At 42.1% G+C, this 144,179-nt stretch overlaps 2 long non-coding RNA genes and 2 pseudogenes across 2 annotated transcripts; 2 read left to right on the top strand and 2 right to left on the bottom strand.

Moving 5' to 3' along the window:
• The first annotated feature begins 28,124 nt into the window (after positions 1-28,124).
• Positions 28,125-29,297, top strand: LOC149120554 (eukaryotic translation initiation factor 4E pseudogene; annotated as a pseudogene).
• A 2,064-nt stretch (positions 29,298-31,361) lies between these two features.
• Positions 31,362-32,747, bottom strand: LOC149120553 (vomeronasal type-1 receptor 90-like; annotated as a pseudogene).
• Positions 32,748-33,069: 322 nt separating this feature from the next.
• On the bottom strand, positions 33,070-123,602 carry LOC138846908 (uncharacterized). The gene is made up of 3 exons (XR_011384412.2): positions 122,739-123,602; positions 34,287-34,389; positions 33,070-33,494 (listed from the first exon to the last, which is right to left on the bottom strand). It is a non-coding gene; the product is annotated as an uncharacterized LOC138846908 (long non-coding RNA).
• Positions 123,603-129,411: 5,809 nt separating this feature from the next.
• LOC149120552 (uncharacterized) lies at positions 129,412-131,707 on the top strand. Its single transcript, XR_016225618.1, has 3 exons — positions 129,412-129,493; positions 129,592-129,669; positions 131,228-131,707. It is a non-coding gene; the product is annotated as an uncharacterized LOC149120552 (long non-coding RNA).
• The last annotated feature ends 12,472 nt before the right edge of the window (positions 131,708-144,179 follow it).

Genomic DNA, 144,179 nt, shown 5'->3' with positions numbered 1-144,179 from the left:
GTCTCTGAATGCCTCTGGGCCATCTCCAGAGGGCCTTGTCCCACTAAGCTCCCCAAACTCCACCCCTTTTATAACTTATCTTTTTCCCTCTCTGTAGGAAATGTCAACTCTCCCATGACAAAGCACAAGCCTGTGTACCAAGAATACAGGCATTCCAGGGGGCTGTAGGTCTAAGGGCTCCTGTCTAGCCTCCCTATTAGGACAACTCAATCACACATGACAGTGTTTGTAAGCAAGTGACCCTGAGACCATGCATCTGAGGACTTTATGGCTGCAGACTGCACCAGGCCAGCAAGAGAGAAGGGGTTTTTCTCCTGTTAAGGAATAAGCCCCTCTATCCTAGAAGAGACTTCTGTTATTCCTCAGACCCCAGCCATGGAGGAGAGGCCACAGTGGGCCTGAGAGAATGGCTGAGGTCTTCTGTCTGGATTGTCTTTAACTATTTTTAGGGAAAATGCAGATTGTTGGGGTCCTAGTTCACAAGTAACATTGGTGCTATTAGTAGAATGAGTTCCAACTGTAGACCTAATAATAATGCATCACAGTGCTTTTCACCCAGTAAGATAGCAGCAGGAACAGGAGTGCTGAGTCAGAGACAGTGTTCCAGGAATGGCTTATATCTAAGGTAGAAGACCAGTGAGGAATGTTTTGTGACAGCTGAGGAAGAAATGTCCTGTCTGCTCTTATCCATAGGTAAATAGTGTTCCTTGTCCTTCTCCCAAATACAAAGTTCGGACAATTTTTAAGACTTATTCAGCCAGATTCGAATGCCTCAGGGGCTGATTCTGAGCCCAGAGTGCTGTTTAGGACATCTGTCTTTCTATGAGTCTGCTGTGTATCCTGCTTGCCATGTTGTATCATTCTCTCCATTTTATTTCTATCAGTATTAGCAGACACTACTCTTGTTTATGTGATCCCTTTGACTCCAAATCATATCCTTATGATCAATTCTGAATTGAAACTGATCACTTTGACTAGGGAGATGGCATTGGTACATGCCACCTTAATGGGATTGAATTGGAATCCCCTGGCATGTTTCTAACACTACTGTTTGGGGCAAGTCAGCTTGAGGATGTCCAAAATTGTACATCTTCTCCCTCTCTTATTCCCACTCTTATATTTAACAGGGATCACATTTCAGTTAACTTTAAACACCTAAGAATAATTGTGTGTTAATTAAAGAGTTCAACCAATAGTAATATGTAGAACAAAAAAAATACTAAAAGGAATAAAATATTAGGTAGTTTATCAACAGTAAGTACACGGGCTGATCAAGTCATTGTTTCTCATAGTGTCCATTTCACTCTAACAGGTTTCCTTTTTGGTGCTTGGTTAGTTGTCACCAATCAGGGAGAACATATGATATTTGTCTCTTTTGGACTGGCTTATTTCACTCAGCATGGTGTTTTCCAGATTCCTCCATTTTGTTGCAAATGACCAGATTTCATTGTTTTTTATTGCTATATAGTATTCTATAGAGTACATACACCATAATTTCTTTATCCAGTCTACTGTTGATGGGCATTTGGGTTGATTCCAGGTCTTAGCTATTGTGAATTGAGCTGCCATAAACATTAAGGTGCAGACAGCTTTTTTATTTGCCAATTTAATTTCCTTTGGATAAATTCCAAGGAGTGGGATGGCTGGGTTGTATGGTAGGGTTATATTCAGGTTTCTGAGGGATCTCCAGACTGACTTCCATAGTGGCTTGACCAGTTTGCATTCCCACCAACAGTGGGTTAGTGTCCCTTTCCCCCTCATCCTCGCCAGCATCTGTTGTTGGTAGATTTCTGAATGTGAGTCATTCTAACTGGGGTGAGGTGAAACCTCATTGTGGTTTTGATTTGCATTTCCCTGATTGCTAATGATCCTGAACATGTTTTCATGTGCCTGTTGGCCATTTGGATTTCCTCTTTTGAAAAATGTCTATTGATGTACTTGGCCCATCTCTTAAGTTGGTTGTTTGTTTTGTAGTTATGGAGTTTCTTGATCTCTTTGTAGATTCTGGTTATTAATCCTTTATCAGTTGCATAGTTTGCAAATCTTTTTCCCAGTGTATTTTAGGCATGGAAAGACAAGACACTCTGGCCAAAAAAAAAAAGACCTAAATGAAAGATCTCTGTGAGTTAGATCCCAGTAGAAAGAATGGGCCATCAAAGTAGGAGGTACCTTTCTCTGAAGGGAGGAGAGAACTTCCACTTTGACTATGACCTTGTCTAAATAAGATCAGAGTCGGTGAACTCAAAAGGCTTCCATAGCCTTGGCAACTCATGACAAGAGCCTAGGGTGATTACTGACACCATAAACAAGAGTGTCAATTGTTAAGTCAACAACGGAAGTCACTGTGCACTTACTCCTCATGTAGGATCTCTGTCCTTAATGTGTTGTACAATGTGAATTAATGCTATAACTAGTACTCAAACAGTACTTTACACTTTGTGTTTCTGTGTGGGTACAAACTGTTGAAATCTTTACCTAATATATACTAAATTGATCTTCTGTATATAGAGATAAATGAAAATGAATCTTGATGTGAATGGAATGGGAGAGTGAGCAGGAGAGGGGAGGGTTGCAGGTGGGAGGGAATTTATTGGGGGCGAAACCATTGTAATCCAAAAGCTGTACTTTGGAAATTTATATTTATTAAATAAAAGTTAAACAAATAAAAAAGAGTGATTCACTTACTTGAATGTAGAGTTACAGAGAGATGGACAGAGATAGGGAGAGATCTTACATCACTCCCATATGGCTACAATAGACCATATTGTTGGTGTAGCCTTAAGATTACCTCCTCTCCTCCAAGGAGACCAATGTTTTGGCACTAGCTCCAGTGTGTAAAATATTCATCCACATTGCCACAAGAACCACACAAAGCATCTATTCAATCTTCAGTGTGTGCAGAGATCCTGTAGCAATGACCCATATCATGGAATCAGGGAGCCCTGAACATCAGAGCTGCCCACAGTGACTACCCAAAGACAGAGCCATGCCCTGCACCCTCACCTGCAGTCACAGTGCTTTCACAGTCCCAGAACACAAGGCTCCCATAGTCATGAGCACTCAGCCCTCTGCCAGGCTCTGGTGTCTACTCTCAGCTTGTTTCTGGGTGCACAGACATGAGCTGGTGCAGCTGTTACACATGTCCAAAATTGTATCTGCCAGCTCTTGGCTAGTTACAGGACACCAGTAATAGGTGGTTGGGGACAGTGAAACCTGACCCCTATTTTTATTTCTAGGTAGGGGCAGGTGTACTCTCCTCCATAGGGCTCAAAGCTGGACTCATGCCAGTCTCTTCCCACAGCTTTATCACCAGTGGCTTGGCCTACCACAGTTTGATCTCAACTCACTCTCCAAAGCTGCTACTAAGGCTCTCAGCTGCTGTGGTCTTGAGTTGTGTGGATCCACACCTTCCATGTAGATCCAAAGTATCCCTCTAAGCTGTGGCAACATTCCTTAATCAAGGCAATTAATGACAAACTCAGGATAAGCATCGTACTGAATGGGGAAAAGTTGTAAGCATGTGCCCTTAAGATTCAGAACCAGACTCTCATCATTGCTCTTCAAAAATGTCCTGGAAGTTTTAGCCAGGGACATTAAACAAAAAATAAAATTAAAAAAATAAAAGAATAAAAAACACAAAGAGATACAGATTGGAAAGGAGGAAGTTAAACTGTCCCTATTTGCAGATGACATGATTCTATATATATAGGGAATCCAAAGGACTCCACTGAGAGACTATTGGAACTCATAATAGAACTTGATAAAATGTTAGGCGGCCGGCACCGCAGCTCACTAGGATAATCCTCCGCCTTGTGGCGCCGGCACCCTGGGTTCTAGTCCCAGTCGGGGCACCAGATTCTGTCCCGGTTGCCCCTCTTGCAGGCCAGCTCTCTGCTGTGGCCAGGGAGTGCATTGAAGGATGGCCCAAGTCCTTGGGCCCTGCACCCCATGGGAGACCAGCATAAGTACCTGGCTCCTGCCATCAGATCAGCACAGTGCACCGGCCGCGGCGGCCACTGGAGGGTGAACCAAAGGCAAAAAGGAAGACCTTTCTCTCTGTCTCTCTCTCTCACTGTCCACTCTGCCTGTCAAAAAAAAATAAATAAAAATAAAATGTTAGGATACAAAATAAACACAAAATCAAAATCCTTTATATACACAGAAAATTACATGGCTGAGAAATAACTTTCAAGGGCAATCTCATTCTCAAAGCTACAAAAAGAATTCAATATCTTGGAATAAATTTAATAAAGGATTTCAAAGATCTATGCAATGAAAATTATAAAACATTAAAGACAGAAATAGAAGTTTTTTTAAAATGGAAAAATCTTCCATGTTCATGTATTGAAAGAATCAATATCATTGAAATGTCCATACTACTGAAAGCAATTTACTGATTCAATATGATCCCAATCAAAATAGCAATGACATTCTATACAGATGTAGATAAAATGATACTAAAATCCATAGGAAGCACAAGAGACCTTGAATAGCTAAAAGTGATCTTACACAACAAAAACAAACTTGGAGGTATCACAATACCAGATTTTCAGACGTTCTACATGAAAAATTATCATGAAAATTTGCACAAAAATAGTCATGTATGTCAATGGAACACAATAAAAATCAGGACTTAGTAGAGAGCTGGATCAGAAACAAAGCAACTGGGACTTGAGCCAGCATCCATATGGGATTCTGGCACCACAGGAGTTGGTTTTACCAAAGACACCACCAACACCAGCCCATCCATTCTCTTAATGGCAGCAAAAGGTTGTGCAATATAAATAGAGGGGCATAGAGCTTGTTAGCATAGAGCTGCTCACCTGGAGTCTCCTGCAGTTGTGGGAAGTCAAAACCATGCAGGTCAAAGTAGTAAACAAAGAGCACCAAGGCTCAGGCACTCCAATGTTGCTTAAATCATTTCCAAGAAATTGTACCAGACAAGCTGGAGGACTCGCTCCCTTCTAATGACCCTGGGTTTACTTTCCTACTCAATATAATAAAATCTTGATGCTGTCAAAACAGCACTTTCTTGATATTTGGGGCCAATAGATTATCATTATGGCTGAACTGTGAGCAAGACAAAAAGCTGAGAAAGCTATAGCAGATGCTACTGTCTCAGGATAAGTATCTGGAAGGAAATCCGATGGACTTGACATTACAGTGTTGGAGGCCTTCTGGTTTCAGATGTCAACACAACAACTAATTCAAGGCCTGAATTTGCGTCACAAATAAGCACTCAGTGCCTGGAATTATTGAAACAATTTTGGCATGAGGATTGTAAGGATTCTATAAGTTTCATTGTTCATCCCTTCCATTACTTCCTTTATTACCTAATTTCAAGTTCATTATTTCTTCTTCCTTCTCAAATGTGCTTTTAAACCTCTGTATAGATTTATAAAATTTCAGTTATTATACACTTTAACTCCACAATTTCTATTAATTTCATTTTAGAATACACTTTTATTATTTATTGATGTGCTGGGATTGCTGAACCACTTTTTTCTCATTTTAATTTTGTCTATGCTTTCCTTTAGCTCCTTATGGGTACAAGGATCTCCAATTAGTCTCACAGAGGATTTATCATCAGAAACCTTGTAGGCTAGGAGAAAATGGAGAGATATATTCCAAGGATTAAAAAAAACTGTAAATCTAGAATACTTCACCCTGCAAAGCTTTCATTTATTATTGAAAGTGACATGAAGACATTCATTAAAAAAAAGTTGAAAGAATTTGCTGCCACTCATCCACCATTACAAAAGAGGCTTAATGATGTGTTATACACAGAAACTCAGAAAGATAGTCATCATTATGAAACAATGTGAAGGCAGAACTCTCTCAGTAAAAGTACAGATGAGGGGGCTGGTGCTGTGGCATAGTAGGTGAAGCATCTTCTTGCAGTGCCAGCATCCCATCTAGGCACAAGTTTATGTCCCAGTTGCTTCTCATTCAGTCCAACCCTCTGTTAATGGCCTAGGAAGGCACTGGAAAACAGACCAAGTGTTTGGGCCTCTGCACCCATGTGGAAGATCCAGACGTTCTCTGCTCCTGCTCCAGGTGGACCCCGCTCAAGCCAATGTGGTCATTTGGAGATTGAATCAGTGCTTTGGAGACCTGTGTGTGTGTGTGTGTCTCCTCTCCATCTCTAACACTGGCTCTCAAGTAAACTAATAAATATTTTAGAATGTACAAAGGAAATTCAAAGCAAACAACAGGGATACTAATGGGAAAATAGCAGGACCAAATAGCTACTTATCAATAATAATCTTGAATGTGAATGGTCTGAATTATCTAGTTAAGATATACAAACTGGATGAATGGATTAAAAAATAAGATCCATCTATTGGCTGCCTAATAGAAGCATACCTGACCAACAAAGATACATGCATATTGAAAGTGAAAGGGTGGAAAAAGATATTCTATGCTAATGTTAAGCAAAAAGGAGCAGCTACCACCATGCTAATATGAGACAAAATAGACTTAAACACAAAAACTGTTAAGAGACAAAGAGGGGATCATGTAAAGATTAAGGGGTCAATTCAACAAGAAGTTGTGGCTATAATAATATAGATGCACCCAATGCTGGAGTAATGCACCATTTAAAAATAAATGTTAATGTATCTAAAGGTAGACATAGATGCCAGTACAACAGTGATGGGGAACTTCACCTCCCCACTATACTCAATGTATAGAACAACCAGAAAGAAAATAAAAATGAAATCACAGAGCTAATCTACAATATGATCCAGATGAACCAAACTGACATCTACATAAACGTACATCCCACAGTTGCAGAATACACATTCTTTTTCCCAGTGCATTTAACTTTCTCTAGGGTAGACCGTATACTAAGCCATAAAACAAATCTCAGCAAATTAAAAAAAATGAAATTATATCATACACCTTTTCTTTTTTTTATTTTTTTATTTTTTTATTTATTTATTTTTTTGACAGGCAGAGTGGACAGTGAGAGAGAGAGACAGAGAGAAAGGTCTTCCTTTGCCGTTGGTTCACCCTCCAATGGCCGCCGCGGCCGGCGCGCTGCGGCCGGCGCACCGCGCTGATCCGATGGCAGGAGCCAGGAGCCAGGTGCTTTTCCTGGTCTCCCATGGGGTGCAGGGCCCAAGCACCTGGGCCATCCTCCACTGCACTCCCTGGCCACAGCAGAGGGCTGGCCTGGAAGAGGGGCAACCGGGACAGAATCCGGCGCCCCGACCGGGACTAGAACCCGGTGTGCCAGCGCCACTAGGCGGAGGATTAGCCTATTGAGCCGCGGCGCCGGCCCATCATACACCTTTTCTGACCACAGTGCAATGAAGCTTCAAATTAACTACTCAAAATCTCTACAAAATATGCAGACACATAGAGACTGAACAACACACTCCTGACTGAACATGTACAATAGAGGAAATCAAAAGGGAAATAAAAGAATCTGAAAATGAATGAAGATCACAGACCAAACATACTGAAACTTATGAAATACAGAAAAAGCAATGTTATAAAGGAAGTTTATGGCAATTTGCGAGTATATCAAGAAATTAGAAAGGTATCAAATAATGGGATATCAGTGCATCTCAAGAACCTAGGATACCAATAACAAACCAGAAGAAAAATTAGTAGGAGAAAAAATAATTATACTGGAGGAGATACAATCAATATTAAAATAAAAAATACAAAACATTAGTGAAATGAAAAGCTGTTTATTGAAAAAAATAAACAAATATGATACATCTTTTGCCCAAACATCCAAAAAAGAGGGAGAATATCCAAACTCATAAGAACAGAGATGAAAAAGTAGATGTAAAATGTACACCACAAAAACAAATAGGATCACCAGGAACGAATGCAAACAGCAATATGCCAACAAATTGGTAAATCTAAAAGAAATGGATAGATTCTTGGACACATACACTCTATCATGTTGAGTCATGAAGACATAGAAAACCTATATATACCAATAACTAAGATGCAGGCTGAATCAGTCATAAAAATCCTCCCAACAATAAAAGCCCAGGAATGGGTGGCTTTACAGCTGAATTTTACCAGGCATTTAAAGAAGAAATAATTCCAATTTTTCTCATGCTATTCAAAAAAATTGAAATGAAGTGAATCCTCCCAAGCACCTATTTGAGTCCATCATCACTTTATTCCTTAAAAAAAGATACAATAGGGAAGGAAAACTATAGACCAATATATCTGATGAACATAGATGAAAAATCCTCAACATAATGCTAATCAAATCCAACAACACATCAGAAAGACCATTCACACGGACCAAGTGGTATTTATCCCTGGTATGCAGGGATGGTTCAACATATGTCAATCAATAAATGTGATACATCACACTAACAAATTAACGAATGAAAGCCATATGATTATCTCAAAAGATGCAGAGAAAGCATTTAAAAAATAAAACATCCTTTCATGATGAAAAGCTATAGTATATTTGGCATAGAAGGAATATTCTTCAACATAATCAAGGAAATTTGTGACAAAATCACAGAAAGCATCATGTTGAATGGGGAAAAACTGGAAGAATTTTTACTAAGATCTAGAAATAGACAAGGATGCCCACTTTCAACATTGTTATCCAATATAGTTCTGCAGGTTTAGTCAGAGACATTCAGAAAGAAAAAGAAATCAAAGGGATACATTAAATGAGAAATCCAATTATACCTATTTGCAGATGGCAAAAACATTACCCTAAGAGAATATTGCAACTCATAAAATAATTTGGTAAAGTGTCAGGATATAAAACTAACACAAAAATTAACACAAAAATCAATTGTTTTGTATATACAGACAATTGCATTGTTGAGAAAGAACTTCTAAGATCAATCCCATTCATAATAGCTACGAAAATTAAATACATTGGAATGCATTTAACCAAGCTGTGAAAGATCCTTACAAAACATTGGGGCAAATGCTCTTGCATGGTGGGTGGAACCACCAACTGCAATGTCAGCTTCCTTTATGGGCACTAGTTTGATTCCTGGCTGCTCCAGTTCCTGGATCCTTGCTTCAGATTGGCTCAGCTCTGGCCATTGCGGCCAGTTGGGGAGTGAACCAGTGGATGGAGGGTCTCTCTCTCTCTCTCTCTCTCTCTCTGCCTCTCCTTCTCTTGCTGTGTGACTCTGACTTTAAAATAAATACAAAATATTAAATAAACAGAAGAAAGACACAAAAAATGAAAAAAATTCCATGTTTGTGTATTAGAATAATTAATATCATCAAAATGCCCATATTACAGAAAGAAATTTACAGATTTAGTGCAATCCCAGTGAAAATACAAGCATTCTTCTCAGATCTAGAAAAAAAAAGATGCTAAATTTCATACAGAAACAAAAGAGAATCTGAATATCTAAAAGAATCTTAAGCAACAAAAACAAAGTGGAGACATCATAATATCAGATTTCAAGATAATATTCTGCCTTGTAAGGCAGTTATAATAAAAAAATACCTGATGCTGGCACAAAACTAGACTTATAGATCAATGGAACAGAACAGAAACCCCAGAAGTAAACTTGCACTTCTACAACCAACTAATATTTGGCAAAGAAGCTAAAATCAATCCATAGGCAGGGACAATGTCTTCAACAAATGGTGCTAGGAAAACTGGCTCTCTGTTTGCAGAATTATGAAATAAGACTACCCCTATATTACACCTTATACAAAAATCAAAACAATATGAATCAAGGATCAAATCTTGACCTGATACTATCAAATTACTAGAGTAAAACTTTTGGGCAACTCTGTAAGTCATTGGAATAGGCAAAGACTTCTTAGAAAATACCCATGCTGAAGCACAGGCAATCTATGACAAAAATTGACAAATGATATTACATAAAGCTCAGAAGCTCCAAGACTGCAAAGGACACACTAAGCAAAGTGATGAGGTAACTGACAGAATGAAAGAAAAACTGCAAACTCTGCAACTGCTAAATGATTAATATCGGAACTCTGGAAGGAACTTAAAAAAAAATAACAACAACTACAAAAAAGAAACAATTCAATTAAGAAATGGGTGAATCACTTGACCAGGTATTTTTCAAGAGAGGAAAGTCAAATGGCCAAAAGGCACATGAAAAAATGCTCAGGATCCTTAACCATCAGGGAAATGCAAATAGAAACCACAATGAGGTTTCACGTTACCCCAGCTAGAGTGTCTCCCATACAGAAATCAAACAACAAATGCTGGTGAGGATGTGGGAGAAAAGGCACCCTAATCCACAGTTGATAGGAATGTAAATCAATATAGATTTTGTGGAAAACAGTTCAGAGATAACTCAGAAGGCTGAAAATAGATGTACCATATGCCCAGTAATCTCACTCCTTGGGATTTGCCCAAGTGAAATAAAATCAACATATGAAATAGTTACCTGTGTCCCCATGTTTACTGTGGCTCTATTCATAATAGCTACCAGATGAAATTAACCCAGATGTCAAACATGATGACTGGATAAAGAAATTGTATATATGCACTCTGGGATACTACTCAGTAGTGATAAAAAATTAAATACTTTCATTTGCAACAAAATGTAAACAACTGTAAATCATTATACTTAGTGAAATAAAGCCAGTTTTTTACTTTTGCTTTTCTTTTCTATTCCTTTAATGTATTTTATCATCTTTTTTCTTTCATACTAATCATTGAACTCTTTACCTAATAGTTAACCATATGTGTATAAAGTTAATTGAAAACAGATCTTTGTAGAAAAATGAGTGAGCATAATAATGGAAAAAGGAAGGGGCGTGGGAGAGTGGTTGCAGGGCAAGCATGGTGGGAAAAATTATCACAATTCTAAAGTTGTAACTGTAAAATTTATGAAGCTTGTAACTCTAAAGCAGTATAGTTCTGCATGAATTGCAATGGACTTACTTCTAAGTATACAATTTATTCATTTTTTATTTTTTTGACAGGCAGAGTGGACAGTGAGAGAGACAGAGATAAAGGTCTTCCTTTGCCATTGGTTCACCCTCCAATGGCTGCCGCTGCCGACGCACCACGCTGATCCGAAGGCAGGAGCCAGGTACTTCTGCTGGTCTCCCATGGGGTGCAGGGCCCAAGGACTTGGGCCATCCTCCACTGCACTTCCTGGCCACAGCAGAGAGCTGGCCTGGAAGAGGGGCAACCGGGACAGAAGCCAGTGCCCTGACCTGGACTAGAACCCTGTGTGCCGGCGCCATAGGTGGAGGATTAGCTTATTGAGCTGTGGCGCCCACCGAAGTATACAGTTTAAAAACTTGCCATGGGAATCCAATTCCTCTTAAGCTGTGTGGTAAAAATAGCAGCTTAAGGGACCAGCACTGTGTCCCTGGCCTGAAGCGCTGGCATCCCATATGGGTGCCAGTTCTAGTCCCGGCTGCTCCTCTTCCTATCCAGCTCTCGGCTATGGCCTGGGAAATCAGTAGAAGATGGCCCAAGTCCTTGGTCCCCTGCACCCACGTGGGAGACCTGGAAGAAGCTCCTGGCTCCTGGCTTTGGATTGGTGCAGCTCCGGCCATTGCGGCCAGTTGGGGGAGTGAACCAAGGGATGGAAGACCTCTCTCTCTCTCACTCTCTGACGCTCCTCTGTGTAATTCTGACTTTCAAATAAATAAATAAACCTTAAAAAATAGCAACTTAAGTGTTATAGAGAACATACGGAGAGGATTAAGTGGTAAAGTGATCATATAACTAGGAATAAATGTTTGGCAATAGTGATAGAGGGAATTAAAAAGCAGTGAATGTTTAAACATGGAAAGCAGTCCATACAGCAGACTCATAGAATGACAATCACCTATGGAGCACTATTATCTCAGAATCAGCCCTCAAGGCAATCTGATCTGGCTGAAAAGCCCAGTAGAGCATTTGAGGCATGGAAAGCCAAGAGACTGTGGCAAAAGATGTTCTACATGAAGGACTTCTGTGGGTGAGATCCCAAATGGAAAGCAGTGGCCATCAAAGAAGGATATATATATATATATATATATATATATATATATATATATATTCTACAGGGAGAAGAGAACTTCCACTTTGCTTATGGCTTTGTTGAGTTTGTTTAGGCAAAAGTCTTCCATAGCCTAGGTAGCTGATGTCAAGAGCCTAGGTTTATCACTGACATCATACATAAGAGTGTTGTTTGTTAAATAACTGAGAGTCCCTGTGCACAAACTTCCCATACAGGAATTAAGTCCCTAAAGAGCAGTATCATGAGACATAATAGTAAAACTTTTTCTCAAAGTTTTATTTCCTGTTAGTGTATTAAGTGGAGTATATCCTTATATCTCATAAGATAATTACATTTCTAAAGGGGAAGAAATAAGAAAAAGAAGGAAAAAAGAAGAAAGAGGGGAAAAGAAGCAAAAAGAGAGATTACCTTAGAAATGCAGTAAATTTGAACAGCCCTTGACTGGACTGCTGAAGAACAGTTTTGTTTATTTGTTTTTGTTTTTGTTTTTCATTTTTTCTATTTTTCCTCATACAAATCATTAAACTTTTTACCTAGAAGAGAGTTAAAATTCTGTAGATGGGGCTGGCGCTGTGGTGCAGCAGGTTAAAGCCCTGGCCTGAAATGCTGGCATCCCATATGGGTGCCGGTTATAGTTCCAGCTGCCCCTCTTCTAATCCAGCTCTCTGTTGTGGCCTGGGAAATCAGTAGAAGATGGCCCAAGTCCTTGGGCCCCTGTACCAGTGTAGGAGACCAGGAAGAAGCTGCTGGCTGCTGGCTTTGGATTGGCAGAGCTCCGGCCATTGGGACGATCTGGGGAGTGAACCAGTGGATGAAAGACCTCTCTTTGTGTGACTACCTCTCTCTGTAACTCTGTCTTTAAAATAAATAAAAATAAATCTTTTTAAAAATTTGTATATAAAGTTGTATGAAAATAAACCTTAAAAAATAAAACAGGAACAGGAGAGGGAAGAGGAAGCGGGGTGGGAGAGTAGGTGGGAGGGTAGATACAGTGGGAAGAATTACTGTGTCCTTAGTGTTGTATTTCTGAAATGCATGCAAATAATCAAAAACACTAAACTTTTATGCATCTGTCTTCATTCTGTGAAAGTACCAAAACAGAAAAATGGAATCTTGTTACTTTTTGAGGAAAAGTCTTTGATCAAATAGACCTTGATTTATAATATATATATCTCCATTTTCTCCTTGGGATTTCTGTGGAAAGTATATTCCCTAAAACAAATGCACTTCCCGGCCGGCGCCGCGGCTCACTAGGCTAATCCTCCGCCTAGCGGCGCCAGCACACCGGGTTCTAGTCCCGGTCGGGGCGCCGGATTCTGTCCCGGTTGCCCCTCTTCCAGGCCAGCCCTCTGCTGTGGCCCGGGAGTGCAGTGGAGGATGGCCCAGGTGCTTGGGCCCTGCACCCCATGGGAGACCAGGAAAAGCACCTGGCTCCTGGCTCCTGCCATCGGATCGGTGCGGTGCGCCGGCCGCAGCGCGCCGGCCGCGGCGGCCATTGGAGGGTGAACCAACGGCAAAGGAAGACCTTTCTCTCTGTCTCTCTCTCTCACTGTCCACTCTGCCTGTCAAAAAAAAAAAAAAAAAAAAACAAATGCACTTCCCAAACATTTTCTTAAATTAAATATAACTTCAGTGTATAAGAAAGTAAAAAAAAAATAAAAATAAAAAGACCACTGCCTGCAGTGTCAGCATCCCATATGGGCACTAATTAGAGTCCTGGATACTACACTTCTGATTGAGCTCTCTGCTATGGCCTGGAAAAGCAGAAGAAGACAGCACCACTCCTTGGGCCCCTGCACCCACATGGGAGACCTGGAAGAAGCTCCTAGCTCCTGGCTTCAGATCTGCACAGCTCCGACCTTTGCTGTCATCTGGGGAGTGAATAAGCGGATGGAAGACCTCTCTCTCTCTGCCTTTGATTCTCTGTAACTGTGTCTTTCAGATAAATAAATAACTCTTTAAAACAAAAGTTAAAAAAATGTCCAGCATGCTTAGCCATCAGGGAAATACAAATAAAAACCACAATGAGGTCATACTTCATCCCTGTTAGAAAGCCTTCCATACAGAAATCAACAAACGACAAATTATGGCAAGGATGTGGGAGAAAAGGTGCACTAATCCACAGTTGGTAGGAATGTAAACTAATACAGCCATTGTGAAAGACAGTTCAGAGATAACTCAGAAAGCTAAAAACAGATGTACCATAGCACCTAGCAATCTCACTCCTGGCAATACCCAAGTAAAATGAAATCAGCACACGAAATAGTTACCTGTACCCTCATGTTTACTGCAGCCTATTCACAATAGCTAATATGTGGAATCAACCAGATGTCCACCAACTGATAACTGGATAAAGAAATTATTGTATATACACACTCTGGAATACTATTCAGCAGTAATAAAAAAATTAAATTCTCTCTTTTGCAACAAGGTGGATGTAACTGGAAACCATTATACTTAGTGAAATAAATAAGTCTCAAAAAGACTAATACCATATCTTTTCACTGATCTGTGGTAACTAATAGAAAACCAAAAATGTAATGTAGAGAATTGAAGTTGACATTTTGAGATTTGATGATTCTTTACAGCCCCTATGAGTTTAAAGTAAACTAAACATAGATCATTATAGATATTAAGAAAGGGAATAAGAGATTAAAGAGGATTGGGTGGGAAGTATCACTATGTTCTTAAATATGTACATAAGAAATATATGAAATTTGTTTAACTTGAAAAAATTATAAAAAGAAAAAAAAAGAATTAGGGCAGTTGAGACTTGAGCAAGCACTCTGATATGAGATGTATCACAATTGGCAACAACAAAAATCTGCATTGAATTGACATATATCAAAAAACAGAGTTCCAAATATGGTAACTATATTAGAAGCCCTTAAACATATAAGGAAAACAAATAAACAAAAACAGTAACTCAAAGTAGAAAAGAAAAAAAGAAAAGAAACATAAAAGGAAATATCCACTAGGATAAAGTGTAAAAGGAAAATATATCTAAAAGCATAATATTTAGACTTAAATTAATCTGGTATTTACTGATTGTAAATATCTCAATATTCCTTGATTGTATCAACTTCATTGGATGAGTTCTCAATCGTATTACTAATACTTGAGGATTTTTATTCAGAACGTTTTTTCACTTTGTAGAATTTAATTCAGGAACCCCACATAAATAATTTCAATATGCATATTCACAATGGTCATATTTAAGGCATCTGTTACAAAATAAGAAACTCCCACTGCCTGTAGCACAGATGAAAAATTTTGATGAATCCGGGCCTATCATCTACATTTCATACTCTACGATGAACTTCACAGAAAATACGCAGAGTATGCACAATTTTGACCACTTTTAATTCTTTAACTGGGATCACTTGTCTGATTAACTGTGTGTCTTACTGAGATGCCCACACTATCCTCCTCTCTAGGCTACACTGAATTCTCCGTATACTCAGTCCTATGTAATAATGATAGCCAAAATTTGAAGAAATATTTGTTATTTAAATTGAGGGAAATAAGGTCTTATCAATGTGAGACGCAGAGGAAAAGATCATGGCTCTACTTTTCAGGCAAGGAGGAAATGTAGCTACGTGGTCCTGTGAAGGCCAGTTTGTGTAAAATGACCATTGTTCAAGTTCTGAATTCACAATTTAATCCTTTGCTACTCAATGTTTGCTCCATTACGGGGACTGGCTATTACATATTTTCTCTACATTTTTCCATGATATCCTGAGCCACATGCAGAGTCTACTTTCTAATGCTGTGTGTCTTTTCATTCAGTGTGTTTTATTCTCATCATCCTAAGAATCCTCTACTACAAGATAGACTTACATTGATCATCAACTCCTGGAACACTGTTTTTGACTTTTTGCTAAAATTTTCAAATTAAAGTTTATTCTCACTGCTTGAGGGAATGTCATTCTTCATGTAACTTGTCCTCATTCATTTTTGGAATATTTGCCTAAACATCAGATTTATGCCACTTTTGTTAAATGCTATCTCCTCTTCATCTGAAAACTGAAAAATAGATTAATCTTCCAATACTACCAAGATTGAATATGTTCTATTCTGTAGCAGCTATAAAGTTCTCTGGAAAACCCATCTATTCATTTGAAACTTTCACAGCCTATGTGTCACCAACTCCAGTATGTACATTCAATGCTTTCATTTTGAATAGTCATGAAAAATAACTGATACATAAGGCAAATGTGGGCCACCTCAAATCTCAAGAAGTTTTAGCATTCTACAATTTTAATAATGAAAACAACTGTAGCTAAATTTTATATTAAGGTTTTATTACTAAAAAGAAAACAGATTTTATGCAATGTATAGTTGCCATTCTAAGAAGATAACCATTGTTCCCTCCCTCCCTTGCTCCTCCCTCAATCCCTGTGCTTTCTTTGTTTAAATTTTGCATCAACAGACCTTTAGTCCACTCTATAATCACCACTAACCATAATATTCAACATGCAGGAAGTAGTCAGAAATTCCTCAGGTATATGTATAATCAAGGGCTAAAGACAACAATCATATCACAATATATCTGTTTCACATTCATATATTTTTGTATTCTGTATTAATTTCCACATATCAGAGAAACCATTATATTTGACTTTAGGGGAATGGCACATGTCACTAAGGATAATAATTTCCAGTTGCATCCATTTTGTTGTAAAAGATTGGATTTCATTCATTTATGGCTGAATTGTATTCCATACTGTATATAAACCATAATTTTTTACCCAGTCATCAGTCCATGTACATCTGGTTGATACCATAACTTAGCTATTGCAAATTGAGCTTCAATAAGCATGGGGATTCAGATAACATTTTCATACGCTTATTTCTGATTTTAATAAATTGTTTTATTTAATTGAGAGTTTGAGAAAGAGACCAAATATTTGCACCTGGAATTCAGTTACAATAAGATATTAGAGAAATCTGATTTTTTAAAGATTTATTTATCTATTTGAAAGACTTACAGACCAAGGGAAAGTGAGAGTGAGAGAGTAAGAGCAGCACGCACATGCAAGAGACCATCTTCCATCCACTGGTTCACTTCCCAAATGGCCATAACAGCCAGAAATAAGCTGATCCAAAGCCAGGAGTTGGGAGCTTCCTCTGGTCTCCCACGAGGCTGCAGGGACCCTGGTAGTTGTGCCATCTTCCACTGCTTTCCCAGATGCATTAAGAGGGAGCTGGATCAGAAATGGAGCCACTGGGAATTGAAACAGTGCCCACATGGGATGCTGACACTGCAGACGGTGGCTTGACCTGCTACACCATAGTGCCGGCCTTAAGAAATGTGTTTTGTGTATGAATGTGGAATTCTGTTAGGAGTCTTCATACATTAGAAGTAGGTACTAAAAATTTATATAATAAATGACATAGGATGTCATATCTGCTTTAAACTACCTCTAAGACTGACAGTTAAAATTTATGGTGCTGGCGCCGCGGCTCAGTAGGCTAATCCTCTGCCTTGCAGCACTGGCACACTGGGTTCTAGTCCTGGTCGGGTCACCGGATTCTGTGCCGGTTGCTCCTCTTCCAGGCCAGCTCTCTGCTGTGGCCAGGGAGTGCACTGGAGGATTGCCAAAGTCCTTGGGCCCCGCACCCCATGGGAGACCAGGAGAAGCACCTGGCTCCTGCCTTCGGATAGGCGCAGTGCGCCGGCTACAGCGCACCAGCCGTGGCGGCCATTGGAGGGTGAATCAATGGCAAAGAAAGACCTTTCTCTCTGTCTCTCTCTCTCACTGTCCACTCTGCCTGTCAAAAACAAACAAACAAACAAACAACAACAACAACAAAATTTATGTTAAAGTGGCCAGTGCTGCGGCTCAATAGGCTAATCTTCTGCCTGTGGCGCCAGTACACCGGGTTCTCGTCCCTGTTGGGGCACCAGATTCTGTCACAGTTGCTCCTCTTCCAGTCCAGCTCTCTGCTGTGGCCTGGGAAGGCAGTGGAGGATGGCCCAAGTGCTTGGGCCCTGCACCTGTATGGGAGACCAGGAGGAAGCACCTGGCTCCTGGCTTCGGATCAGCACGGTGTGCCAGCCATGGCGCGCAGGCCACAGCAGCCATTGAGGGGTGAACCGATGGAAAAGGAAAACCTGTCTCTCTCTCTCTCACTGTCAACTCTGCCTGTCAAAAACAAATAAATAAATAAAAAGTAGAAATAAAAAATATGGAAAAGCTATCAGAATTATTGAAACTGTTCGATGAGTGCTAGTTATGTTTTATTGCTAGTTTATATATAAAATTATGGATTTTTTCCTAATTATTTTTATTTTTTATTTTTATTTTTATTTTTTTAATTTTTTGACAGGCAGAGTGGACAGTGAGAGAGAGAGACAGAGAGAAAGGTCTTCCTTTGCCGTTGGTTCACCCTCCAATGGCCGCCGCGGCCGGCGCACCGCGCTGATCCGATGGCAGGAGCCAGGAGCCAGGTGCTTTTCCTGGTCTCCCATGGGGTGCAGGGCCCAAGCACCTGGGCCATCCTCCACTGCACTCCCTGGCCACAGCAGAGAGCTGGCCTGGAAGAGGGGCAACCAGGACAGAATCCGGCGCCCCGACCGGGACTAGAACCCGGTGTGCCGGCGCCACTAGGCGGAGGATTAGCCTAGTGAGCCGCGGCGCCGGCCCCTAATTATTTTTAAATAAAATATTTTATAAAAGTATATAATGTATGACAGAGAAGCCAATTGCATACTGAGGACATGACAATATATGTCTACATGTAGCAGTAATGAATTTTTATATTATCACTTTTAGGTGGCACAATTGCTGGGGAATGTGTGTATACCAAAGCAGCATTAGCACTGGAAAAAGAGCAGTATATAAATACTCCTTGTGACCTCAATAGACATTTTTCAAAAGAGGAAATCCAAATGGCCAACAGGCACATGAAAAAATGTTCAAGGTCACTAGCAATCAGGGAAATGCAAATCAAAACCACAATGAGGTTTCACCTCACCCCGGTGAGAATGGCTCACATACAGAAATCTACCCACAACAGATGCTGGCGAGGATGTGGGGAAAAAGGGACACTAACCCACTGTTGGTGGGAATGCAAACTGGTCAAGCCACTATGGAAGTCAGTCTGGAGATTCCTCAGAAACCTGAATATAACCCTACCGTTCGACCCAGCCATCCCACTCCTTGGAATTTATCCAAAGGAATTTAAATTGGCAAACAAAAAAGAGGTCTGCACCCTAATGTTTATTGCAGCACAATTCACAATAGCTAAGACCTGGAACCAACCTACATGCCCATCAACGGTAGACTAGATAAAGAAATTACGGGATATGTATTTTTTAGAATACTATACCGCAGTAGGAAACAATGAAATCCAGTCATTTGCAACAAAATGGAGGAATCTGGAACACATCATGCTGAGTGAAGTAAGCCAGTCCCAAAGGGACAAATACCATATGTTCTCCCTGATCGGTGACAACTGACTGAACACCAAAAAGGAAACCTGTTGAAGTGAAATGGACACTATGGGAAACGGTGACTTGATCAGGATAGCCCTGACTGTTAATGAACAACTTAATACATTATCCCTCTTAGTAGTTTTTTTTGTCTGTTCTACTTAATATGACTGGTTTAATTCTGTAATTAATACACAGTTATTCTTAAGTGTTGAAATTTAACTGAAATGTGATCCCTGTTAAACATAAGAGTGGGAATTAGAGAGGGAAGAGATGTATAATTTGGGACATGCACAAGCTGACTTGCCCCAAATGGTAGAGTTAGAAACATACCAGGGGACTCCAATTCAATCCCATCAAGGTGGCATGTACCAATGCCATCTCACTAGTCCATGTGATCAATTTCAGTTCACAATTGATCATAATGAAAGGACTAAGAGTCAAAGGGAGCACATAAACAAGTCTAGTACCTGCTAATACTAACCAATAGAATAAAGGGGAGAGTGATCCAACATGGGAAGCGAGATACTCAGCAGACTCATAGAATGGCAGATGTCCTAAATAGCACTCTGGCCTCAGAATCAGCCCTAAAGGCATTCAGATCTGGCTGAAATGCCCATGAGAGTATTTCAGGCATGGAAAGCCAAGACACTCTGGCAAAAAAAAAAAAAAAAAAAAAAAAAAAAAAGAAAGAAAAAAAAAACACCTAAATGAAAGATCTCTGTGAGTGAGATCCCAGTGGAAAGAACAGGTCTTCAAAGAAGGAGGTACCTTTCTCTGAAGGGAGGAGAGTACCTCCACTTTGACTATGACCTTGTCTAAACAAGATAAGAGTCGGAGAACTCAAGGGGCTTCCATAGCCTTGGAAACTCATGACTGGAGCATGGGGAGATTACTGAGGCCATAAACAAGAGTGTCAATTTGTAAAGTCAACAACAGGAGTCACTGTGCACTTACTCCTCATGTAGGATCTCTGTCCTTAATGTGCTCTACATTGAGACTTAATGCTATAACGAGTACTCAAACAGTATATTTCACTTTGTGTTTCTATGGGGGTGCAAACTGTTGAAATCTTTACTTAAACTGATCTTCTGTAAAAAAAATAAAAAGAAGAAATTATCAATTCCCAACTTGACTCTCACTGGGATTAAACATGACAATAGGTCTGATCTGATTTCATCATCATTTAAAAAATCATCTATTATTTTTCACCTTATGTTTCTGTGTGGGAGCAAACTGTTGAAATCCTTACTTAATGTATGCTAAACTGATCTTCTGTATACAGAGAGAATTGAAAATGAATCTTGATGTGAATGGAAGGGGAGAGGGAGTGGGAGAGGGGAGGGTTGCGGGTGGGAGGGACGTTATGGGGGGGAAGCCATTGTAATCCATAAGCTGTACTTTGGAAATTTATATTCATTAAATAAAAGTTAAAAAAATACTCCTTGTATGGACAGAGGTGTGGTCAAAAACATTTATGCAACTTTTTTTTTCTCTGAGCTCTATTTGTTAAGGGGTATTGTTACCCTGAAAATATCATTATATTTTTCCTCCACTTCACTAACAATCTGAATTACAGCAGCGTGTACTTTATGTGTTGATACCATTTCCCTCCAATTCCATTTCGCTGTTCAAATTAGCCACATGATTCCTATTCACTCATACTCCTTACAGGATTGTGTTCGCTTTACATATTTCACCATTGAAAAATCTCTCATGGCATGTCTCTGCCTTTTCAATCACCCTTTCCTCTCATATTTATTTAAAACCAGCCATGATATTAATATCTCTCCCATATATATAGAAATATAAATATAGAAACACACACAAATAAAGCAAACAACTTAGAAACAGCAGATAGTGCAGCAGTTAAGATGTCTTTTGAGACACTCACATCCCATTTCAGAGTGCCTGGATTTGTGTACCAGTTCTGCTTCTGATCTCATATTCTTGCTAATGTGCAATCTGGAAGGCAATATGCAATGGCTAACGCACCTCAACCCTCCCACTCATATGGAGAACATGAATTGAGTTCTTGGCTCCCGGCTTTAACCTGGCCAAATCCCTATCTGGGGCAGTCATTTGGTAAGTGAACCAGTGGATGGGAGATATCTGTAGCTCTCATCCTCTTAATAACATAAATATATTAAAATGAAAACAGTTTTCTAGTTTTGAAATTTGAGTATTAAAGTAATTGAATCACTTTAGCATTTTGACATATTTATTTTAAAAACCATGACAGCCTAACAAGAGTCATACATTGTAAGTGAACGCTTCATGCATTTTTAAATTAATGCATGTTGATATAAATGGATTATGTGATTATAATCACAGTATAACAAATTGTACTAGAAGTGAAACATTTTTATTTTTAAGGATAAATTGATTTGGGAGGCAGATTTACAGGGAGAGTGAGGCAGAGATCTTCCACCTACTAGTTCACTCCCTAAATGGCCACAAGGGGCAGGACTGAGACCGGCCAAAGCCAGGAGCTGGGAGCTTATTCCCAATCACCCACATGGGAAAGCGGCCCAAATAGTTCATCCATCTTTCTCTGCTTTTCCATGACATTAAGAGGGAGTAGGGTCTGAAGTGCAGCAGCCAGGACACAACACTGATGTGATGCTGCCATCCTAGGTTGAGGTTTAATGCACTACACTATAATACCAGACCCAGAAGAGAAAGTTTTGAGAAATTGAAGCTAATTGCTTTTGTGAACAAAGAATAACTCATGACTTGGACAGTTTTCAGGGCCCAGAATGTTCACAGAGCTGAGCTCCACCAGTTTGGCAGTGAATGCTTGAATACAGGATGTGGAAGCACAGTACAGAAAAGCCTCATTTGGTGAGCACCTGCCTTATTTTTACGTCTTGGTGGTTGAAATGTGGATACTAGTTTGCTGAAATCAAGCTGCTGCCCAAAATTGATCTCTAAACTGGATTCTCAGTTTATGGACTAAGTTTGATTGAAGTTCCTTATGCATTCAATGAAGGTCTGGAGACAGACTCAGGTCTATTTTCAGTGATGGTCATAGTTTCTTTAATTCTAGCTGGGTCATATGGTCATTCTATTTTCAATTTTTATTCTTTTATTTGAAAGGTAGAGAAAAGACAAAGAGAACAACGTCAGTGACAGTTACAGAGACAGAGGGACAGACAGAATTCCCATCCTCTGATTTATTGCTCAAATGCCTACAATAGCATGACTGGGTTAGAGTAAACTCAATCAGAGTGTCCCAACTGGGTGGCAGGAAAGTAACTGACTAAGCCATCATCTGTCTCCTATCAGGAGTGCACTAGAAGGAAACCAGAATTTAGAACAGAGACTGAGCTATAACCCAGGTGCACCATATGGGGCCCTGGTTGCTTAAAGCAACACATTGACTGCTGTATCAAATACCAGGGCTCCAATGTGGTAGTTCTATTATAACATTTGAGAAAATTGCTAGGTTGTTTTTAAAGTGGCTGTACTGTTTTATGTTCCCAGGAGCAACATTTGATGATTCTATATTCTGCATATCCCTGACAACACTTGCCTTTTACCGTTGTTGGATTAGAGCTATTATGCAGCAGGGGAGGCCTGTTTTTTTTTTCAAATTTTTATTTACTGTTCTCAAATAATTCATGCTATTGAGGAATTCTTGCACAATTATTGAAATTTTCTGTATTTTGTGGCAATATGGCAATTCAAATCACTGGTTTTTAAAAATCAGGTCTCTCATTTTATTTGGTAGAGCTCATTATAAAATTAGGGTTAATTGTCTTAAAATATGTGGAGTCATACATTAAATTTGTTGCTTTTAGAATGCTATCATTTTTTTCAAAAAACATATTTATTTGAAACATACACTGACAAATGGAGAGAGAGAGAGAGAGAGAAAGAGAGGAAGAGAAGGAGTGAAAGAGATCTCTCAGCTGTTAGCTTAATCCCTAATTACTCTCAACAGGTAGTGATTGGCCAGACCAAAGCCAGGAGCTAGACTCCATCCACATCTCCTATGTGGCTAATGGGAACCCACAGTTGGGCCTTCATATGTTTCCTGCCAGGCACGTTACTCTAAGCTTGATCAGAAGCATGGTAGCTCTCTCCCCAAAGCCCTTCCCTATAGGATGTTCACATTCCAAACAGCAGGCCAACCCTCTGTACAATGTCCAACTCAGAATGGTACCACATTCTTAAGTACTGTCTCATAATGTTCACTAATACTTTTCAGAAATGCAATTGATTCTCATATACTGATCTCACATACTGCAACTTTGCTGAACTTATCAATTAGAGTGGGTTCTTAATGAATTCTTAAATATTTTATACACAGTATTATCTTTTACTATCAGCATGAAAATCAAGTTTTACTTTTCTTTTTACCATCCAGATCTCCTAACCTCACTTTTATAACCTGATATTTTTAGCAAAAACCTCCAATATGATATTTAATAGAAGTACAAATAGAATATATATGTTTTGTGTCAATTCATCTGTGGAAAACATTTAGTTCCTTCATTAAGTGTGGTGTTTAGGATTCTTTTAGGTGCCATTTTTACATTTTTATTATATGTTTGGGAAGGAAAAAAGGAGGCATGGCAAGAGAGAGAGGGACAGAGTAAAAACAGATATATGCACAGAAATATCTCTTAAATGCAGGTTTACCTGACAAATGCTTGCAACAGCCAGGGTTGGATTAGGGTCAGATCCAGGCTCTAGGAACTCAAGCCAGATCTCTCATATATGTGCCTGGAACTCAGCTACTTGAGCCATCACCACCGCTTCCAAGTGTTTGAATTAATAAGGAATCAGGAAACAGAACCAGAAATTCAAACCCAACTTTTTGATATGGGACCTGGGTTTCCTAATATGTGTGGTAACTACTAGGATAAATTCCTGCTCCCCATAACTGCTGTTAATCAACTTGTGGAATTTCCATTCAATGCTTATTTTGTGTAGAATTTTAACATAAATACGTGATGGATTTAATCAGGTGCATTTTCTGTTAAGATGATAAAATATTAATTTCCCTTAATGTTCATAACATGCTATTTATGCTCATTGTTGTTTAGATGTTAAACAAGCTATGTTCAAGGTACTTCAAAAAGTTCATAGAAAATATATTTAACATTTTGGTACAAATTTTTGAAATTTGGGCCTAGGTTGTTCATAATATACATTTTTCATGACTTTTGAAGACCTTTAATAAATGGAATTTTACATTATTATATTATTTTGCATGATATTGCTAATTAATAATGCATACTCAATGGTCAATTAATATATTTCTCCTTAATTCAAGTATAATTCTATTACTATGGACTTTTTATATTTTGTAGTATTCCACAAATTCTAAATTTCATGGAAGCTGATGTAATAAATATAAAGTGAAATAAGGAACCATTAGGTAATCTATAAATACTCTCTGTTACAGTTTACTCTGTTGTAAGGAGAAAATGTTTATAAAGGTTCTATATGCTACTCAGACTTAGTTTATGAGAAAAATACAATACTTTGACTAATGTAAATCAATATATTGTTTCCATTTGACATTAGATTTTACTGAGATGACAAACTGAACCTGTATTCTCTCTTACATCAATGTTCAGATAATGAAATTGAATAAGTTGGCCAGCGCCGCGGCTCAATAGGCTAATCCTCCGCCTGCGGCACCGGCACACTGGGTTCTAGTCCCAGTCAGGGCACCGGATTCTGTCCTGGTTGCCCCTCTTCCAGACCAGCTCTCTGCTATGGCCTGGGAGTGCAGTGGAGGATGGCCCAAGTGCTTGGGCCCTGCACCCCATGGGAGACCAGGAGAGGCACCTGGCTCCTGCCTTCGGATCAGCGCGGTACGCCGGCCGGCTGCAGTGTGCCGGCCGCAGCAGCCATTGGAGGGTGAATCAACTGCAAAGGAAGACCTTTTTCTCTCTCTCTCTCACTGTCTACTCTGCCTGTCAAAAAAAAAAAAAAAAAGAAATTCAATAAGTGAAAAATATAAAATTGTAGATAAGAACTATTTGAGCATATGGAAACTTGAAGAATCAGTCTTTAATGCTAATATGTCACATACATAATATCATCTATGTATATATCCATAAGGTATACTGTTTTTAAATATGTAAAATGAACAGATGCATCAGTTTAAGCCACTGCTTGGGACACTTATGTCTTCTCTTTCTCATCTACTTCCTTGCTAATGCACACATTTATAGATGTGCATTAGAAGATGATGACTCAATTGTGTGTGTCCATGCCTCCCACATGGAGGACTCAGATGGAGTTCCTAGTTTCTGGTTTCTGCCACGCCTAACCCCTTCTTTTGTGGACATTTAGGAACTGAACCAAGAGATACATAGAAGATTCTCTGTGTTTCTCTCTGTGTCTCTGTGTGTACATGTGTCACACTTCCACTCACATTCTCTGTTCAAACTGCTTTTCAACTAAATAAATAAGTTTAAAAGCATTTCAAAATATACAAAATTAAAATTAATTCAAAATAAATATGAGTTAGCACATTGTAAGTTATCATAGGTGAGATCAAAACTATCTCAAAACTATTGAAGATATAAAGTAATGAATGCTAATTATCCTAATTAGATCATAAAAATATATGCAATGTATTGAAATGTTGCATTATATCCTTTGAACATGGACAATTATTGTTTTTTAATAAAAATAAACATAACTATCTCAAAACAAATTATTTAGTATATAATAAATAAATAATTATAATGAATATCAAATATTTTATAGCAAAAATTCACAGGTTATTAAATATACACCTGGACAGCATTTTAACCTGTAAACGAGAGTGAATCTGATTCCCAACACTAGCAGATAATTTTGCAAATTTCAAGTTTTAACATGCAGTAATATCATAAAAGCATATATCTACAAATCCTGTTTTCTATCAATTGTGAAATGACAGGAGAACTACAATAAAAGTGTTCATGGGTAGCATTAGTCCCATGCATGTTTTATTCAAGGTTATTTTATTAAACAATAGTATCAAATAAAACATCCAAATTATTTTAAGGGATCAGAAACTGCAGAATAGTAAGTGTGATGATTGCATCAAAAACGGAATTCAGGGATCCAGTGCTGTGGCATAGAAGGTAAAGCCACCACCCGCAGTGCCGACATCCCATATGGGCTCTGGTTCCTATCCCAGCTGTTCTGCTTCTGATCCAGCTCTCTGCTATGGATCAGAAGGGCAGTGGAAGATGGCCCAAGTGCTTGGGCCCCTACAACTACCCAGAGGAAGTTCCTGGCTCCTGGCTTTGGATAGGCTCAGCTCCAGACTGTGGGGCCATCTTGCAAGTGAATCAGCATGTGGAAGACTCCTTATGCCTCGGCCTTTCTGTAGCACTGTCTTTCAAATAAATAAGTAAATCTTTTTTTTTTTTTACAGGCAGAGTGGACAGTGAGAGAGAGAGACAGAGAGAAAGGTCTTCCTTTTGCCATTGGTTCATCCTCCAATGGCTGCCGCGGCCAGCGCACTGTGGGCGGTGCACCACGCTAATCCAAAGGCAGGAGCCAGGTGCATATCCTGGTCTCCCATGGGGGGCAGAGCCCAAGCACTTGGGCCATCCTCTATTCTAGTGCTAATGAATAATTTAAAGAATTAGAATTCTATAATTTATATAAAAGAAAATTATTTATAAAACATTAAAATAAATTACAATCTAGAAATCATTATTAGTGTTTAGTGTATCATTTGGTCCTCAGATGTTCAAAAATAAGAAATTGGTATTTTTTATGACTCTATCGACTGCCACAAACACTAGATGTGAAATATTCTACTCTTGTGTGCATTTGGTGTATACATACAGGTGGTAAAACATATATAACATGTACACACAACACTTCTAATATAGCAACAAAATATATGCAGGGAGTTACAAAAATCCTTAGAATGTCCAAGAGCATCAAAGGGAAAATAGGAGACTTCCCCACAATTAAACATCAATCAACTTCAGGACTGGAGGAGAAATTAAACTGAGAGAAAGTGTTGCCCTCAGGACACTATCTGACCACTTGGGCCTCAATCCTGTGTGGGTCATTTAACTTTCTCTGTGGTCAAATTTAAGAAACAAGGAACTATTTAACTTTTTGCTAGTAACAAAGCAGAGTTTCCAAGTAGCAAAGCAGAGCAAATATGAGAACCAAAATGGAAATAATGGAGCATACACAGAACTATCTGTGAAAATGAACGTTCACAGAAATTAGATATTTGAATTATATATTTAAATACATATCAAACGAAAACTTAAATAAGAATGAAAATGAGAAATACTAAGATAAAGTTGAGTAGTGATATTTGGAAAACAAACTAAATATTTGAAAAATATAAAAAAGCAAATACACAACGCACAGTTTAAACATTAAAGGCAAATGATGACAGTATTAATTAAATGGAGTATTGTGATGTAAAACTACATGATAAAGGGACAAGAAAATAGAAAATACAAACAGAGTTATATGAAAAAAATGAGAATAAATAAATAAAACCATTTATTTGGATCATTAAACATAAAAATGTCAAATCGCATTACCAAATTTGATGCAAAAATTGGGAAGAGAAAAAGAAATACACCTTAAAACAGTGACAATACCATCTACTACACTACAAAAGAAAGATATTAAAAAGTAATATTGCAGACAGAAATTGATGTCCAAGCTACACTTGAAACTTGCCTAGCTTTAATTTTTATGAGTAAAGTGATATATTTTAAAAAGAAGTCATAAGATCGATCTAAGATGACGACTGTGGAACCGGAAACCACCCCCACTCCTAATCCCCTACCTGTAGAAGAGGAGAAAACAGAATCTAATCAGGAAGTTGCTAACCCAGAACACTATATTAAACATCCTCTACAGAACAGATTGGCGCTCTGGTTTTTTAAGCATGATAAAAGCAAAACTTGGCAAGCAAACCTTTGGCTGATCTCTAAGTTTGATACTGTTGAAGACTTTTGGGCTCTGTACAACCATATCCAGTTGTCTAGTAATTTAATGCCTGGCTGGGAGTACTCACTTTTTAAGGATGGCATTGAGCCTATGTAGGAAGATGAGAAAAACAAACGGGGAGGCAAATGGCTAATTACATTAAACAAAGAGCAGAGACGAAGTGACATCGATCGCTTTTGGCTAGAGACACTGCTGTGCCTTATTGGAGAATCTTTTGATGACTACAGCGATGATGTGTGTGGAGCTGTTGTCAATGTTAGAGCTAAAGGTGATAAAGTGGCAATATGGACTACTGAATGTGAAAACAGAGATGCTGTTACACATATAGAGAGGGTATACAAGGAAAGGTTAGGACTTCCTCCAAAGATAGTGATTGGTTATCAGTCCCATGCAGACACAGCTACTAAGAGCGGCTCCATCACTAAAAATAGGTTTGTTGTTTAAGAAGACACCTTTTGAGTATTCTCATAGGAGACTGCGTCAAACAATCAAGATTTGGGAGCTGAACCAAAGCCTCTTCAAAAACAGAGTGGACTGCATTTAAATTTGATTTCCATCTAAATGTTGCTAAGATATAAGAGAAGTCTCATTCACCTTTGTCTTGTACTTCTGTGTTCATTTTTTTAAATTTTGGCTAGAGTGTCCACTATCCCAATCAAAGAATTACATACAGTATACATCTTCCCCACGATCCTTATGTGTTCCTGGCCCAAGGCTAATCCTCCGCCTAGCGGCGCCGGCACACCGGGTTCTAGTCCCGGTCGGGGCGCCGGATTCTGTCCCGGTTGCCCCTCTTCCAGGCCAGCCCTCTGCTGTGGCCAGGGAGTGCAGTGGAGGATGGCCCAGGTGCTTGGGCCCTGCACCCCATGGGAGACCAGGAAAAGCACCTGGCTCCTGGCTCCTGCCATCGGATCAGCGCGGTGCGCCGGCCGCAGCGCGCCGGCCGCGGCGGCCATTGGAGGGTGAACCAACAGCAAAGAAAGACCTTTCTCTCTGTCTCTCTCTCTCACTGTCCACTCTGCCTGTCAAAAAAAAAAAAGAATTATACAAACACATTCCTTACAGGAAAAAATACTGTTTATGTTCCATTGTATGCAGAGCATAGTTTGCTGGTTTGAAAGAGTATGATGCATACAGTTTTCTAGCAATTTTCCTTGTTTCTTTTTACATCATCATCTTTGCTGCACTTTTGCTGATGGCTGCTAGATTTTAATTTATTTGTTTCCCTATTTGATAACATTAGTGATTCTGATTTCAGTTTTTCATTTGGTTTGCTTTTGTTTTTTCCTCATGTAACACTGGTGAAGGATCCAGGAATATGACACAAAGGTGGAATAAACATTAATTTTGTGCATTCTTTGGTAATTTTTTTGTTTATTGTAACTACAAAGCTTTGCTACAAATTTATGTATTTCATTCAAATCAGTGATCTATGTTTGTGTGATTTCCTAAACATAATTGTGGATTATAAAAAATGCAACATCATAATTACATTACTAACTAGAATTAGCATGTCTGTTTTTGTATCTTTATGCTGTATTTTTTACACTTTGTATTACTTAGGTTATTTTGCTTTGGTTAAAAATGGCTCAAGTAGAAAAGTGGTCCCATTCATATTAAGACAGTGCACAAAAAACTGTAAATAAAATGTGTACAGTGAATTGTCTTTTAGACAACTAGATTTGGCCTTTTATTTCTCCATCCCTATAGAAGGAATTTATACTTCTTATTGCCAGGCAGTCTCTGTTGTCTTCTCTTGCAGTGTCTTCCCACATGAACAGCATAAGTTTGCAGTACTAGTTTATTATGTTTATTACAGTTTTTATTAAATAGGTAGTATTATATATATGGAATTAAGCTGATATGGCTATCTTTTTTTTTTTTTTATAAAGTAAGCCATAGTCCTCAGTCTTAGGTATCTAATGTACCATTAATATGTTAAAATTCCTGAGAATTGGGGTCTTGGGGCATATTTCTTTGATTGGTAGGAACAGTGGCTGTAAAACTTGGTTTCTGGATTGAGATGTTTTTATGTAATTGTCAGTGATAGCATTTTGTTATTGTTGCTGTCTAAACAGAATGGAATAAACAGGAATCAAGATGTTTATATTGGTAAATTATTATAGTATGGTTTTCTGTAAACCTGAAAACTTGATCTACTTTTTGTAGCTGTGATTTGAAAGCAGACATTTTGTCCATAATGCATAATGAAATAGCTTAAACCTTTTGAAATAAAGCATGGCTACCATAGATTAAAGAGTAAGCTGAACTAAGCAGAGTGAAAATTTTAGTTGAGAAAATTTGATTTTAAATGGTAATTACGAGTTGATCATTTAAAAACTGATAAACCTGATGGAGATCCTGTATACAATGAATGTGAAATTAATAAAAAAATAAGTCATAAAAGATTTGATTACTGGGGCCAGCGCTGTGGCATAGCAGGTAAAGCTGCCACCTGCAGTGCCAGCATCACATGTGGGTGCCGGTTCAAGTCCCGGCTGCTCCACTTCCAATCCACCTCTCTGATATGGTCTGGGAAAGCAGTAGAAGATGGTTCAAGTCCTTGCACCCTTGTACCCACATGGGAGTCCCAGAAGAAGTTCCTGGCTCCTGAAATCGGATCAGTGCAGCTCCGGCCTTTGTGGCCATCTGGGGAGTGAACCAGAGGATGGAAGATCTCTCTCTCTCTCTCTCTCTCTCTCTCTCTCTGCCTCTCCTTCTCTCTCTGTATAACTCTGACTTTCAAAGTAAATAAATAAATCTTTAAAAAAAAGATTTGGTTACTTATGGATAGTTCTACAGCATGAATGTTAAAAAAAAGAAAAATTGTCTGTGAGAAGTTGTGAAGTGAAAAACGACAGGACAAGATACTTGTAAAGCCATCTAAATCTTACATTGTGGTGGATTTTGAATCAAAAGAAATGTAATTTCTGAAAAATACATATTTCTTTTATTTGAACATGAGAAAATATAATTCTGTAAAGTTTAATAAGATAGGAACTTATCTATTGGAATAATTTGCCTCATAAATCTCAATTTTATACAATCATTTTCAAAATTATTTCTTTATTTTACTTCATTTGGAAGTCAGAAGAGAGTGAGAGGAGGGAAGGAAGGAAGAAGGAAGGAAGGAAGGAAGGAAGGAAGGAAGGAAGGAAATACATCAGCTTGTTCAAAACCTAAATGATAGCAAACATGTGATGGCCAGGCCAACACCAGAATTCTAGATCTCCATCTGGTGCTAACATGTAACAGGAACCTAATTACTTGAGTAAGCACCTGCTATACTACTCAGAGTGTTGACTGACAATAAGATGGATCAGAAACATGAACATGATTCAAACTCAGGCACTCTAATACAGGAGGTGGGCATCCAAAGCACCGCCTTAACTACCGCAACACATGCCAAGGCAAGGCAACCACTTCTGTCATTAACTAATAAAAATCAAAATCATTTCCATAGTATACTGTGCAACATAACAACTATCCTCTTATCAGAACTGATAAGCACCAACGGACTGGCAGAAGCATAGACATTGGCCACAACACTCTGGACACCTAACGTAACATAGTCATATGTCCACAGTATCATTGAGGAGAATGAGATGATTAAGTCTGCCCAGTACATGACCACAAAGAAATTCACTAGCAGAAGGATGGTCTGGGTGGCCTTTTTCTCTGGGGAGGATCTTGGGAAGGGGCTGGTGCTGTGAAGGTATTGGGACCTTTTCTGATGTTTTCTGATGCCTGGACAAGAGGATCACCATGTACACACTTGAGAGCAGCATGAGTCCTACAAGGAAGACATCCCTGTATGTTGTCATTGTGAACATCATACCCATGATGCCACGGCCTATGGGAGAAAGTGAACAGTACTTAGTGAGAACCATCATATTGGTCTGGGTCACATTGGACGATGCTACAGTGTGGAAGATCACACCAATACTAAAAGACAAACAAATCAACCATACAAATGGGAAGAAGTAAAAGATGAAATGTGTGGATTTATATTTAAACTGTGCCAACCAGGATGTGCTGGGGCTGATGGTGATGGCCTGAATGATGCTCAGGAGGCAGATGGTAGAGATGGAGAGCCCCCTCAGCACCCTACTGCTGTAGAACAAACTCTTACATTTAAAGTCATTCCAAAAATTGAGTGACCCAAACAGGTCTGGAGAGAACAAAAATAACACAGTGATGAGCAATGTAATGTGAACAAAGGCCAGGTGACTGGTGATCAGGTCAGTGGGCTTGGGTCTGTGATCCAGCAGAAGTGTGAGGATGTGGAAGAGGAGGAGGAAGGTGTTGGCTGTCATTCCAATGCCAGCTTGAAAAATAAGATATTTATTCACAGCAATATAAGCAGAAAGTGTGATCATCTTTATATCATGGAGAAAACACATATATGTCTGAAAAACAAGCAAAACAAAAACAAAAGTTCTTATATCATCAGCAGGAATTATTCTACTTAACAAAAGTTTCCATTATAACATCTTATCTTTAGAATGGTATTGCATATCTCTTAGTTTTCATCCTAGAAATCACTATATGAACTATCCTCAGTTTCAGAGGTCATACTGTCAAAGTCCAGCTTTCAATTTCATGTAGAAAACACATAAATCATGAGGTGGTATACATAAGCTTCAACAAAATCACCACATGGTTACACTTTTATTGCCAAATTAGAAAATACAGGCACATTCACCCATGCTTTGAGAGTTTTTTTTTTTTAGATCCTCAAATATTAGTCTAATTTTCTTATTTAAGATAGATCCAAGGTTAGAATTTCTCCATTACTTAGGATGGTATTGCTTTGGATGTAGACATAACAATGATACCAGATTAATTTATTCTAGGGTGCTTTAGTCCATTTCATATTACTATAACAGAATACATAAATCTTTAAATAAATTTTTTTTCACAATTCCTGATGTTGTAAAGTTCAGAAATGACAAACTTCCATCTTATGCTAGCCTTCTTGCTGCATTGTCCCATGGCAAAGAGAGAGGGGACCAGAGAGCAAAGGGGGACCAAACTGTTCTTTTATGATGGCACCAATCACATCCATGAAGCTGGAGTCCTCCTGGCCAAATCACTTCCTAAATTGGCAATTAAATTGCAACATGAATTTCAGGAGGGCGGGCTTTAACCTATGGCAAAAATTAGAATAATTTAGATGCATGTTGATGAGAAAAACAGTCAACTCCAACATTCTCTCCTTTTTCTGGGGTTGATGAGGATGTGGTGATGTTTCAAGGTTACTTACAGCACTGTAGCTCTATCAACACAAATGTGTAAGTTAATACAGAAATGTTAGGACGTTGTGCTGTTAGTTCTTATTATAGATTTATAGCTGTCAGTGAACAAATGCATAAACTTGTTATTTAAAGTAAATTAAAATCATATTGCAAAAACTAAAAGAAAAATAAGAAATGAAGATGGAGCAAGGGTAGGAACAAAGAAGAGATGGGAAGTATCATTATGTTCTTGAATGTATATATGAAATACATGAAATGTGTTCCTTTTGTATAAATACATATTAAAATTTCAAAAATTAAGAAACAACAAGTTAATTTTGTTTGTTAATCTTTCATTAAAAGCTGCATCTACCTAAAAGCATATGTTTAACCCACATACATGTTGCTGCCACCAACAAGCTCTACACCCTTGGCATACTTGGATTTACTCTCTACCTGGACATAGAAGCACCAGAATCATGGTGCTTAAAGCCATCGTCACAATGACTTCCAGATTCTAAGGATCCTTCTTCAAGATTAATAAAATATTGTGTAGCACAGATCATTAGTGTATGCATTAATTACTTTATGACTCTATACCTTAATTATTTTATAAAAGTAATTCATGTGTTGTGAATAAAACAATAAAATTAGTGGATAAAATGCCATAGATGGTAATTTTTATATGTGCTCTCTGATGCTTACCTAAAATCAAATGCAAATGTTCACCTGTAGGATGGTAACACGCAGTTGTAGTGAAGCTCTGAAGGCATTGGGGCTGATTCTGGATTGCAAAGAATTATTGTTCCTAAGAGCAGAGGTTATCAGATAAAACACAGGAGAGCCATTAAATATGAATTTAAGATGATTTTTAGCAAAAATATTATCTAATTTCATGCTATTGAAATACAATTAACACATACCAAATATTTTACTGATAATCATTTACTGTTTACCTGGAGTTAAAGTTAATTAGGTGCCCAGTATTTGAATTTGCTGAATTTAGAAATCTAACATGAAATCCACAAAGGGGTTTCTAATAACTTGATGCAAAAATAGGAGAAAGGAAATAGAAGACAATATGTGGTCAAATTTATAAATGTCAAATACAGGTTGGTTACAATGTAAAGGAAAGTGTATTCCAATTTATTTGTTAAAAATATATAAACCTGAATGCACATAATAGTATTTTGTAAGAAAAATGACCACTAGTGTATGCTTGGACTATGGAAACTCTCAGAAGACAGATAATGCAGATCAAGTTCACTGTCATCCTACCAATTTTCTCTTTATTCTCAATATTTTAAGCCCCAGAATATATACATAGCTGTGGATTACAGTGTAGAAAATAACATCATTGAATGTACCAGTGACAAAAGACTTACCATGAAGTCTGTGGGCTGAGGTCAGAAGCAAAGAGGAGTGCAAAGAAAGAAAGGATTTTATAACAATCTGCAAGCTATTTTTAGATATACTGATTTGACATTTTAGAGAAAAGTAGTTTCATAATATCCTCCCCTTTACTCTAATATTCAGGGGATTATTGTTTAAGAAAGGTATAATTTCTAAACAGAATGCTGTACTTTTCCTGTCATAGAGAAAATTACATAAACTACATTATGAAAGTGTACCTTGTGTTTATTGTTAAATTCCACAAATCAACAATAGTTCTTTTATCAATTTGACATATTTTATGAACAGCTGTGTAAAATCTATGGTCACCCACAGCACAAAGATTTTTTTTTTATTTCAGCATTTTTTTATTTAGTAAATATAAATTTCCAAAGTACAGTTTATGAATAACAATGGCTTTCCCCCCCATATTTTCCCTCCCATTCACACCCCTGCCATCTACCATGCCCTCTCCAATTCCATTCACATCAAGATTCATTTTCAATTATCTTTATATACAGAAGATCAATTTAGTATATATTAAGTAAAGATTTCATCAGTTTGAACCACACAGAAACACAAAGTGTAAAATACTGTTTCAGTACTAGTTACAGCATTACTTCACATTGGACAACACATTAAGGACAGATCCCACATGAGAAGTAAGTACACAGTGACTCCTGTTGTTGACTTAACAATTTGACACTCTTTTATGGCATCAGTAATCTCTCTAGGCTCTAGTCATGAGTTGCCAAGGCTATGGAGGCCTTTTGAGTTCGCCGACTTCGATCTTATTCCGACAGGGTCATAGTCAAAGTGGAAGTTCTCTCCTCCCTTCAGAGAAAGGTACCTCCTTCTTTGATGGCCCCGTTCTTTCCACTGGGATCTCACTCGTGGAGATCTTTCATTTCGGTCTTCTTTTTTTTTTTCCAGAGTGTCTTGGCTTTCCATGCCTAAAATACTCTCATGGGCTTCTCAGCCAGATCCACATGCCTTAAGGGCTGATTCTGAGGCCAGAGTGCTGTTCAGGACATCTGCCATTCTATAAGTCTGCTGTGTATCCCGCTTCCCATGATGGATCATTCTCTCCTTTTTTGATTCTATCTGTTAGTATTAGCAGACACTAGTCTTGTTTGTGTGATTCCTTAGACTCTTAGACCTATCAGTGTGATTCATTGTGAACTGAAATTGAGCACTTGGACTAGTGAAATGGCATTGGTACATGCCACCTTGATGGGATTGTATTGGAATCCCCTGGCACGTTTCTAACTCCACCATTTGGGGCAAGTCTGATTGAGCATGTCCCAAATTGTACATCTCCTCCCTCGCACAAAGATATTTTGAGAATTTGACAGGAGACGCACAAAGTATAACCACCTTTTATATAAAGGCTTCAAGTAGTTTTACTACAGCCTATCAATATGTCATAATCCAGAGAGGGTGATATTCATATCAGCAGTGTAAGGTATGAGTTTAGAAGAGACTGGAGAACCTACTCTTACTGTACTGCAGTTCCCTGCTTCTGGACAGTGGAGGACCCAGCTCTCAATTGTCCCTCTGCCAAACTGTAGAAAATGAATTCAGGCTACTAAGATAGACTAAACCTTTTCCAGTGTCTACATAGAGAAATCAAGAAACAGATCAAGTTTCTTGAGGCGTTTTGTGCTTATCAGCGAGGAATGAACAACTTTCATGATTATTTTGTTCATTTTGTTTCCAAAATAATTTTTACTAATTCAGTCTTTACTGTCAGTATTTCATTTCATTTTTACACTTTAATTTATAAATTTGGGGTACAGTGTGATGTTAAGATCCAAGTAATGTCACATAATGATTCAATCATGATAATCAATATTTTCATCCTATCTACTTATTTCTTCTTTCTGGTGAGGGCATTTAAAACCTATTCCATTAGCAATACTGGAAGGCAGAGTACATTAACAATCGCAGGGTCACCAGGCTCTGCCACAAATATCCAGAGCACATGCCTCTATTCTACTGAATCTCCACCAGCAATGCTGTCTGAAATTTAAAGTCACATAACTCATGCCTGGCCATGAAATTTAGGTGATTCAATAATGAAGTGTGCACTTAATGTATTCACACAGTTTGAAAAACAAAGACAAAGATTTTTAAAACTAAGCAGAAAAAGTATGAATATTAGAGGTTCCTTTCACAAAAAAGAAAACTGAATATTTTAAATTCCTAAAGTTATTTTGTCTAATTATAAAACGAATCTTAGTCAAATTAGTTCTTGCAGCAGTAGTTATAAATTTGAGTTACATAGAAACTTAAAATGCTAATGGTGAATAACTCAGGACAATCATTAATTGATGGTGAATGCACTAAGCTAGTCACTGACTTTAAGTTTATGATGATGAACAGATGTGGTATTTCCAGAGCATGGAACGGCATGAGGAAAACAAAAATATCTGTACTGACAATTGTTACTGTGAAGAAAAAATAACCTTCAGGATTATGAAGATGGCGGAGTAGTGAGGGCGCGCACCGATAGTCCGGGAAAATTTAGTTTAATAAAAGGGGAGTTATGGTAGCCTCAGAAAAAAGAACCAGGAAAATATTGCAGACAAAACTCTTCTGGATCCAGTGGGCGTGAATCGGAGGACCTACTGGGAGAACAAGGTCGCCCACCGCGCGCGAAAGCCGAACCGCAGGACCGAGCCGCGGGACTGAGCTGCGGAAGCCGAGCCGCGGGACTGAGCTGCGCAAGCTGCAGGGTCTGCACGCCAGTGCTCGAAGGGGAGTGCAACAGCGGGGAGACTTGGGAAGTCCAGGGCTCCGAGTCCACACATCGGCGCTGGAAGGGGAGCAGACCTGCGTGGAGAGCGTGGGAGCCCACAGTTCGGGACATCAGCGGCAGACTCAACACACCAGCGCTGGAACGCGAGGTGAGCCGAACCTCAATAACCCGAGACACCGGCAGGCAAGCGGAGAGAGGAGACTAGAGGGAACGACCCCCGGGGCGGGGGGGACTTCACCAAGCTAACTGGAAGAGAGAGAGAGGGAAAAAAAAAAAAGGTGACTGGTATGGACACGGGTTTCTCTCTCTCCGCTCACCTCTCAAGGGCGAGCAAGACAAAGAGCAGGCGCCATCTTGGACATACGTCATAAGCAGAGCGACCTCAGGTCTGCACCGGCCCTGAGCCTAGCAGTAAAACCTGACTCTGGGTGGGGCGAATTAACAGGAGATTAGGACTTAGTAAATTTATGGTGCTACTGAACTGAGACTGTGAAAAAAGAGACGGTGGGGGAGAGAACTCACGGAATTCACGTGAGCACTCTCCAGAGACGCTACAATTCCGTAACTTTGGCAACCCAGTGGGAGACTGAAGGAGAATTTGAGCCCACTCTAAGGGCCAAACAGATTCCCTGTGTGGTCCTTGGGAAAGAGCTTCTGATCTCTGGCTCCTGTGGGTATATCATTTGCCTGCTAACTACCTCCAACTTTGTTCAGCTGTGCAGAATAACTTCCCTGTTGAATCAAAAAAAAATGAGAGAGAGAGAGAGAGAGAGAGAGAGAGAGAGAGGATTACCACGCCTAACGTGGGAGTGTCACCTTTGGCACACCAAACAGAGCTCTCAGGCCACACCCATCTCAAGCCCTAAGGCTCCATCAAAAACAGATAGTCCACTTAATCTAGAGTCATAGTATAACAAGAAAAAGCACCACAGTGAAGAAACCAAATATCTCCAATATGACAAATAACAAACGCAAAAACCAAGGTAATAAAAACAAGGAAGTCACCATGAAGCCCTCAAATGAAAAAGACACCCCAATTCAAGATTATGAGGATGATGACATAGAAGAAATGCAAGAAGCAGATCTCAAAAAATTGATAAGAACATTAAGAAGTTCTCAAAAACAAATTCTTGAACTACAGAAATCCTTAATGGACAAGATAGAAAATCTCTCTCGTGAAAATGAAATATTAAGGAGGAATCAAAATGAAACGAAACAACTAGTACAACAGGAAACTGGGATAGTGACTGAAGTGAAGAATTCAATAGATCAAATGAAAAACACAATAGAGAGCCTTACAAACAGAATGGGAGAAGCAGAAGAGAGAATATCGGACTTAGAAGACAGAGAACAGGAAAGGATACAGTCAGACCAAAGAAAAGAAGAGGAAATTAGGAATCTAAAACATATTGTCGGGAATCTTCAGGATACTATTAAAAAACCCAACATTCGGGTTCTAGGAGTTCCTGAAGGCATGGAGAGGGAGAAAGGATTAGAAGGCCTTTTTAGTGAGATATTAGCAGAAAATTTCCCAGGTTTGGAGAAGGACAGAGAAATCCTAGTACAGGAAGCTCACAGAACCCCTAATAAACACGACCAAAAAGAGATCCTCACCACGACATGTTGTAATTAAACTCTCCACAGTGAAACATAAAGAAAAGATCCTAAAATGTGCAAGAGAGAAACGTCAGATTACTCTCAGAGGATCTCCAATCAGACTCACAGCTGACTTCTCATCAGAAACTCTACAAGCTAGGAGGGAATGGCGAGATATAGCCCAGGTACTAAGAGAGAACAACTGCCAGCCCAGAATATTATATCCTGCAAAGCTATCATTTGTGAATGAAGGTGAAATAAAGACTTTTCATAACAAACAGAAATTGAAAGAATTTGTTGCCACTCGTCCAGCCCTGCAAAAGATGCTTAAAGATGTGTTACACACAGAAACAAAGAAACACGGTCATCAATATGAAAGAAGGTAAAGGAAGGAAACCAAGGAAGGAAAGCTCACAGCAAAAGATCACAGGCAATTCAAAGCATATATTAGAACTTATCTTTGGCAAATGGCAGGGCAAAGTTACCACTTATCATTAGTCACATTGAACGTGAATGGCCTGAACTGTCCAGTTAAAAGACACCGTTTGGCTGATTGGGTTAAAAAACAAAACCCATCTATTTGCTGCTTACAAGAAACACATCTTTCCAACAAAGATCCATACAGACTGAAAGTGAAAGGCTGGAAAAAGATATACCATGCCAACAGAAATGAAAAAAGAGCAGGCGTAGCCATCTTAATATCAGACACCATAAACTTTACCACAAAAACCATTAAGAGAGACAAAGAGGGACACTACATAATGATTAAGGGATCAATTCAACAGGAAGATATAACAATTATCAATGTATATGCACCTAACTACAGGGCACCGGTTTATCTAAAAGATTTGTTAATGGACTTAAAGGGAGACTTAGACCCCAATACAATAGTACTGGGGGACTTCAATACTCCACTCTCAGAAATAGACAGATCAATAGGACAGAAGATCAACAAGGATACAGTAGATTTAAACGACACTATAGCCCAAATGGATCTAACAGATATATACAGAACTTTCAATCCTACAGCTAAAGATTATACATTCTTCTCAGCAGTACATGGAACCTTCTCTAGGATTGACCACATACTAGGCCATAAAGCAAGTCTCAGCAAATTCAAAAGAATTAGAATCATACCATGCAGCTTCTCAGACCATAAAGGAATTAAGTTGGAAATGAACAACTCAGGAATCCCTAGAGCATACGCAAACACATGGAGATTGAACAACATGCTCCTGAATGAACAATGGGTCATAGAAGAAATCAAAAGAGAAATCAAAAACTTTCTGGAAGTAAATGAGGATAACAGCACAACATACCAAAACTTATGGGATGCAGCAAAAGCAGTGTTAAGAGGAAAGTTTATATCAATAGGTGCCTACATCAAGAAATTGGAAAGGCACCAAATAGATGAGCTTTCTATTCACCTCAAGGATCTAGAAAACCTACAGCAAACCAGACCCAAATCTAGTAGGAGAAGAGAAATAATTAAAATCAGAGAAGAAATCAACAGGATTGAATCAAGAAAAACATTACAAAAAATCAGCCAAACGAGGAGCTGGTTTTTTGAAAAAATAAACAAAATTGACACCCCGTTGGCCCAACTAACTAAAAAAAGAAGAGAAAAGACCCAAATCAATAAAATCAGAGATGAAAAAGGAAATGTAACAACAGACACCACAGAAATAAAAAGAATCATCAGAAATTACTACAAGGACTTGTATGCCAGCAAACAGGGAAACCTATCAGAAATGGATAGATTCCTGGACACATGCAACCTACCTAAATTGAACCAGGAAGACATCGAAAACCTAAACAGACCCATAACTGAGACAGAAATTGAAACAGTAATAAAGGCCCTCCCAACAAAGAAAAGCCCAGGACCAGATGGATTCACTGCTGAATTCTACCAGACATTTAAAGAAGAACTAACTCCAATTCTTCTCAAACTATTCAGAACAATTGAAGAAGAGGGAATCCTCCCAAATTCTTTCTATGAAGCCAGCATCACCTTAATTCCTAAGCCGGGAAAAGATGCAGCACTGAAAGAGAATTACAGACCAATATCCCTGATGAACATAGATGCAAAAATCCTCAATAAAATTCTGGCCAATAGAATGCAACAACACATCAGAAAGATCATCCACCCAGACCAAGTGGGATTTATCCCTGGTATGCAGGGATGGTTTAATGTGCACAAGACAATCAATGTGATACACCACATTAACAGACTGCAGAAGAAAAACCATATGATTCTCTCAATAGATGCCGAGAAAGCATTTGATAAAATACAACACCCGTTCATGATGAAAACTCTAAGCAAACTGGGTTTGGAAGGAACATTCCTCAATACAATCAAAGCAATCTATGAAAAACCCACAGCCAACATCCTATTGAATGGGGAAAAGTTGGAAGCATTTCCACTGAGATCTGGGACCAGACAGGGATGTCCACTCTCACCACTGCTATTCAATATAGTTCTGGAGGTTCTAGCCAGAGCTATTAGGCAAGAAAAAGAAATTAAAGGGATACAAATTGGGAAGGAAGAACTCAAACTATCCCTCTTTGCAGATGACATGATTCTTTATTTAGGGGACCCAAAGAACTCTACCAAGAGACTATTGGAACTCATAGAAGAGTTTGGCAAAGTAGCAGGGTATAAAATCAATGCACAAAAATCAACAGCCTTTGTATACACAGACAATGCCATGGCTGAGGAAGAACTTCTAAGATCAATCCCATTCACAATAGCTACAAAAACAATCAAATACCTTGGAATAAACTTAACCAAGGACGCTAAAGATCTCTACGATGAAAATTACAAAACCTTAAAGAAAGAAATAGAAGAGGATACCAAGAAATGGAAAAATCTTCCATGCTCATGGATTGGAAGAATCAATATCATCAAAATGTCCATTCTCCCAAAAGCAATTTATAGATTCAATGCAATACCAATCAAGATACCGAAGACCTTCTTCTCAGATCTGGAAAAATTGGTGCTGAAATTTATATGGAGGCACAAGAGACCTCGAATAGCTAAAGCAATCTTGTACAACAAAAACAAAGCCGGAGGCATCACAATACCAGATTTCAGGACATACTACAGGGCAGTTGTAATCAAAACAGCATGGTACTGGTACAGAAACAGAAGGATAGACCAATGGAACAGAATTGAAATACCAGAAATCAACCCAAACATCTACAGCCAACTTATATTTGATCAAGGATCTAAAACTAATTCCTTGAGCAAGGACAGTCTATTCAATAAATGGTGCTGGGAAAATTGGATTTCCACGTGCAGAATCATGAAGCAAGACCCCTACCTTACACCTTACACAAAAATCCACTCCACATGGATTAAAGACCTAAATCTACGACCTGACACCATCAAGTTACTAGAGAACATTGGAGAAACCCTTCAAGATATTGGCACAGGCAAAGAGTTTCTGGAAAAGACCCGGGAGGCACAGGCAGTCAAAGCCAAAATCAACTATTGGGATTGCATCAAATTGAGAAGTTTCTGTACTGCAAAAGAAACAGTCAGGAGAGTGAAGAGACAACCGTCAGAATGGGAAAAAATATTTGCAAACTATGCAACAGATAAAGGGTTAATAACCAGAATCTACGAAGAGATTAAGAAACTCCACAAAAACAAAACCAACAACCCAATTAAGAGATGGGCCAAGGACCTCAATAGACATTTTTCAAAAGAGGAAATCCAAATGGCCAACAGGCACATGAAAAAATGTTCAAGGTCATTAGCAATCAGAGAAATGCAAATCAAAACCACAATGAGGTTCCACCTCACCCCGGTTAGAATGGCTCACATTCAGAAATCTACCCACAACAGATGCTGGCGAGGATGTGGGGAAAAAGGGACACTAACCCACTGTTGGTGGGAATGCAAACTGGTCAAGCCACTATGGAAATCAGTCTGGAGATTCCTCAGAAACCTGAAGATAACCCTACCATTCGACCCAGCCATCCCACTCCTTGGAATTTACCCAAAGGAATTTAAATTGGCAAACAAAAAAGCGGTCTACAGCCTAATGTTTATTGCAGCACAATTCACAATAGCTAAGACCTGGAACCAACCTAAATGCCCATCAACGGTAGACTGGATAAAGAAATTATGGGATATGTACTCTTTAGAATACTATACTGCAGTAAGAAACAACGAAATCCAGTCATTTGCAACAAAATGGAGGAATCTGGAACACATCATGCTGAGTGAAATAAGCCAGTCCCAAAGGGACAAATACCATATGTTCTCCCTGATTGGTGACAACTGACTGAACACCAAAAAGGAAACTTGTTGAAGTGAAAGGGACACTATGGGAAACGGTGACTTGATCAGCATAGCCCTGACTGCTGTTAATGAACAACTTAATACATTATCCCTCTTAGTAGTTTTTTTGTCTGTTCTACTTAATATGACTGATTTAATTCTGTAATTAATACACAGTTATTCTTAAGTGTTGAAATTTAACTGAAATGTGATCCCTGTTAAACATAAGAGTAGGAATAAGAGAGGGAAGAGATATATAATTTGGGACATGCTCAAGCTGACTTGCCCCAAATGGTAGAGTTAGAAACATACCAGGGGACTCCAATTTAATCCCATCAAGGTGGCATGTACCAATGCCATCTCACTAGTCCAAGTGATCAATTTCAGTTCGCAATTGATCATAATGAAAGGACTAAGAGTCAAAGGGAGCACATAAGCAAGTCTAGTACCTGCTAACACTAACCGATAGAATAAATAAAGGGGAGAGTGATCCAACATGGGAAGTGAGATACTCAGCAGACTCATAGAATGGCAGATGCCCTAAATAGCACTCTGGCCTCAGAATCAGCCCTAAAGGCACTCGGATCTGGCTGAAAAGCCCATGAGAGTATTTCAGGCATGGAAAGCCAAGACACTCTGGCAAAAGATCTCTGTGAGTGAGATCTCAGTGGAAAGAACAGGTCTTCAAAGAAGGAGGTACCTTTCTCTGAAGGGAGGAGAGAACCTCCACTTTGACTATGACCTTGTCTAAACAAGATAAGAGTCGGAGAACTCAAGGGGCTTCCATAGCCTATGAAACTCATGACTGGAGCATAGGGAGATTACTGATGCCATAGACAGGAGTGTCAATTGGTAAAGTCAACAACAGGAGTCACTGTGCACTTACTCCTCATGTAGGATCTCTGTCCTTAATGTGCTGTGCATTGAGATTTAATGCTATAACGAGTACTCAAATAATATATTGCACTTTGTGTTTCTATGGGGGTGCAAACTGTTGAAATCTTTACTTAATGCATACTAAACTGATCCTCTGTAAAAAAAAAAAAAAAAAAAGAGAGAAAAGAAAAGAAACTATCAATTCCCAACTTGACTCTCACTGGGATTAAACATGACAATAGGTCTGATCTGATTTCATCATCAGTAAAAAAAATCATCTATTATTTTTCACTTTATGTTTCTGTGTGGGAGCAAACTGTTGAAATCCTTACTTAATGTATACTAAGCTGATCTTCTGTATATTAAGATAATCGAAAATGAATCTTGATGTGAATGGAAAGGGAGAGGGAGTGGGAAAGGGGAGGGTTGTGGGTGGGAGGGACGGTATGGGGGGGAAGCCATAGTAATCCATTATTCGTACTTTGGAAACGTATATTCATTAAATAAAAGTTTAAAAAAAAAGAATAATAAATATAAGAATAATATTAAAAAAAATAAATAAATCGTTAGACTAAAAGAACATCATGTTTTGACTATAGAAATAATGTAAATAAACCTAAATATATCTAAAAAAAAAAAAGAGTTGGATTATGAGAGTTAACAGTAAAACTTGTTCTCAAAGATTTACTTCATTTTACTGTATTAAGTGGAGGCTATTCTTATGTCTCATATGCTATAGTTTATGTCTAAGTGCTTGCAAAAGATGTATCATTCTTGGATTCTTCTTCAAAGTTAATTAAGTTTCCCAAAAAAAAAGAATGTTTAAAAAAATAAATTAAACCTCAGAAAGGCTTACTTTTATGGAATTAAAAAGCTTTTTTATCCCTATTGTAAAAATAACCCTTCTGGTGTTCTACTACACAGCAGGGTAACAATAGTTAACAATAACATATTGTATATTTCTAAATAGCTATAAAAAAGAATTTTGAGTGTTCACACTACAAAGAAATTTTGAGTATATAAGTGATGAATGCTAATTATCCTAATTTGATCATTATCATGTATACATGTATTAAAATATTACATTGTACCCCATAAATATGTACAATTATTGTGTGTCAATAAAAACAAATAATCTAACAAAAAAAAAAAGAAAAAGAAAAAATAACCTTCAGGTGACCAGCTAAAATTTAAATGTTTATAAGTTTTAAAATCTAATACTTAATCCATAAGCTGTACTTTGGAAATTTATATTCATTAAATAAAAGTTAAAAAAATCTAATACTTAATTGCATAATGATTTAAGCAGCTTCAAAATACTTAAAATATCCTAACACAATCTTAATCTTAAAAAACTGAAAACAGAAGGGAAACATTATGAATTAGGTCAGACGATATTTTTCAAAACATAAAATTTCATATTATGCATATAGTAACAGAAAGTGAGAAAAACTAGTAACGTGATAAAAACAATTGAAATAAGTGCAATAAAATGAAAACATCAATAAAATAAAACATTAAAGTATGATGTAATTGAAGTCAACATGATAAAATGCAAATATCAGTAAAATAAAGTATGTTAAAGTACAATAAAACAATTGAAATGAAATACAGAAGATGAGATTAAAATAACATTAAAATGAAATAAAATGGGACCAGTGTTATGGCATAGCAGGTTAAGCCACCTCCAGTGCTGGCATCCCACTCACCACCACTAACAGAATTCAGAAGCATGCAGTCACCTAACTGAGTCTCTGTAGGATCCCAATGTATGTGAGTTGAGGCTCTCTCTATATGGTTATAAGAAGAAGTGGCAGTGAGCTCATCTCCCACCTGGCTCACAATTGCCGTGTCACCTGTGGAATAGGACAAGCTCTGGCTTTGAGATTTAAACAAACAGGAGACACTACAGGGAAAAAGTGGAAATCACAGGCAAGGACATCTGGGTTCCAAATCCCCACATGCATGAAAAGATTTTCCTAATCTGTGTTGACCTGAGAGTATTGCATGATAACAGCCCTTGACAACAGCACAAAAGTCTAGAGTATTCTCACTAGGCTAATCCTCTGCCTGTGGCGCTGGCACCCTGGGTTCTAGTCCCAGTTGGGGCGCCAGATTCTGTCCTGGTTGCTCCTCTTCTAGTCCAGCTCTCTGCTGTGGCCCGGGAGGGCAGTAGAGGATGGCCCAAGTGCTTGGGCCCTGCACCCACATGGGAGACCAAGAGGAAGCACCTGGTTCCTGACTTTGGATTGGCGCAGCGCACCGGCCACAATGCACTGGGTGTCATGGCCACTTGGGGGGTGAACCAACAGAAAAAGGAAGACCTTTGTCTCTGTCTCCCTCTATCTCTCTGTCTAACTCTGCCTGTCAACAAAAAAAAAGAAAGAAAGAAAGAAAGAAGAGGGGAAGGGAGGGGAAGGGAAGGGAAGGGAAGGGAAGGGAAGGGAAGGGAAGGGAAGGGAAGGGAAGGGAAGGGAAGGGAAGGGAAGGGAAGGGAAGGGAAGGGAAGGGAAGGGAAGGGAAGGGAAGGGAAGGGAAGGGAAGGGAAGGGACAGCAGATTTCCAATATTTCCTGGTTGGTTTAGAAGATTCTTACTGAATTCCTCATGTGTCTTCCATCAAACATCATGTTGTATGTGATACAAACATAAAAGTATAGTCCATGGATGGCCCAGGTTCTTGGGCCCTGCACCCGCATGGGATACCAGGAGAAGCACCTGGATCCTGGCTTCAGATCAGCGCGGTGTACCAGCCATAGCGCACCAGCCGCGGCGGCCATTGGAGGGTGAACCAATGGCAAAGGAAGACCTTTCTCTGTGTCTCTCTCTCTCACTGTCCACTCTGCCTGTCAAAAAAAAGTGTAATCCATAATTTAAGAAATTAAAAACATCTTTTCTGCTCCCTCCTAAACCATTAGACAGAATACATGGGACAGGGTACATGTTATGATAGTTTGTAAAACTGGCCATTGGAAGACTGGGCTAAGAAACATTTAACTCAGCACTTCATCTCACCCAAGTTTCATTGTGCACATAAATCATATGGCCTTCAGTCTCCTGCTCTAGGAAATCCTGATCCTATAGGTTTGAGTGGAGTTTGTGAGTTGCTTCTTTTGCAATTCCCCCTGTTAATGCTGATGTTCCTAGACCATCACTAGGAGAATTGTGCTGGAGAAGCAAGTTGAGCACAGAGATTTTATACACAACTCTTTCAATATGAACACCATGGGCCCACATTTAAGACCTCCAATCACTGTATTAAAATGTCACATCCTTTCTGGTACTAAAGACCAGATAAGGCAGTGATTCTGAGTAAGCCTGTATTTAGAAAACAGCACGCTTATGTTCAGCCATGCAATGCTTATTGATCTTTTGCCATGTGATTATAGTGTGTCAGGTAGTACCATGCTGATAAGCACACACACAGTATTTAAGATATTTTTCATAATACAGTGGGAATTGAGTACAATTGGTCTCATAAATTTCTTGATGATTTTAAATCTAGGATGTATCCACCTTCCTATTTTTTAAGTTTCACTGTATTATTTTTAGAATGTACACATAACAGCCAAATAAACTAGATGTGAAGGGCATAGGAAAAAAAGTGCAGGAGGGGTGCAGACTGGTGTTTCATTGCAGAGTTTAATATTGGAGCAGCAATTTGACCTTCAGGAATGGAAAAATAGAGTGTCAGAAGTATCTTTTTAGAAGTCAAATTTTGAAGGTAAAGACATAACAAAGCTGTCAGCATACAGACACTGGCCCCATTCTCTGATTTTGAAGTTGGGGGGAAATTGAAGCAGCAGCTCTGTAGAGAAGGGGGAAGCTACCAAGACACTTGTTGCTCCTGTCTGCTGTGAAGGGAGATTCCATGGTGGGGCCACATTGGGACAAGGCCTTGGCAGAGAGTGAACTTGAGCAGTGCTAGTGCAAAAATTGCTGTGCTCATTTCTATTCCCACTAATGGTCTACAATTTTCTATTTCTCTTCACATTCACCCACATTTTTTACTTTTCTTTTTTTTTAACTTTTATTTAATGAATATAAATTTCCAAAGTACGACTTATGGATTACAATGGCTTCCCCCCCATACCGTCCCTCCCACCCACAACCCTCCCCTTTCCCACTCCCTCTCCCCTTCCATTCACATCAAGATTCATTTTCGATTATCTTAATATACAGAAGATCAGCTTAGTATACATTAAGTAAGGATTTCAACAGTTTGCTCCCACACAGAAACATAAAGTGAAAAATAATAGATGATTTTTTTAAATGATGATAAAATCAGATCAGACCTATTGTCATGTTTAATCCCAGTGAGAGTCAAGTTGGGAATTGATAGTTTCTTTTCTTTTCTCTCTTTTTTTTTTTTTTTTTTACAGAGGATCAGTTTAGTATGCATTAAGTAAAGATTTCAACAGTTTGCACCCCCATAGAAACACAAAGTGAAATATATTGTTTGAGTACTCGTTATAGCATTAAATCTCAATGCACAGCACATAAAGGACAGAGATCCTACATGAGAGGTAAGTGCACAGTGACTCCTGTTGTTGACTTTACCAATTGACACTCCTGTCTATGGCATCAGTAATCTCCCTATGCTCTCGTCATGAGTTTCCAAGGCTATGGAAGCCCTCTGAGTTCTCCGACTCTTATCTTGTTTAGACAAGGTCATAGTCAAAGTGAAGGTTCTCTCCTCCCTTCAGAGAAAGGTACCTCCTTCTTTGAAGACCTGTTCTTTCCACTGGGATCTCACTCACAGAGATCTTTTGCCAGAGTGTCTTGGCTTTCCATGTCTGAAATACTCTCATGGGCTTTTCAGCCACATCCAAATGCCTTTAGGGCTGATTCTGAGGCCAGAGTGCTATTTAGGACATCTGCCATTCTATGAGTCTGCTGAGTATCTCACTTCCCATGTTGGATAATTCTCCCCTTTATTTATTCTATCGGTTAGTGTTAGCAGGTACTAGACTTGTTTATGTGCTCCCTTTGACTCTTATTCCTTTCATTATGATCAATTGTGAACTGAAATTGATCACTTGGACTAGTGAGATGGCATTGGTACATGCCACCTTGAAGGGATTGAATTGGAATCCCCTGGTATGTTTCTAACTCTACCATTTGGGGCAAGTCAGCTTGTGCATGTCCCAAATTATACATTTCTTCCCTCTCTTATTCCCACTCTTATGTTTAACAGGGATCACATTTCAGTTAAATTTCAACACTTAAGAATAACTGTGTATTAAGTACAGAATTAAACCAGTCATATTAAGTAGAACAGAAAAAAAACTACTAAGAGGGATAATGTATTAAGTTGTTCATTAACAGTCAGGGCTATCCTGATCAAGTCACCGTTTCCCATAGTGTCCATTTCACTTCAACAGGTTTCCTTTTTGGTGTTCAGTCAGTTGTCACCGATCAGGGAGAACATATGGTATTTGTCCCTTTGGGACTGGCTTACTTCACTCAGCATGATGTGTTCCAGATTCCTCCATTTTGTTGCAAATGACTGGATTTCATTGTTTCCTACTGAGGCATAGTATTCTAAAGAGTACATATCCCATAATTTCTTTATCTAGTCTACCGTTGATGGGCATTTAGGTTGGTTCCAGGTCTTAGCTATTGTGAATTGAGCTGCAATAAACATTAGGGTGCAGACCGCTTTTTTGTTTGCCAATTTAAATTCCTTTGGGTAAATTCCAAGGAGTGGGATGGCTGGGTTGAACGGTAGGGTTATCTTTAGGTTTCTGAGGAATCTCCAGACTGACTTCCATAGTGGCTTGACCAGTTTGCATTCCCACCAACAGTGGGTTAGTGTCCCTTTTTCCCCACATCCTCGCCAGCATCTGTTGTTGGTAGATTTCTGCATGTGAGCCATTCTCACCGGGGTGAGGTGAAACCTCATTGTGGTTTTGATTTGCATTTCCCTGATTGCTAGTGACTTTGAACATTTTTTCATGTGCCTGTTGGCCATTTGGATTTCCTCTTTTGAAAAATGTCTATTGAGGTCCTTGGCCCATCTCTTAAGTGGGTTGTTGGTTTTGATGTTGTGGAGTTTCTTGATCTCTTTGTAGATTCTGGCTATTAACCCTTTATCTGTTGCATAGTTTGCAAATATTTTTTCCCATTCTGTTGGTTGTCTCTTCACTCTCCTGACTGTTTCTTTTGCAGTACAGAAACTTCTCAATTTGATGCAATCCCAATAGTTGATTTTGGCTTTGACTGCCTGTGCCTCCTGGGTCTTTTCCAGAAATTCTTTGCCTGTGCCAATATCTTGAAGGATTTCTCCAATGTTCTCTAGTAACTTGATGGTGTCAGGTCATAGATTTAGGTCTTTAATCCATGTGGAGTGGATTTTTGTGTAAGGTGTAAGGTAGGGGTCTTGCTTCATGATTCTCCACATGGAAATCCAGTTTTCCCAGCACCATTTATTGCATAGACTGTCCTTGCTCCAGGAATTAGTTTTAGATCCTTGGTCAGATATAAGTTGGCTGTAGATGTTTGGGTTGATTTCTGGTGTTTCAATTCTGTTCCATTGGTCTATCCATCTGTTTCTGTACCAGTACCATGCTGCTTTGATTACCACTGCCCTGTAGTATGTCCTGAAATCTGGTATTGTGATGCCTCCGGCTTTGTTTTTGTTGTACAAGATTGCTTTAGCTATTCGAGGTCTCTTGTGCCTCCATATGAATTTCAGCACCATTTTTTCCAGATCTGAGAAGAAGGTCTTCGGTATCTTGATTGGTATTGCATTGAATCTATAAATTGCTTTTGGGAGAATGGACATTTTGATGATATTGATTCTTCCAATCCATGAGCATGGAAGATTTTTCCATTTCTTGGTATCCTCTTCTATTTCTTTCTTTAAGGTTTTGTAAATTTGATCGTAGAGATCTTTAACGTCCTTGGTTAAGTTTATTCCAAGGTATTTGATTGTTTTTGTAGCTATTGTGAATGGGATTGATCTTAGAAGTTCTTCCTCAGCCATGGCATTGTCTGTGTATACAAAGGCTGTTGATTTTTGTGCATTGATTTTATACCCTGCTACTTTGCCAAAATCTTCTATGAGTTCCAATAGTCTCTTAGTAGAGTTCTTTTTGTCCCCTAAATAAAGAATCATGTCATCTGCAAAGAGGGATAGTTTCAGTTCTTCCTTCCCAATTTGTATCCCTTTAATTTCTTTTTCTTGCCTAATAGCTCTGGCTAGAACCTCCAGAACTATATTGAATAGCAGTGGTGAGAGTGGACATCCCTGTCTGGTACCAGATCTCAGTGGAAATGCTTCCAACTTTTCCCCATTCAATAGGATGTTGGCTGTGGGTTTTTCATAGATTGCTTTGATTGTATTGAGGAACGTTCCTTCCAAACCCAGTTTGCTTAGAGTTTTCATCATGAACGGGTGTTGTATTTTATCAAATGCTTTCTCGGCATCTATTGAGATAATCATATGGTTTTTCTTCTGCAGTCTGTTAATGTGGTGTATCACATTGATTGTCTTGCGCACATTAAACCATCCCTGCATATCAGGGATAAATCCCACTTGGTCTGGGTGGATGATCTTTCTGATGTGTTGTTGCATTCTATTGGCCAGAATTTTATTGAGGATTTTTGCATCTATGTTCATCAGGGATATTGGTCTGTAATTCTCTTTCAATGCTGCATCTTTTTCCGGCTTAGGAATTAAGGTGATGCTGGCTTCATAGAAAGAATTTGGGAGGATTCCCTCTTCTTCGATTGTTCTGAATAGTTTGAGAAGAATTGGAGTTAGTTCTTCTTTAAATGTCTGGTAGAATTCAGCAGTGAATCCATCTGGTCCTGAGCTTTTCTTTGTTGGGAGGGCCTTTATTACGGTTTCAATTTCTGTCTCAGTTATGGGTCTGTTTAGGTTTTCGATGTCTTCCTGGTTCAATTTAGGTAGGTTGCATGTGTCCAGGAATCTATCCATTTCTGATAGGTTTCCCTGTTTGCTGGCATACAAGTCCTTGTAGTAATTTCTGATGATTCTTTTTATTTCTGTGGTGTCTGTTGTTACGTTTCCTTTTTCATCTCTGATTTTATTGATTTGGGTCTTTTCTCTTCTTTTTTTAGTTAGTTGGGCCAATGGGGTGTCAATTTTGTTTATTTTTTCAAAAAACCAGCTCCTCGTTTGGCTGATTTTTTGGAATGTTTTTCTTGATAGAATCCTGTTGATTTCTTCTCTGATTTTACTTATTTCTCTTCTCCTACTAGATTTGGGTCTGGTTTGCTGTAGGTTTTCTAGATCCTTGAGGTGAATTGAAAGCTCATCTATTTGGTGCCTTTCCAATTTCTTGATGTAGGCACCTATTGATATAAACTTTCCTCTTAACACTGTTTTTGCTGCGTCCCATAAGTTTTGGTATGTTGTGCTGTTATCCTCATTTACTTCCAGAAAGTTTTTGATTTCTCTTTTGATTTCTTCTATGACCCATTGTTCATTCAGGAGCATGTTGTTCAATCTCCATGTGTTTGTGTATGCTCTAGGGATTCCTGAGTTGCTAATTTCCAACTTCATTCCTTTATGGTCTGAGAAGCTGCATGGTATGATTCTAATTCTTTTGAATTTGCTGAGACTTGCTTTATGGCCTAGTATGTGGTCAATCCTAGAGAAGGTTCCATGTACTGCTGAGAAGAATGTAAAATCTTTAGCTGTAGGATTGAAAGTTCTGTATATATCTGTTAGATCCATTTGGGCTATAGTGTCGTTTAAATCTACTGTATCCTTGTTGATCTTCTGTCCGGCTGATCTGTCTATTTCTGAGAGTGGAGTATTGAAGTCCCCCAGTACTACTGTATTGGGGTCTGAGTCTCCCTTTAAGTCCCTTAATAAATCTTATAGATAAACTGGTGCCCTGTAGTTAGGTGCATATACATTGATAATTGTTATATCTTCTTGTTGTATTGATCCCTTAATCATTATATAGTGCCCCTCTTTGTCTCTCTTAACAGTTTTTGTGGTAAAGTTTATGGTGTCCGATATTAAGATGGCTACGCCCGCTCTTTTTCATTTCTGTTGGCATGGTATATCTTTTTCCAGCCCTTCACTTTCAGTCTGTATGGATCTTTGTTGCTTTGTTGGAAAGATGTGTTTCTTGTAAGCAGCAAATAGATGGGTTTTGTTCCTTAACCCAATCAGCCAATCTGTGTCTTTGGACAGTTCAGGCCATTCACGTTCAATGTGACTAATGATAAGTGGTAACTTTGCCCTGCCATTTGCCAAAGATAAATTCTAATATATGCTTTGAATTCCCTGTGATCTTTTGCTGTGAGCTTTCCTTCCTTGGTTTCCTTCCTTTACCTTCTTTCATATTGATGACCGTGTTTCTGTGTTTCTGTGTGTAACACATCTTTAAGCATCTTTTGCAGGGCTGGACGAGTGGCAACAAATTCTTTCAATTTCTGTTTGCTATGAAAGGTCTTTATTTCACCTTCATTCACAAATGATAGCTTTGCAGGATATAATATTCTGGGCTGGCAGTTTTTCTCTCTTAGTACCTGGGCTATATTTCGCCATTCCCTCCTAGCTTGTAGGGTTTCTGATGAGAAGTCAGCTGTGAGTCTGATTGGAGATCCTCTGAGAGTAATCTGACGTTTCTCTCTTGCACATTTTAGGATCTTTTCTTTATGTTTCACTGTGGAGAGTTTAATTACAACATGTCGTGGTGAGGATCTCTTTTTGGTCGTGTTTATTAGGGGTTCTGTGAGCTTCCTGTACTAGGATTTCTCTGTCCTTCTCCAAACCTGGAAAATTTTCTGCTAATATCTCACTAAAAAGGCCTTCTAATCCTTTCTCCCTCTCCATGCCTTCAGGAACTCCTAGAACCCGAATGTTGGGTTTTTTAATAGTATCCTGAAGATTCCTGACAATATGTTTTAGATTTCTAATTTCCTCTTCTTTTCTTTGGTCTGACTGTATCCTTTCCTGTTCTCTGTCTTCTAAGTCCGATATTCTCTCTTCTGCTTCACCCATTCTGTTTGTAAGGCTCTCTATTGTGTTTTTCTTTTGATCTATTGAATTCTTCACTTCAGTCACTATCACAGTTTCCTGTTGTACTAGTTGTTTCATTTCATTTTGATTCCTCCTTAATATTTCATTTTCACGAGAGAGATTTTCTATCTTGTCCATTAAGGATTTCTGTAGTTCAAGAATTTGTTTTTGAGAACTTCTTAATGTTCTTATCAATTTTTTGAGATCTGCTTCTTGGATTTCTTCTATGTCATCATCTTCATAATCTTGAATTGGGGTGTCTTTTTCATTTGGGGGCGTCATGGTGACTTCCTTGTTTTTATTACCTCGGTTTTTGCGTTTGTTATTTGTCATATTGGAGATATTTGGTTTCTTCACTGTGGTGCTTTTTCTTGTTATACTATGACTCTAGATTAAGTGGACTGTCTGTTTTTGATGGAGCCTTAGGGCTTGAGATGGGTGTGGCCTGAGAGCTCTGTTTGGTGTGCCATAGGTGACACTCCCAGGTTAGGCGTGGTAAATCTCTCTCTCTCTCTCTCTCTCTCTCTTTCTTTTGATTCAAAAGGGAAGCAATTCCACACAGCTGAATGAAGTTGGAGGTAGTTAGCAGGCAAATGATATACCCACAGGAGCCAGAGATCAGAAGCTCTTTCCCAAGGACCACACAGGGAATCTGTTCTGCCCTCAGAGTGGGCTCAAATTCTCCTTCAGTCTCCCACTGGGTTGCCAAAGTTACGGAATTGTAGCGTCTCTGGAGAGTGCTCACGTGAATTCCGTGAGTTCTCTCCCCCACCGTCTCTTTTTTCACAGTCTCAGTTCAGTAGCACCACAAATTTACTAGGTCCTAATCTCCTGTTAATTCGCCCCGCCCAGAGTCAGGTTTTTCTGCTAGGCTCAGGGCCGGTGCAGACCTGAGGTCGCTCTGCTTATGACGTATGTCCAAGATGGCGCCTGCTCTTTGTCTTGCTCGCCCTTGAGAGGTGAGCGGAGAGAGAGAAACCCATGTCTGTAACAGTCACCTTTTTTTTTTCTCTCTCTCTCTCTCTTCCAGTTAGCCTGGTGAACTTTTCCCCCCCGGGGGTCGTTCCCTCTAGTCTCCTCTCTCTGCTTGCCTGCCGGTGTCTCGGGCTATTGAGGTTCGGCTCACCTCGCGTTCCAGCGCTGGTGTGTTTAGTCTGCCGCTGGTGTCCCGAACTGTGGGCTCCCACGCTCTCCACGCAGGTCCGCTGTGAATCACGCATTCCAGAAGAGTTTCTTCTGCTGTTTCCTCCCCTACTCTTCCTTGAACCTGCAGTATCTCCACTTTTATTAAACTATTTCTCCCCAGACTATCAGTGTGTTCCCTTCCTATTCCGCCATCTTGCCTCCTCCTAGTCTACATGAATATATTTTAATGATCATATTAGTATAATGATCATGCATTGCTTCACATATTCAAGGTTTCTTTGTGGTGTGAACATTCAGAAGTCTTTCTTCTAGCTATTTAGAAAAGTACAGTATATTATTTTTAACTATTATTACTCTATTATGCAATAGGACACCAACAGGATTGTTTCTTCAATAAGGAAAGAAAGTACTTTTTAATCAATAAAAGTAAGCATTTCTGAGGTTTGACTTACCCATCTTTATATATTTTTGAGGGAGTTAACTTTGGAGAAGAATCCAAGAGTGGTATATATTTTGCATCATATAGACATTACTGTAGCTTATGCTTCATAGTTAATGTCCTCCACTTAGTACATTAAATGAGATGAATCTTTGTGATCAAGTTTTACTATTAACTCTCATAATTATAACCCAACTCTTTGAGGTGAGAGGTCCTGCATAGGAAGTTAGTTCACAGTGATTCCTGTTGCTAATTTAACAATTAACACTCTTATGTATGACATTGGTGGTCACCCAAGGCTCTTGCCATGAGCTGCCTAGGCTATGGGAGCCTTTTGAATCCACAGACTGCTTCAGTATTTAGACAAGGCCATAAGCAATGTGGAAGTTCTCGCCTCCCTTCAGAGGAAAGTACATCCTTTTTTGATGACCAATTCTTTCTGTTGGAGTCTCACCTACAGAAGTCCTTCATGTGGGACACTGTTTGCCACAGTGTTTTAGCTTTCCATGCCTGCAGTGCTCTCATGGTTTTTTCAGCCAGATTAGAATGCCTTGGGGCTCATTCTGAATTAAGAGTGTTATTTAAAGTGATTGTCACTATATGAGTCTACTCATTGAGTATGAACTGCTTCCCATGTTGGAGGTTTTATTCTTTTTGATTCTATTCTATTATTAATATTAGTAGTAGCAGTAGTATTGAACATTTAGCCCTTTTTACATGATCATTTTAACACTTAATCCTCTCTATATGATCACTTAATCACTTAATCCTAGCTCTAGGCTCACTGTAACATTCAATATGCTATTTTTTCCATCCAGATTAAGGGAGTTTGGGGTCTCATAGTTTTTAAACTACACCCTTAAAAGTAGGCCCATATGAATGTATGAAGAACTCTACAGTTTCACAGTTGCAAACTTTGTATATTTCACAGTTAAGTATTTAGTAACATGGTGATTCTTCCCACTGTGTCCACCCTGCCCCCCTCACTCCCACACCTTTCCCCTTCCCGCTCTTATTTCCATTCTTGTTTTTTCACTAAGTTCTATTTTCAGTTAACTTTGTACACATATGATTATCTATATTTGGTGTAAAAGTTCAACAGATAGTATGAGAAAGAAGAAAAGAGAAAGAGAAAAAAAACTGTTCCTCAACAGTCAAGAGCTGTTAAAAGTGATTTATTCTCAAGGTGACAGTTGCACTTTTACAGATTGCCTTTTAGGTGTTGTATTAGTTGTTATATGTCATGGAAATCAAATAGTATTTGTCCCATTGAGACTGGCTTATTTCACTAAGTCTGATGTTTTCCAGTTTCATCCATTTTGTTTCAAATATCCAGATTTCTTTTTTTTACTAGTGTGTACATATCCCATAATTTCTTTATCCAGTCTTCAGTTGATGGGCTTGATTCCATGTCTTAACTAATGTGAATTGAGCTGCAATAAACACGGGTGTACAGATAGCTCCTTTATATACTGATTTCACTTCATTTGTGTAGATTCCCAAGAATGGGATGAGTCCCTCATATGGTAGGTCTATATTTAGATTCCTGAGATATCTCCATACTGTCTTCCTTAGTGGCTTTACCAGTTCACATTCCTACCCACAATGGGTTAGTGTACCTTTTCCCCCACATCCTCATCAGCATTTGTTGTTAGTTGATTTCTGTATGAAAGCCATTCTAACAGGGATGCAGTAGAACCTCATTGTGGTTTTGATTTGCATTTCTCTGATAGCTAGTGACCCTGAGCATTTTTTCATGTGTTTGCTAGTCATTTGGATTTCCTCTTTTGTTTAGGTCTTTTGCCAATTTCTTATCTGGGTTGTTTGTTTTGTTGCTGTTGATTTTCTTGATCTCTTTATAGATTTTGGATATTAATCCTTTATCAGTTGTATGGTTTGCAAATATTTTCTCCCTCTCTGTCAACTGCCTCTTCACTTTGTTGATTGTTTTTTTACCGTAGGGAAACTTCTCAGTTTTATGTAATCCCATTTGACAATTTTAGCTTTGATTGCCTTTTTAAGAACTCTTTGTTTATGCTGATGTCTTGTATGGTTTCCCTAATATTCTCTAATAATTTGACGGTATCAGTCATAGACATAGGCCTATAAGTCCATTTTGAGTGGATTTTAGTGAAAGATGTAATGCAGGGGTCTTGCTTCATGCTTCTGCATATGACAATCTAAATCAAAATCTATATATGAAGTAAAATTGGTTAACATAAATATGATAACAAACATTGGTGATGTGGTGTTTGATTCATTTTTATGGGTAAATATATTTCCTGACTGAAATGAACATATTTTCCACTTAATTATCATTGATAGATTGTTTTTATTCCAACATGGCATTGGAATTTCAGCCAGTGACTTCCTCTTGCTCTTTCACATTTTCACACTGCACCAGGATCCCAGGTCAAAGCCCACCAAACTGATCAACTCTCTCTTGGGCCTCGTCCATGAAGTGAAGCTCCTCACAGCACCATCTTTGCCATTTTTATGGACCTTGTAGAGTGAACTGGAATAAACTCATGTGTAAGGCCTTGTTCTACGTAAGCAGTGTGATGGGGTGGGGTGCCCCATCTGTATCACCTGTCTCCTGAGCATCATCCAGATTGTCACCATCACCTGATCACCTTCTATATAGTGAGATAGAAACATAAATTGACAAATTTCATTATCTACATTTTAATCTTTATTTTGTATTTAATTTGTCTTTAAGTAGAAACATAATGCCTCACGTTGTGACCAATTCCAATGTAACCAAAATGATCTCCAAATCAGTGAATACTGCTCTTTTTCTCCCTTTGATTCCGTCATTGGGAGGCTACACTTAATGATGACAATGTCCAGGGCTGTCTTCCTTATAGGAGTCATGCTGCTCTCTAGTGGGCACCTGGTGATTCATTTGTCCAGGCATCAGAGATTCCAGAACCTTTGCAGCACCAGCCTCTGCCAAATGACCTCCCCAGATAAAAGGGCCGCCCAGACCATCCTGCTGCTGGTGAGTGCCTTGGTGATCACCTAGTGCCTTAACCTCATCATCCTATCTCAGCCCAGGGTGATTCACATAAACCAGAGCTTTTCTGAGTATTCAGAAGTTTGTACTTAATGCTTATGCCACAGTTAGTCCTATTTTGCTTCTCAATCCTGATAAATATGCAACAGAAGAGCCTTTAATGCTTACTAATATTGTGATAGGATACATTTTTGGAAAAAATATATTGTTCTAACAGCATTTAAATTATTGTATAGTAAGATTACATATTTATTTATATAAGGGGAAAATTTTAATATATTTCATATGTACAGTTTTAAGAGCAAAATGATACTTTCCATCAGATTAAAATGTGCGATCATTTTATTGTATCAAAATGCTTTCTAAATTTGATGCTTCAAAGATTATGTAGTTTATTACTTCAATGTGAATCATAGTTTGATGCATATCATGTATCCTCTTATTTCATTTATTTACTGTAGGCTTTAAAAGCTCCTATTGGTAATCACATCTCTGTTAGTATTTTTGAAAATGTTTCATTTATCTTGTTGCAGTAACTGTGTCTTAGGTAGGGAATCCAACTCTAGTTCAGATAATTGCTTTTGGCATGGCTAAGTTTATATCTCTGATTTATGGCTCCATACAAGTCGTTGAGTAAATTTTACCCACCTCTGTGAGGGATCTTTATTTTTATCTCACTGTTTAAATGTTTTGTCTCCCTTGATATTATTAAATGTGATTATAATTTCTTTATAAATATACAGAGTATTTTAAATCACCCGTTGTTTGATCATTGTGCTTTTGTGTTTTTCTAATGTTCTAGGGAAATATTTGGATATTTCAGTCCTTGTCATGTTAACCTTCATGTTTATGTAATCATACACATACTTGCTATTGCTTTGTGTCTCTGCTCTATATTTGACCAGATTCATTGTTCTAAGTATCCCTGCTCACCAGTCCTCTCAGTAGCCCTGTGCAGTTTTCATCTATGTTTTATATTAACTTTATTCATAATATTTTCACTTGTTCACATTCTCATTGGAACTTTTCCATTTATGTCTTAACAAGTATATAGTTTGTTTAACTTTTCTTATTATTTTAGTTTCCTGCTTTCTCAATGTATTGACAAATATTTTAAAGATGTTAAGGCACAAATTCTGGCATCTTATTCCCTGAGTGTAAAATAAAGTATATTTTGATTCTGCTGCATGAGTATGTCACAACTCAGATCCTTTAGTCACTTCATCTCTTGTTTATCCCACTGATCTGTGGCAATATTGCACAATGCAAGAGAGTTTGACGTCCTCTGGTTGTCCATATCTGGATGGTGCATTGGCTTCTTGGTTGATCACTTCTCTGAATCATTCCCTTGGTTCTCCCATATCTTGGAAGTTCTCGTTTACCCCTTGCAAGTCTATATGCCATTTTGAAGATTTTTGTTATTTTCTGGGCATTTTACCTGTCTACATTACATTTTTAGAATGGATTTTTTTCCAAAAAGCACAAATATCAACACTGCACATGTAAAACAGATGGCATGGTTATTTTGGCACATACATGAGAATCCTGTAAAATTTTTCTTCATTTGAAATGCCCCAATATTCTATATTATAAAATAACTGTAGAAAGCACTCATTTATAAGTATTTGAATCTCATTTTATATTTGCCCAAGTTTTTGAAATGATAACACAAACAATTTTCCAAAGTCAAATGTTTTAATTGTTGAATTTTAATAACAATTAATAAATAACTTATAGCCATTTTTACAAAATATTTTTAGAAATAGAAAAGCTTAGACATGCAAATGCATTTTATTAGCTCAATATTACCATTATACCAAAGCAGGACAAAACTTCAAATGTCACCTAATTGTGCAACCAGGTAAACTGCAGCTTTTGATATCATATCAGTATCCCATATCGACATGTTGGTTCAAGTTCTAGTTACTTGAATTCTGTTCCAGCTTCTTGCACATGTACCCAGAAAGTAATAAATGATGTCTCAAGGACTTGGGTTCATGCAATAAATATATTAGACATCAATGGAAATCCAGGCTCTTTACTTTGGACTGTTGTCCCACCGCAGAGCAATGCAATCATTTGGGGAATGAGTCAGATGATGGATGATTTCCCTGCTTCCCTCCCTCTCTCCTTCTAAACTTGCCTTTCAAATATATAAATAAATATTTCTTTGAAAAGCATTAAAAATCATGAAGAATATGGAGCAATATCTAACATGAACACAGACACAGGAATTTTTGAAACACTGACAAGATGATCCCATAAAGATAAAAGTATACACTATAATGATCAAACGTTTGGGGATTTTTTCAAATTTCATGTAGACAGGATATTATAAAACCAATTCAGTTAATACACAAAGTTACATAACTGAAGGAGCAAATAGTAATTTTAATAGTCAAAGAAAACAATTAGAAAAACCTAATAGCTATTAGTGATAATAGTCCAAGAAATCACTCATAGAAGGAACCTTGTGAGATCTTTTGCAATCTTCTATGAAAATCTACAGCCAACATCATATCCAATAATGAAAGAATGGAGGCTTAATATATAACTTAAGAAACACAAATCGAATTCCAATTTTTACCAATCTAGTTAGTAGTGTACTGAAATACTAACTGGAGAAATTGCTCAAGAAAATGAAATCAAATTTTTCTTACTGGAAAATAATAACTGGATGTATTTGCACATAACATATATTAAAGAATATATTAAAATTCAGTAATGTAATAATTCACCACTATCATAAAACATCAAATGAACACAAGGAATTAAATTCTACCATTGTATACCAGTAATTAACAATATGAAATTTAAATAAAGAAACAATTACATTCATAAAAGCATCAATAATATCCAGAAACAAACAGCAAAAACTTATAGACATTGGATTTTAATTATGATAGAAGAAACCAGATAATAAATAAATAAACTGAAAGCCCCAGATGTTTCAAGAGAGCAATATTTACTATTGTTAAGGACACAGGGAGATTGGGAAGATGGTGGTATAGCAGCAGGATGTTCTGAGTCATGCAGAGAAAGATTTATGAATAGAGGGGATGCAATCATGTGATGGAACCATGAAAAGTTGGCACAGAGTGGCCCGGAAGTTTGCCAGAATGTTCCAGGGACCACTCTGGAGAAAATAGAGGTGCCTGAACTGCAGAAAGAGAATGGAGGGGAGAACCAGTGAGAGGGCAACTGCCACCACACCCTGGGGGAAACAAGTGAGAGGGTGCAAGCCCATGGAGATGCAGACACAAATGAGTGGGGAAACAAAGTGAACAGCACTTGGTGCTATAAAGGGGAAGAGGGCACAATTCTGGAGGATGAGCAGACAGGTTGAACATGCCACGATCCCTCGGTGCCACCCACAAGTGGAGCTGCAGTGGGTGGAGAGCAGCCATCCTGTTTGTTTACATTCTGGAGCACAGGCCAGATCACAATGATCACAATGGTTCAGAGTGGCTCCCCCCTCATCATGCAGGGGGCACAGTGACAGGGAAGGCTGAACAACGGAGGCCCAGACAATTTCGGGCAAACAGAGGAACAAGGAGGCCAGCAAACAGTGGGCAGGGCTTAGTACATCAAAGCCCGGGTACCTGCCTCCTTAAGTACCCAGCTCCTTCAGCTACCAGAAATAAACAAAGATCTAGAGGTGGAGCTACTTGCTTACACTGGAAATGGCACAGACCCATAGCAGCCCATAGCAGAGGGAAATCCATTTAAAAATTAAACCAAACAGAAACCAAACAAAAATGCTGAAGAACAAAGAAAAAAATCCTGAATAAGAAAATGAAAAAACCTATGAACTCGACAATGGAGCAACATAAACTTTCAATAAAAATGCTGAAGAAGAAGAAATTGAAGTCATTCCAGAAAAAAATTCAGAAAATTAATAATCAGATGAATTAGAAGCAATCAGAAACAGATTCAAGATCTGAATGAAAAGCACACCCAGGAAATAGAGAGTCTAAAGAGAAGCTAGAATGAAATACTGGAAATGAAAAATTCAATTGACCAAATAAAAAGTGCCATGGAATCTCTCAGAAATCAAACAGATGAAATAGAAGAGCAAAATCAGAACTTGAAGACAAAATTCAAGAAATAATACAGTCAGACCAAACACAAGAAGAAGAAAATAGAAAATTAAAAATCACAGTTGGAGATTTATGAGGTTCTATCAAGTGTTGTAACGTCTGGATAACAGGAGTCCATGAGGGTTTGGAAAGAGAGAATGGATTAGAAGGCCTTCTTAATGAAATAATATCAGAAAGCTTCCACAATAGGCAGATTGAAAGAGAGGTCCAAACACAAGAAATACACAGAAATCCTAACAGACATGACCAGAAAAGAAATTTACCATGACACATTGTGGCAACACTCAGCTCAGTGAAACACAAAGAACAAATCTTAAAATTTGCCAGAGAGCAACGACAAATCATATTCAGACGTAATCCAATCAGACTCAACCTGGTCTTCTCATTGCAAACCTTACAGGCAAGGAAGCAATGGCATGATATATTCCAAATTTTAAAAGAAAAACACTGTCAACCCAGAATACCATACCCTGCAAAGCTATCACTTATGAAAGAAGGGGAAATAAGGATTTTCCACAACAAACAGAAATTGAAAAAAAATCTGTGTCTTCACAACCAGCCCTACAACAATGGCTCAAGGCTGTGCAGAACTCAGAAACACAGAAATAGGAACTTCACTACAAAAGAAGATGAACACAGAAAATGAACCAGCTAAAATACAAACAAAATCCAAAATACATAAACAGCTCTACTTAAAGAAACATGGCAGGAAAATGACAGTATTTAACAATAGTCGCACTGAATGTAAATGGTCTCAACTCTACAATTAAAAGACACAGACTAGCTGAATTGATTAAAAAAGCAAACCCATCCATCTGTTGGCTTCAGGAAACACACCACACCAGCAAAGATACATGCAAACTGAAATTGAAAGGATGTATAAAGATATTCCAAGCTAACAGAAGCCAAAAAAGAGCTGGTGTGGCCATCCTAATATCAGACAAAATAGACTTTAACACAAAGGCTATTAAAGAGACAAAAAAGGACAATATATAATGTTAAAGGATCAATTCAACACAAAGACGTTACTATTATAAATTTATATGCACTTAGGAGAGAGAAGATTCAAATCAGTAAAATTAAAGATGGCAATGAAAATGTAAGGACAGACACAACAGAAATAAAAAGAATCATCAGAAACAACTACAAAGAGATGTATGCCAACAAATTGGGAAATGTAGAAGAAATGGATAGATTCCTGGACAGATACAATCTACTTAAACTGAATCATGGATACATAGAAAACCTAAACAGACCCATAACCATGACTGAAATTGAATCAGTAATAAACATGCTACCAAAAAAGAAGATCCCAGGACCGGGTGGCTTCACTGCTGAATTCTACCAGATATTTAAAGAGCTAATCTCAGTCCTTCTCAAATTATTCAAAATAGCTGAAAAGGAGGGAATCCTCACAAATTCTTTCTATGAAGACAATATCACCTTAATTCCTAAAACCAGAAAAGATACAACAGAGAAAGAAAACTATAGACCTATCTCCCTGATGAACATAGATGCAAAAATACTCAACAAAATCTTGGCCAACAGAATTCAACTACACATTAGAAAGATCATTCACCTGGACCAAGTGGGATTTATCCCTGGTATGCAGGGACAGTTCAACATTTGAAAATCAATCAATGTGATACATCAAATTAACAAACTGGAGAAAAAATCAGATGATTGTCTCAATAGATACAGAGACAACATTTACTTATCTTTATATACAGAAGACCAACTCTATACTAAGCAAAAATTTCAACAGTTTGCACCCACACAGACACACAAAGTATAAAGTACTGTTTGAAGATTAGTTTTACCATTAATTCTCGTAGTACAATTCATTAAGGACAGAGGTGCAACATGGGGAGTAAGTGCACAGTGACTCCTGTTGTGGATTTAACACTTGACACTCTTTTTTTATTTACTTTTATTTTTATTTTGACAGGCAGAGTGGACAGTTAGAGAGAGAGGCAGAGAGAAAGGTCTTCCTTTTACTGTTGGTTCACCCTCCAATGGCCACTGCGGCTGGCACGCTATGGCCAGCACAGCACGCTGATCCAAAGCCAGGAGCCAAGTGCTTCTCCCGATCTCCCATGTGGGTGCAGGGCCCAAGCACTTGGGCCATCCTCCACTGCACTCCCGGACCACAGCAGAGAGCTGGACTGGAAGAGGGGCAACCGGGACAGAATCCTATACCCCAACCAGGACTAGAACACGGGGTGCTGGCACAGCAGGTAGAGGATTAGCTTATTGAGCTGCAGCACTGGCTCACTTGTCACTCTTATTTATGATGTCAGTTATAACCCAAGGCTCTAGTCCTGAACTACCAAAGTTATGGAAGTCTTTTGAGTCCACAAACCCTGTCCTTATTTAGACAGTGACATAAGCAAAGTAGAAGTTCTCTCCTCCCTTCAGACAAAAGTACGTTCTTCTTTAATGGCCCCTTCTTTCCACTGAAATCTCAGAGATCCCCTATGTAGCCCTTTTTTTGCCACAGTATCTGGGCTTTCCATGCCTGAAATGCTCCCATGAGCCTTTCAACCAGATCCATATGCTGTAAGGGCTGATTCTGAGGTCGGAGTGCTGTTTAGAATGTTTGTCATTGTATGAGCCTGCTATGTGGCCTGTTTACCAAGTTGGATCATTCTCTCTTTTTAAATTATATCTATTGTTATTGCCGTACAATTGGTCTTATTTATGTGATCCCTTTGACACTTAATCCTATACATATGATCAGTTGCACACTTAATGTGATCACTTTAACATGTAAGATGGTGTTAGTTCCACCCAACGTAATGGGATTCGGAGTTCCATGGCAAGATTTTAGCTTTACGCTTAGGGGTTAAGTGGTAATGTGTGCCAAACTGTGCATCTCCTCCCTCTCTTATTTCCACTCTTATTTTTTACTGGGATCTATTTACAATTGGATTCAAACACCTATGAATAATTCTGCGTTAATTAAAGAGTTCAACCAATGGCATAAAGCAGAAAAAAGAAAATAGTAAAAAAATAAAATAATAAACTGTTGCCATTGCAAAGGAGAGGAGTCAACTGGAATTGTGGTTCAGAGCTCAGGACTCCTACAAAGCAGACAAAAATCTGGAACTCAGGACCAGCATCAAAAGGTCCTTCTCAGTGCAGGGGATTCCCAAGTGTGACTGTCCTCTTCCATTCCATGCCCACTTTTCCCAACCCACAGCACCAGGGAGCCCAGAACTGAAGCAGCATTCACCCAATGCCTGGATCCTCCGTATTCGGTAACCTCTCTATTGGGAAAGTCAGTTCATGAGAGGCTAAATGCAATCAATGCGGTTGGACCAGGTCTACCACAGACAGGATGGCTGCAGGGAGCTTGAGAGGGGGATTGGGCTGTCTTTTAGAGAGATTAAAGACCAACAGATCCAGACCACACAAAGGGACTGTGGGAAGGATGTAAAGTAAGAAAGACCAGGTCCATGGGGCCAGCACTATGGCACAGTGGGTTAACGCCCTGGCCTGAAGCACTGGCATCCCATATGGGCACTGGTTCAAGATGTGGCTGCTCCACTTCCCATTCAGCTCTCTGATATGGCCTGGGAAAGCAGTAGAAGATGGCCCAAGTCCTTGGGACCCTGCACCCACGTCAGAGACCTGGAAGAAGCTCCTGGCTCCTGGCTCCTGGCTCCTGACTTTGGATCGGCACAACTCTGGCCATTGCAGCCAATTGGGGAGTGAATCATCAAGTGGGAGACCTCTCTCACTCTCTCTCTCTCTCTCTCTCTCTCTCTCTCTGCCTCTCCTCTTTCTGTGTAACTCTGACTTTCCGGTCCATGCCAGATGTCCCTCACTGTCCACATTTCCCATCTTCTAGCTAAAGATGGCATAACCAGGGTCCCTTCCTGTTATCAATAGGCACAATGACCTTCACTGTTAAATCCCAGTGTTGGCTCATTTATGGGTTAAACCCAAATCCTCCTATCTGCAATCACTTTCTAGGCATCTGTATGATGATGGGAGAGGATTTCTATTTACTAATCTAATTCTGATGAAGGCAGGACAGCTAATATCTCTTCGTGATTCATATTCATTCTCTGCCCTCCCTAGGAGTGTGTGCCCCTCAGTAATATGTCCTTGGTCCACACCACCCCTTGCTCTCTAGTTAATCCTCTGAAGAAGACATAGAAAGACATCTCCAGGTGGATGTCCTCCCCTCCATAGGAGCACTAAGGTACACCTGAGCCCTACTCAAAGCAGCCCCATACGTGATACTGGGAAGTACCAGTGGACAGTACTAATTGCTGTACAGGGACTATTTCTGTTAAGTTTGGTTTCTGAACCTTCTTGGATCTCATGCCAGGATTTCTGCTGCATGACAAAGTTTTCTTACCTAGAAGACAAAGGTTGTTGTAAAATTTGGGCCTTGCAAGTGATTACCCCATGGAAGTCAAATACATTGTAGGGGTCAGTGCTGTTCCTGAAGTGCTGGCATCCCACATGGATGCTGGTTCAAGTACCAGCTGGTCCACTTCCAACCCAGCCCTCTGCTATGGTCTAGAAAAGTAGTAGAAAATGACTCAAGTCCCTGGGCCCCTGTACCCATGTGGGAGAACTGGAAGAATCTCCTGGATCTTGGCTTTACAATGCCTTAGCTTCTGTCATTGCAGCCATTTGGGGAGTGAACCAGCAGATGGAAGATCTCTGTGTATCTCCCTCTTTGTAATTCTGTTTTTCAAATAACTAAATAACTCAAAAAAATTGTCCAGTTGAACTCTAAATGGTCAGAATAGAGTTGTTAAGTTGAAGTTGGAATGAACTGAGGTGATCAACCTGACAGTTATCCTCTTCAGTCTTATGGGGCTCTGGGGATGAAAAGAACACAGTTGTAAACTCATTACAGTAGTTTGGATCCAATGTGTTCTCAAAAGGGTTTTGAACTCATATATTTCCCATTGCCCTGAAATATATAATTTCTCTTTTCCCTTATCAACAGTGAAGCTTCTAAAAATTTCAAAATATATATATTAAGGACAATGCCATTTGCAAGAACCTCCTCATCGATGTAAAGTAGAGGCTGGGAGATGGGGACAAGGTTTTAGAAAGAATAAGAAGGGATGAGGTTGAAAGAGTCACTGAGCCAGATACATATATATATATATTTTCATGTATAAGTCTTTTTTTAACTTTTATTTAATGAATATAAATTTCCAAAGTACAGCTTATGGATTACAATGGCTTCCCCCCCATAACATCCCTCCCACCCGCAACCCTCCCCTTTCCCACTCCCTCTCCCCTTCCATTCACATCAAGATTCATTTTCGTTTCTCTTTATATACAGATCAGTTTAGCATACATTAAGTAAAGATTTCAACAGTTTGCTCCCACACAGAAACATAAAGTGAAAAATACTGTTTGAGTACTAGTTATAGCATTAAATCTCAATGTACAGCACATTAAGGACAGAGATCCTACATGAGGAGTATGTGCACAGTGACTCCTGTTGTTGACTTAGCAAATTGACACTCTTGTTTATGGCATCAGTAATCACCCTAGGCTCTTCTCATGAGCTGCCAAGGCTATGGAAGCCCCCTGAGTTCACTGACTCTGATAATTTTTAGACAAGGCCATGGTCAAAGTGGAAGTTCTCTCCTCCCTTCAGAGAAAGGTACCTCCTTCTTTGATGACCCGTTCTTTCCACTGGGATCTCACTCGCGGAGATCTTTCATTTAGGTTTTTTTTTTTTTCCAGAGTGTCTTGGCTTTCCATGCCTGAAATACTCTCATGGGCTTTTCAGCCGGATCCACATGCCTTAAGGGCTGATTCTGAGGCCAGAGTGCTGTTTAGGACATCTGCCATTCTATGGGTCTGCTGTGTATCTCACTTCCCATGTTGGATCATTCTCTCCCTTTTTTATTCTATCAGCTAGTATTTGCAGACACTAGTCTTGTTTATGTGATCCCTTTGGTTCTTAGTCCTATCATTATGATCAGTTGTGAACAGAAATTTATCACTGGGACTAGTGAGATGGCATTGGTACATGCCACCTTGATGGGATTGAATTGGAATCCCCTGGTATGTTTCTAACTCTACTGTTTGAGGTAAGTCAGCTTGAGCATGTCCCAAATTGCACATCTCTTCCCTCTCTTATTCCCACTCTTATATTTAACAGTGATCAATTTTCAGTTAAGTTTCAGCACTTAAGAAGAATTGTGTATTGATTACAGTATTCAACCAAAAGTATTAAGTAGAACAAACAAAAAAAAATACTAAGATGGATAACATATCAAGTTGCTCATCAACAGTCATATATTTTTTTAATTCTCAGTAAAATTATATTTGATAAATTCCTGTAGGGTACTGCATGGGACCTAAATGTATGAGACAATACCATCAAATTACTAGAGAACATTGAGAAAACTCTGCAAGACATTGACATAGGCAAAGAGTTCTTGGAAAATGCTCCAGAAGTATAAGTAATCAAAGCCAAGATTGACAAATAGCATTACATCAAGCTGAGAAGCTTTTGCACTGCAAAAGAAACACTCAGGGAAGTGAAGTCAGCCAAGAAAATATTTGCAAAGTATTTAACTGATGAAGGGTTAACATCCAGAATAACATCCAGAATCTATAAAGAGCATGATGAATTCAACAACAATAAAACAGAATTGCAATTAAGAAATTGGCAAAGACTTGAACGGGCATTCTTCAACACAGGAAATTCAAATGGCCAACAGATGCTCAAGATTACTAGCCATCAATCAAACCACAATGAGGTTTCACCTCACCCTGTTAGAATTGCTCTATAGAGAAATTAACAAACACCAAATGCTAGTGAGGATGTGGGGAAAATAATAGCCTAATCCACTCTTGGTGGAAATAGAATCTAATAGAGCCACTCTGGTAAACAGAATGGAGATACCTCAGAAATGTGAATACAGACCTAACATTTGATCCAGCCATCCCGCTTCTGGGAATCTACTCAAACCATAAGAAATCAGCATGATTAGCATGAAAGAGTTATTTGTATTCCCACGTTCATTGCAACTCAATGTAAAATAGCTAAAATATGGAATCTACCCAGATGTCTGTCAACTGAACACTGCATACAGAAATTATGGTTTACATACACTTTGGAGTAATACTCAGCAGTAAAAAAAATGAAATCCTTTTTTTGCAACAAAATGGATAAAACTGGAAACAATTATACTTAGTGAAATAAGCCAGTCCCCAAAAGACATATATCATGTTTTCCTAATTAACGGTAGCAAATTATTTCCCTAATTAAGGGTAACTAATAGAGTACCTACAATGTAATGTATTAGAGTTAAATTGGCATTTTTTTTAGGTTTGAAGATTGTTTACAGCCCTTGTCTCTTCTGTTGATGAACAGTGTGTTTCTTTTTTGTTCATACTATTTGTTGAACTTTTCTACTTACTGTAGTGTTAACTTTGTACTCATTATGTAAACTGAAAGTAGATATTTGGGAAAAGAGTGGGAATAAGAGATGGTAGAGGAAGAAAGATTGGAGCATGGGTGGGAGGGAGGGAAGATACAATATGTTCCCAAATCTGTATAAATGAAATACATGAAACTTATATAACTTAAATAAATTAAAAAAGAATGGTTCACCAACAGAAATTCCTTTCCACATGGATTGCAAATAAAGAAAACTTCTCACTGCATTTAAGTGAAGTCTTAACCCCTGAACCTCACTCTGCAAGAATATAATGTACCCAAACTTCTGTTTCTGTCTCTAGATGCTACAACCTACAAAGTAGACACTGTTACAGGGGCAAGATGAGCACATTGGCATGAGAGCCACTGACAACTGGAAAAAGGCGATAGTGGTTTTGAATGAAATATCAAGTAATAGTATATCATGGTTATAATATTTATGTAATGGTTCTGAGCATATGTATGAGGAAGCACATTTGGCTTGTGCTCCTGTTCATTGAATCATGTCAACTCTGGAAAAGCAGCTGCATGTAGTAAGTGATTAATAAATACTTGTTGAATGAATACACTTCAAACAGAACCTTCACAGATACTTGAGTATTTCTTAGGCACATATAACACTTCCTGGGGACTGTATTCTAATATTTATGAACCACAATAGGACATCCAGAAGCCATTAAAGCTAGGCACAAGGGTAGCATCTGCCATAGTCTGAGTGATATAGTGACATAGTCTTACCTTTCAACTTTTGCCATAGCAAATTGTGGCTTAGGGAGCTGCAGTGATGGCTCCAAAAGATAGATCATGGATGGCAATGTCACTATTGTTCCTTTGCAGGTTGTGTTCACTCACCTATTTAACAGCTGGTCCAGGAATTTGTAGCTGGTGCCCAAGATCCAGTAGGAATTTAAAAATTGCATAGGAAAGATGTCTACCCTGGAAATCAGGTATAGGACCACCAACTACGTCTTGACTTGTGCAGGTTTGTGTCATGAAAGGTGGCAAAATCCAGTGCTCATTCAGTCTCATACTGTGTGAAATGAAGAGGAACCACATTGTCAGCACCAGGAGCCAACTCAATGGCTAGGTCTGAAGCTAAGTTGAGAATATCTCAGCCCCAGAGTTTCACACATGAGGAAAACTATTAGTGCTTCCAGTGAAAAATATTCCAGGAAAGAGTACTATTTGGGGGTCATGAATGGTGAAATAATTGATAATTTAAAAAAATATTGTGGATGCTCATCCAGCCTTTCAATTACAACACCTGCTGGGACATCCACATCCCATATCAAAGTGCCTGACTTTAAATCTAAGGTCCACTTCTGATGCTAGCTAAATACAAATGCATACTGTGAAAATAAATAGCTGTTGCATCAAGCACCTGGGTTTTCCATCACCAGTGTGGGAGAAATAGAATTTGAGTTCCTCATTCCTGGACTTGACATTTCCCTAAAATGGGTATTATGGGTATTGCGAGGAGTGACACAATGAACGAGTGAACCAGCTCACTCGCTTGCTTTCTCTGTCTCTCTCTTGCTCTCCCTTGCTCATTATTGCTTTTATTCTCTTTCTACCCCTTTCAAAATTAAAATGAATAAAATTTGAATATTAATTGGAATACCATTATGCTTAGACAGCTCCATTTTTCCAAATACTTACATGAGCAAACCTATACTAACTCAAACTAACTTAAACAGTCAGAAACTTAACTAATCTGTAACTGGTAACCTCCCACATTAATCAAATATTAGATTTGTTTTACTGCCATAGAAGTTTAAAAAAATACTCATTGTGGTTCCCAAAATTGTGTTCCCAAAAACTGCTGTAGGAACTTTTTAAAAAATTACCCATTGTATTCCCTAGCTATTGCCCTGAACCTTAAAATATTTGAGGTCTGGTACTTCTCTTTTATTGAAAAAAAAAAAACATTTAAAACATTAGCATAAGGGCCGGTGCTGTGGCACAGTAGGTTAATCCTCCACCTGCAGCGCTGGCATCTCATATGGGTGCCGGTTCAGGTCCTGGCTCCACTTCCAGCCCAGCTCTCTGCTATGGCCTGGGAAATCAGTAGAAGATGGTCCAAGTCCTTGGCCCCTGCACCCACATGGGAGACCAGAAAGAAGCTCCTGGTTCCTGGCTTCAGATCAGCGCAGCTCTGGCCATTGCGGCCATTTGTAGAGAGAGCCAGCGGAAGGAAGACCTCTCTCACTGTCTCTCTCTCTCACTGTCTGTAACTCTATCAAATAAAATAAATAAAATATTTTTAAAAATTAGCATATATTGAGCTTCTCTAGTGCCAGAAGTGGCTATTGAGGGAGACCTGCCCCATAGATGGTGACTCACTGGAGCAATGCATAAGCAGACGTGGGCAGTGCATGGAACCGCTTGTTCTCTGTGCTTTCTTGTTGTATGTTTGGTTGTTAACAGGAGTAGGTTGGAAATTCAAAATCTGAAACATGTTATGATGTGTTACATTATATTTATATTGTTTACTTATTTATTATTTATTATAATTGCAGAGTTATAAAGACACACACACAACACAAGTACACAAAGAGAAAGAGAGTGGGAGGGAGGGAGAGAGAGAGAGAGAGAGAGAGAGAGATTTTCCATCCACTGGTTCCCTCCACAAATGGCCACAACAGTTGAGGCTGGGACAGGTCCAAGTCAGGAATGGAGAACTGCATCCATGTCTCCAACCTGGGTGGTAGAGGCCCAAGCCCTTTGACCATCTTCTGCTGCTTTCCCAGATGCGTTATCAGGTATCAGGATCAGAAGTGGATCCACTGAAGTGGGTGGTGGCTTAATCCACAATGCCACAATGTTTACCACTCCTTTACCACTACTTTGTGATTTGGACTAGGTTTTGCAGTCTGATTTACTCTACCTTTAGGCAGGGTCCAAGAAAAATAGTACTTGGTATAGTAGGGAGCTTCATGTAAGTTTCACCTGAATTATGGAGTCAGGGATTCCTGTCTCACAGTAGCTAAGCTTTCTAGAAATCTCAGTGAAACTTAGCAAGGAGTATTTAGAATGTGAGTGTACATTGTGAGGGTATTTTTCAGATAAGCATTTATTCAATTGCAAGGCACATTGAAGTGGGAATTCAACACCACAGGAAAAGTACATTTTGGTGCATTTGGAGAAGGTATTTTTTCATTTTTTATTTATTTCTCAACGTAATACAGACTTTCTTACTCATTAGTCATCTGTTTATGCTCTTAGCCGTGTCATCTACTGGTTCCCACCTTAGAAATCTAATTCTCTGGTGGTTTCTTTTTTTAAAAAAAGATTTATTTATTTATTTCAAAGTCAGAGTTACACAGAGAGAGAAAGGAGAAGCATAGAGAGAGAGGTCTTCCATCTGCTGGTCACTCCCCAATTGGCTGCAACACCTGGAGCTGTGCCAATCCAAAGCCAGGAGCCAGGAGCCAGGAACCTCTTCTGGGTCTCACACACAGGTGCAGGGGAACAAGGACTTGGGCCATCTTCTACTACTTTCCCAGGCCACAGCAGAGAGCTGGATCAAAAGAGGAGCAGCCGGGACTAGACCAGCACCCATATGAGATGCTGGCATCGCAGGCAGCAGCTTTACCCACTAATCCACAGCTCTGGCTCCTCTGGTGTTTTCTAGTGCTTACATTGACTTATGTCCCTCTTGGCCTCCCTTGGAGCAAAAGTAAATCTACTCTACACTCTATGGCATGATGGTGACTGTTCTCACTAGACTTGGGAATGTCACTATAGCCCTCTGAACAATACTATGATCCTCTGAAAAGTGGGATGGTACAAGAATAAACTCCCCATGATTAAGCAGAAAATAAATGGCATAAGATATGACAGGTAGGTCCCAGGTAACTTACTCTGTGTACAATGCAGCTAGATGCAGTTTTTTTTTTCTTTTGTCATTTTTCTTTGTGTCTTCCCCAAAGAAGCTCTCTCTTTTGCCCCAATAACTCACATCCTCCTAGATTTGGAAAAGGTCACAGAATGCAAACTGGTTTCTTCATTTATAAAACCGATTTCACATTCCTCCAGGTTGTTCCTTGTCTTGATATAAAAAAAGCATCTGTGGGTGCTGGGAGGGAGCTTTAGCTACTTCAGATACCAGAGAAAATTCTTATATTATGTTCTGCATATTAAGATAGTTGGGAAAAGTCATCAGAAACTATTTCTGAGCCTCAATCCCTGTGGTAACACAATCTCTCACAACTGATCTCCTATGCAGGTTGCGTCCACAGTGTTGGATGAGAAGCACTCCTGGCCTCCTCTAGCTATAGATGCAGCCACCCATATTATGGCCATAGTGACAAATATTAGGGCCAACACAAACTTGGGTAGATTCTGAGTTTAGATAATGGCCCTTCTGAACAACAAAACTGTGAGGGATATGTGGACATTGATGGGGACTGACCGACAGAAACTAGATCTACTACTTCCTATTCCCTGTATGAACAATAAAGACTGTTTGCTCCTGCTTCAAAGGAGAAGAGTCAACTAGAGTTGTGGGTGTGGGCCAGGTCCCCTACATAGCATAAAAATTCTGAGAGTCAGGGACAACATCAAGAAATCAATCCCAGGGCAGGGGATTCCCAAGCCTGCCCATCCTCCTCCAATCCATGCACATTTTTCCCAACCCACAGTGCCAGGGTGTCCAGAACTGGAGTAATCTATTCCCAACATACCTGGAGCTTGTATTTGGGTAGCCTCTCTATTGGGAATATAACATCAGGAGAGACTACAATCCAACTCAACCTTGCTGTTCCAGGTCTTCCAGTGGCAAGATGGCCACAGAGAGTTTGCAAGAGGGATCTGGCTTTCTTCTACAGAGGAATGCCAAGGTATCCAGTCCAGATGAAAGGACTGTGGAGGGAACTAAGAAATAAAAACCAGGCCCCGAATCTGCTGCTCACTTAGCACCAAATCTTTCTGGGGCACCCGGCTACCCTGGTACCTGGCAGATATCACTCACTGTCCACACTTTCTAATATTCCAACATAAGGTGACCTACCCTGGGTCCCTAATTGTGGTGGTCACCTTTTAAGTTAGGCTCATTCCTTAGGTTAAACTTCACCAGGGAGCTGGCATGGTGGCTCACTTGGTTAATCCTCCGACTTGCAACACTGGCATCCCATATGGGCGCCGGTTTCTAGTCCCGGTTGCTTCTCTTCCAGTCCAGCTCTCTGCTGTGGCCCAGGAAGGCAATGGAGAATGGCCCAGGTGCTTGGGTTCCTGCACCCACGTGGGACATCAGGAGGAAGCACCTGGCTCCTTGCTTCGGATCGGTGCAGCACACCAGCTGTAGCGGCCATTTGGGGGGTGAACCAACGGAAGGAAGACCTTTCTCTCTGTCTCTCTCTATGTCTAACTCTACTTGTCAAATGAAAAAAAAAAAAGCTCACCATTTCTTGGTGGTCATGGTGGGGAGACTGGCTAGCAAGTCACTTTACCAATTTTGGCTTTTCTTTTGCCAAGTGTAAAATGGAAGGATGCTGAGTCCGTTGTAACTATTATGTATGAGACAGTTTTTACAGTGATTCAGATCTCTTCTTCCCACTGATGCCTTCTGTCCTACAGGAGCCCCCTCCTATTTGGTGAGGGAGCAGTAAGGGGCTTATTTGATTGTGGTCAAGCTCATGTCCTCTATGTCCTGGGGAGAGGATCCAGAGTAACAACAGAACTGAGGTATTGCTATTCATGTGCACAGATTACTATATAGTATTACTCTATGCCAGTCATGAGGGAAACAAGAAAGGGAATTAGATGCTAGACCATTCCTGCAAGAGCAGGAAAAGTAATCCCCAATCCTTGAGAAATTTACAATTGCTGTTTATAGGTTCTGCTTCAGAGTTTTAAAGCAAAGAATTTGAGTTGGGGTAAAAATACATTTTTCTATTTGATCCCAATTCCATACATTCTTTGATTTACAATCCTATTTTGAATTTATCATGACTCTCATATTTGTTATTCCTCATTTCACCCTGTCACTGGTCTCTGTGCATCCAATGTTGAGAAATTTCCAGAATTATAAAGGACAACATGGCTTATCTTCCTCTATTTTTTCCCCAAATGTATCTAGAAACTTGATGTCCCAGACTCTAATTCTCTCTCAGGTTTCTGTTTCCCTCCTACAGATTTTCTCCACTAGATAAGTTTGGCCCCGCTATTCAGGCACTGTGCCTCATTTTTGTTTTGAGAAGGAAACTATTGGATGATAATTGGGAAAATAATTTATAAATAATCAACAGATAATGGACATCTTTCTTTTAAACAAAATATTTATCATCTGAGTAAATTATGCAAATAGAAATTACTTATAACATGGAAATTCATAGAAAGCAGGAATATTACTGTATTATTTTTATGTAACAAGCAAAAATAGATCAGTTAATGTAGAAAACAGACTATGAAATCACACGGGAACAATCAATGTGGAATAATGTCCTTTCTTCACTTGGAAGATATTCTTTCAACAGTAGTGAAGGTCAGCCCCATAAGAAGAGAGTAAGAGTATGTTACACCCTGAGAATACATATCCTGAAACTCCCTTGTTATACACCTAATCATATTACCAAACATCTGTGCCATCTTTTATTTGAGCTTTCAAAACTCTTCTGCAAGTTAACATAATCATCATCACTTGTTGTATATAGGAATTTCAAACATATCAATTAGATTTTAAAAGTGAAAATTATATTTGAGGCCTTCTCAAGATGGCGGAATAGGAAGGGAGCACACTGATAGTCCGGGGAGAGACAGTTTGATAAAAGTGGAGATACTGCAGGTTCAAGGAAAAGTAGGTTAGGAAACAGCAGAAGAAACTCTTCCAGAACCCATGATTCACAGTGGACCTGCGTGGAGAGCGTGGGAGCCCACAGTTCGGGACACCAGTGGCAGACTCAACACACCAGCGCTGGAACGTGAGGTGAGCCGAACCTCAATAGCCCGAGACACTGGCAGGCAAGCAGAGAGAGGAGACTAGAGGGAACAACCCCCGGGGGGGAAAAGTTCACCAGGCTAACTGGAAGAGAGAGAGAGAGAGAGAGAGAGAGAGAGAAGGTGACTGGTACAGACACGGGTTTCTCTCTCTCCGCTCACCTCTCAAGGGCGAGCAAGACAAAGAGCAGCCGCCATCTTGGAAATACATCATAAGCAGAGCGAACTCAGGTCTGCACCGGCCCTGAGCCTAGCAGAAAAACCTGACTCTGGGCGGGGCGAATTAACAGGAGATTAGGACCTAGTAAATTTGTGGTGCTACTGAACTGAGACTGTGAAAAAAGAGACGGTGGGGGAGAGAACTCACGGAATTCACGTGAGTGCTCTCCAGAAACGCTACAATTCCGTAACTTTGGCAACCGAGTGGGAGACTGAAGGAGAATTTGAGCCCACTCTGAGGGCCGAACAGATTCCCTGTGTGGTCCTTGGGAAAGAGCTTCTGATCTCTGGCTCCTGTGGGTATATCATTTGCCTGCTAACTACCTCCAACTTCATTCAGCTGTGCGGAATTACTTCCCTTTTGAATCAAAAAAAGAAAGAAAGAGAGAGAGAGCTACCACCCCTAACCTGGGTGTGTCACCTTTGGCACACCAAACAGAGCTCTCAGGCCACACCCATCTCAAGCCTCTAAGGCTCCATCAAAAACAGACAGCCCACTTAATCTAGAGTCATAGTATAACAAGAAAAAGCACCACAGTGAAGAAACCAAATATCTCCAATATGACAAATAACAAATGCAAAAACCGAGGTAATAAAAACAAGGAAGTCACCATGACGCCCCCAAATGAAAAAGACACCCCAATTCAAGATTATGAAGATGATGACATAGAAGAAATGCAAGAAGCAGATCTCAAAAAATTGATAAGAACATTAAGAAGTTCTCAAAAACAAATTCTTGAACTACAGAAATCCTTAATGGACAAGATAGAAAATCTCTCTCGTGAAAATGAAATATTAAGGAAGAATCAAAATGAAATGAAACAACTAGTACAACAGGAAACTGTGATAGTGACTGAAGTGAAGAATTCAATAGATCAAAAGAAAAACACAATAGAGAGCCTTACAAACAGAATGGGTGAAGCAGAAGAGAGAATATCGGACTTAGAAGACAGAGAACAGGAAAGGATACAGTCAGACCAAAGAAAAGAAGAGGAAATTAGAAATCTAAAACATATTGTCAGGAATCTTCAGGATACTATTAAAAAACCCAACATTCGGGTTCTAGGAGTTCCTGAAGGCATGGAGAGGGAGAAAGGATTAGAAGGCCTTTTTAGTGAGATATTAGCAGAAAATTTTCCAGGTTTGGAGAAGGACAGAGAAATCCTAGTACAGGAAGCTCACAGAACCCCTAATAAACACGACCAAAAAGAGATCCTCACCACGACATGTTGTAATTAAACTCTCCACAGTGAAACATAAAGAAAAGATCCTAAAATGTGCAAGAGAGAAACGTCAGATTACTCTCAGAGGATCTCCAATCAGACTCACAGCTGACTTCTCATCAGAAACCCTACAAGCTAGGAGGGAATGGCGAGATATAGCCCAGGTACTAAGAGAGAAAAACTGCCAGCCCAGAATATTATATCCTGCAAAGCTATCATTTGTGAATGAAGGTGAAATAAAGACCTTTCATAGCAAACAGAAATTGAAAGAATTTGTTGCCACTCGTCCAGCCCTGCAAAAGATGCTTAAAGATGTGTTACACACAGAAACACAGAAACACGGTCATCAATATGAAAGAAGGTAAAGGAAGGAAACCAAGGAAGGAAAGCTCACAGCAAAAGATCACAGGGAATTCAAAGCATATATTAGAATTTATCTTTGGCAAATGGCAGGGCAAAGTTACCACTTATCATTAGTCACATTGAACGTGAATGGCCTGAACTGTCCAAAGACACAGATTGGCTGATTGGGTTAAGGAACAAAACCCATCTATTTGCTGCTTACAAGAAACACATCTTTCCAACAAAGCAACAAAGATCCATACAGACTGAAAGTGAAGGGCTGGAAAAAGATATACCATGCCAACAGAAATGAAAAAGAGCGGGCGTAGCCATCTTAATATCGGACACCATAAACTTTACCACAAAAACTGTTAAGAGAGACAAAGAGGGGCACTATATAATGATTAAGGGATCAATACAACAAGAAGATATAACAATTATCAATGTATATGCACCTAACTACAGGGCACCAGTTTATCTATAAGATTTATTAAGGGACTTAAAGGGAGACTTAGACCCCAATACAGTAGTACTGGGGGACTTCAATACTCCACTCTCAGAAATAGACAGATCAGCCGGACAGAAGATCAACAAGGATACAGTAGATTTAAACGACACTATAGCCCAAATGGATCTAACAGATATATACAGAACTTTCAATCCTACAGCTAAAGATTTTACATTCTTCTCAGCAGTACATGGAACCTTCTCTAGGATTGACCACATACTAGGCCATAAAGCAAGTCTCAGCAAATTCAAAAGAATTAGAATCATACCATGCAGCTTCTCAGACCATAAAGGAATGAAGTTGGAAATTAGCAACTCAGGAATCCCTAGAGCATACACAAACACATGGAGATTGAACAACATGCTCCTGAATGAACAATGGGTCATAGAAGAAATCAAAAGAGAAATCAAAAACTTTCTGGAAGTAAATGAGGATAACAGCACAACATACCAAAACTTATGGGACGCAGCAAAAACAGTGTTAAGAGGAAAGTTTATATCAATAGGTGCCTACATCAAGAAATTGGAAAGGCACCAAATAGATGAGCTTTCAATTCACCTCAAGGATCTAGAAAACCTACAGCAAACCAGACCCAAATCTAGTAGGAGAAGAGAAATAAGTAAAATCAGAGAAGAAATCAACAGGATTCTATCAAGAAAAACATTCCAAAAAATCAGCCAAACGAGGAGCTGGTTTTTTGAAAAAATAAACAAAATTGACACCCCATTGGCCCAACTAACTAAAAAAAGAAGAGAAAAGACCCAAATCAATAAAATCAGAGATGAAAAAGGAAACGTAACAACAGACACCACAGAAATAAAAAGAATCATCAGAAATTACTACAAGGACTTGTATGCCAGCAAACAGGGAAACCTATCAGAAATGGATAGATTCCTGGACACATGCAACCTACCTAAATTGAACCAGGAAGACATCGAAAACCTAAACAGACCCATAACTGAAACAGAAATTGAAACAGTAATAAAGGCCCTCCCAACAAAGAAAAGCCCAGGACCAGATGGATTCACTGCTGAATTCTACCAGACATTTAAAGAAGAACTGACTCCAATTCTTCTCAAACTATTCAGAACAATCAAAAAAGAGGGAGTCCTCCCAAATTCTTTCTATGAAGCCAGCATCACCTTAATTCCTAAGCCGGAAAAAGATGCAGCTTTGAAAGAGAATTACAGACCAATATCCCTGATGAACATAGATGCAAAAATCCTCAATAAAATTCTGGCCAATAGAATGCAACAACACATCAGAAAGATCACCCACCCAGACCAAGTGAGATTTATCACTGGTATGCAGGGATGGTTGAATGTGCGCAAAACAATCAATGTGATACACCACATTAACAGACTGCAGAAGAAAAACCATATGATTCTCTCAATAGATGCCGAGAAAGCATTTGATAAAATACAACACCCGTTCATGATGAAAACTCTAAGCAAACTGGGTTTGGAAGGAACATTCTTCAATACAATCAAAGCAATCTATGAAAAACCCACAGCCAACATCCTATTGAATGGGGAAAAGTTGGAAGCATTTCCACTGAGATCTGGTACCAGACAGGGATGTCCACTCTCACCACTGCTATTCAATATAGTTCTGGAGGTTCTAGCCAGAGCTATTAGGCAAGAAAAAGAAATTAAAGGGATACAAATTGGGAAGGAAGAACTCAAACTATCCCTCTTTGCAGATGACATGATTCTTTATTTAGGGGACCCAAAGAACTCTACTAAGAGACTATTGGAACTCATAGAAGATTTTGGCAAAGTAGCAGGGTATAAAATCAATGCACAAAAATCAACAGCCGGCGGAGCCAAGATGGCAGAATAGTGAGGGCGCGCACCGATAGTCCGGGAAAATTTAGTTTAATAAAAGGGGAGTTACGGTAGCCGCAGAAAATAGAACCAAAAAATTGCAGGGGAAACCCTTCTGGATGGAGCAGGCGTGAATCGGAGGACCTGCTGGGAGAACAAGGTCGCCCACCTCGCGGAAGCCAAGTCGCAGGACCCAGCCGCAGAAGCCCCAGGGTCTACGCGACAGTGCTCCAAGGGGAGTGCATGCCACACAGACAACAGCGGGGAGACTTGGGACGCTCAGGGCTCCGAGTCCACACATCAGCGCTGGAAGGGGAGGTGAGCTCAATAACCCAAGACATTGGTGGGGAAACGGGGGTCAGAATCTAGAGGGGGGCCGGAAAGTGCAGCAAACTCACTACCGGAAAGAAGGAAAAAAAAGCTTCGGGGTTTCTCTTCGCCCTAACCTTGCAAAGGTTACAAGGCGGCAAGGCTTGAAGAATTCCCAAGAGACAAAGAGCAGGCCTCCTCTTTGGATTTACATATCAATGGGGGAGAGTTAAGGAACTGAGTCACTACAATTCAGTAGCCTAGGCAACCCAGTGGGAGTCCAGAGGAGCCAAAGACTGGAAGCTAAATACCATCAATGCTGCACAGCCCTGCCCTGCGGTGTTACTTACCCCCTGAATAAATAAAATAAATAAATAAATAAAAAGAGAGAGATTTACCACGCAGAACCTAAGGGTGTCACCTTTGCACACCCTTAACCAGGAAGAACCAGGCAGAGCTCTCAGGCCGCACCCATCTCAAGCCTCCAAGGCTCCTCCAACAGCAGGCAGTCCACTTAACAGGGACACAGTATAAAAAAAAGAAAAAAAAACGCACAGTGACGCAAGAAGAATTAACTATGCCGAGTAACAAACACAGAAATAGAGGGAGCAAGATCAACGATGACACTATGATGCCTCCAAATAAGCAAAACACCCCAAGCCAAGAGTATGAAGATGATGAGATAGAAGAAATGCAAGATACGGATTTCAAAAAATTTATGATAAGAACATTTAGAAGTTCTCAAAAGCAAATCCTTGAACTACAGAAATCCTTAATGGACAAGATTGAAAATCTCTCTCGTGAAAATGAAATTTTAAGGAAGAGTCAAAATGAAACTCAGAAACTAGTAGAACAGGAAAGTGTGATAGTCAAGAGAAATCAAAATGAAATGAAGAGCTCAATAGATCAAATGACAAACACATTAGAAAGCCTTAAAAACAGAATGGGTGAAGCAGAAGAGAGAATATCAGACTTAGAAGATAGAGCACAGGAAAACATACAGTCAAACCAAAGAAAAGAAGAGGAAATTAGAAACCTAAAAAATATTGTTGGGAATCTACAGGATACTATTAAAAAAACCAACATTCGAGTTCTAGGAGTTCCTGAAGGCATGGAGAGAGAGAAAGGATTGGAAGGCCTTTTTAGTGAGATACTAGCAGAGAACTTTCCAGGTTTGGAGAAGGACAGAGATATCCTAGTACAGGAAGCTCATAGAACCCCCAATAAACATGACCAAAAGAGATCCTCACCACGACACGTGGTAATTAAACTTACCACAGTGAAACATAAAGAAAAGATCCTAAAAGGTGCAAGAGAGAAACGTCAGATTACTCTCAGAGGATCTCCAATCAGACTCACAGCTGACTTCTCATCAGAAACCCTACAAGCTAGGAGGGAATGGTGAGACATAGCACAGGTGCTAAGAGAGAAAAATTGCCAGCCCAGAATATTATATCCTGCCAAGCTCTCATTTGTGAATGAAGGTGAAATAAAGACCTTTCATACCAAACAGAAATTGAAAGACTTTGTGGCCACTCGTCCGGCCCTGCAAAAGATACTTAAAGATGTGCTACACTCAGAAACACAGAAACATGGCCATCAATATGAAAGAAGGGAAAGGAAGAACACCTACCAGTAAAAGAGCATGGGAAGCTCAAAGCATATACTAGAAAATATTTCCGGGAAAATGGCAGGGCAAAGTCACTACGTATCAATAGTCACATTGAACATTAATGGTCTGAATTCTTCAGTTAAAAGACACCATTTGGCTGACTGGCTTACAGAACACAACCCAACTATTTGTTGCCTACAAGAAACACATCTCTCCAACAAAGAGGCATGCAGACTGAAAGTGAAAGGTTGGAAAAAGATATTCCATGCCAACAGAAACCAAAAAAAGCAGGTGTAGCCATATTAATATCAGACAAAATAAACTTTAATATAAAAACTGTTAAGAGAGACAAAGAGGGACACTATATAATGATTAAGGGTTCAATTCAACAGGAAGATGTAACTATTATAAATGTATATCACCTAATTACAGGGCACCAGTCTATTTAAAAGATACGTTAAGGGACTTAAAGGGAGATTTAGATTCCAATACAATAGTACTGGGGGACTTCAATACTCCACTCTCAGAAATAGACAGATCATCCGGACAGAAGATCAACAAGGAAACAGCAGATTTAATTGACACTATTGCCCAAATGGATCTAACAGATATCTACAGAACTTTCAACCCTACATCTACAGACTTCACATTCTTCTCAGCAGCGCATGGAACCTTCTCTAGGATTGATCACATACTAGGCCATAAAGCAAGTCTCAGCAAATTTAAAAGAATTAGAATCATACCATGCAGCTTCTCAGACCACAGCGGGATGAAGCTGGAAATTAGCAACTCAGGAAACCCCAGAAAGTATGCAAACACATGGAGACTGAACAACATGCTCCTGAATGAACACTGGGTCATTCAAGAAATCAAAAGAGAAATCAAAAACTTTCTGGAAGTAAATGAAGACAACAACACAACATATCAAAACTTATGGGATACAGCAAAAGCAGTATTGAGAGGCAAATTTATAGCAATAGGTGCCTATATCAAGAAATTGGAAAGGTACCAAATAAATGAGCTTTCAGCGCACCTCAAGGACCTAGAAAAACTGCAGCAAACCAAACCCAAATCTAGTAGGAGAAGAGAAATAAGTAAAATCAGAGAAGAAATTAACAGGATTGAATCCAAAAAAACATTACAAAAAATCAGCCAAGCGAGAAGCTGGTTTTTTGAAAAAATAAACAAAATTGACACCCCATTGGCCCAACTAACTGAAAAAAGAAGAGAAAAGACCCAAATCAATAAAATCAGAGATGAAAAAGGAAACGTAACAACAGACACCACAGAAATAAAAAGAATCATCAGAAATTACTACAAGGACCTGTATGCCAGCAAACAGGAAAACCTATCAGAAATGGATAGATTCCTGGACACATGCAATCTACCTAAATTGAACCAGGAAGACATCAAAAACCTAAACAGACCCATAACTGAAACAGAAATTGAAACAGTAATAAAGGCCCTCCCAACAAAGAAAAGCCCAGGACCAGATGGATTCACTGCTGAATTCTACCAGACATTTAAAGAAGAACTGACTCCAATTCTTCTCAAACTATTCAGAACAATCGAAGAAGAGGGAATCCTCCCAAATTCTTTCTATGAAGCCAGCATCACCTTAATCCCTAAGCCAGAGAAAGATGCAGCACTGAAAGAAAATTACAGACCAATATCCCTGATGAACATAGATGCAAAAATCCTCAATAAAATTCTGGCCAATAGAATACAACAACACATCAGGAAAATCATCCACCCAGACCAAGTGGGATTCATCCCTGGTATGCAGGGATGGTTCAACATTCGCAAATCAATCAATGTGATTCACCACATTAACAGACTGCAGAAGAAAAACCATATGGTTATCTCAATCGATGCAGAGAAAGCATTTGATAAAATTCAACACCCTTTCATGATGAAAACTCTAAGCAAATTGGGTATAGAAGGAACATTCCTCAATATAATCAAAGCAATTTATAAAAAACCCACAGCCAGCATCCTATTCAATGGGGAAAAGTTGGAAGCATTTCCACTGAAATCTGGCACCAGGCAGGGATGCCCACTCTCACCACTGCTATTTAACATAGTTCTGTAAGTTTTAGCCAGAGCCATCAGACAAGAAAAAGAAATCAAAGGAATACAAATCAAGAAGGAAGAAGTCAAACTATCCCTCTTTGCAGACGATATGATTCTGTACTTTGAGGATCCAAAGAACTCTACTAAGAGACTATTGGAACTCATAGAGGAGTTTGGCAAAGTGGCAGGATATAAAATCAATGCACAAAAATCAACAGCCTTTGTATACACAAGTAATGCCATGACTGAGAAAGAACTGCTAAGATCAATCCCATTCACAATAGCTACAAAAACAATCAAATACCTTGGAATAAACTTAACCAAGGACGTTAAAGATCTCTACGATGAAAATTACAAAACCTTAAAGAAAGAAATAGAAGAGGATACCAAAAAATGGAAAAATCTTCCATGCTCATGGATTGGAAGAATCAACATCATCAAAATGTCCATTCTCCCAAAAGCAATTTATAGATTCAATGCAATCCCAATCAAGATACCAAAGACATTCTTCGCAGATCTAGAAAAAATGATGCTGAAATTCATATGGAGGCACAAGAGACCTCGAATAGCTAAAGCAATCTTGTACAACAAAAACAAAGCTGGAGGCATCACAATACCAGACTTCAGGACATACTACAGGGCAGTTGTAATCAAAACAGCATGGTACTGGTACAGAAACAGATGGCTACACCAATGGAACAGAATTGAAACACCAGAAATCAATCCAAACATCTACAGCCAACTTATATTTGATCAAGGATCTAAAACTAATTCCTGGAGCAAGGACAGTCTATTCAATAAATGGTGCTGGGAAAACTGGATTTCCACGTGCAGAATCATGAAGCAAGACCCCTACCTTACACCTTACACAAAAATCCACTCAACGTGGATTAAAGACCTAAATCTACGTCCTGACACCATTAAGTTATTAGAGAACATTGGAGAAATCCTTCAAGATATTGGCACAGGCAAAGAATTTCTGGAAAAGACCTGGGAGGCACAGACAGTCAAAGCCAAAATCAACTACTGGGATTGCATCAAATTGATAAGTTTCTGTACAGTAAAAGAAACAGTCAGGAGAGTGAAGAGACAACCAACAGAATGGGAAAAAATATTTGCAAACTATGCAACAGATAAAGGGTTAATAGCCAGAATCTACAAAGAGATCAAGAAACTCCACAAAAACAAAACCAACAACCCAATTAAGAGATGGGCCAAGGACTTCAATAGACATTTTTCAAAAGAGGAAATCCAAATGGCCAACAGGCACATGAAAAAATGTTCAAGGTCACTAGCAATCAGGGAAATGCAAATCAAAACCACAATGAGGTTTCACCTCACCCCGGTTAGAATGGCTCACATACAGAAATCTACCAACAACAGATGCTGGCGAGGATGTGGGGAAAAAGGGACACTAACCCACTGTTGGTGGGAATGCAAACTGGTCAAGCCACTATGGAAGTCAGTCTGGAGATTCCTCAGAAACCTGAATATAACCCTACCGTTCGACCCAGCCATCCCACTCCTTGGAATTTACCCAAAGGAGATTAAATTGATAAACAAAAAAGCGGTCTGCACCCTAATGTTTATTGCAGCACAATTCACAATAGCCAAGACCTGGAACCAACCTAAATGCCCATCAATGGTAGACTGGATAAAGAAATTATGGGATATGTATTCTTTAGAATACTATACCGCAGTAAGAAACAACGAAATCCAGTCATTTGCAACAAAATGGAGGAATCTGGAACACATCATGCTGAGTGAAGTAAGCCAGTCCCAAAGGGACAAGTACCATATGTTCTCCCTGATCGGTGACAACTGACTGAACACCAAAAAGGAAACCTCCTGAAGTGAAATGGACGCTATGAGAAATGGTGACTTGATCAGCATAGCCCTGACTGCTAATGGAAAACTTAATACATTATCCCTCATAGTATTTTTTTTTGTCTGTTCTACTTAATATGACTGGTTTAATTCTGTAATTATCACACAGTTATTCTTAAGTGTTGAAAATTAACTGAAATGTGATCCCTGTTAAACATAAGAGTGGGAATAAGAGAGGGAAGAGATGTATAATTTGGGGCATGCTCAGGCTGATTTGCCCCAAATGGTAGAGTTGGAAACATACCAGGGGATTCCAATTCAATCCCATCAAGGTGGCATGTACCAATGCCATCTCACTAGTCCAAGTGATCAATTTCAGTTCACAATTGATCATAATGAAAGGACTAAGAGTCAAAGGGAGCACATAAACAAGTCTAGTATCTGCTAACACTAACCGATAGAATAAATAAAGGGGAGAGTGATCCAACATGGGAAGTGAGATACTCAGCAGACTCATAGAATGGCAGATGTCCTTAATAGCACTCTGGCCTCAGAATCAGCCCTAAAGGCACTTGGATCTGGCTGAAAAGCCCATGAGAGTATTTCAGGCATGGAAAGTCAAGGCACTCTGGCAAAAAGATCTCTGTGAGTGAGATCCCAGTGGAAAGAACAGGTCTTCAAAGAGGGAGGTGCCTTTCTCTGAAGGGAGGAGAGAACCTCCACTTTGACTATGACCTTGTCTAAACAAGATAAGAGTCGGAGAACTCAAGGGGCTTCCATAGCCTTGGAAACTCATGACTGGTGCATAGGGAGATTATTGATGCCATAAACAGGAGTGTCTATTTGTAAAGTCAAAAACAGGAGTCACTGTGCACTTACTCCTCATGTAGGATCTCTGTCCTTAATGTGCTGTACACTGAGGCTTAATGCTATAACGAGTACTCAAACAGTATATTTCACTTTGTGTTTCTATGGGGGTGCAAACGATTGAAATCTTTACTTAATGTACACTAAACTGATCTTCTGTAAAAAAAAAAAAAAAGAAATTATCAATTCCCAACTTGACTCTCACTGGGATTAAACATGACAATAGGTCTGATCTGATTTCATCATCATTTAAAAAAAATCATCTATTATTTTTCACTTTATGTTTCTGTGTGGGAACAAACTGTTGAAATCCTTACTTAAGGTATACTAAGCTGATCTTCTGTATATTAAGATAATCGAAAATGAATTTTGATGTGAATGGAAGGGGAGAGGGAGTGGGAAAGGGGAGGGTTGTGGGTGGGAGGGACGGTATGAGGGGGAAAGCCATTGTAACCCATGAGTTGTACTTTGGAAATTTATATTCATTAAATAAAAGATAAAAAAAAGAGAAAGTGCATTGGGATCTTGAGATAATAGTTTTTATAGGAGAGAAAGTTTATTATTATTTGGAACTTCCAGAGTGGTTTCCTTTTTGCATATTTATGGTATTAATATAATCTTAATAGAAAACTTAATGTGCAAGTTGCTGAGCACATTGCCCAATGAAATAAAATAAATTATACAACTACTGAAAAAAATCAACACCCTTTGTATACACAGACAATGCCATGGCTGAGGAAGAACTTCTAAGATCAATCCCATTCACAATAGCTACAAAAACAATCAAATACCTTGGAATAAACTTAACCAAGGACGTTAAAGATCTCTACGATCAAATTTACAAAACCTTAAAGAAAGAAATAGAAGAGGATACCAAGAAATGGAAAAGTCTTCCATGCTCATGGATTGGAAGAATCAATATCATCAAAATGTCCATTCTCCCAAAAGCAATTTATAGATTCAATGCAATACCAATCAAGATACCGAAGACCTTCTTCTCAGGTCTGGAAACAATGGTGCTGAAATTTATATGGAGACACAAGAGACCTCGAATAGCTAAAGCAATCTTGTACAACAAAAACAAAGCTGGAGGCATCACAATACCAGATTTCAGGACATACTACAGGGCAGTGGTAAAACAGCATGGTACTGGTACAGAAACAGATGGATAGACCAATGGAACAGAATTGAAACACCAGAAATCAACCCAAACATCTACAGCCAACTTATATTTGATCAAGGATCTAAAACCAATCCCTGGAGTAAGGACAGTCTATTCAATAAATGGTGCTGGGAAAACTGGATTTCCATGTGGAGAAGCATGAAGCAAGACCCCTACCTTACACCTTACACAAAAATCCATTCAACATGGATTAAAGACCTAAATCTACGACCTGACACCATCAAGTTACTAGAGAACATTGGAGAAACCCTTCAAGATATTGGCACAGGCAAAGAGTTTCTGGAAAAGACCCAGGAGGCACAGGCAGTCAAAGCCAAAATCAACTACTGGGATTGCATCAAATTGAGAAGTTTCTGTACAGCAAAAGAAACAGTCAGGAGAGTGAAGAGACAACCAACAGAATGGGAAAAAATATTTGCAACTATGCAACAGATAAAGGGTTAATAGCCAGAATCTACAAAGAGATCAAGAAACTCCACAACATCAAAACCAACAACCCACTTAAGAGATGGGCCAAGGACCTCAATAGACATTTTTCAAAAGAGGAAATCCAAAGGGCCAACAGGCACATGAAAAAATGTTCAAGGTCGCTAGCAATCAGGGAAATGCAAATCAAAACCACAATGAGGTTTCACCTCACCCCGGTGAGAATGGCTCACATACAGAAATCTACCAACAACAGATGCTGGTGAGGATGTGGGGAAAAAGGGACACTAACCCACTGTTGGTGGGAATGCAAACTGGTCAAGCCACTATGGAAGTCAGTCTGGAGATTCCTCAGAAACCTGAATATAACCCTACCGTTCGACCCAGCCATCCCACTCCTTGGAATTTACCCAAAGGAATTTAAATTGGCAAACAAAAAAGCGGTCTGCACCCTAATGTTTATTGCAGCTCAATTCACAATAACCAAGACCTGGAACCAACCTAAATGCCCATCAACAGTAGACTGGAAAAAAAATTATGGGATATGTATTCTTTAGAATACTATACCGCAGTAAGAAACAATGAAATCCAGTCATTTGCAACAAAATGGAGGAATCTGGAACACATCATGCTGAGTGAAGTAAGCCAGTCCCAAAGGGACAAATATCATATGTTCTCCCTGATTGGTGACAACTGACTGAACACCAAAAAGGAAACCTGTTGAAATGAAAAGGACACTTTGTGAAACGGTGACTTGGTCAGGATAGCCCTGACTGTTAATGAACAACTTAATACATTATCCCTCTTAGTAGTTTTTTTTCTGTTCTACTTAATATGACTGGTTTAATTCTGTACTTAATACACAGTTATTCTTAAGTGTTGAAATTTAACTGAAATGTGATCCCTGTTAAACATAAGAGTGGGAATAAGAGAGGGAAGAAATGTATAATTTGGGACATGCACAAGCTGACTTGCCCCAAATGGTAAAGTTAGAAACATACCAGGGGATTCCAATTCAATCCCATCAAGGTGGCATGTACCAATGCCATCTCACTAGTCCAAGTGATCAATTTCAGTTCACAATTGATCATAATGAAAGGACTAAGAGTCAAAGGGAGCACATAAACAAGTCTAGTATCTGCTAACACTAACCGATAGAATAAATAAAGGGGAGAATTATCCAACATGGGAAGTGAGATACTCAGCAGACTCATAGAATGGCAGATGTCCTAAATAGCACTCTGGCCTCAGAATCAGCCCTAAAGGCATTTGGATGTGGCTGAAAAGCCCATGAGAGTATTTCAGACATGGAAAGCCAAGACACTCTGGCAAAGATCTCTGTGAGTGAGATCCCAGTGGAAAGAACAGGTCTTCAAAGAAGGAGGTACCTTTCTCTGAAGGGAGGAGAGAACCTCCACTTTGACTATGACCTTGTCTAAACAAGATAAGAGTCGGAGAACTCAGAGGGCTTCCATAGCCTTGGAAACTCATGACTGGTGCATAGGGAGATTACTGATGCCATAAACAGGAGTGTCAATTTGTAAAGTCAACAACAGGAGTCACTGTGCACTTACTCCTCATGTAGGATCTCTGTCCTTAATGTGCTGTACATTGAGACTTAATGCTATAACAAGTACTCAAACAGTATATTTCACTTTGTGTTTCTATGGGGGTGCAAACTGTTGAAATCTTTACTTAATGTATACTAAACTGATCTTCTGTAAAAAAAAAAAAAAAAGAAGAAGAAATTATCAATTCCCTACTTGACTCTCACTGGGATTAAACATGACAATAGGTCTGATCTGATTTCATCATCATTTAAAAAATCATCTATTATTTTTCACTTTATGTTTCTGTGTGGGAGCAAACTGTTGAAATCTTTACTTAATGTATGCTAAACTGATCTTCTGTATATAAAGAGAATCGAAAATGTATCCTCATGTGAATGGAAGGGAGAGGGAGTGGGAAAGCGGAGGGTTGCGTGTGGGTAGGACATAATGGGGGGGGAAGCCATTGTAATCCATAAGCTGTACTTTGGAAATTTATATTCAGTAAATAAAAGTTTAAAAAAATGCAATTTAAAAAAAAGTGAAAATTATATTTGAGTACTTCCTAAACCAATCATAAGGATTTTAAACATTTCATAGTCAGTGCAGCTCTACTGTCATATTTCATAAGTGACAAAAACCTGAAGGACTGGTGTAGCTCTCATTCAGATGCACAGGTGTGCCATCTTCTGAGAAAGCTCTTCACTATACTTATCATGCTGACAAACCAAAATGGCTTCTGTAAAACTTCAAAGCATTCTCCTATTCTCACAAATCAATGCAACTGAAATGGGTGAATGCTAAATTCACTGACTTTAAGGATTTGAGCCAGAACTGACTTTGGAGGCATATTTCCATTATTTTGGTTTTAAAGATTTATTTATTTATTTATTTGAAAGGCACAGTTACAGAGAGGCAGAGAGAGACAGATATAGAGAGAAGATTTCCATCCACTGGTCATTCCCCAGGTGGATGCAATAGCCAATCTGAAGCCAGTAGCCAAGAGCTTTTTCTGGGTCTCCCATGGGGGTGCAGCGGCCCAAGCACTTGGGCCATCTTCCAGTGACTTATCAGGCCATAACAGAGAGCGGGATCAGAAGTGGAACAGCTGGGACTTGGATAGGCACCCATATGTGACGCTGGCACTACAGGCAGTGGCTTTACCAAATACACCACAGCACCAGCTCCTCCTTTTCTTAATGGCTGCAAAAAGTTGGGTAATAGAAATACAAAGGCATAGAGCTTGTGAGCAAGAATTATTCCCCTGTGGTCTTCTCCAGTTGAAGGAAGTCAAAACCTTGCAGATCAAAGTGGGAAACAAAGAACACCAATTCTCAGGCAATCCAATGTTGCATAAATAAGCTCTAAGAAATCGTACCACACAAGCTGAAGGACTCTGTAACGTCTGATGATCCTGGGTATACTTTCCTCCTCAATATCTAAATAACAAAATCTTGGTTCCTTGATATTTGATGCCAATAGATCCCCATTACGGCTGAACTGTGAACAAGAAAAGAAGCTGAGAAACTTATAGTAAATGTCTCAGGATAACTATCTGGAAGGAAATCAGAGGTTCCAGTTTTCCAGTTATGTTAGTTTCAGATATTTTGAATGTTAATAGAGAATTTTCATCTGGATGGTCTTTGGCACTAAGTGACTCCTCTTCTGTGCGGAGGCAGCAGAAGAAACCAGTCCTACTGATATCTTGATCTGGCCCTATAAAACTCATTGTGGATTTCTGAACTTCAAAACATGAAGTGAAAAAAACATGTGCTTTTTTAAATCCAGTAAGTTTGCAGAATTAGTAAGAGCAACCATTTTCCAAGAAAAATGGCTCAAGTCAGAATGTCAACACAGAGAACATCTAGATAGACTTTAGTTCCAAAGTCCTGTGTATGAGGCAGGTACACAGACAATCCCAGTATGTATCCTGATGACTAAGATTATGTTCCATGGGGAACAAATAAACCATTATGGTAGTCACTGTGCCATGGAACCTTAATGACTCTTTACCTCATTCCATATATGAGAATGGTTAGAATTTAGATCACATGACAGAAATTGGTCAAGGAAATAGAAACTACTTACCCCATGTAACAAGCACAATTCTGAAACACAGATATTTGATTAAACCAAGTGAACTCAGATATGATTTCCACATTTTTGATGAGTCTTTTTATTTGTTCACTGTGAGAAAGGCTATGTGAGGAAACTAAGAGTTAAAATACTTTTCTCTGTCTATATCTATCTATATCTATTCACTGTCTATATGTATTTATCATCATCATCATCATCATCATATGATGATCCTCATCATGACCATATATCTACACAAGCACATAGTTGCTTCCCAGTGAGTTCCAAAGCTCTTTGACCAGTTGGACAATGCCAATAATACTCCTCTCCCATGGTATTTTTCCGCCAAGGATAAATTTTAAGAATGTTAAATTATTAATCTCACACAAACATAAAGTGGCTATGCTTATTTATTTCACTTACTGGCTGGAACCAAACATATATTACCACTAATTGAATGGAAATTCCTAAAAGATAGACAAATATTTAATGCAGAATAATGAAAAAAAACAGGGAAAATATTGTTTTCTATTTTGAGAGATGGAAATCAATTGATCATGCATACATTAAACTTGTATGTCCTTTGAGAAGAATCATTTTGCCTTGCTAAAAATTGAAGAAAAAACTTATAGATTTTTAAAATAACTGCCAAACAATGAAATAATGGAAGAAAAAAATACAAGAACTTACTACAGTAGTTAATAACAAAATAGCAGAACAACAATGGACTCTCTCTCTCTTTCTTCTCTCTCTCTCTCTCTTTCGTTCTTTCTTTGTTTCAGTGTTGTGGCTGACCACTTTGTCTTTAGTTGATCTTGGCAGACTTGGCAGACTATGGATTACAGAGACACGTAGAAGAACTAATATCAGGGAAAGCATCACCTCTGATCATGAGTTGTTCAGATCAGCATGAGTGGTTTAAACCTACCAGCACTGGTACCATCCTGTGGATGTGGGTTGATAGGGAGGCAGCACTTCAGGTTCCAGGTAGATTTCATCTTATGATCAGTAGGGATATCAGCTCTATGACTACACCCTCCATGTTCTGGGGTCACAAGGATCCAGTTTGATGCAGAAGTGCCAGTTGGGGTCCCTTATCTAGAGGTCAGTGGGCTTGGCTTTCACGTTTATCAGTTTGGCAGAGGCAGATAGAACAAAACCCATTATTTGCCAGTTAAGCAGATAAGAGCTGTTTCTTGTCATGATAAATGGAAACCATTAGAATCTTTCAGAAGAATTACCAGGACTATTCAGATTCACCATGCCTTCAACCACAGCCTGAGCTGTTCCTGAAATACACATGATGTATCCCACGTATAGGAACGAGGGAGCTATATTATCCCTTCAGGAGAAACTGTGTGAACCATGTGTGGAAATGCTAAGTGAGATATTCCAGACAGTTCTTTTTTTAACTTTTATTTAATGAATATGAATTTCCAAAGTACAGCTTATGGAGTACAATGGCTTCCCCCCCACCCACAACCCTCCCCTCTCCCGCTCCCTCTCCTCATCCATTCACATCAAGATTCATTCTCAATTCCATTTACACACAGAAGATCAGTCTAGCATATACCAAGTAAAGATTTCAACAGTTTGCACCTACATAGAAACACAAAGTGAAAAACACTGTTTGAGTACTAGTCATAGCATTAAATCATATTGTACAGCACATTAAGGACAGAGACCCTACATGAGGAGCAAGTGCACAGCAACTCCTGTTGTTGACTTAACAAACTGACACTCCTGTTCATGGCATCACCAATCACCCTAGGCTCCTGTCAGGAGTCGCCAAGGCCATGGAAGCCCCCTGAGTTCACCGACTCCGATCATATCCAGGCAAGGTTGTAGTCAGAATGGAAGTTCTCTCCTCCCTTTAGAGAAAGGCACCTCCCTCCTTGATGACTTGTTCCCTCCACTGGGATCTCACTTGCGGAGATCTTTCATCTAGGTCATTTTTTTTTTTTGCCAGAGTGTCTTGGATTTTCATGCCTAAAATACTCTCATGGGCTTTTCAGCCAGATCCACATGCATTAAGGGCTGATTCTGAGGCCAGAGTGTTGTTCAGGACATCTGCCACTCCATGAGTCTGCTGTGCATCTCGCCTCCCATGTTGGGTCACTCCCTCCCTTTTTTATTCTATCAGTTAATATTTGAAGACACTAGTCTTGTTTATGTGATCCCCTTGGCTCTTAGTCCTATCATCATGATAAATTGTGAACAGAAATTTGATCACTTGGACTAGTGAGATGGCATTGGTACATGCCACCTTGATGGGATTGAATTGGAATTCCCTGGTATGATTCTAACTCTACCGTTTGGGCCAAGTCAGCTTGAGCATGTCCCAAATTTCACATCTCTTCCCTCTCTTATTCCCACTCTTATATTTACCAGCAATCACTTTTAAGTTAAGTTTCAACACTTAAGAATAACTGTGTATTGATTACAGTATTCAACCAAAAGTATTAAGTAGAACAAACAGAAAAAATACTAAGAGGGATAACATATTAATCTGTTCATCAACAGTCAGGGCAAGGGCTGATCAAGTAACCGTTTCTCATATTCATTACACTTTAACAGGTTTCCTTTTTGGTGCTCAGTTAGTTGTCACTGATCAGGGAGAACATATGATATTTGTCCCTTTGGGACTGGCTTAGTTCACTCAGCATGATGTTTTCCAGACTCCTCCATCTTGTTGCAAATGACTGGGTTTCATTGTTTTTGACTGCTGTATAGTATTCTATGGAGTACATGTCCCATAATTTTTTTATCCAGCCTACTGATGATGGGCATTTGGGTTGGTTCCAGGTCTTAGCTATTGTGAATTGAACTGCAATAAACATTAAGGTGCAGACAGCTTTTTTGTTTGCCAATGTAATTCCCTTTGGGTAAATTCCAAGGAGTGGGATGGCTAGGTTGAATGGTAGGGTTATATTCAGGTTTCTGAGGAATCTCCAGACTGACTTCCATAGTGGCTTAACCAGTTTGCATTCCCACCAACAGTGGGTTAGTGTCCCTTTTTCCCCACATCCTCTCCAGCATCTATTGTTGGTAGATTTCTGAATGTGAGCCATTCTAACCAGGGTGAGGTGAAACCTCATTGTGGTTTTGATTTGCATTTCCCTGATTGCTAGTGATCTTGAACATTTTTTTCATGTGTCTGTTGGCCCTTTGGATTTCCTCTTTTGAAAAATGTCTATTGAGGTCCTTGGCCCATCTCTTAAGTGGGTTGTTTGTTTTGATGTTGTGGAGTTTCTTGATCTCATTGTAGATTCTGGTTATCAACCCTTTATCAGTTGCATAGTCTGCAAATAGATTTTCCCATTCTGTTGGTTGCCTCTTCACTCTCCTGACTGTTTCTTTTGAAGTACAGAAACTTCTCAATTTGATGCAATCTCAAATGTTAATTTTGGCTTTGACTGCCTGTGCTTCCAGACAGTTCTAAGGGAAGATCATGCCCCAGATTTGATACCAACAAACCTAGACCTATGAAGAAATGTTAACCAATATTTCCAGGCCAAATTTGGTCAATTTTGACAATAATTAAAAAATGCAAAGCTCAGGAGTATGTCAACAGAGATCCTGAGCATAACAGAAGTCAGAGAATGACAGGTACAGTATCATGGTGATCTTACTCAGTCTCTATATCCTGAAGACAGAGCTCTAGGCTTAGGGTTAAGCAGAGATAGGGTGAGTTCTCATCACCGGCATAATAGGGGACCATTTTCCCCTGTGTTGATGCACATATGTTCCCCCTGGTCATGATACCCTTTATGACACATTCTTGTCTACAATGTGAGTCAAGGGTCCACACTTCACTATTGACTCTGTGGACATGAAACACTGCCTTATCCATTACTGGAGTTGGGGACATGAGTTTTCCCTTTTAAAAATTTACATAGAGTTGGGTTGAGTTCAATGTTATAAATCCAAGAAGTTCTACATATGAAGATACAGTCCACATTCTCTCACTCTAGAGTCAATGAGATCAGTTGTTTCTTATCCCAAAAACAGAGCAAGTAGCAAAATTGCAAACTTTGCTATTGTTAAAGAATTAATATCTAGAATCTATAAAGAAATTTAAAAAACTCAACAATACCAACAAGGAAACAATCCAATTAAGAAATGGGTGTATCACTTGTCCAGGCATTTTGCAAGAGAGGAAAAACAAATGGCCAATAGACACATGAAAAAAATGCTCAGGATCCTTAGCCATTGGGAAAGTGCAAATAAAAACCACAATGTGATTTCACCTCACTCCAGTTAGAATGGCTGTCATACAGAGATCAAAAACAACAAATGCTAGTGAGGATATGGGGAAAAGGTACCCTAATCCACAGTTGATGGTAATGTAAACTAATACAGCCACTGTGGAAGACAGTTCAGAGATACCTCAGAAAGCTAAAAATAGATGTATCATATGACCCAGCAATCCCACTCCTGAAATCAGCATATAAAACGGTTACTTGTATCCCAATGTTTACTGCAGCTATATTCACAATAGTTAAGATGTGAAATCAACCCAGATGTTCATCAACTGATGACTGGATAAAGAAATTTTATACATGCTCTCTGGAATACAACTCAGTGGTAATAAAAAATTAAATTCTCTCTTTGAAACAAAATGGATACAACTGTAAATCATTATACTTAGTGAAATAAGCCAGTTTTTTTGTTTTTCTTACTATTCCTTTGTATTTTACTTATCTTTTTTCTTTAATATTAATCATTGAACTATTTACTTAGCATAGAGTTAACCACATGTGTATAGAGTTAAATAAAAGCTGATCTTAGTAAAAAAAATAAGAGTAAGAATAAGAAAAGGAAGATAAAGGGGGTGAGAGTGTTGGTGGGAGGGTGGGCATGGTGGGAAGAATTACTGTGATCCTCAAGTTGTAATTGAAGGATGTATGAAGTTTGTAACTCTAAAGCAGTATAGTTCTGCATGCATTCCTATGGACTTACCTCTAAGTGTACAGTTGAAAAACTTCCCATGGGACTCCAAATCCCTTTAATCTGGGTGGTAAAAATAGCAACTTCAGTGTTATAGAGGTCATATAGATACTATTAAGTGGTAAAGTGATCATATAAATAGGATTAAATGTTTGGTAATAATAATAACAAACAATTATAAAGGAGTGAATTCTTCAACATGGGAAGCAGTCCATACAGCAGTCTTTCAGAATGGCAATCACCTTATGTAGTACTCTGACTTCAGAATCATCCCCTTAAGGCATTCTTGTCTGGCTGAAAAGTCCAAGAGAGCATTTCAGGTATGGAAAGTCAAGACACTGGCAAAAATGTTCCAAATGAAGGACTTATGTGAGAAAGACCCCCAGTAGAAAGAAGTGGCCATCAAAGAAGGATATACTTTTTTTTTTTTTTGCAGGGAGGAGAGAACTTCCACTTTGCTTATGGCTTTGTTGAGTTTGTGGATCCAAAAGGTTTCCATAGCCTAGGTAGCTGATGTCAAGAGTCTTGGGTTATCACCGACGTCAAATGTAAGAGTGTCATTTGTTAAATAACTGAGAGGCACTGTGCACTAACTTCCCATGCAGGAATTCTGTCCCCAAAGTGCTGTATCATGAGATTTAAAAGTAAAACTTGTTCTCAAAGATTTACTTCCTTTTAGTGTATTAGGTGGAGGATATCTTTATATCTCACAAGTTATAATTATGTCTGAATGCTAACAAAAGATGTATTATTCTTGGGTTCTTCTTTAGAGATAATTAATCTTTTAAAAGAAATGAAAGGAGGGAAAAGGAAAACAAAAAAGAAAGGGGGAAAAATAATCAAAAAGTGAAATTAGCTTAGAGATGCAGTGATTTGAACAGCACTTAACTGGACCTGTGTTATTAAAGGATAAAGGTTTATTCGGGGAATCCCAACAGAACAGAGGGAAGAGGCAAAGAAGGAAAAAGAGGGAGAAGGAGAGCATAATGGAGAGATCAAGAAAGAGAGTGATTGAGCGAGTGAGAGAGAGAGAGAGATCAAGAGACAGAGAGTGAGAGGGATAGAGTGCCATGTGTTCAGGAAAAGGTCCTCTTAAACCTTTGCTGGGGAGCAGGCAGGAAAGTAGGGGCAGCGAATCCCATTAGGGTGAGGGTGGAGCTGACACCAGAGGTTGGGCCATGGGTCACCTGGCTTCCAGCCATAGCAGTGGGGGCTAGAGCCTAGCATGGTGTCCAGGGTGTAGATCATGCCATAGATAGGACTGCAGCATTTTACTAACATTCACCCCCTTTTGTTTTTTATAAAGCAAGAGTTGTATGGGATTACATTGGCCTCAAAAGTCCAGGAGGGGTAGAGGGACAATAATCTGTCTTTAGAGCTACTTCCTACTGCCATGGGGCAATGAGGTACTCTCTGCTGGCATGGGGTGATATCTCAAGCCACTGTCTCCTGGGTGGGGAGCCAATATATATCCCTGTAGAAGCATTTGGTTGACTGCCTGGCTGGTGAAGGCCTTGGTTTCTTCCATTATCAACTCTTGTAAACAGTTAAACAGATGCAGAAGTATAAAAGACATGGTGAGAATAGCAACCAATGATCGTAGTAGTGGCATTAACCAACAATGAGATTTCAAAGAGGAAAGGAAATGAGGGGGGTCTCTGGGCCCTTATGAAGACCGTTTGATGGGCATAATTTAAAACTGATCTCAACCAAGACTGGGAGAAAGGCCACTCATCTTTTGTGGGTAGAGGGGTTTGTCTGTAGAGAAATTCTGAACCATCATACAACATTTATGTGGGGGAGAGGACCATCAATACACACATGTTGGGGAGGAGAGTCATTGATGTTAGAGTATAGGCTATAATTACAAAGGAAAGAGGCCCCAGGTGGGCTAGATATGGTCTAGAACAAAAGACAGTCATTATTGGAGAACCTAAGAGGGCTGCTGTCTAAACCACTACTAAGTTTTCTGATTGAGAGGCAGTTAGAAACTGACAGAAGGGGACTGATAATAATCAGGTGGGCTTTCAGGTCTTTCCAGTTATGAGGCCCAGACTTATCTATCGCTTCACATAGGGTACATCTTAACAGAGATGTGAACCTCTTGGGGAAGGCACCCTGTTGACTTCCATTACCTAGCTGGCCTGGGCAGAGAACCAGCCAGGTGAAGGAAGGTGGCATCTCTAACAGGAAATTGCAGTTCTGCTTAAAATGTCACTGACCATACTTGGCCATCCCCTCAGCAGTGGTGGTTACTTTGGAAGCTGGGCTTAGTGAAGGGCTTTTCAGCTTAGAGCCAGCAAGATCTGTGGCTCTGACCTGGGCATCCTTCAACTCCAGGGCAGTTCCATTTCTAGTGATCCAACTCCTGACTGGCAGAGCTGCCAGGGCTTTTCACAAGCTGACTTCTGCTGAAGCCCTGGCTTTCCATATTGAAAGCCACTGCAACTGACTAGCCTGTTAGGTCTCTTTGAGGGCAGATCACTGTACAGAACAGCCTTTAATAGACCTGCTACTGATCATTACATGGCTTCTGATGCTCAGCTTTCTTTTCCACCTGTTTTTTTTTTAATTTATTTATTTGACAGATAGAGTTAGAAAGTGAGAGAGACAGAGAGAAAGGTCTTCCTTCCATTGGTTCACCCCACAAATGGCCGCTACAGCCGGAGCTATGCCGATCTGAAGCCAGGAGCCAAGTGCTTCCTCCTGGTCTCCCATGCGGGTGCAGGGCCCAAGCACTTGGGCCATTCTCCACTGCTTTTCCAGGCCACAGCAGAGAGCTGGACTGAAAGAGGAGCAACGGCACTAGAACCTGGCGCCCATATGGGATGCCCGTGCTGCAGGTGGAGGATTAATCAAGTGAGCCACGGCACTGGCCCAGCCTCCTGTTTGTTTGTTTGTTTAAAGCAGACCAGGAGATGCAAGTCAAGGGGGTGCTCAAGTCCCATCACTAATCTGTGGAGGCCTAAGATAGAAGTCTGTAGTCACAGCCATGTTCTGATAGTAGTTGATTTTGAGGTAGACAATACCCATGAGGAAAGCTATGTCTTCACTTTATACGTTTCTCTCCCTGTGTTTGGTCTGAAAGGGAGATATTGCCTGTTTACTGTGCCAATGGCAAAGTAATTTTAGATTGTAATTATAATTTAAGCTCTCATTTTAGCTATGCAATTACAGAAAAATATTAGCCATCCCTTTTATCAGATCTAAAAATCAAATTGTGCATCTTGGAGAGTCCTTCAGTACAGTCAGTTTCCCATCTTAAAGAGAATAGAGGAATGAAGGAATAGCAGTTTTAGTCATTAAATATCAACTTATGAAAATATTTACTAGAAGGTCCAATGCCTTCTATAAATTTTAAGAATACATGTATTTGGGAATATTTTGTAAATATCTAACACAGTGTAGCTTGTTTAACCAGCAAACTTAATCACACATATATGAAGCATTTTTAGTTTCTTTCTACCAATAGATTTAAAACGTCTGACAAAGAGATTTAGGTCACATTAATCAAATGTATCTGATTAATTTAGCAGTTTATGAGCAATCTTTCATTTATAAGTCAATTAAGACAGAGCTCTTAAATTCCCTATATAGAGATACAATATGTACATACCCATAACACAACATACAAGATGGAAGAATGAAATAATTTTAGTAATAAATTTTTAGAATCTTTAGCTGTTTTTTTATTACCATCAACCAATTAGAATTACTTTTAGCCTTTGGTAACTTTGATTAACCATACTTTCTCCCAGTTGGAACTGCACTTCCAGGGAGTGTGGCCTTCAGGCCACCCACCTCATGCTTTCTAGCATACATGCTCCTCCAGGTGGCTGGCTCCTGATGCTCAGTATGAATCCAGATTTATTTCTCTTTCTCACTGAATAAAAGCTTAAAATGTATCATTCTGCCTTGTTTGTTTATGCCAGTATTCAGAATTCTCTGAATATTAGGCAAGAACCCACACAGCTTATTAATCACCCCATAAGTTTATCAATGGTGTCCAATGTGGGGCCTTTAGGGGTGGGGCATATTACATTTTCACCTCTTTTAGGTTAACTACCCAGCAGTTGCAATTGATTTTTTAAGCCTTGATGGGAAAAATACATCTGACAGCTAACATTAAAATTTCACCTCAAATTCAACAATCTCTAAAAGATATTAATCTTACCTTATGGCAGAGTTTTTGTTAATTACACTCCCCATAAAGTCCCTTTACAGCTAGCTGTTGTTCCCAGCCTTATTAACCCCACTGGAGTATTGCTTCTAAGGTTTCTGAAAATATTTACATTGTTGAATGGCTTAGTTTACCTGATACCTCTTCCTTTCATATCTATCCTTACTCACAGGCTGTTGCAGATTTAATTGCTAAAGGACTTCATTGGTCTCTTACCTTAATTGAGCTTGATTTGATAAATATTTACTTGCCTTTTTCCGAACAGGAACCTGAACAATTTCAACTTACTTATCAAATTGCCTTTATTGATTATGTAAGAGATCTCTCTTATAATTTTCCTAAGAGCTCTTCTTACAATATTGCCATTTTCCTTCCATTCTGTTATTATAAACATGCTGACAGCACAAGCTCTTACTATTTTTTCAGATGGATCTTCTACAAGAGGAGTGATTACTTAACAACAAAATTCTCTTTGGATAAAAAAGTGTACCTTGCCACACACACACACACACACACACACACACACACACCTACACCTACACCTATACACACACACAGCTCAATGGAGTGAACTGGCAACAGATATTTTGGCCTTTCAATGGTTTAAAGATTAATCTTTTAATCTTATTGGCAATTCTCAACATGTTACTAATTTACTGTTTCATTTGTTGCATGCTCAAATTAATCTTGCTGTGAGGAGTCAGATGGATTAATAGATAGTGGAATTTGGGGTGTAAAATGATTCCTTTCCCCAAAAAGTTATCCTTAACAAAGTCATAAGTGCCTGGCTGCCCAGTTTTTGGAATCTCACAAACTTACTATGAGACTAGCAAGCGAATGGTGAACAACTGAGCTCACAGTTTATTATGAAAGCAAATTAGGTGTCCCACACGTGTGATGGTTTTTTGCTTTATCATGAGAAAGTCAGATAAGTGTATATCAGGTCTTTGGATGGCTTTTGTCCCTGCCTGGTAACTGAATGCCAAACTGATTGTCAAGTTTTTTCCTTTAAAATTATAGTTAAGAAACTGTACTTAAAAAGAATCCCAGTGCCATAGAGTCTTTTGGGTTTTGCTTCTCTTAGAGCCCCTTCCATGCCATTCAGGCTGGAGGTCTTTGACTCTAATAAATCTTCTTCCATGTGATACAAAGTACCATGGTAATTATAATTTCTCCTCTGTCATTGATCTTAATTTACTTTTTTTTTTTACTTTACAGACTCTTCTATGCCAATGACAACTTCCTTTGTATGTTGCTCATTTTCACAGTCACACCTATTTACCAGGTTTCTTTCAGAAGGCAACAGACATGCAGATGAGCTTTACATATTGGTACCCTATTTACTGATCTTCAGAGTCATGAATTTTTTCATCAATAGCTAAATCCCTCCTTAAACAGTTTAAAATTCCTCTTCCTGATGCTCCTGCTATTATATCTAGCTTTTCCCAATGTGCTCAAACCACTCATTATTTTCCTTTTGCTGCTGTCAACCCTTGAGGCTGTCATGCCAAGGAGCTTTTGCAAATGGATGTAACTCACAGTCCTTTAATAAATCCTTTTGTTATTTAAATGTTGTCATTGATAGCCATTCAGGTTACATTTGGGCAACCACGCTTAAGAATCTACTCACTATGTTGTTGTGTCCAATTTTTTTAATGAATTAGGTCTGGATATATGTTTATAAAAATACATTTTGGAGAAGGAGGATGGTATAAATCATTTACATTGATTTTACTTTTGCAAGTAAGTAAAGCACTAACCATAATGTAAGATTTGTTACCTGTGTTTAAATTTGTAACGTGGCAAAAATAATATATATATATAGAATTTTTCGTTTATCTTTGCTATAAAGAAACTATTTCTCCAAAGGAAAAATTGGACAAACTTATTTCTCCAAAGGAAAAAAAATGGACAACTTACAGAATTAAAGACAGATAATGGGCCCACCTATACCTCTTCTGCATTTTTTTTTGGAATTCCCAACTTTTATTTCGCATAATAATAAATACAAAAAAAATTAAAAACCAGAGTTTAACACCTTTTTTCCTAAACGAGACCCTTCACCAATAGAGGATATAAGATCAGAAGGCAAGTTCTTTCTACACGATGAGTGAATGACCTAGTTCTGACTGGTTATTACCCAGCTATCAGTACCCATCTTACTGTCCACTTGTATCTGGGAGGGAAGCTGGGAGGTAGGGGAGTTAAGGCCTCAGCAGGAAAGGAAGTTATAAAGGAGAGAGCCAGCTTCTGCCCTGAAGTTATTGCTAGATCTTAACTGAGTTGCACATACAAAGACCTGTTTCACAGTAGAATGGAGGAGTGGCTGAATAAGTGACCCTTTGCTAAACTGGTAGGCATTGTAAACTACATGATTCACTGTCCAACATAAGGGAAAGATTATACATTCATGGGAAAATGTGCAAGGCTGTGGCTGAGTCAATGTATTCCAGAACTCTGTATGATGTTAAGGGAAGTAGCCTAGTGTTTGACAGCTGCTTTATGACATCATTTCATTCCCACAAAGGGGTTAGTGGTTGATGGAGGGAAGGCGTAAGTATGTACCAGTGTAACAGGTCCCCTTAGAGGGGTCCCACTGTCTTCCACTCTGAGTAAACTTACTCACAACATTCACCAAAATCCTACAGGTTAAGCCATTTTTGAATAAGCCTATCATAGGCTTAAAATCCTTCTTCAAAATGAAATGAAAGAAAAGGGGCTCACACCCCTGGGGAGATTAATCAGACAATGGCAATTCTTATTTACTCTTAATTATTTAATTTATTTTTCAAAATTGAATTCTACCTCTCTAGACTGTGAAACCCCAGCACAAAAGCATTTCCATCCAGCTCATGAAGAACCACAGCTGTTAGTTATTACAAGGAGAGCCCTAACTTAATTGAAAAAGCCCTAAACCACTCATCACATGGGGAAGAGGGTTTGTTTCTGTTCCTCTTACAGGTCTTGTGTGGATTCCAGCCCACTGTGTCTTTCCTGCATAACACCATGAGTTGCCACCAGCAGTCACAGCATCCAATTTCTGCTTTACTGCTAAAGAAGAAGACAAAGAACCAGTGCCACTCTTTCACCCTCCTTGGAAGAATCAGAAAGCAAAGCCACTTCATTGCAAGTCCCCCAAGATGAATCGACCACCTGGGGAGATATGAAGTCACTGATTGCTGATTGCTTCTGCACAACAACGCCTGGATCATAAACACAGTATAGAGACTCCTGAGACTTCACTTACTACTATTTTTGCTCAACTTACATACAGTTCTACTTTGGTCTTGTGAATCATCATGTTATGTTTTCCCCTCTCTTTTGACTCTTACTGCTTAATGACTATTACTCCTGAGGTTAAGACACCTATAGAAAACCCTGTGTTGTTTTACTGTTTTTGGAATTGTTCTTGCCCATTTTCCTAGAGGAGCTTAAACCTGTACTTAAGAAAAAAACTGCTAATGCCATCACTGCTGCCTTATCTTTTATTAATTCAAAGTCAAATTCGTGAAGGTGTTTTACAAATTGTGCTGCTATCGATTATTTACTACTTAAGCTTAGCACTGGCTATCAACAATTTCTAGGTTGTTTCAACTTGTTAAATAATTCTAATTTAATTCAAGAGGAAATTGATATATCAAAAATGAAATTTCTCATTTAAATTTTAAACCTGAATGGTGTCAATTGGGATCCTGGCTGCATTGGCTGTTGCTCTTTGTGGTACTTGTTATTATGATCCTCATCCTGTGTTTGTCTAGTCCAAGTTTCATCTCATGCATATCTGATCTAGTGTTCTAAACTTAAAATATATGCATAAAATAAAAGGGGGGATGTATATATGCTGCATAAATCCCTCTGAAAATAGAGGCATGGCAGCAGTTTCTGCTCATGCCAAAACAGGCTGGGAAGGGCACACATGCCCCAAAGGAATGCAGCAGCAGGAGCAGCAGGGGGCTAAAGGACATTAATTGGTACCTAGAATATTCTGGGGAATCTGTATATTTGCAGGAACACCTAAATGGTCTTGTCTCTGAAGATTTGCAACACAGCTCTAATCCCTATGTTAGACCACCAGACCGAACTTTTCCCAAATCCTTAAGTTGATGTATAACCTTGCCTACAGGCCTGCTGGTTTGTCGACTGGTTAGTATCCTCTAAATAAAAGTGGGAGTGCATAGCTATCCAGTGGAATGCTCTTAGAATGGATGCTCCCACGTCCTGTCTCCCCCTTTGAAAAACTTCTTCAACCCTTTGCTACTCAATGTTTGTTCCAGTACATGGGCTGGCTATTATATATTTTCTCTACAATTTTTCCTTAGATATCCTGAGCCTCATGCAAGGCCTACTTTCTAATGTTGTGTTTCTTTTCCTTCATTAGTGTTTTCTTCTCATCATCCTAAGAATCTTCTGCCACAAAATATACTTACATGATCATCAATTTCTGGAAAACTGTTTTTGACTTTTTGATAAATTTTCCAATTAAAGTTTATTCTTACTGCCTGTGGGAAATGTCACTCTTCATGCAACTTTTCTTCATTCATTTTTGGAATATTTGCTTAACCATCAGGTTCATGCCACTTTTGTTAAATGCTGTATCCTCTTCAACTGAAAAATATGTTTATCTTCCAATACTTTTAAGATTAAATATTTTCTTCTCTGTAGCATAGGTGTTCCTGTACCTGGCTGGGAGACTGACCACGCAGGGGTTTATCCTGACTGCTGGCAGCTGACAGGAGCCCCAGGCACATTTCCTCCACCCCTGCCTTCTGTTGAAGGGCCAATCAGGTAAACTGTTCCCAGGTGTGGCCCAGGCCCACCTGGAAAGCTACCCTAGCTAAGTGACCTTCAAGCTGATTGGAAAAGCACAGTGGAGCCAATATCAGCTCTATCCTATAGAATCAGGATAGCCCTGAATTAGCTATGCCCCCTCTTCCTGCCCTTTAAAATGTGTGTTTGGTCATTAATAAAGTGGACATGATGACTGAAACTTGCTTCCAGTGCTTCCTGTTGAAGAATACCATCATCCCACCGTGCCGACAAACTCAGAATTCTCAGTGGGAACCAGTAATTCAGTGTAGTAAAATGCACCCTGTAATTGATAAACTCCTAAACACTCGGTGTGGACATGGGTGGGGTGCCACTTTGGTGTGAATTTTTATCTTTTGGGGTTCTAACATGTTCTCATAGTGAATATTGGAGAAAAAGTCCCTCTTGATTCTGGAATGAGGGAGGGGAAAACTAGTCACTCTGAAATAAACCTGGTATTCCATTCTTGCTAAGAAGATAAGAAGACCTTCCCTCGTAAAAATTTATTTTCTCAAAGCCTAACTGAAATTTTGCAGAGACTTAGCAAGCTAAGTGAAGGAAAGTATGGGAATCTAGCTCTTCTATTCTTCCTTTGTTAAACGTAAAGGAATGCAAAAGGAAACAATCACTAGAATGAAGAGACATCCAATAGAGTGGGAAAAATGTTTGCAAACCACTTATCTGACAAATATCCAACTAATATCCTGAATATATCAGCAACTTAAAAAACTCAACAACAGAAAGACCAACCAATCCAATTGAGAAATGGAAAAAAATGACTTCACTAGTTGTCAAAGGAAGAAATACAAATTGTCAACATATATGAAAATGATCAACATCACTAGCCATCAATGTAAATCAAAACCAGGATGAGCCATCACCTCACCCCTAATGGCTAAAACAGAAAGCACAGAGAATAACAAATGCTAATGAGGTTGTGGACAAGGGGAACACTTATGCACTGTTGGCAATGTAAATTAGTGATGCCACCATAGAAAACTGTGTGGAGTTTTCTTTAAAAACTAGAAACAGACTTTCCACTAGACTTTAAAAACTAGAAACAGTATTTCCACTGTTGGGTGCAACCACATGGGAGACCCAGAAAAATGTCCAAGGTCCTGACTTCATATTGGCTCAGTTTGGGCATTAGGTCATCTGGGGAGTGTACTAGCAAATGGGAGACCTCTCTGTCTCTTTCTCTCTCTCTCAATTTCTCACTCTCTCGCTCTCTCACTCTGTTTCTATCATTCTAACTCTTGCAAATAAATGAAATAAATCTTTTAAAAAAAATACATTATCATCTCATTAGGTACAAACAACTCTAATGAAAAGATTCAACATTCTTTCATGATAAAAAAAAAAACCTCCAAAAAACAGATATAGAAGGAACATGCATCAACATCATGAAAGCTATGTATGACAAAACAACAGCCGATGTCATGCTGAATGGAGAAAAGGTAAAAGCATTTTTGTCACACATGTAACAACACAGGATGTCCCCTTTTACCAGTCTTACTGGACACAATACTGTAAATTTTCAGAAGAGCAATTAGGGAAAAGAAAGAAAGTCCACCAAGATTAGAAAAGAGAATGTCAAATTACAAATGCTTGCAAGTTATAGGATAGTGTACCAGGAAAAACTAAAACACCCATCAAAAACACTGCTTGAACTTTTGAAATAACTAATTAAAGTTACAGGTTACAAATAAACATACTGTTTATGCAGCAGTTTTTTTATACATTAATTATGAATTCACTGACACAGTAATCAACAAAAATCCCACTGACAATAACCACCAAAATCAAATGTTTAGGAATCCATTTAAGCAAAGAAGTCAAAGTGCAATACAACGAAAATTGCCATACATTGAGAAAGAAATCACCAAGGACACAAAAATGCCAATACTGAGTCAGCCACATCTGCTCACCAGTTGCTCCTGTCCAGGAGGAAGGCCCAGCTGGGATTGAGAAGGAAGGGGTGCAGTCTCCTGAACTGGATGATTACCAGGCAGCTGACCTTAGCATCAACTCTGGGTACAGTTTCACATCCGTGTCCTCCGGGAGAGGGGAGTGGAAGCAGACACCCGCTTCTTGGCTTACCCACAGCTGAGCCACTGCCCACCCCCGCTGCCTCCAAAACTGTGGATTTGAAGGGAGAATGCTGCTATGAAGCCCCAGGATCTCGGCTCAATGAAAGTAGGTCTGGGGCATCTCTCTGTCCCATGAGGATAAACGCATCCAATCGTTCCCGTGTTCTCCAAGCCTATGGTACCGCTGCTGCCAATGCCACTGCCAGCTGACAATGAAGCCACTGCCATGGACATCGTCTACTTTGTCCCAAAGCCTACTGCACAAGTGTCACCCACCTATCACCCACCCCCTTCTTCCCAGGAAACACAACTTCAGCAGGAGAGGCCATGCTGCCATAAAGAATTGGGGGCAGTGGCCTTACCCCAGGTCTGGCACTGCTGCCCTGTGCTCACTGCAATCCTGTGTGCTCCAAAGACGTTGTCACTCCTAATCCAGCTGATCAGAAGCTTAGGGAAGTGTGGAGCTCTCTAGTCTTCCGGGACGATACCCAGCCACTCCTGCATGGTGCCAGTGCTCTGCCAATCTGTCTGTGATCAGGGGTACTGAATGGCAGATACCTGACCAGCATCCTTGGGCTGATCAGTCCCCATGGCTGCTGCCTAGAGTCAGACAAGCAAGTGCATTGGACAGGTTGTTCCCTGGACAGGGAGGGTAGGGTGGGGACAAGCACTGTGTTCCTAAATTTGCATAATTTATGTAATGCATCAAATTTGTTTAGCTTTAATACAAGCTACCAATTAAACTGTGTCCCATGTCAAGAGTACCTGGGCTCAGTTCTACACTTGATCTTAGACAAAAGGCCAAGAAGCAATACCTAGACTCAATTTTGAGCTCTGGCTCCTGACTTCAGCTTGCTGCCAAGGCACACCATGGGAGCCAGCACCAATGGCAGTAACTGGGTGCCTGCCATCCATGCAGGAGGCCTGGATTGAGATCCCGACATTTAGAGAGTGAGCTAGCATATGTGAGCTCTCTCTCTGCCTCTATCACTTAATTTAAATATACATATATATGCATATATATTATTATGTATATATGTGTGTGTATATATATATATATATATATATATATATAACTCTTCAATAGGAAATGGGAACCTGTGCAGGACTGAGTAGAGACTAAAAGAGGGACAAGATTTAAAAAAAAAAAAAACTTAGTCTTACACATTGAAGAGGAAAAAGAGACCTGAGTACATCACAAATGCTATTGTTACATAAGTGGAAGCAACCATGGGCCTTGTCTGTGGTGACAGGTGCATGAGTCATGGACATCAGCTTCAGAGAACTCAATAGCTACAGGAAGAGACTTAGTTGGGACTCCAGCTCTTAGTTGTAAAGAGCCTGCGCCTTAATTTGCCTCGTTAGTCACTTAGTAATTTTTAACTCAGAACCCATGCTCCTAAAATATTAGTCAGCTTTAATAACTCAAAACCTTTCAGTCCTATAAGGCTTATAAGTCTATTTGCAATGGGGCATACAAACAGCCTGGTCCCACAGTCCTTTCCCTAAACCCCAAGACCCAGGTGCACAGAGGCAGCATCTGTCCCCCTCCATCCAGCAGTAAATGCAGCATGGGTGGCACCATCTTCTCCCTGTGACCTCTGTTCTATAGTATATCTGTGCGGTGTATGTTCTCATAACTGTACTTGATTAGTCAGTGGGTTTTAAACAGCTGTTGACAGAGAAACACTGTGAAGGCTGTGGAGCACGCTGTACTGTTCGGTTAAGTGTTCTTGCCTGCCTGGGTATTGTTGTTAAAAGGCATGTCCCAGGATAGAAAGCAAGCAATGGATTTACAGGAAAGGTCAGCCCAGTTGCTAGGTTGAATCTGTTTAGAAATGGCCCTAAGTAGTTCCAGGAACCTGCTCAAAGTACACTAGCTTCATACAGCAAGTGATTCTACAGAATGCCCCTCAACTGCATCCTGAGATGGGCCATTCTATTCTGTTACAATCCCAGCCCTTCTCATCTGATAAAGATTGCTCAAAACCCCTCAGATAATTTGAAAATAGTCCAAGTTCTTTACTTACATTTCCCAGGTTAAGTACCAGCAAGAGAAGCTAAAATTTCTAAGAATGTATGTAATTTTTCTCCCTCATCTACTTCTCCCATGTATCCCACTTTCCAGAGACATCTCACAGACTGCCTGCAACACTCTTCTCCAACTCCACCTGCCTATGCACTGACCTCTCTCTCCTCTCTTCCCAGGTTGAAACTCCCAAGAACTGAAGTGGCAAAGGAAGGGCCCTTTGGGACAAGGTCAAGAGAGACAATCGGTGCCCCAGGGTGGGCCATGGTGGAGGGAGGCTGGAGATCCTCCAACACTGGCTTGGGCATCCCCAAGCTATCAAGTCTGGAGAGGCTCAGGCCACTTGTTTTTTCTTCATTCTGGTTCTCAGTAGTGACCATGGTGCTTGGCACAGCTTTGCTGCTTGAGAAAGCAGATGGAGAAAGCATGAATGCCAGCAGTAAGCTTGGCAACGACCTCACGGGTGCTTGGGTCAGGACACCTGTTTTCACAGGGGCTTCCCAATCCTGCTGGCTGAGGGGAGGTGATGATTTGAGTCACAAGTATGTGATAAGTACACATCTTTGGTTATCCACCCCACAAGTATCTCAGTATTTACAATGTTACCACCAAGATGAGGGATTAAAAATTCTCATAGAGCATACCGCTCATAGAGGGAAAGAAAAATATGTGCCAGTAATTTTAACACAATTAAATATTTATTGAGCCCTACCTATGTGTCAGTCACTCTTCTAGATACTGAGGACAGCAGTAAACACAACAGAAGAAAATCAATGTCCGTGTGTGGTTTATGGTCCAGTAAACACATGCCAATCCAACTCCCAGCTAACACTACTGCAGTGTCGCTCCCCCTCTTCGTGGAGGAACGACACAGGACCCTGCGCTGTTCTTTCGTCTGCTCGGCCCTCCCCGGGTTTGCTGCTGGTTCTTCCCGGGTTGGCTACTATCCCTTCCACCTCCGTGGAAGGGCAGTTCCCCCTGGCCGCATTCCCCACTTCCGCAGGGGAGCGGCACACCGCCGGCCGGCTCTCTCGGGGGCTGCACAGGTGTTCCCTCAGATGTTCCCCTTAGATGTTCCTGGTGCATGCCGTCTCTCTCCTCCTTTATAGTCCTCCTCCGCCAATCCTAACTCGGCTGCCCACACGCCGAGTACGCTGCTCTCCAATCAGGAGCAAGTCCTACAGTTTATTGGTTGAACTGGAGGCAGCTGTGTAAAAGCTGTTTTCTTCTCTCCCAGCGCCATATTGTGGGAGAGCAGATGCATAGAATAAGTCTTAATTCCAGTAACTTAGTCTAGTCCGAATTGCTCCCCACACTGCAGCACCTACTATGGGCCAAAAAACTGTCCTTGGAGATTTCAAGTTGCAGCACCTCAGGAGACAGGGGTTCTCACTGGACTATTAGCAGAGGAGGAAACCAGTGCCCAACGTCAAGTGGAGAAACACACTAGCAGGCACACACACCAATCTGGGTGACATTACACTAGCAGGCACACATGCCAATCTGGGTGACATGACACTAGCAGGCACACATGCCAATCTGGAGTGACATGACACTAGCAAGCACACATGCCAATCTGGGATGACATGACACTAGCAGGAACCCACACCAATCTGGAGTGACATGACACTAGCAGGACACATGCCAATCTGGGCTGAGGCAAAGGATGGGTTGGTTAGCAGGAAGTCTTCTCAAACAACACAGAAGCTGGACTGAGTTTCTAACAAGAACAGGTCTTGCATAGGTAAAGCATGTTACACTTAGAAATACACTGAGCTGTCAGAAACAGCTGACGTTCTACTCCTCAAACTGCTCAAAGACAAAGCCCACCTGTAGTGGTAAACACATCATGTGGCCAATGAAAACCATCAAAGTTTAGGAGAAAAATCATAGCACTCCAGTATAAGGAATCATCATTGTAAGTTTTCTTATTTGTCACTGGAGTTTTATTTTTAAAGTTATTTTTTAGTTATTGGAAAGGCAGAACAGAGAGAGAAAAAGAATCTATCTGCTGGCTCACTCCTCAGAGATGGGCCAGGCCGAGTCAGGAACCTTCTCTTTAGATCTGCCTCATGGGTGGCAGGGACTCAAGGACCTGAGCCATCAACTGCTGGCAGGACTCCATCCCAGGCACTCAATGTGGCAGCTTAGTCCTACACTGTACAACGCCTGCCCCATTTAGTTTCATGGGGAAAATGGATTGATCAGTCTATTAACTCAAGCCTCAGGCACCTGCATTTGACAGGCATATAAAGGTGACATGGCTGTCTCCTGCACCAGTCTCCTCTCCTCCAACACAGCATCTGGTTGTCCTGCACTTCAGTGGTGGCTGGTAGTTGGATTTTCCATCCAAGACCTACTCTGACCTCCACCCAATCCTTTGCATGTTTATTCTAGGCAATGTGTTCTAATCAGCTGAACTTCCCCTTGAATTCTGACAGGCTCTTAGTACTTCTTTTGTCTTCTTCAAGGACACAGCTGCACATTGAAAAGGATCAGCTGCTTGCAATGTCAGGCCTAAGATGGGTTAAAAGAGTGTCACACATTGGAATTCAAGTGTTTTCAATTTTATTGAGCTAATTTCCTGTTGCATTTGTAGTCTTGGGTTAGTAAATGTTAAAAATGTACTCTCAGACTTGAGAATTAAGAAACTGTAGGGGCCAGCGCTGTGGCAAAGCGAGTGAAGCCGCCGCCTGCGGTGCTGGCATCCCATATGGGTGTTGGTTAGAATCCTGGTTGCTCTACTTCCTACCCAGCTCTCTGTTGTGTCCTGGGAAAGCAGTGGAGGATATCCCAAGTCCTTGGGCCCCTGACCCCGCTTGGGAGACACAGAGGAAGCTCCTGGCTTCGGATTGGTGTAATGACCATTGCGGCGGATGGGGGAGTGAACCAGATGGAAGATCTCCTTCTCTCTCTATGCCTCTCCTCTCTCTGTGTAACTCTGACTTCACATAAATAAATAAATCTAAAAAAAGAAAGTGTAAGGTTTACCTCTCAAAGGCTAATTTACAACACAGAAGTACAAAAAGGCAAATTTTAGAGTAGTTAAAACTTTTTTACCCAATGAAATGGAAATTACATACATCATTTCTACTTCTTCCAGGTAAAACATTATAAAAGTAGCCCATTCACATAAAAGAAAAACAGTAAACAATCTAAAAGGTGGAGAGCAGGCAGTCCCCCTCTCCCTCCTGCCTGGCACATAACCACAGCCAGCTTGATACTATCCTTGCTGCTGCTCAGGAACTGTTTTAGCCTCCAAAGCACCAAATAAACAAACAGTTCAGGCAACAAAACTCATCTCGGTGCCACTGCACCCAGCTCCAGGAGGCTGTGCACATGGCTCAGCCCAGACCTCCAAGTGGAGCCATATTCATGTATTTTACTCCACACATTCTGCTAAGGCTTCCATTTATTTTTGATTTTTTGAAAGAGAAACATTTTATCTCATTCCCAGAGGCCTCACCTTTATCACAAAAGTTTGAGGAAGCTGTTAACAATCAGAATATTCAGGCATTAAAACAGCGATAAACCTGGAAGAGACTCAGGGTCAGGAAAGTGTTAAACATAAAATCAAGGCTGGGGAAAATAAGGAGAGAAGCACTTGGGTCTGAAAGGCCACAGTGCTGTCCTTATTCTAAGTTCATGGAGAAAATCAAGCCCAGTAGTGTGCTGGCCAAAATCCAGAGAGAGAGGGACAGAGAAAGAATATATATATGTGTGCACACACCCACATCTCCCACGGGGCATAAAAAGAGGTGGTTTTACAAGATCTACTTAACTGATCAGAGTTTGGAGGAAGGCTGCTCTTATATAGCTCAGACCATAGTATCATTTGGTGCACCTGTTGATGATTCAAAAAGTTCATAGAAAGTGTAATCAAAAAGTAGAATTTATTTTGGTGCAAAAAACTCTAGAGCTGTATTGTATTCTGGGGGGCGGGCGGAATTTTGCAATGTGGAATAACTGTGATTTAAAATGTACCTACTAGGAGCAGACATTTAGCCTAGTGGTTAAGGTGCCCGTTTCCCTGATGGGAGAGCCTGGGCTTGCTCCATGGCCACTGACTCCAGCCTACTGCTAATGAAGACCCTGGGACAGCTCAAGCAGCTGGGTTCCTGTCACCATGTGGGAGACCTGGACTGAACTACCTCCTGCTCTGGTCCAGCCCTAGCTACAGCAGTCATCCGGGGGGTAAACCAGCAGCTCGCTCTTTCTCTAATAAATAAATTAGAAAAATAAAACGTGCCAACCCTTTGATCTGCAGCCTCCATCTAGGTATTTTGCTTAAGGAAAAACATCATGGGTTTGGGCAAAGCATTTACCTGCAATGATACCCACTTCACAGCAAAGAACTGGCAAGGATCTATCCACACAAATCTTGATGGAGAACAGAGTGCCGTGGTGTCACAGAATGAGGAAGTACAGAATAGAGACTGACACAGGGTACAGCAATGAGCGTGTTATCTCTGGGTGGTGGGACGCTGGGTATTATTTCCAGTGTACCTTTTCATCGAGATTTGGGAAATACTACAGTATTAGAGAAAAAAGTGTTTTTTAAAAACATTTATGTATTTGAAAGGCTGGTTTACTCTCCAAATGGTTGTATTGGCCAGAGCTGGGCTGATCCAAAATCAGGAGCTTCTTCCAGGTCCCCCACACGAGTACATGGGCCCAAGGACTTGGCCATCCTTTACTGCTTTCCCATGCACATTCGCAGGGAGCTGGATCAGAAGTAGAGCAGCTGGGACTCGAACTGGAGCCCATATGGGATGTCAGCTCCACAGATGGAGGCTTTACCCTCAAAACCACAGTGCCAGTCCCAGAGAAAAGGTTTTAAAAAACCTCCAAGATTAAATATGTGTAACAACCTATGAATGACTGTGGGAGAGGCTGGAAGGTTAATTCTGGGGACTTTTTCACAATCATGTTCAGTTATAATCTAACTGGGTGGAAAAAGAACAAATTTTTCAGAAAATTCTAGTTTGGGGGCTGGTGCTGTGATGCAGCGGGTTAACACCCTGGCCTGAAGTGTGAGCATCCCATATGGGCACCGGTTCAAGTCCTGACTGCTCCTCTTCCTATCCAGCTCTCTGCTATGCCCCAGGAAAGCAGCAGCAGATGGCCCAACTCCTTGGGCCCCTGCACCCATGTGGGAGACCCAGAAGAAGCTCCTGACTCCTGGCTTCAGATCGGTGCAGCTCTGGCGGATGTGATCAATTGGGGAGTGAACCATCGGATGGAAGACCTCTCTCTCTCTCTGCCTCTCCTCTCTGTGGTGTAACTCTGACTTTCAAATAAAAGTAAATAAATCTTTTTTTAAAAAAAGAAAATTCTAGTTTTGATTAAACTGTAACTCACTGACAGTCTTGTTTAAAACTAGCCTGTTGTGCCTTTAACAGTATAGTAGGTACATTTTCAAGAAAAGTTACATAAAAAGACAGGCAAAGTTATTAATAATCAATTAAGAAGAAAATTCAGTTCACTTGTAACTGCTTAAATAGGCTTAGCTATGCCCTCAACGTCCCTTCATACCAAAACTCTTTGATGTGCTGAGCCCGGCTAGTTTGACAGTCTAATAACCTAAAGTTTATGCTTTACTCTAGAGAGTACACAACTCCACATGCAGAGCCACAGCCGCTAGATCCTGGCTCTGTCTTCTGAGTTGAAAAATGAAAGATCTCCAGGCAGGCCCCACCAAGGCTGCGGGTATCCAAAAGAGAAACAGTCTATCACCAACAGGCCCAGGGCAGTTTTGTTTTGGCTCTAACTTAAATTTTTATTTGCACACATGTATGGAAAATAATAGCTGCTGGCAAAGTCTGGAGCAACCAGAACTCTCTGTAGGCCGCTGGTAGGAATGCCAGCTGGTGCAACCACTTTGGAAAACTGCCAGGGAGTTCCTAACTAAAGCACCCATATCCAGCAAATCCACTCCTATGTATATGCCCAGGAAAAATGGGAGCCCATGCTCATCCACATGCATACTAGAATGCTCACAGGGCACTATTCACAGCCTTCTGGAGCAGTAATTCAAGTGGCCAACAAGTGGCTCGACTGTGATGTAGTCACACAGTAGAACATGACCTACAGAGCAACAAGAATGAATGAACTACGACTGCTCCATCACCAGAGGTGCATCTGACAAGCACCCTGGGTGAAAGACAAACAACGGGCTGGCACTGTAGCACAGGGGGTTAAGCTGCCACCTGCAACACGAGCATCCCGTATGAGCACTGTTGAGTCCCAGCTGCTCTACTTCTGATCCAGCTCCCTGCTAATGTGCCTGGCAAAGCAGTGCAAGACGGCCCAAGTGCTTGTGCCCCTGCCACTCATAAGGGAGACCTGGATGGAGCTCCTAGCTCCTGGCTTTGGCCTGAATCAGCCCTAGCTGTTGCAACCATCTGGGGAGTTAACCAGGTTAGAAGATTTCTGTCTTGTCTCTCTCTCTCTCAACTCTGCCTTTCAAATAAATAAATCTTTAAAAGTAACTTGTATATTATTTCAAATTTATTTTTAAAAAAAGTAGACAAATCTAGGAGTTGAGAGAGTAGCCACCCTTGGAACAGGTGTAGTGGATGGAAGGTGGCATGAGGGACCTTGGGGGCTGGTTACGGTCCACCTCTTGGTCTGGGTGCATTTACACAGGTGTATTCACTTTGTGACAATTTAGCTCTATATACTTAAACATTCCTTATGTATACTATAGATCCACAGGGTTTTAAAATACAAGTGTATTTCCATGTGTCAACAGATAATGTTTGTGCAGTTTTTATAACATTTACTTCTTAACTGCAGAATAAATAGCTGTGTGGGATGCTAAAGAAAATAAAAATTCAATTTGTTGCAATTCCATGCACATTAGGTTCCCCTTGACAGTCTGTATAAGGCCAAAAAAAAAAGAATGCCAAATACTGAAATAACGTCACAAATATAAACTCAAAAGCACCTGAAACTCGTGAACAGTGTCACCTGTCCAAGTGGTCCCAGTTTCCCAGGCTTCCCCACAATGTTTTTAAGATTCCAAAACCCCTTTCCAGTCAAGAAAGAAATGTTTATGAGAGGAAAAGCAGCCCATCGTTTGGCTTTATATATCTTCATTTATCAGACTAAAAGTAAAGTACTGGGCTGTTCAGTTTAATATCCTGTATCTGACGACCGTTCTTGCTGAGGCCTGGTACCTCATTCTCACTGGCGCCCACCCTTTTTAGCCCTCATGGAGCCAAGGGCAAGCTGCCTGGGCCTCTGCAAACCCCATCTTATCTTCAGCACAGCTGAAGTAGCAGCATTCAGAAAAAAGATGAAGATACCAAGCTGCATATGGCTACAGTGATAAACATAACTAAGAGCTCTTAAAAGTGTTACTTGCTATACCTGTCATCACTGTCCACTCAGGAACCAGCCACACCAGACTTAATCCTACACATCTCCCATTATACCCAAGTTGAGAAAGGATAAAACCATGGAACAAACCTAATACCCATGCCCAGACTGCTCGCTTTACCTGACAGAAAAAACAATTGCGCTTAATTTTCTTATTAAAAGGGTCATTTAAATCATCCCAATGATGATAAATTGACAGAATGACAAAAAAAAAACACTTCAGTGACATCTTAACTGTCCCAGTAATGAAAAGGTATACAAGCATGGTTTCTGCATGGGCTGGCCCCTCGAAAGCAAATTATTCTGGAGGACTGGTGTGTTGAGTGGCATGTGAAAGCTGGGCACTCACAGACCCAAGGCCTGTTTCTCAATCTAAGAATGACAAGCAAGCAAACAAAATACAGATCCACCCCCAGTGCTGATGTCCACTTAGAATGAAAGGGAACTCTTTGCAAAGAGTCAAGGGAAGGAGCCCAGAACTCAGCACAGGAAACTAACTAAATAAATTGTATTCGTGCAGTGAATACACAGGCCCACTACTGATCTGGGTGCTTGGAATACAACAGAACAAAACTCTCCCTCTGGTGGAGTCCACTTTGGGGCTGGGAAGACAGAGGGAGTTGTCTGGGATTTTAGATAAGCATTGTTAGGACCTCCTTGAGATGGTGACATTCAGAGACCTGTGTCCTTTTGCCTTTCACTCACTGTTCTGCAAGATTAATGTAGCTAGGGCATCCCAGTGATGACACCACACCCATTCTTGCTCAACTTCCTCAAACTTTAACAGTTCGAACTTCTAGGAAGGCTGTGGCTACCCTGAATTAAGGAGTTTTTTGAACTTCTTCCTCTACCACTAAAGCATGTACTCATCAGAAAACCATGCAAAAAATACGAGCAAGCTTTTGAAGGCAAATTATTGGCATACTATAGACTACAGTGTAGCAAAGGGGAGGGACCTTCTCCTGAACTCTACCTATCAACGATAACATTACTTGACATATTGGGGCCTATCACCATGCTATTTCTATGTCAAGTAGTAAAACACATCCTCCTGGGAGTGAGCATGGCTCCCCATGAATCATCTGTAAAGTATGCATCTGATAAAACTCAGCAACTATGTATGTTTAAGGATACCTCAGACTGACAGCAAAGGGTCACACTCCTTTATGAGCCCTCCTTTTTCTCTAAAGAATTTAGTCCTTTATTCCAAAGCTGGAGAAATTTGAGTATTTTAAAAAAAATCTAAAACGCATTCTGGCAAGTCATAAAATCTCACTTGTAGGGGGCTTTTGTAACCGCACCTGCTAAGGTTGTGTTTCTAGTAGTAAAACACTGTCGATTGCTAGGTAACATGAAGGAAGTTCCTTTTTAAGACAGCTCCATGCACCCACACTGCCGGTGGATTTTTGCCGTATTAACCATGAATTGCTTCCAGTTTTGATCACTGCAGGTGGGGGATAGGCAGGGAAGAACCCAATGAGGTGGTGGTGAAAGGTTTTTCAGGCCAGCGCCATGGCTCAATAGGCTAATCCTCTGCCTGCAGCACCGGCACACCAGGTTCTAGTCCCTGTCGGAGCACTGGATTCTGTCCGGTCGCTCCTCTTCCTGTCCAGCTCTCTGCTGTGGCCCGGGAGTGCAGTGGAGGATGGCCCTAGTCCTTGGGTCCTGCACCCGCATGGGAGATCAGGAGAAGCACCTGGCTCCTGGCTTTGGATCAGCACAGTGCGCTGGCTGCAGTGCACCGGCCGTAGCAACCATTGGAGGGTGAACCAATGGAAAAAGGAAGACCTTTCTCTCTCTCTCTCACTGTCCACTCTGCCTGTCAAAAAAAAAAAAAGAAAGAAAGAAAGAAAAGAAAGGCTTTTCAGGCTTCCAAACAGACCTGTGAGCCTGTATCACACACTTCCATCACAGCTCAGGCAAGGGCTAGCAGCCTTCACTTCTTTCACAGCACCTCCACACACACAAAAATGTGACCCAAAACATCAATGAGGAAACGGTGATTAAACCCAGCTAACACTTAGCTTTCAGCATGCCTCCAAACACCTGGGAGCGCCAGGCACTAAGGCACAGATCTTCAGTGCAGTACAATCTTTCAAAGCACAAAAGCCATTTATAAAGACCGGCAATGCTGACAAATATGAATGACCAAGATGATGAAGCCTACACTGTCTGCCTCCTGTCCTCGTTCTCTGAGTAATGTGACAGGACAAAGCGGCTGGCATTTGTGCCTCAAGTACAGCTCCTGCAAGGAGTCATCACCAAAAGCAAAAGTCAGGAAGAGGTGGGGAAGGAGCAAAGGTGAGCGCTGGCTGAGTATGACTGTCCCTCTCCAACTGACCTCAGCTCCCATGAGGAAGGTAAACATGCTGGGTGCCAGGAGGCAGTGGAGGGGAGCGCTCTGGGTTCAGGGGTGCTCCCCTACTCCACAGGAGACTTGAACCCCACCTCAAATGTGCAAAAATCTGCACTCCCCAATTACAGGTCTTCCTTAAAGACAGACCACTGCTCCCCAACTCTGAGCCTAGTGGGAGTGAGACTATTTTATTGAGACACTTGGGCAGCAGCCCCACCTCCTGCCCCCACTTCCTCAGGATTAAATATTAGCAACCTCAATACAAATATAAGGGTTTATCCTTCAAATTTTTAAAGACTGCCCTCCATTAAAGAAATACGCAAATAAGGGACAGCTTGTGGCCATAGTCCCCAAAACATGGCCAACAGTGTCTACCCCATCTACCTCGAAAGTATAATTCATATTGGATGAAGGGAAATCTTTTGGACTTTAACAGAGATTATGAAAACATTTTCATGCTGTCTTTTTATTCTTATCCAGTAAAAGTCAAAAAAGCCCTCTGATTTCAGGAACTCACTCAGCCTTCACAAACTCAGCTGAAGGGGTAGAAAAAATATCCATAAAAAGGACCAAACGGGTGGGCCTTAAATTGTGGCTCCGGATGAATTTCGAGAACTTTCAAGTCTCACGGGTTCAATAAGCCCAGGCTGAATTAAAATAAAAGTTGTTTTGTATTCTATTAATAGTAGATGATTAAACACATCTCTTATTTCAACTGAAATTCATTTATAAGTGCTTAAACTAGCCGCTAACCCTATGCCTGCGTCTGGAAAAATATTCTAACACACGCACGTTCAGAGACCAACCATCAACGCATTCTTTCAACTCCGGGCAATTTTATTAAAACCTCGGGTGCTCGCTACCTCCAAGCACCCCACAGAATCTCCGACCTACACACTCGAGGCTCGGCTCAGGGCCACGGGGGCCGCTCCAGCCTCCACCCCCTCCCCAGGGCCGCGGGCGTCTTCAGGCACACTAGACTCGCCCCGCCTTCCTGGCTTCCTGGGTGGAAACCTGAGCTGGGCCCTTGGGACTCAGAGGGCCAAACCCCGGCGGCCGGGCCAGCATGGTCCTCGCCTCCTCGGACTCCCGCAACTATGGCGCGGGGTGGGTGGGGGAGCGGAGTGCGGCTCGCCCCGGGCGCCCCAGAGCCAGGAGGGACCGCGGGGACCAGCGGGCAGGACCTTCCCCAAGAGTGGACTCCGCCGCGGGCTCCAAAGGGACGGCGCGGGGGTGTCCGGGCGACCCCAGCCCTGGCGCCTCTCGGGGTCCCGAGGCCTCCCAGCGACGCCCCCGACCCTCATCCCCGCCTTGTGCCGCAGCCCCCAGCCTCACCCGGTAGGTGCTCTCCGTGAGCCGGCTCATCTCCTCGGGACCCCGCGACGTGGCTGCAGCCGCCGGCTGGTGAGCGCGGGACGACGTGGCGGCGCCTCCAGGTCTCCGGACTCCGGGCGGCGGGGGCGCCGGGGCGCGCCTGACGAGCCCTCGAGGGTCCTCGGCCATCTGCATGAGAGTGCCCCGCGCCGGTCTCCGCCACTCAAACGTCAAAGCTCAGGTGTCCGCAGCCCGCGAAGAACTGAGAAAGCCGCCTGATGCTGCCAGAGCGAACAACAGGGGCGGGACCAGGCGGCCCCACCGGAGAGGCGCGCGGCGGGCGGAGTGGGCGTGGCCCGGGTCCCCCCGACTGGGCGGGGCGCTCCGCCCGAGGCTGCCTGCTGGGCGGGGCCTGGCGGCTTGGTGGACGGGACGGCCCAATCTGAGGCAGCCGGAGGGGACCCGAAGGAGGCGGGCCGAGCCGGAGTGGGCGTGGCCCACGCCAGGCGGGTGTCCCGGGCTGGATGGCTGAGGAGACGCTGCCCTGGGAGTGGGGACTGCGCCGCCAGAGGTGGGCAGGGCGGAGGTGAACGGGCTGAGGCTGCGGGGCCGCTCCAGCTGAAACGGACAGGGCGGGGCGGCCACAGCGCGCCCTCTAGTGGCGCGTCCAGGAGCTGGACCGGGTGTGAATCCTGCAGCTCCTGGTGGCAGCTGTGCGAGGTGCACTCATGGTTCTTCCCCCAAGTCAGATCTCTTGGAGTGGGGGGGGGGGGGTCCCACAGTCCTCAGGTGTTCTTTTCTGTAGTTGAACCGCCCTCCTCCTTTATTGACCCCCAAAAGTTGGAAAGAATCCTCAGGGCTGGGCTGTCAGTTGGAGAAAGGGGACCACCACCTACAGCTTCAGCATATCAAAAAAAAAAAAAAAAAGAAAGAAAAAGAGAGAGTAATCGCCGAGGTCTGCTTACTGAACTTTCACTCAATGCCAGTCAAAAGACAGTTATGGGATTGGAAGACCAGCAGCAGGTTGTCACTCACTGGGCAGGTGCAGGTTGGAGGCTCCAGGGCTCTCTGGTCCCTACCCTGGCCCTGCCTCCCCCACACCCAGGGGTGAGACAGCTGCTGACTCTGGAGCCATCCCAGGTTGTGCACCAAGGGCCGAGGTGGCCAGACCCTGGGGGTCCAGAATGGCTTCTCCCAAGAGGAGCCCTGCTTGGCAGGCAGAACGTTTTAACTCAAATTCCTGAAGGTGGCTCCCTGTCTGCCTGAAGTCCCTGCGTCTGTTATGGGCGGTTGGGCTGTGTACCTGTCCATTAGGAAATGCACACAAAGACACTGTGTGGCTCATGGGAACAGCAAGAGAGTGAGAAGCCATTGGACTTAGAATAGACACAACCACGTGGACTGTGGGGTGTCTTATTGGGTTTCGCAAACTGTAAAACCTGCAGTGCTGGGGAACCGGAATATTGTGTGTTCCCTGGTTTGGGGGAGCCTGGATTTCAGGCCAGTGCAGTGGCGTCCTCCTTCCTTAACAGATTTCTGGTCCTGGGTCTGTGAGCTTCACCAGCTGGGTTCCGTGTGCCCCCAAGATGCCTTTTCGGCCTCTGAATTACCACTGTTCCTATTAGATCCTCTGAGTGTGTCTGTCCATTTCCATTTAAACTTGGCAGTCGAAGCCTTCACTTTGCAAATCTCCTTTTGTCTCAGAACTTGCCCCTAGGCCTTCTGATGAATGAGGTCATTTCACCCTCTGCTGCCAGGAACCAGGGGGGGGGGGGGGAGGAGAATGCAGAGGCTTAACCTTTAAAACCCCACAGCTCAGTGGTGTGGTGTGGTTGGGAGCCCACAGACAGATGAACGAGACACCATAAACCCAGCAAGCCTCTCAGGTTAGTTTTGGATTGTGTACAAATCTTGAAACACATATATTTGGTCATTCTGAACTTTCCTTTAAGGGAATAATTTCCTGGCTAGGATGGCCCTGCCCCTTTAGAAGTCTTATTTTTTCTTTTTTTTTAACATTTATTTATTTGAAAGTCAGAATTACAGAGAAGGAGACGGAGAGGCAGAGAAAGTGAGAGAAAGAGAGAGAGAAATATTGCACCCACTGGTTCAATTTTGAAATGGCTGCAATGGCCAGGGCTGGGCCAGGCCAAAGCTGAGAGCCAGGAGCTTCTTCCAGGTCTCCCACATGGTTGCAGGGACCACAGGACTTGGGCCATCTTCTGTTGCTTTCCCAGGTCATCAGCAGGAAACTGGATCAGAAGTGGAGCAGCTGGGAATCGAACCAGCATCCATAGGGGCTGCAGGCTCTGCAGGTGGTAGCTTTACCCAGTATGTCACAGTGCTGGCCCCTAGAAGTCTTTGAGAATGGCTGCTTCTTAGTGTGTCTCCGTGTTAGGATTGCTGCAGGCTCTGGCCCCCCACTCCAGGCTTGGCCTTTGGGTGTCTGGAAGGTCTGCGTTGAACAAAAGAGCAGGGGTGAGTGTCTGCTCTGCATAGGTGCTCTGCAGAAGGTGGGGGTGTGCAGAGTGAACTGGGCTGGAGCCATTTTTTTTCTTTTCTTCAAAGATTTATTTTATTCATTTGAAAGACAGACTTACAGAGAGAGATAGAGAGGGGGGTCTTCTATTCCTTGGTTCACTCCCCAAGTGGCAGCAATGGCTGGAGCTGAGCCCATTTGAAGGCAAGAGCAAGGAGCTTCTTCCAGGTCTCCCCCATAGGTGCAGGGGCCCAAGGACTTGGGCCATCTTCTGCTGCTTTCCCAGGCCATAGCAGAGAGCTGGATTGGAAGAGGAGAAGCCAGGACTTGAAGCGGTGCCTTTATAGGATGCAGGCACTGCAGGCCAGGGCTTTAACCCACTACACCACAGTGCCAGCCTCAGGAGTCATTCTTTAATATAGTTGCAGAAGGCAGAATTTCAGGAGAATGACAATGACAGCTATAACAGAGGTATGGTCAGTCACAACACAGGGACAAAGGCAGACACAGGGATGGGTGCTGGACCTGGCCATTAGACTCTGCTTAAAACACCCCCACCCCGTATTGCAGTGCCTGGCTTCAGTTCCCAATGCCGGCTCCTGACTCCAGCTTCCTGCTGCTGCACACCCTGGAAGGCAGCAGTGATGGTTCAAGTCATTAATTCCCTGACATCTGGTGGGAGAGCTTCAGCCCAGGCCTGGCCATTGTATGTATTTGGCGTGTGAACCTCTGAATGAGAGCTCTGTTTCCTTCTCTGTCTCTCAAATAAATTAAAAAAAAGTGGGTGAGCTCTCAAAAGGCTGGTGTGGAAGACTCCTCAAGTGTGTGTTTGATTTCCTGTAAAGCTGAGAACCTACAGTGCTAGTTCTTCCTGGATGGTGTCAAGCTCCAAGGCAAGGAAAGCAAATCAACAGAAGAGGTGACTCAGGAGGAGGAGACGAGCAGGCGGCGGACTCCCAGGAAGCTCTGCAGCCCAGCAAGGGCTCCCTAGGCTGCAGAGACATGGAGATGAAGGGAACAGGGCCAGGGCTGCGGCTTGGGGTCTGGGTGAGGTTGCCCAGCCAGGTCTCCTTGCTCTGAGGGCCAGCTATGGTGTCCGGTGCCTGAGTCCAAGATGGCAGCAGCCCACCACTCTCCTGTGCACCAGCCCCAGCATTCACAGTCCAGAACTCTCCCTGGACCACCCCCCACCCACCACTGCCTGGCTTCCTCCCTGCCACATCCCCTAGGCCCCCTGACCCTTCGTCATCCTGCTCCTGACTGAGACCCTGTAGCCTGCCTTTCTGAACAGGATTCATCAAAACAGAACACTGTAGATTCCTAGGACTTTGGTCTCCTGGTCACTGTGGGGGACGTGTATCCTGCCCCAGTGTGACCTGGGCTCTAACTGGCCATCTGTCTGTGTGGCTGAGAGCTCTACTGGGCCTTGTCAGCCCTTTGGGGGACACACGGTGGGCAGAAGAGGTGGATGTGCCTGTCCTGGACAGACATCAACAGCAGACTTAGCCACCTCCCTCCCTCTCTCCCTCTACTCTCTCTCTTTCTCTGTGTCCCTAAGTGCTTTGGTCTACATGTCCCCTCCCAGATCCCCCTTTCCCTCTGTTTCTGACCTGCCTCGTGCCCTTCCCCTGTCACATGCACTGCAAGCCTTTTCACCATAATACCAAAAAGCCACTGCACACCGTGAGTGTCCTGGAGCTGCCGTGATATTACCTGTTCTATTACAGTCATCATCCCCAGAGTCAACTGGCACCCACGCACGAGGCTTAAGCATGTTAAACCAAGGGCGGGGAATCTTTCCTCTGCAAGGGCCATTTGGATATTTAGAATATCACTCAGAGGCCATACAAAATTACCAGCTTACCCTGCACCCAAGTGGGAAACTCAGAGGACACTCCAGGCTCCTGGCTTCTGGTTGGTTCAGTTCTGACCATTGTGGCCATCTAGGGAGTGAACAAGCAGATGGAAGACCTCTCTCTGTCTCTCTTTCTCTCTCTCTCTCTCTGCCTCTGCCTCTCTATAACTCCACCTTTCAAATAAATAAATAAATCTTTTAAAAAAATACCAGCTTAAAAATTAGCCTGCTGTAGCTGTATCAGATGTCGAGTCCTACCTGAGTGCACCTTGGCAGGGCCAGGCCACATGATTTTGGGGGGCCTCATATGGCCTGTGGCCCAGACATTCCCCACCCTGGCTTTAATCCCTCACAACCCCCTCTGTGATAGGTGTCAGTAGTATTCCACTTTGAAATCAGGGTAACTGAGACTTGAGGAAGATAGAGAACTTGCGCAAAAGCACAAGGATCCACACCTGGGCCCCACACAGTGTCTCACTTGCTGGAGGGGGTACAGTTGCCCCCACCCCTGCAGATTCTAGGAATGTAAGAACAACCAGGAAGGAGCAAGTCCCATTATAAGGCTCCCCCTCTAGGGAGGACGGGTGGGTACAGACATGCTCACTGCACCATGTGGCCCTGGGCCCGGCTCCCCTTGCAGCTGTGTGACAAATCTCTGGGCCTCCTTTATCTCATCTCTAAAATAGGAGTGAGGGGCCCAAAGATGTTGCCTGGAGCACCCGCAATGGTGCAGGAGGAAGTGGGGCCTGGATCCATCACAGGCAGTGCAGCCTAATGGTCACCACCTCATGAGCTGTCCCTAGACAGCCTCAGAGCCTGTCTCCCTCCACTTGGAGGAGACATGGGAGCTGGACTGTCCAGTAAGCCCTTGCCCCTGTGTATTAGAGACCCCAGGAGCCTTGCTTCTCCCCCATCACAGGGTTTCCATTTCTCTGCTTGGTTCCCTAAACAACTCACTCCTCTGGGGCTGTGCTGCCCTCTGCTGGCCACACCAGGAAAAGGGCACTTACCTTGCCCTCAACCTGAGCAGCTCCAGCCACCTCACCCTCCTGAGGCCATGCCTCTGGGCATCTGCCACTTCCTGGCCATGCCCCTCAGAGTCCAGCCTTCCTGGTGGATCAGTGCCTGGGCCACCAACCCTCCCACCGTGGTGGGACTGACTACCTATTTTTATTACACTTATTAAAATTCTGGCTTTTTCCCCAGGTTCCCAGAGCCCCATTTCTGCCTGGCCCTGTGCCTGGGGCCAGGCTCAGGGTAAGGGAAGCCTGATGGCCTACATCCTCCCCTTGGTCCCTGCTCCCAGGAGGAGCGCACAAAGGATGAGGTGGAATTTAAATCAGGAGGTCTCAGGGGGCCAGCGACAGGACACAGTGCCCTGCTTCCTGCAGATGCACTGGCTGCCATTCAGCCAACAGGTAATGGCTCCTGGAATCTTCTGGCGCCTTCTGACCCCTCTGAAGGCAGCACCCTTGCTTGCAACATGCAGCTCATTCATTCACCTAAGGCTATGACGCTTCCGCGGTCTGGGAGGCATTGGCACAGTCATGGGGGACAGGGTTGTGGGTCTGGGGGACAAGGTCATGGGTCTGACCCAGCCATTACCCTCCAAGGGCTAAGGAGGAGAACGGCACTCATGGTGAAGCAAAATCAATTACGACAAACACTAAAATAGAAACGTGCAGCCATGATCAAAAACCAGCAACCCACAGGCTGAATCCAACCTGCAGATGTTGGTGACAGCAGTGAAATAAAAATAAAAGGGGGCTGGCACTGTGGCAGAGCAGGTAAAGCCACCACCTGCAGTGCTGGCATCCCATATGGGTGCCGGTTCGAGTCCCAGCTGCTCCACTTCCGATCCAGCTCTCTGCCGTGGCCTGAGGGAGCAGTAGAAGATGGTCCAAGCACTTGGGCCCCTGCACCCACATGGGAGATCCTGAAGAAGCTCCTGGTTCCTGGCTTCAGAATGGCCCAGGTCTGGCCATTGTGGCCAACTGAGGAGTGAACCAGCAGATGCAAGACTTTCTCTCTCTCTCTCTCTCTCTCTCTCTCTCTCTCTCTCTCTCTCCCTCTCTGCCTCCACCTCTCTGTAACTCTGCCTTTCAAATAAATAAATAATCTTTTTTGTTTTAAAAAAAGACGTTTAAAATAAAACATGCGTTTTTTTGGTCAAGATTTAAAAAATCTGGAGGGTGTGCCTGAAAACGCGGGAGCTGGGGCTTCTCTCATGAAAAGCAGACACCTGAGCAGCCCTGGGTCCTCACTGGCTGCCATCCCCAAGCTCCTCTGCTGAAACTTCATCCCTGGCAGCTGTCTTCAGGAGGTGGGGCCTTGGGGGCGGGCCTTAGGGGCGGGCCTTGGGGCAGGGCTTAGGGGCGGGCCTTGGGGCGGGCCTTAGGGGCTGCTTGCTGCCTCCACACGTGGCCAGCGGGCCCTTACCAGGTGCTGAATCTGCTGGCTACCCCTGCACCAGCACCTGCACCTCCCTGTTTGCTGGCAACTCTTGCGACCTCGTGTCACTCATCTCTGTTTCCTTCCAGGCCCCTGCAGGCTTCTGCACTCCAAGCCCTGGAGAGAGCCTGGTGGAGAGAAGAGGAAGATTTGCCTTGGCCTCGCAGGTGAGCTTGGAGCTGGGCATGGAGAGATCAGTCTGCATCCCGGGAGTGGGGGCAGGGAAGAGGATGGGGAGGAAGGGAAGAGGGTGGGAAGGGGTGCCACAGCAGCAGGGGAGGGGGCGAGGTTCAGGGCCCCCCAGCCCTGCCAGAGCTCAGGGGCCCCCACTTGGATGGGGGCGACCCCAGCTCCCATTCAGGTCTTCTGGGACCTGCCCCAGGTAGGTAAGAGCGAGGCTGTGAGTGAGTGCAGGTGGCAGAAGGAGAGAGCCTGGGGTCTAGGAGCTAAGGAAAGGTTGGTCCCTCTGCTGCTGTCTTCTGTGTCTCTCCAGCTCCTCCTTCCTCCCTCCCTTGGCCTCTGTCTCTGTCCCTCCCCCTCGCTTTGTCTCTTTCTCCTGACATGTGCAAGCATGTATGCGTGTGTGTGCGTGTCTCTTTCTCCCGATCTGTGTGTGCGTGCGCCTGTACATCTGCATCCAAGCCTTCCCATCTCCTGCTGCTTCTCTTTCCCTTCCCCCTCTCTCTTTCCTCCCTGCCCCCCTACCCCAGGAAGTACTTCCCACTGGAAGGCCTGGCTCCACCCCCATCCCCAGGAGGAGCCCCCCTCCCACCTTCCCACTGTGCTTCTGACCCCAGCCCAGTCCCCACCTCTGCATCTTCCAGGACCACTACCTGCCCCTTGGGTGTGACCCCAGGCCCAGCCAGTTCTAGGCACACGGTGCTCTGTGGCCATGGCCCCACCTCCTTGTGGCCAGATCCACATGCGGTAACTTCCAGCCAGGCTCACCCATGCTGGCCTTCCCTGCACCCTAGACATGGTCTCACCGAACCTCACTCTGACCTTGTCGCTCCTTCACATGAAGCCCTGGGGGTTTCTTAGTGCACCTTACCCCCACCACCCAGGACGAAGCCCCCATTTCCTGGCCTGTTATCCCAGGCCCCCTTTCTTGCCCTGACCCCATTCTGTCCTAGGAGAGGCACCTTCCCTGACCATGAAAACCTTGAGCCGCCCTGCTTGGGTGGGGCACAGCTGGCACCTGGTGGGCAGAGGCCGAGGAGGCTGCTGACCATCACACAGGGCACAGGACAGCCCCCCAAAAGGGGGCAGACCCAGACATCAGCAGGGCCATGGCAGAGAGCACCCAGTCTGGGGCCCTGGAGGCCCCCTTGTGGCACTCAGAGACGATGCAGTCACGCACTGTGTAGGGACGTTCTGCTCCATGCCAGGCCTCGATCCCATGCTGGTCCCAGCAGGCTCTGTGGAGCTGAGAGTGACTGTGGCTAGGGACATGGTTGGTGTGACAAAGTCCTTACTTGAGGCATGACTGGTGGTGAGGCTAGCATAGACAAACCCATGGCTCTTTCCGTTAGGTAGCATACATAGCACTCGACCATGGCACCAAGCCTGCACGGCACTGTCTAGTGCATTTGCTGTGCTAGGTGCTCCTTCCAGTTCTCAAAGAAAGGTCGGGCAGTCAGGGTACAGCGGGCAAAGTCTGCCTGGGATACTCACATCCCATATCAGAGCACCCGAGTTCAAGTTCCACCTCTGCTTCCAACTCAGCTCCCTGCTGATGCACCTGGGAAAGCAGCAGATGGCCCAAGTGTCTGGGCCCCTGCATCCACGTGGGAGACCCGGATGGAGCTCCTGGCTCCTGACTCCTGGTTACAAGCCAAGGGCCCATCAACCAATGACCAGGCAACAAAAAGGAGAGCTACCCACATGATGGAATATTACTCAGGAATGAAAAAGGAGAGACGTGGGCACCTGCTCCCGTGGACATGAACCTTGAAAGCCCCACAAGACAGCATATGTTACTTGAGTTCACTGACGCCATCTGTGCAGAGCAGGCATGTCCTGGAGACGACAGTGGGTCAGCAGTTGCTTTGGTGGGGGAACGATGGCATGGTGACTGCTGGTGGGTGGGGCTTCTTTGGGGAGGGGATGAAATGTCTTAAAATCAGATTACAATGTTGGTTTCCAAACCCATCAAATTGTAGGCTTTAAGTGGATGTCGTTTACTATGCGTAAATTAGACCTCCCTAAAGCTATTTTAAATTTTTTTGAATTAAAAATAGTTTTCTATTAATTAAAAAAAACAGACTTGGGTTTTCCTTGAACATGTGCATGTTTCTCTGTGGCAACTATGTAGCTGGGATGGGGGAGGTCCCGTTAGTCCCCAGGGAGCCTGTTGGGTTGCATCGGGGTGTTTATTCTCCCTATATGTCTCTCTGTGGGCACTGAACATCAGACCCCCAACCCAGGGTGATGGCGCCACAGCCGCTGATGTTACCAGTCCCACTCTCCATCTCGTGGCTGTCTCCAGCCACACAGAGCCCCCAGGGACCCAAGGGGACCATACAGACAGCTCTCTGTGTGCTCAGTGTAACCCACATGAGACCAGGCCCCTAGGAAAGCACAGGGGCTTGGAAGTCATCACTGCCACGTACTAGTTCTGTGCCTCAGTTTCCTCAGCTGTAAAATGGGGAGACAGGCATTTAGTGCAGCTACAAGATGCTACAAGAGCCACACACGTTCAATGGAAGCTGCACCTCACAGGCTTGAATTTCCACCTTTCCCCAGCCTGGCAACACAGGGGTAGGCTGCTCTCACAACACTGGGCAGGGACTGGAAGCAGGTGCGGCTAGAGAGCCCTGCGGTCATGAAGGTATACAGCCGGCACTCAACAGTGCACCATGTGACAGAGCTGGGATGCTCAGAGGGGCAGTGTCTCCCCCGTGCACTCTCCATGTGCAGTATTGTTTCACTTACGAGGGGTTCATCAGAGCCTGACTCCATTGCAAGGTGGGGAGAACCTGGCCACTGGGACCGGGAATGCTGGTTAAAATGCATGAGCAAGGGTGATAACGTATGGAGCGTGAGCCAATGACACGACTCAAGCCCAAGGTCGAGAATCAGTCAGAAAGGGCACTCAGAGGAGCCTGATTGAAATTGGGTCCCAGGAGTAAGTCTGTCATGTGTCAATCAAGTAGGATTAATAGTAACTAGTTATTAGAGAACATTGGAGAAACCCTTCAAGATATTGGCACAGGCAAAGAATTTCTGGAAAAGACCCGGGAGGCACAGACAGTCAAAGCCAAAATCAACTATTGGGATTGCATCAAATTGAGAAGTTTCTGTACTGCAAAAGAAACAGTCAGGAGAGTGAAGAGACAACCGACAGAATGGGAAAAAATATTTGCAAACTATGCAACAGATAAAGGGTTAATAACCAGAATCTACAAAGAGATCAAGAAACTCCACAAAAACAAAACCAACAACCCACTTAAGAGATGGGCCAAGGACTTCAATAGACATTTTTCAAAAGAGGAAATCCAAAGGGCCAACAGGCACATGAAAAAATGTTCAAGGTCACTAGCAATCAGGGAAATGCAAATCAAAACCACAATGAGGTTTCACCTCACCCCGGTTAGAATGGCTCACATACAGAAATCTACCAACAACAGATGCTGGCGAGGATGTGGGGAAAAAGGGACACTAACCCACTGTTGGTGGGAATGCAAACTGGTCAAGCCACTATGGAAATCAGTCTGGAGATTCCTCAGAAACCTGAATATAACCCTACCGTTCGACCCAGTCATCCCACTCCTTGGAATTTACCCAAAGGAGTTTAAATTGATAAACAAAAAAGCGGTCTGCACCCTAATGTTTATTGCAGCACAATTCACAATAGCCAAGACCTGGAACCAACCTAAATGCCCATCAATGGTAGACTGGATAAAGAAATTATGGGATATGTATTCTTTAGAGTACTATACCGCAGTAAGAAACAACGAAATCCAGTCATTTGCAACAAAATGGAGGAATCTGGAACACATCATGCTGAGTGAAGTAAGCCAGTCCCAAAGGGACAAGTACCATATGTTCTCCCTGATCGGTGACAACTGACTCAACACCAAAAAGGAAACCTCCTGAAGTGAAATGGACGCTATGAGAAATGGTGACTTGATCAGCATAGCCCTGACTGCTAATGGACAACTTAATACATTATCCCTCATAGTATTTTTTTTGTCTGTTCTACTTAATATGACTGGTTTAATTCTGTAATTATCACACAGTTATTCTTAAGTGTTGAAAATTAACTGAAATGTGATCCCTGTTAAACATAAGAGTGGGAATAAGAGAGGGAAGAGATGTATAATTTGGGACATGCTCAGGCTGATTTGCCCCAATTGGTAGAGTTGGAAACATACCAGGGGATTCCAATTCAATCCCATCAAGGTGGCATGCGCCAATGCCATCTCACTAGTCCAAGTGATCAATTTCAGTTCACAATTGATCATAATGAAAGGACTAAGAGTCAAAGGGAGCACATAAACAAGTCTAGTATAGGCTAACACCAAGCGATAGAATAAATAAAGGGGAGAGTGATCCAACATGGGAAGTGAGACACTCAGCAGACTCATAGAATGGCAGATGTCCTAAATAGCACTCTGGCCTCAGAATCAGCCCTAAAGGCACTCGGATCTGGCTGAAAAGCCCATGAGAGTATTTCAGGCATGGAAAGCCAAGACACTCTGGCAAAAAGATCTCTGTGAGTGAGATCCCAGTGGAAAGAACAGGTCTTCAAAGAGGGAGGTGCCTTTCTCTGAAGGGAGGAGAGAACCTCCACTTTGACTATGACCGTGTCTAAACAAGATAAGAGTCGGAGAACTCAAGGGGCTTCCATAGCCTTGGAAACTCATAACTGGTGCATGGGGAGATAACTGATGCCATAAACAGGAGTGTCTATTTGTAAAGTCAACAACAGGAGTCACTGTGCACTTACTCCTCATGTAGGATCTCTGTTCTTAACGTGCTGTACACTGAGGCTTAATGCTATAACGAGTACTCAAACAGTATATTTCACTTTGTGTTTCTATGGGGGTGCAAACGATTGAAATCTTTACTTAATGTACACTAAACTGATCTTCTGTAAAAAAAAAAAAAAAAGAAATTATCAATTCCCAACTTGACTCTCACTGGGATTAAACATGACAATAGGTCTGATCTGATTTCATCATCATTTAAAAAAAATCATTATTATTTTTCACTTTATGTTTCTGTGTGGGAGCAAACTGTTGAAATACTTACTTAAGGTATACTAAGCTGATCTTCTGTATATTAAGATAATCGAAAATGAATCTTGATGTGAATGAAAGGGGAGAGGGAGTGGGAAAGGGGAGGGTTGTGGGTGGGAGGGACGGTATGGGGGGGGAAGCCATTGTAACCCATGAGTCGTACTTTGGAAATTTATATTCATTAAATAAAAGATTAAAAAAAAAATAGTAACTAGTTAATTATAATAATTAATTGTGAATTCTTACCATGCTCAAGTACCAGGGACCCAAGTCTCTGAGCCCTCAGCTGCTGCCTCCCACGGTGGGCACTGGCAAGAAGCTGGAGTTGGGAGCCAGAGCTGGGACTCAAAGCCAGGTGCTCCAACACTAGCAAGCGGCATCTCAACCCCCAAGCCCAGTGCCCACTCCCTAACCCGCAAGCTTTGCTTTCTCCTCAGCTCTCGAAGGCACAGACCTCGGCTCATTGAGCAGGTGGCAGACCCCAGCCTCTTCCCAGGAGGGCTCACTTGCTGACCTCTGCGTGTCGGCACCTGCCCGTGCCAGGGGCCACTCCACCTCCTGCTCTTGGGGGCTCCCCCTTCCAGCCTCTCCTTTCCCCCACTGGGAAAAAATTTTAAAGCTCTACTAAATTATTCTTGCATCCGTGAAGCTACAAAATGGAAATTTCAGAACTTTTAGAAACAAAATGCAGACTTTTCAGGAAATGCAAGAAAGCATTGCATTTTAATACTCACAGGATACGGCCAAAGTGGTTCTCAGAGGCACACTCATAGCATTAAGTGTACACATTTATATATATATATATATATATGTATATATATATATATATATTACAATAACAACAAAGGCTTCCACTTAAAAACTTACAGCATTAACCAAAAAAAGCTCAGAAAAGTTGGTTAAAAGAAAATAAGAGCTTTTCAGGAAATGCAAACATAACTGATAAATACTAGAATACTGATTCTTTAAGAAGGAAGTTGGGGAACAGGGAGGGAAGAGAGCGACAATAAACACAGCCATGTTGTCCAAGATCTGGACAGACAGTAAGCAAAGGAAGACAGAGCAAATTCCGAGGCTGGAGCCTGAGGATGCGGAACCTCAGGATGGACCCCATGGAAGGATCCCAAGCTGGGCTGCAGGTCGTTCAGGCCTCAGCTAAAAGGCCACCTGGTCAGCGCTTCCCCAACACCTGATTACAGGCCCCGCCCTCAAAAGCTGCTCTCACGGCCCTGATCTCTACATGAAACCACTGAGCTATTACATATTGCCTGGAGAAGCAGAAAGACAGACAGAGACTTCCACTCTGAGCAGGAGGATCTGGACCACGTCTGGCCAAGAACTCAACCCCGTTTCCTGCCTCAAGAGCCCAGGGATACCCAGAGCCGGGGCCTCACAAGAAGACAGCACGAAACAGAGACCCCAGCTGTCTGGCCAAGAACTCAACCCTGTTTCCTGCCTCAAGAGCCCAGGGATACCCAGAGCCGGGGCCTCACAAGAAGACAGCACGAAACAGAGACCCCAGCTGACTGGCGATGGGCATTGGCACAGGAGCAGCAAACAAAGCCAGCATCTGGGACTTCTGGGATCTGCAGGGTGTGACACAGCACAACCAGCTGTGCTGGCTGGGGAGGGCAGAGGGGAGAGCACAGTTCGGGTGCCCCCTAAGGGCCGGTGGGGTCGGTCCCTACTGCGAGACAGTAAGAGGGTGGAGGGTGGGCATTGAGCAGAGAGGTTAAGAAGCCACCAGCGATGCCCACATCTCATCTCTGAGTCTGAGACCCGGCTCTGTCCCTGACTCCAGCTTCCTGGTATTGCACACTCTGGGAGGCAGCAAGTTCTTGGGTCCCTGCCACTCATAGGAGAGACCTAGATGGGGTTTGCCACTCCTGGCTTTGGCCTTGGCTGTCCCAGGGACACAGTGCAACCTGGGTCTCACATGCTGTGGTTCCTGGGCATGTGAATGACTAATAAAAATCACACCCTTTTCCCAAATGCTGCTATGATTCTGTGCATTGTTGAATTAAGACTTTGCTGCTGTTGTGACTGGGGCCGTACATAGGGAACCAGGGAGCTGAGACAGCCTGAGCCTGCCCCCTCCAAATCTGGTCCCCAGTCCCCTGCCCCCTGCCCTGTGCACAAGGAATAGGAACTGGAGGAGGGTGGCCGAGGAGACGGAGGGAGGGGGTGGGACCCTGGCTTCCCCACTTGCCCAGGTGGGGCTCAGCGCCTACCATGCAGGGGTCTCTGCCAGCCCAAGAGGTGGGGGAAAGCACCGTGTGTGCTCCCTCCCTGTCCCAGGACTACTCCAGGCTGCCCTCACTCCCCCTTCCCCAGCCCTCAAGTGTGCTATGCGTGTTCATGCACATGCATGTGCGTGTATGTGTGCTCACACGAGGGTCTGTCTCTGTACCTCCCTCCTTTTCTGTCTGCTTCTGTCTCTATCTCTGCCTCTCCCTCTGCCTGTGTCTCCCTTTGCCCCTCGCTCTGCCTCGCTCACCCCCTTTCCTTACTTCCCTTACTCGCTCTCCCCCCACCCCACCCCAGTCCCCATCTCAGCCTCTCTCTGTACTCCTCTCTGATTCTGTGTGTCTCCCTCCCCTCTGTGTCTCTGTCTCCTTCTTACCCAGATTCCCTTGGGCCATCTCTGAGACACTGCCTGGAGAGGCTGGGATGCAGGGCCCAGGCTGCCACAGCCACTGCTGCTCCCAGGCCCCACCCTTGCCCAGACCACAGCCTACGCAGCCTCCTCCCCCTTCACCTGCTTCCAGAGACTGAGCTTGGCCTCCCCAGCCTCCCCCTACCCCACCCCTCTCCCTGGGAGGGGGTGGTGCCTCCCACAGCTGAGCCACCCAAAAGCGAGATGCCTGGGCCCTGGGGCTGGGCCCACCCTCACACCTGGCCCACAGCAGCACCCGGCTGGGCTCCAAGGGCAGTTCAGAGTCACGGGATGAATTTCTGGAGTGCACAGACCTCTGGGGACAGAGACTACACTGTCATCTGTATAGTGTGTGTGCACTGGGTGTTGCACCTGCCTTCCAGGTACAGCAGATGGGAAGCCCTGGGAGGCACGGGAGGAGCCACAGCCACCTGGCTCCCCACGAGGGACTGAGTGCCACAGGGCCTCTGACCGCCAGGAGAGCTTTAGAAAACTCTCGCCCGCTCAGTTCCCAATCACCGCTTCCACCAGCGTCCATACCCGACCACCCGGTCCACAGGACCCCCAAGAATCTGCCAGGGCCTCCATGCAGGGGTCAGTGAGGGCCCTGCCCCCTTGCCTCTGGCCAGAGCCCAGGCTCACCCCCCCACAGCCCCAGAGGGTGTCTGCTCCAGTCTCACCGGCTCACATCCTCAGTTTGTTCCCAATGTCACAGTGAGCACTTCCAAGCCACCACGCTCACTCCACAGAAGGACCAGAGATGGCCTGGAGCAATGAGACCCTGGGACCAGCTCTCCACTGAGGGGTGTGCCACCTCCCGAGGGCCACTGTATGGGGGTCCCTGGGACACAGCAGCAGAGGAGCTCACCAAATCACTGTGCCTCGGGCTGCTCACTTGAGGCTGAGAGACACGAATGGCAAACACGCACCAGAACAAGCCGACCAGATCACTGCGGCCAATGGCCAGTGCCGTGAGGAGACAGGTTGGAGGCTGCAGCTCCAGCATCTGTGCCAAGACCTGGGACCGAGAATTCTAAGCGAGCAATTAGCGAGAGCACCAGCCCTTGGGTGGGAAATGAGCCTGGCATGGCCCAAGAACTGCACGGAGGCCAGCATGGAAGAGGAGGGGGCAGCAGGTGGGTGCAGAAGAGAGCAGAGCTGTTGGCAGGCGCTAGATCAAGAAAGACCACCAGTGGGCCGGCGGGGGGCCCTGGACAGAAGCCCATGCCAGCCAGCCCTGCCCACTCTGTACCATAACACAGGTGCCTGGGGCCTGGCTGTGCGTCAGGAACCCCTGGACAGCCAGCTGGAGATACAGATTCCCAGGCCTCACCCCAGACTAGCCAGGCAGAAGGTCCAAGGTCAAGGCCCCTGAACAAGTCCCCAGGACAATTCTGCAGCCAAGACCAAAAGCTGAGCTTCTCACTGGAGTGGGTGCCAGTCATGGGCCTTCCAGAAACTGAGCCCAAAGAGCACTTGGGGACTACATGTCATCCGTCACCACCGAGCCCACAGGACCCAGCAATCCAGAACCTCTGAGCTCCAGCACCCCACCAGGGCTACCAGGAATTAGGCCAGCATTGCAAACTCCTGCAGGTGCCTGGTTTCTCCTTGGAGTGCCACAGGGAGGGGGCATCAGGTGCTCTTGTCTGCCCCTCTCCTGGGACCAGCCACCTCCCCGCCCTCCACCCTGATCCCAAGTCATCACAAATGTTTGAATGGCCCTGGTTCTTCACTCTCCCCAGGGGATCCACACCCTCACTGGTTAGACCTTGGCAGGACCTCCCACATGGAGGCTGGGCTCAGTCAAGTGACTTGCTTTGGCCAATGGGGTGTAAGCAAGCGGGACACAAGCAGAAGCTTGAACAGGTGTGGTGTGGCTGGCTCGGGCCTGTACATCACTGCGTCAGCCTGGTGGAGGGGAAGACAGGGCACAGTGGCCTGCACAGCTCCAGCCAGCAGCCAGCAAACTCCACACAGCCCAGCCCAGCCCAGGCCAGCAGAAGTCACCTGGGCTGGGGCCATAGCTAACTGCCACATACCTCTCTTCCATTCTCAGGCACTAGGGCCTGGATGAAGCCGGCCTCATCTGTCCCTGGGCTGGGAGTGTGACGAGGCCAGGCTGATCAGCCCATCGCAATCAGGGGAGGGGACTAGTTGGTCCAATGAGCACCAACCCCGGGACTTTTGTGTAAACCTCAGGGGGACTGCCCTTGTCCATGGAAGGTGCTAGAAGGGCAGGAGCTAATTTCTATGCTTTCAGGACGGGAGAGGACACTAACCCAGAAGAAAGCAGAGCCAAATCCCAGCCGTGTCACTTGGTCCTGCCCTGCAACAGTCAAGGTGTTGCTATTCTGAGGCTAGGAAGACAGGACATCAATGCTAGCCACCCCCTTACTCCTGCCCATCTCAGTGACCCAGCCAGCCATGGTCCAAATACACTAAATGGAAAATTCCAGAAATAAATGACCCATACATTTTCATCCGTGCACCACTGCAACTCGTGTGCTGAAGTCTTGGCTGCATGCTGCTCCATGCACACAGGATGTGAGCCGGCCTTGGGCACAGCGCATCCTCGCTGTATATGCTGTCTGCCCGTTAATGACTTAGGAGGTGCCTTGGGGCACACAGCAGCTGTCACAGCATCACGGGGCCTGCACACAGGATTCAGGCGCCCACAGCAGGTCTCAGGATGTGCATCCAGTAGATAAGCAGGGGACCAGTGCACCCCTTTTGGCCAAGGTCCGTTTCAATTGAGTTTCTCTCATGTGCATGAGTCCTGGCATCTTGATAGACAGGGGTGACTCCTTTTGGGGACAGCTGCCCCAGTCCATTGGCATCTCAAAATTCTGCTCCATCCATGGCAGGACTGGGCTCTGCAGCCCTGAACCCCACCCCCAGCCATGGCACTGAGCCACACTGACCTACCAGCGTCTCTGTCCAGGACGTGGCCCCACAGACGTGGGAGCTGAACCGTGTCTACACCTCTGCCCTGGAAGTGGCAAGCTGGCAGGAGCACGGCCTGTTCACCCTTCACAAGTGTTTGACTTGGGGCTACAGAATGGGTTTCCTCTTCTATTTTTTAATTCAATTAGTTGCCAGAGGATAGAAATGAAGAGATTGCACATTTAAAAAAAAAGAAATTGCACGTAAACAATCTGGAATTTGGATCCAAATGGATAGTTTAGGGGTGAGCTTTTGTTTAAAAATTGATTTATTTATTTGAAAGTCAGAGTTACACAGAGAGAGAAGGAGGGAGGGAGGGAGGAGAGAGAGAGAGAGAAGGAGAGAGAGAGAGAGAGAGAGAGAGAGAGAGAGAGGTAGGTCTTCCATTCACTGGTTCACTCCCCAGTTGGCCCAAATAGCCGGAGCTGCACAGATCTGAAGCCAGGAGCCAGGAGCTTCTTCCAGGTCTCCCATTCAGGTGCAGGGGCCCAAGCCCTTGGGCCATCTTCCACTGTTTTTCCCAGGCCATAGCAGGGAGCTGGATCAGAAGTAGAGCCACCAGGTCTTGAACCGGTGCCCATATGGGATGCCGGAACTATGGGCGGTGCTTTACCCACTACACCACAGCACCAGCACTGGGGCTGAGCATTTAACACAAATGTTAACATGCTGCTAGCAATGCCCACAACCCATGTTGCGGTGCAAGGTTTGAATGCCGACTGTTTCTGGTCCAGCTTCCTGGTAATGCACACCATGGGAGGCAGCAGGTGATGATGGCCCAAGTACTGGGGTCCCTGCCATCCCACCTACATGGGGGACTTGGATGGAGTTCTGGGCTCCTAGCTTCAGCCTGTCTACTGCATGCGTGTAAAGTAACAGAATTCAATCCTCTCTCTCTCTCTCTCTCTCTCTCTCTCTCTCTCTCTCTCTCCCTCCCTCTCTCCCTCTCTCCCTCTCTCCCTCTCTCCCTCTCTCCCTCTCCTCCCTTCTTAAAGAACATTTTTAAATAGATAGCCTGGCACCCCCAGGATCCCATGCTACAATGATGACAGTCACCTGGGGTGGAACAGCAGCGGCCCAATCTCCCCGCCCCTGCCCCATCTCCATGTTCCGCTCTTAGGTCCCAGGCTGGCCCCTGGAGGAGAGCAGTTGGTGGCTCTGCACTGGGGGGGACCCATTGACTCAGGCCTCCAGGAGCCCACAGAGCCCCGGGTCTGACCTCTGAGGACTCAAGCAGCAGCACGGCCCTAATAAGCTCCCCTTGTGTTCTGATTTGGTGCCACAGCAACTTCTGCTGCTTGGAAAGAAAAGAGCCCTCACCACCGCCATCCTGCCATTAGCACAGAGCCCAGAGCTCATGGCACCCCCTCCCTAGGTGGCTCTGCATCTGGCACCCCAGAATTTACAGGGTGGGGTGAGTGTGAGTGCTCACTGTGTCCCCCTAAAACACCTGTGCTCGGGGGGGGGGGGAAGGAGAGGGTGAGGAGGGGAGAAGGAGGGTTGAGGAGCCATGGGGATGACAGGCACAGAGCACAGAACGCGCGCCTCCCACTGCATGCAGAAGCTCCCAGAAGCTCCCCCCTGCCCCAAAGGCACCCCACCAGGATTCCCTGAAGCCCTGCTGAGTGCCAGATCCTCCTGGCATTGCCTGGAAGAGACCAAGGCCCACCCTCTAGGAGCTATCACCCTAATGAGGGACAAACAGTGAGGACAAATGCATGCTGAGTAGTGGGAAGGCTGAGACTGGAGCCCTGGGGAAAAGAAGGTAGGAGGAGGCGATGTTAAGATGTTACAGGGCTGGAGTTCACTGATCTGGACAGGGTGGTCCAGGAAGGCCTCAGTGAGGAGAGGACAACCAGGGGGCTGGTGCTGTGGTGTAGCCGGTTAAGCCTCCACTTGCAGCACCAGCAGCCCATATGAGCACTGGTTCGAGTCCTGGCTGCTCCTCTTCTGATCCAGCTCCCTGCTAATGCTCCTGGGAAAGCAGTGGATGGCCCAAGTCCTTGGGCCCCTGCACCCACGTGGGAGACCCGGAAGAAGCTCCTGGCTCCTGGCTTTGGATTGGCAGTGCAGCTACGGTCGTTGCAGCCAACTGGGGAGTGAACCAGCGGATGGAAGACCTCTCTCCCTGTCTCTGAGCAGAGTGCAGAGCAGATCTGGGTTGGAGGGAACAGGACCCTGCTGGCTACTGCCTGGAGAGGTTGCTGTCCTGGAGCAGGAGAGAGGGGCCAGGGCTCGGAGGACCTGCTCAGGCGTGGCTGGCTTCCGCAAGAGAAGCTAATGGGCTGCCCAGTGGGTCCGCTGCAGGGTGCGTGCAGAGATGGGGAATGGGGGATGAGTGTGACCAGAGAAGCCAGGGTGCCCGGGGCGGGCTGTGGACTTCCTACAGGAGGCACCTGGGCCCAGTACAGACAGATTTCGAGATGGCCCCGAGAAAAGCCATAAATCACGAAATATCTCGAGTTTCAAATGCTGGCCACTTTCCCCCAAACACTGGGAACACTGCAGGCCAAACCAGAGAGGCAGGCAGCCCAGACCTGCACCAACGGCTGCTCGCTGGCTGCTTTCGGCACAGGGTCAGAGGGTAGCAAGTGCCGTGTACTGAGGGGGCATGAGCAGAGTGCACAAGGCCCGGGCCATCCAGTTTAACCCAGGGATGTAATCAGGAGGCCTTGGGCCCCAGCCAGAGAGGGTGGACCCCCACCCAAGGCCACACAGCAGGTGAGTGGCAAGTGGTGGTGTGGGGACTGGAAACAGGACGACCTGGCTCCAAAGCCTGGGGACACCAGGACAGAACTAGGTCACCTCTGCCACCCAGATGGGAGCAGAATAAGACCCTTATTTCACACATGAGGAAAGAAAAGATGACACAGAGAGAGGAGAGGACAGTATCCTAGCACGGGGCTGGACTTGAACCTGGAGCTCGTGACTCGCTGTGCAGTGCTCTTCCCAACAAAGCTCATCAGAGGACCCAGGGGCTGCAAACAGAGGGCTGTGGTGATGGACTGCACGGGGGCAACGCTGCAGGCAGAGCCAGGCCCCGGAGCCTGCTGTCCGAATGCACAGCCCAGCTCGGCCACTCACTAGTGTGTGAGCTTGGGTGAGTCGCTCAGCACCCTGTGCCTGTTTCCTCATCTGGAAAATGGGTGTCACCATGGCACCTCCCTCACAGAGCTGAGAGGAAGAAACGCTTGGGAAGGACTTAAAGAAATACCTCTCTGGGGCCTGCACTGTGGCATAAGGGGTAAAGCCACCACCTGCTGTGATGGCATCCCATATGGATGCCAGTTCAAGTCCCGGCTGCTCCTCTTCCAATCCAGCTCTCTGCTATGGCCTGGGAAAGCAGTAGAAGATGGCCCAAGTCCTTGGGCCTCTGCACCCGCATGGGAGACCTGGAAGAAGCTCCTGGCTCCTGGCTTTGGATCAGCCCATCTCCAGCCATTGCAGCCACAAGAGGAGTAAACCAATGGATGGAAGACACCTCTCTTTCTCTCTCCCTCTTTCTATCTGCTTTTGCCTTTCAAATAAATAAATAAAATATTTTTTAATAAAAGAAATAACTTTTTTTTGATTTATTTTACTTTTTTGAAAGGCGGAGTGGGGGGCGGAACTTGCATCCGCTGATTCACTCCCCCAGATGGTTGCAACAGCCAGGTTTGAGCCAGGCAGGCCAAAGTCAGGAGCCAGGAACTCCATCTGCATCTCCCTGGGCAGGGGCCCAGGCACTTGGGCCATCTTCCACTGCTTTCCCAGGCAGGTTAGGAGGGAGCTGGATCTGAAACAGAGCAGCTGGGACTTGGACCAGCACCCATGTGGGATGCCGGCATCTCAG

Source organism: Oryctolagus cuniculus, chromosome 19, assembly GCF_051225735.1.
Source record: "Oryctolagus cuniculus isolate XC-2025 breed Fujian yellow rabbit chromosome 19, ASM5122573v1, whole genome shotgun sequence".
NCBI lineage: Eukaryota > Metazoa > Chordata > Mammalia > Lagomorpha > Leporidae > Oryctolagus > Oryctolagus cuniculus.
This window is presented reverse-complemented; position numbering and strand designations above follow the sequence as displayed.